The following is a 123989-nucleotide window of genomic DNA, read 5'->3' on the forward strand; positions in this document are numbered from 1 at the left end:
GATCATTAGGTTTAGAGTTGGGATGACCTGGATTCAAATTTGTCCTCAGACATTTGCAGGCTACGTGACCCTGTACAAGTCACTTAACCCCACTGGCCTAGCCTTTGCCCTTTTGTCTTAGAGTTGATACTAAGATAGAAGTGTATAATTAGAATTTGCTCCCCAGGACTCTCTTTCCCAGCATACCATTTGCATATACTGTGTATGTACTAATGTGGGGAAGATATATATTTGAGGTAACCCACCTCCCTCTTTCTTTTTTATTTCCCTCTTATCCCCAAATTATTGTAATTCCCCCTTAGAAAAAGAAATATTGTATGTACCTTTAGTTAAAGATCTTTAGCGATAGACATAAATTGGTTATGTGTACTGATTCATTGGGAAAACTAGGCATGTAAATCTGGGAGATTTCTACATGCTTGTTTCCCAATGGAATCACAGGGGGAATTGTATAATTAGAATTTGCTCCCCTGGACTCTCTTTCCTAGCATACCATTTGCATATCCTGCATAAATACCAATGTAGGGAAGATATAGATTCGGGTAATCCTGCCTCCTTTTCTCTTTTTTCCTAGGAATGGAGTTTGTTCAAGTTGGGGTGAGAGCCAGGCAGGAGAATTTTATTCACATGGTCATACTTAAGCTTTGAACTTCTATTTCTTCTACTTCAAATGATTACTAAAAAAATCTTATAAAATATAATAATAATTTATTGGATATTAATTGAAATCTAACAGAAGGTAAGGGTTAAAAAAAAAAAGATCTACAAGGAGCATGGAGGCAAGGGACTCTCCAAGATGATTTCATGGTACCACCCCCATCCCCAAACGACTTTGAAAGATAATATGGTTTGATGGAAATAATGCTATCTATGAAGTCAGAGGGCTCAGGTATGAATCCCTGGTCTACCACCTACTAAACTATATGACCTAGGGCAAATAACAACTTCTCTGGTTTTCTCACCTAAAAAGGAAGTGATGATGGGATTGAACTACAGGGCCTTGAAATTTCCCTTCCACCTCTCTGTTCCTATGATCCAATGGTCTGTGCTTAGAGGGAAAGAAGCCTTTGCCTTAGCACTGAGGCATTTCTCTTTAACAGGCTGGGTATATTGGGTAATTAGGGAGCCTTGCTTTATTAATCACAATAGAAATTTCAAAGGATTTAATCTCTCAGGGGCCTTTGAAATATCCTTAAGAAGTTAGGCTGCTTTTTCCCCAAAAGAATGGAGGAAGAAACTGAGTATCAGGTCTCTTAGATCAATAGCACTAATTCAGTAAATCTCTTTCTCCCTCTCCATACCCCTTCTCTAACACACACACACACACACACACACACACACACACACACACACAATCAGCTGGAAAAGAGTCTAAATCATGTTGACTAATCTCATTTTACAGATAAGGAAATCAAGGCCCAAAAAGTCCACCAGTATAGTGGAAATTATAATGGACTTGGAGTCTGAGAACTTGGGTTCAAAGCCCAGCCTTATATTAGCTTTATCTTTTAGGGCCTCAGTTTCTTCATCTGAAAAAAACAAAAACAAAAACAAGGGGTTTGAGCTGGTCTTTAAGGTTAGAAGACACCTTTGAATCCTGTGATCCTATAAGGGAGAAGCATTGTTAGAGAGGTGGCTTCAGATACAGGAAGATACAGATACAGAAGGTTCAAATACTGCTTCTGACACATAGGTACTGTGTGACCCTAGGCAACAGTCTAGGGCCATAAATATGGAGGGGATGCTGTTTGACATTAATAGAAATAGTTTTCTCACTTTATTCTTATACTATTTGAATCACAGGTCTAGTCTCTATACACCCATGGAAACAAGATCCTAGTGTCAGAACTTCCAGGAATATTTTGAACTGAAGATTTCATGGGGCAGTTGTGGGTCTAGAGGGGAGAAGATGGTTGGAAGTACATTCATGCATATCGTTAGTTTAGTGGGGGCATTATCAAGACTCCTCCCTGCTCCTTAAGTTGACTCCTTCCTACTATAATATAAAGCCTAGCCTTACTCTTGTTTGTTTGTTTGTTTTCATGGAGAAGTAGTCCAGGGAAAAGCATATGCTACAACTTGTTCTTCCCCCTTCCTTAAAGTCTCAGTGCTGTAAAACCTTCCTTCTTGCTCTAGCACTCCCTCAACATGCTTTTCTTGGAGCTCAGTGGGGGCATGAATGTTCTTTCAGAATTTCATCTCCCAAAATCAAGTGCTTTTCTCAGCTGTTTCTTCAGTTCAGGACCCCTAGGGATTATATTCCTCCCCTCCTGTGACATCATCAGTCATCAGATGGCTCCTGGCCCTTTAATAGCCACCCCAGGTGACTCACCTTCCTTCCTCATTCCTTTGTTCTGGACCCAACATTCCAAGCTGGGGAGGACCCAACAGCCAATAACATCCTTGGAGGGGTACCAGTCTGGCTCAGGATTGGTCAGATCTCTAGTTAGCGGGATGCTGGCCCTGCAGGTCTTTTAAAGGGTGGGACTAGGAGCTGGTACAAAGTTGGGGGTGGAGGGGGGCAGTATGGTGGTGGTGAAGGGAAGTAAAGATACTTAGGTCTTTTGGTTTCAAGTCCGAATTGGCTTTTGTGGGCTGTTTCTATACATTAAGAAGAATCATCCAATTAGGGCTGGGCAGGAGGGAGGGATGGGGTGCTTGGAGAGCTTCAAAGTAGGACTGTAGACAGAAGGGTCAAGAGGCAGGTCATTCTACCCTGCCAGTTCCCTGCTGGGCTTCCCTATCCCCTTTCCTTATTTATTTTCAGCTGCAGTGAGTGTCCTGTCCAGGTTAGTTTTCCCCGGCCCCTTCCTGTAAAGCCTTTTCCAGCAACCGCTGATCTCTCCAGTCTCAACATTCTGCTTTCCCGACGGAAACAGCCAGAAAATAAACACCCTGATGACTAAACGGTTTCTTCAGCTAAAGCCTAAGGAAGTCCTAAAAATAGAGACCGTCAAATAAGGGGAGGTTTCCCACTGCTGGGCTGGGGAAAAGGGGAGGTCAATTTCATCCATCCTTTTGCCCCCACAAAGGGCAAGTCTCTCTAATAACCAAATTGAAGCTGTTGTGTCCCTGAGACTCCCCAGGGAAATGCAGTGAAGGCTTTTACCCTGTTCATCAAATCTAGTTTCCATTCCTTAAGACTGACTTACACAGAGTATACTCACAATCTGCTAACCGGGTAGAGACCAGACCTGTTGGGAGCTGACAATCTGTAAGGAGACCAGGTGGGACATTGCTTAATCCTGGAGGGTTCCTGGAAGAAGGCCCAGGAAGGAGGGTTTGGAGAAAGAGGCCAAGGAAATAGGAGCCTGTTGGCTTTGTATTACTTTATATACAGTACTACAAGATGAGCTATCAACCTAAATGCAAAGCAGTCTTTCTGATGTCTCCTGTTTGGTTTGAGAAGGACCTGGAGAAATTAATCAGTTCATTTTCATGCCTCTAGACTCCACAATCTAGTCCAAGTTCTTCTCCAAGAAATGGAGAAATGGATTTTTATCTGAGTCCACTCAGTAGAAAGCAGGTCTGAAAGACCCCATTGTTTAAGTTCCAGTTCTGCCACTTACTAGCAGTGTTTCCCTGAATAAATGACCTACTCTTCTGCCTCAGTTTCCTCGTTTGTAAAAAGGGGATAATAGAACCTCTAATATCTCACCAGGTTGTTGGGGTCAAATGAGATATATGTAAAGTCACGATAACAGGGAGCATTTATTCCTTGCACACAATGCCCTACTAAAGTCCTATTAAGAATCTACTGTGTGCCCTATTTAAGAACCTACTATGTGCCCACTGTGGGCCAATGCTAAGGGCTGGGGATATAAAGAAAAGAGTGTTAAAAAAAGGCCCTGTACTAGAAGAGCTCATCATCTAATGGGTAAAACGACAATGCAAACTAGGAAAAACAAAATACTGAAGGATAAACTGGAGATAATCCACAGAAGGTAGGCTTGGGTGGGGTGGGAGGGGGGTGGGGATGGACCGGGACCTGGAAAGCGCTTTAATAGAAAGTAAAGACCTAAATCCTATCGGTAATTACTCTTCTACTGCTTTGTGATCTGATCTCTTGAAGTTAGGTCTGACGGACAGTATCAAGGAGGCAGAGGACTCGCGTTTGTTTGGGGAGATGGGCATTCATGAGGGTAATGCCAGCTTCGGGAGCACTGAAAGATTTGACTGGGGCAGCCGCATTTAAAACAAAACAAAAAGGGCCAGTCCCCCTTTAATAAGATGTTTTCGAGGGTGTTTCCTGTGCTGGGGGAAATTAGGGTTCCCGCCCCTTTAAATTGCCCCTTTGGCTGCGCTCCGTGGGCTGCAAGCTCCGGGGATGAGGTCACCCAAGAACTATGAGCCTGTAGCTTTAAATTGCTAGGCGTCTCCGGAGCCGGGCGGGGGAGGGGCGCAGGGCTGCCGCTTGCAGGTAGCCCGGGGAGCCGCTCAGCCCCCTCCCTTCTACCGTAGAAAGCCTGCCCCTTTAAGCCAGGTTGAGCATCCTCCAAGCTTTCGCGAGGCTGGGGCTGGGGGTGGGGAGGATTCATGCACCCCAGGAAGGAGGCGCCTGGCGCTTTAAATACCGCCCCCTCGGGGCCCCCCTTCCTAATTTTCTTTAACTCTCCTCCCCAAGGGAAGGGATGGCACCAAGACCACCCCACCCCAGGCAAAGCCCCTCCGCCCCGAGAAGCAGCGCGGACAATCAGCTCCTCGTGCAGTATTTCGCACCGGGCGCGGGGAGGTAGAGCTGTGTGTGGTGGGGGGGGGTACTGTCCCTTTAATAGCGCCCTGGCCCGGCTTCATATCTCCCTGTCCCTCCCTCCTGGCAGCAGCGGCGGCGGAGGGATCCGCGACTACTGGTAGCGCTGCAGCCTAGCTTAGGGTGGGGAGGAGGGAGCAAAGAGGGCGGTAGGCGCGCTGGCGGGGAGGGGAGCGGAGGGGGAGAAACCGTGCTGGGCCGGAGAGGGGGTGGAGGAGGCGGAGGAGGGAGGGGGCGGGCCCCAGCTCCCGGGCCCACCCCTCCCATGGCTCCGCCTCGCGGCCCCCATGGGGCCTTCCTATTGGCCCCCCAGGCTGCCCGTCACCCTGCCACCTCCTCTCCTCCCCCCCTCCCAAGCTAGGCTGAGCTGTGCCTACGTCGGCCTCGGCTCCCGGGACTGTAGGAGTTACCTTTGGAGCCCAAAAGGAGGAAGGAAGAAAATATATCAACAACCGCGGCGGCTCGGGAGCCCCAGCCCCGGACCCTTCCTCCGCTCTACCCCGGCCCTAGGACAGGGGCCCGGGACCTCCCGGCTCCACCCAGGGCCCGGGCTGACGCTTGTCTCTTTAGTTATTTTTCTATATCCCCTCCCCCCTGGGGAAAAAAAAAAACCCCACCACCTTCCTGCGCTTGGAGATCCAAGAGGAGAGAGGACCACCACTCTTTCGCCTACCCCCTCCCGCGACACCTCCCTCCCCCAAAGGGGGTTGGTGAGTAGAAAAGAAATAACGCGCCTATCACTTTAAGAGACCCGCCTCCCCCCTCCCTTGTCTTCCCCCCCCCTTGGGGTGTCCGGGACTAAGGGGGCTCTCAGGCCATTCCCCCGTCAGATGGGATGGGGTTGTCCGGCTGTGTCTTGGAGGGACAGGAGAAGCGGGCGTAGGGAAGGGGTAGGGGAGCCAGAAGCTGGGTGGCCGTGGGGGTTACAAACTGACCAGGTGTGTTGGGGAGGGGGAAGCTACTGGGATGCCAAGGAGCATACACCCCGGGAGGGAAGTGATGTCCCGGTGGAATGTGGTGGGTGCTGGGACCTTGGTTTGGGAGAGGGTCGGAGGGCCGGAGGCTGTGGGCCTGGAGGGAGTTTGGGGGGGGGCACTAGGGTGACAGCCTGGAGCGACTGACATTTTAACAGCCGGCCCTCCCTCCCTGTGCCGCCTGTTCCCTCCTCCTTGGCCCAAAATGGTGCAGAAGGGGGCCTGGGAGGGTGATTGGAGGGTGGGGGTGGGGTGGGGGAGCTGCAGCTGTTTGGGAGGGAAAGGGGGAGGGAGGGGGGGGAATGTTGTTCAGATGACACCCGGGCTGGGTGGGTGGGTTGCTCTGTCTCTGTGTGTTGGGGCCCAGTTTGGCTTCTGTGACAGCTGAGAGCTGGAGATGACAAACAAGCTGAAGGGGAGGAGAGTCTGGCTCCGAAGATCTGACCTCCCACCCTGGGTCTTTCTTTCCAGACCCTGGACCTTGACCCCAGTACCAGCTCTCAGGTTGAAATCTGGTTGAAGACCCCCCCCCACCCACCCATCGCAGCTACCCACAGCCCCACCCTTGGGGTGGATAACAAACTCCTAGCCAGAGTTTGCAGCTGTACAACATCTGGGGAGTGGGGGGCTGCAGGAGACAGCTCTCTGTCCCCCTCTTCTGTCTCTCTCACCCAGGGTGATTAGAGCTGGGTTAGGGAGTGGCGAAAAAATAGGTCTGCTTGGGGCCCCTTGGCCTCCTTGTTTTAGGGACTCCAGGGGAAGGAGAACAGGAGGGACCTCACAGGCTAGCACTTTACTCTTGATGTCTTTGTGATCTTTCAGGTCAGGGCAAGGGGTAGGGGGGACAACACAGATACCTGGGCCACTGCTCAAGTTCTCTGCAGGTTCTTCCAATTCATGTACTAAGCTCACCTGGATCTTTCTAGCTGTAACATTGAGTTGGAGACTAGAACAGGGATGGGGGCAAGGGGATGTGCTGAAGGCAAGAGTTGAAACTTCTCTGGAGTGGTAGTGGTATCTTTGGGGAAGGGGGTGGAACCTTGTAGGACTTTGCAGTGATGGGAAGTTCACCGTCTGGGGCAGTGACCTTGGGCCTCTCTAGTGGCTGGCTACAGGGAGGGTAGACTGGAGAGGAATGAAATTGGAAGTTCCGGAGCAAAGAAACTGTCTACTCTTTCCTTTCCCACCCAAACTCATTTTCAGGGATTTCTTTCTTTCTTTCTTTTTCTTTTTCTTTGGGGGTAGGGTGGCGCACATGCCTGTATGTTATGGATGTTGTTGCTAAGGGAAGCCAGTTTCTAACTTGATGGGCAGGCTATGAGGCTGGGGTAGGGGAGGAAGACTGGGATGACCCTCCCCTCCCACCCACACACATTTACACACCCTTCTTCCTCCCATCTCTCCTCTTTCAACCCCTAGGGACAGGCTGCTCTAGGCCTCAATGATTCCAATCGGGAATGAATTTCCTTCCTGTTTGCCTTCTAAGCCTGGGAAAAATCTGTTTGGGGGCAGGCAGTGGAGAGGTGGCTTGGGATCAGAGTGTCAGTATCTGAAAGCCCTCTTAGACCTTCTTTTTGGGTAGGAATCGTGTGGGCCTATGTGATTTGAACACCCATGATCCTATTTAGTCTATGATATATGTTTGTCCTCTCCAAAGGGAAAAGGGAGAGGGCAGAGAAGGAACAGTTTCTCCCTTCTCTGGGGAAAGGAGGGTCCAGTAATGGTCTTTCCTTTCCTAGGAGCCCAGAATAGTTTACTGTTTGACCCAAAGTCACACTGAAGATCTATGACAGAACTGTCATCCACCTGGTCCTTCCAACAAAGCCTTGTCCTGGATGCTGAGGGAGCTAGAAGGGGTGGAAATGAGGTTCCAGTCTTTATGGGAGTAGGAAAAGAAGAACTCTCCTTATGGCATAGATGTCGAGACAAAGGCAGATGATCCAGACAGAGCTCCAGACATCAGCCTTTCGGGGTACACTTGGAGCAGATCTTGGAGGTGGGTTGGGATAGACCTCAGCTAAATCACCTCTAGCTATACTGTGTCCACAACCCTCAAACAGGAGTTTCCTCCTGAGGGATGCTATCTGGACTGTAGCTGACGCTATCAGCTGTACCCTTTCTTCCCTTTCTTCACATTGGGGGTTGGAGAGATGATGGGCCAGACTCCCCTGCTCAGCCCCTCTTGCAGCTCATAGGCAGGGAGGTACGGTAGTCTCCCTAGCTGCTGTTATATAATCTTTCCTGCAGGGTTTTTTTTTTCCCTTTATCCACCACAGGGCTTGCCTGGATGGGGGGGGGGGTATGGGGAAGGAAGAAGAGCAGGATTGGCAGTGAGAGCCCCCAGGTGTGTTGGCTGATACTAAGACACAGAGACAAGGACAGCCTGGCCTTTTGGAGCCCTAAGCCCCAGGGGATTTGAGATCAGCTGCCCAGAGAGGGTATGGGACTTCCTGAAGTAGTAGGGACTTGACACAAGACCATTCTGTTAATTCTTCCTTCCACCTGGCTCCTTGTATGGCAGTCCTTCCTTGGCCTGTATTGTTCTCTGCCATTCTTTTATTCCTATTCCTGTCCCCTGGGAAGTCTGTTTAAGTCTAACCTCCTTTCCTTATGCTGCAGAATCAACTTTGTTCGTGATACCCTCTGAAGAGGTAGAGCTCATCAGGGACCCCAGAGAAACCCTCTTCAGAGTCTAGAATATGACATAAACCTGCTCTTCCCAGAGTCTCCAGACCCTCTCTTCCCCCTTTACACTGAAGACTAAAACTAAAGGAGGTCCAGATTAGGCCCTCCTAGTTGCTTTGTTCTGAATTGGGTCTCAATAGATCAAGGGCCGATCAGCTCCTGAGCCCCCTCCCTGGGTTCAGAAAGTAGTCAGAGAGATCATACCATTCCCGCCCCCCCCCCACCTCTGTAATCTCAAATGCTTTTGAGGTTGATGCTTTGCTGCATTGACTAGAAGATAATAATTTTTAAACATAAATATGGTAGAGGTGGATATGAGTGTAGGGCAGAATGATGAGGGTTTCTGGAAAGACGTTCATTTCTTTTAACCCAGGATTTTGGACTTGTCAGTGATCTCAGAGCACATTTTTAAGAGGTCCTATAATATGATGGAAAGAACACTGAATTGGTGTAAAACCTGAATTTAAATCTTAGTTCTACCTCCTGCTTCCTATGTGACCTTGGACAAGTCACTTTCCCTCTTGGAGGTTCTCTGTTTGCTCATCTGTAAAATAAGGAGGTTGGGTTGGTAATCTCTCAGGTCTCCTTCTAATGCCAGATCCAGTGATCTATGATCTCTGTTCCAGGGACTAGGGTTCTCTCTCTACTTCCTGACTGTCAAGAGATCTTGAAGTACTTTATGGCTAGAGAATGGCAAAACACTCTTTGGCAAAGTGCCCTGGGTTATTATCCCCCTTTTATAGGGAAGGGAGGGGATGGTGATGGCTATGAGGCTTAGGAGCTGGCTGCCCAGAGTCTGTGGCAGAGCCTCAGCGTCACTGTAATCGCCTGTAGCTTTTATAAGCCCCCACTTTGCTCTGGGTCAGAGTCAGGCCTCTTAGTGGCTTACTCACTAGGCCTAGCTTATGGCAGTCCAGGCAGCCCCTAGTGCCTGGGGAGGGAAGGGAAGAGTCAAGTGGCCTGGGAGTCCAGAAGCTGTCCAGGTCATGGTGGATGCTGTTGTTGAGTCTGTGGATCACAACTGAAGCAGGAGATATCTAGGTGAGACTGCAAGAAGACTTTTATTTACACCCCCACCCCCAGTGTTGGAAGAGCACAGCTCTGACTTAGAAACTGAAGGAGAGGCTGGGGGATTTCAAAGAATTTTCTTCTCCATTTTCCTACGGAAAGGAAATGTGAGCACAAGGACAGACTGTATCCCCTGGAAGACCTTGACCTTTGCCCATGTAGGCACTGTACTGTTTGATCCTTAGTCTATTTATTTTTAACACCCCCACCCCACCTCTGTCCAGGGCTAGCAGCTAACTGGGAACTTACTGGGGAGGGAGAAAGGAAGGGAATATGTGCATGCATGTGGGCTTGATGGATGCTTGCTGTTTCAGGCTGCCTGTTAGCAACTCTTGCCCCAAGTTCAGAAACAGGTAAAAATGTCTAGATGCATGGACCTGCTTGTGTTTAGTACAGTCCATGAACAGGGGCACACCACATACAAGCAGGGGTTGATAGACAAAGAAATGGTGGTTGACCTCATCTCAGGGATGGAGCTGCTTCTTTGCAGGCACAACCGCAAAGATGATTATAGGATTGGAGATGCGGAAGATGGGGTCAGAGAAGACCAAGCTTTCAACAAAGAATCACCCTAGGGCATAGGGTCCCCCCTGTTGTAGGATGGTGGAAACTAGACAATAGATGGGACTTCCTAGTTGCTAGGGAATGGGCAGTGACCTTTCATTCGAAGAAGGAAGATAAGATGACCTTGCCCTTCTATTAGGGATGAGTGTATGTGTAAGATCCTTTCTCCACTCTACTAGCTGAGCAGCTATGTGGTCTTTGGACAGACCTATTTCCTCCATTTTCATATATAAAATGAGGGAACTGACCTTGACTATAAGGTCAAAGATCTCCTCTACCTATGGCAGTTTTGTGCCAGGTTGGCCTTCCTGCCTCCCTTCTACTTCAGAGTAAAAATCAGAGCCTTGGGAAGAAGGGCTTTGTCCCTCCAGCTTCTACCTGTCCTGGGTCCTACCCATGCGGTGACCATATTTACCAGCTTAGAATTGCCCTCCTGGGGACCTTGGACGATAGATCCTATCATTGGCATTGGGCCCATTCTTGGCCAGAGAGCTTCCCCTCCTCCCCAAACTGGCACTGTGGAGCATCTGTTATGCCACTGAATAAGAAAACAATAGTCTCTGCAACCCCTAACCACTCCAAGACCCTGAGTGGAATATCTGGGATACGACTTAGCCTGCAGCCTATACAGTGGCCCAAGGCTGACCCAGAGAATCACTGGACATTAGGATATTGGAGGGCATTTAGTCCAACCCGGAGATTTTACCACTGAAGAAACTGAAGACTTTTTCCAGACTTTTTTTGTGTTACTTCCCTTCATGTACTTGGTATTCCAGCTAAACTGGTGTTTAGTCTAGCTGCTACAAGAAATGCCATCTCTAGTCTCCATCCTTTTGCACACAGGCTGTCCCCCATGCCTGGAATGTTCTAATCTCTGGCTTCCTTCAAAGCTCTTATCCTACCTCCTTAGTAAAGCCTATCTTGGTTCCCTCCCTTCTACCCCAATTTTACTTTTGCATACCACACAATTATTTTCTATTTTTTTCCCTGTATAAATAAATGTTTATCTACTGGTAGAATGTAAGCTCCTCAAAGGCATGTACCATTTTGCTCAGTCAGCCTGGCATGGTGTCTTGAACATAGCAGGCCTTGATACATGTTTGTTAAATAAGCTTGAGGAGGGGAGAGGCTTTTATTCAAGGTCACACAGCAAAGAGCAAAGCCGGGACTCAAACCCAGGGCTTCCAGTGTTCTTTTCTCGGGGAATTTCACAGAGCTAGGTGGACAGAAAAATGTACTTTTGAATTTCCTGGCTGTGAAGGAATCTTCTAAGTCCAAAGATGACCCTTTGTCCCTTCAGAGCTGGGTGGGTGGGGGGGAAATATGGTTTCCTCTTTGCCTTTGGAGAATGGAAAGAGTAGAAAATAGGCCACAGAAGAAAAAACTGAGGGGTTGGTAGTAATGGTATCATTGTTATGTTCTTGGGGAGATTCTTGGGGTCTCCATTTGGGTCTCTCCAGGAGGAAGGAGAGGTAGAGATAGAGAAGGGCCCCCTACGATGAAATATAACCTCTTCTGTTGGGCATTTAAAGCTTTGGCTCTGACCTACTTTTTCTAGGCTTATTACATGTTATTCCCCTTCACAAAGAACTCCATGGTCTAGCCCTACTGGCCTTCTGGCTGCTTTTCTTCACACATGACATTCCATCTTCTACGTCCATGTCTTTGCACAGACTGTCCCTCTCCACTCCCCGCCACCCCCCACCCCCCCATGCCTGAAATGTCCTCTCTCTTCACCTCCATATCTGAGAAGCCTGTTTCCTATCTATGAGGCCTTTCCCAGTGTCCCTAATTACTTTCCCTATGAAATTGCTTTGCATTTTCCTTACGTGTATTTTATATGTGATAGAGTGACTGTTTCAAAGCCAGGAGGTCCTGGTTTCAAGTTCTGCCTCTGCCATATATTGGCCATGTGACCTTAGGCAAATAATTTCATTTCTCAATTCTCTAGGCCAGCAGTTCCCAAAGCATAGTCTGGAGGTCTTTAAAGCTAAAAAACAAACAAACCGTTTTTATTATACTAAGATGTTATTTGCCTATTAAAATACTCCTTCTCTTCACAACTATGTGAGGCCCAATTTTCTTCAGATACTTCAAAACACCATATCACAACAGATTGAATACAGAAACAGATAGGAGAATCCAGCTGTCTTCTATTAAGTTATACATTAAAGACATTAGCAAAAATATGTAAAACAGTACCACTCTTAATTTTCACTAAAATGTTATTTTATGAACATGTAATGGGGTTGTTATTTTAAATAAATTAATATTTTAAAACTTTACCAGCTTTGATTTCTAATATAGTAAATATCAATAGATGTAATTCACATAAACAAAAGCTCTTTGGGGTCTTCAATCATTTTTAAGACTGTAAGAGGCCCTGAGGCCAAAAGTTTGAGAACTGCTGCTTCAAGTCACCCTGTAAGATAGCACATTACCAAGAAAGTGTTTTATTTCCTGGGGGCTCTCTATCCCATTGAGGTCACAGGCCCAGTTTCTAGTTTGGGCTGTATTTGGGCTATATTCTTACATGTGCATGTGCCAGTCTTTGTGCTGCCCCTTCTGGGAAGGAGGTCAGGCAAGGACTGGCTCATTTTTGTAGCCCTAGCACCTTGCATGGTGCCTGGCACATTGGAGACCCTTAATGAATGGTTATAGATTGGTTGTAGTGGGGGGATTAGCCAGCAGAAGGGAGGTGTTTTTTTTTTTTATGGAGGCCAGAAGAAGCTGCCTCTGAATCCCAGGGAATAGGAAAAATAGCCAACCTAGTTGTTCAGGCCAGGAATGGGGTCTTCTGGTAGGGAAAGGACACACAGACACGACAGACCTCTCCTGGACTATTGGTCATTCTGCTGTGGAGTTCTTTTTAGGGTCAGGTATAGGACTCTAAATTGAATGAGAGAAGAACAGGCTAGGAGTGGGAAGAGCTGAAGCTAGACTAAAGGAAGGACTTCCCCAAAGGGTTTTGAGATTGGAGCCAATGGCCTCTTTTCATTTAGAAAGCTGAAGTGTAGACCTTCTTAGTTTCTGGGGGCATTATTTGGGCTTTCCTGAACTGAGAATCCAAGGAATTATAAGCTGGCTAGAACAAGTCTTATGGAAAGCTGACTTCTTTTCAGACACCCTTGAGCTGGGGATGGAAAGGGACAAGTTTCAAGAGCATTGGGAACTGGAAAAAAACTTAGTGATCCTAATGTTCAACTTCACTTTACAGCTGAGGAAACCGAGGCCCAGAAGGTAAAAACAAAAAATCACCTAAGATGCTTGGGTTGGTCACTACCAGACATCTCTATTTCTCTAGTCTCTAGAAGGACTGAGTCTGGGCTGAGGGAGAGTGAAAGCATCTGGGGCCTAGGGAGGGGGCTTCAGCTGAGACACTGCTGAGGTCATATTGAGGCCAGACCCCAGGCCAGACACTTGAGATGATAAGAAAGATGGGACATCCCCTTTGGGTATCTCTATCTAACCATGGCTCCTTCAGACCCCAGAGTTCCCCATTGAGCCTCCTTTCCAGATTCCTACTCTTCTGTTTGCTGCTTTAATTGTCCTCATCAATGAGTGAAAGGGTTGAACAAGATGATTTCCAAGATCCCTTCCAACTCCAACATATTCTATGTCCCAGGACCCCTTCCAGCTCTATAATCTGTAGTTTTTGGAAAGACCTAGATTTCATCACTGATATGAAGGACAAAGAACCCAATCCAGTTCAATTTATTAAACATCTATTATTCGTTATGTAGGCATTGTGTGAAGTACTTGGGATACAGATGAATAAAACACAATACCTTCCTTCAGTGACCTTACACTAGAACAAGAGATTAAGACTTAAACACAAATACAGTAACAAAGATTCAATGGAAAATGAGAGGAATACGTGGGAGAGGTCAAACAAGAGAGGGAAGAGAGACTAGGGAGCCCTGCTCCCAACATTATAGAGGAGGCAGTGGGACCTGTGCTGGTCCTCCAGGGACAGAAGAGTCTGCATCAAGACAAAATATAGCTCCAACAGGAGGGATATTTAGGTTAATTTCCATGTGGAAAGTTGTCAGGAGACAAGCTAGAGTGGATTTATCTTCTGGGATAGTCTTCCCAGAAGATAAATCTACCCCCTCCCTTGATTACCTCTTGGATTGGAAAGAATAATGTGAAAACCTGGGAACGGATGTAATAATCTCACTCATCTGTTCCTGACACCTTCTTTGGAGACCCCTAGGGGTATTTTGAGACCCTTTCATAATAATACTAAAGCATTTTATTTTCCAATATGATAAATATCAATAGATTTGATCCATATAAACAACAGTTCTTTGGGGGGGTCTCAATAATTTTTTTTAAACCGTTACCTTCCATCTTGGAGTCAATACTGTGTATTGGCTCCAAGGCAGAAAAGAGGTAAGGGCTAGGCAATGGGTGTTAAGTGACTTGCCCAGGGTCACACAGCTGGGAAGTGTCTGAGGCCAGATTTGAACCTAGGATCTCCCATCTGTAGGCCTGGCTGTCAATCTACTGAGCTATCCAGCTGGCCCTCAATAATTTTTAAGAGGACAAAAGGATACTTTTTTTTTGAGGCCAGAAAGCTTTGAGAACCACTCCAGGGTTAGTCTCTCTAACCCTCTTGAACTATGGTATGTAGGGAGAACAAGGGGCACAGAATCAAATCATAGATTTATAGAATGTCAGAGTTGAAAGAAACCATAGAAATAATTGAGTCTAGCCCCCTCATTTTATAGATGAGAGAACTAAGACCCACAGAAACCAAATGACTTGCCTAAGGCATATGATTAGTGGCATAGCTGGAATCAGATCCCAAGTTTGACAGACAGATAGTTCAGGGCTCTTTCCACTTCATCCCAAAAGATGTTATTGGATAGATTCTAGGCACCTCTTTTCAAGGAGCTCTAACTCCCTCCCCCCCTTTTTTGGTCCCCAGGCTCTTTATGCTGTGAGGGACAGTGGAGGCCCATAAAGAGATGATATGACTTACAGCTGCCTTTATGATGAAGGAGGGGGTGGGGCTGACCAGTAAAGGACAGGTGTCTCTTTCCCAGCTGGTTACTTTTGTCTTCTCCACCTGTCAGCTTCAGAGTGTGGAGAAGAGGAAGGAGAAGAAAGATTACTAGCTACCCTCTGCCCCATCTCCTTTGGATAGCTCTTTGGCTATATTTATTTCAATTCAGGCATTTGATGAGTGCCAACTCTGTGCAGACACAATACTAGATGCTGAGGATACAAAGACAAAAAGGAGATAGTCCCTGTCCTCAAGAAGCTTACTGGGGGGAATGCAACATGGATGCAGATTAGAAAATGCAAAGTACTAAAAAATAGCTTCAAAGAAGAGATAACACTAACCACAGAAAGAGTAAGAATAGATCTGGAACAAAGGACTCCATTGCAGATATTAGGGACCAGCTCTGTGCAAAAGTGTGGAGGCAAGAGGTTTATACTTTGTACTAGTTGCAACTTCATGGGGAAGAAGGGAAACTGTGGCAGACAGAATGAACTAGAGAAGGCCCAGTGAGGTGGCTGGAGGTGGGGCCAGAGAGTAGTGGAGGAATCACAGGGGTCTGACCTTATCTCAGAGCTGTGTCCCCAAGAAAAGGAGTATGATGAAAATAGATGGGGTTAATGAGGACTACATTTATGTCTGCTATACCATCCTATCCTTCCCCTTCCCCATCCTCCCTCCTCCTTTCCATTCATGGCACCCTCTTCCCCAAAAGTATTATGTTAATCTTATACAAACTGCCCTCACAGTTGACCCTGGCAGGGTCCTCCTCTGTCCATCTCTGATCCCTGCCAGTAATTGCAGGAGCCTTATCCTTAGCATGTGGAATTGGACCCAGAGAGCTGTGTGCATAGGAACTGGGTATGACCAGTGAACTGGCCCTTTAAATCCTCCTTGACTCCCCATCAGGTCACCCTGTTTCTCTGGGAGGATTTGCTTCTTCCTGATTGGATTGGCCTCCTTTGAATCCTTACCATAATTTCATGTATATAGCCTGCTTCATTTAATCCATAGTCTTCCCAACCCTCACTGCTCCCCAGCCAAACAAAAGATAGTATTCAGTCTCTCAACCAACAATCATGTATTAGTTGTTTATTATGTGATGGGCATTGGACTTGGTGCTGGGGATTAAAATCAAAACAACAAAAAATAAGTCTGCCCTCAAGGAGTTTATGTTTTATAAAAGACAAAGTGTATTTACTGCCTTTGAAGCTGTTTCCTTGTTCTGATGGTTCAGAATCATTGGGGCCAACTTTCTCCTTCCAGGCCACCTCGCTCCCAGCCAGGCTGGGGTCTCAGACTTGTTTTAAAGCAGAGAAGGTTCTCAGCCATTGCTTAGTCCCTTCTGTTATTGCCTTGTAGTTCCCCGTCATCACTCCCTGCCTTGGCCTGACCCTGCTAGTGGTTCTCACCCTGTGCCTGTCCTCCCCTCTTCCCTCCCCCTTGGCCTCCCATGGCTTCAACTGCTGGGCTAGTGCCCTCCTCAGTTCAGTGAACAGTTATTAAACACCTACTATGTGCCATGAAGGCATTGTGTTAAGTTGCTTAGGATGCAAGGAAGAGAGACATGTTGTGGCTTTTTTGGAGTTGGGAGTAGGATTATGGAGGGAAGACATTCATAAATAATGAGTAAGACAAGGGAGAATGAGCTAAAGGCAAGGGTGAGGATCAGGCAAAATGCTATGAAGAATTTGGAGAGAAAAATCACTTTAGTGGGGGGAGGGATGGAATGTTGGGACCCCTGCTGTTCCTCTGAAGTTTCCTGATGGAAGTGGTCCCTGAAGGCAGGGGAGGATGGACTTCAAGCAAAAGACAAGAGGCAGGTTTGTTGAGGGTCCATTTCTAGTTGGTAGGGCAGTGTGGAAGAAGCCAGAATGATTAGGGGATACTTGGAATAGTCAAGTTTGGCTGGGATGTAACATAACTAAAAAGTAGTATGAGATAAGGTAGGGGAACTAGGTGGTGCAATGGATAGAGTGCTAGGCCTAGAGTCAACTTATCTTCCCAAATTAAAATCTGGCCTCAAACATTAACTAGCTGTGTGACCCTGGACAAGTCACTTATTCCAGTTTGCCTCTGTTTCTTCATCTATAAAATGGGGGAGAAGTAGAAGGCAAACCACTCCAGTATCTTTGCCAAGAAAATCTCAAATGGGGTCATGAAGACCCAGATGCAATTGAACAACAACAACAAATGGGAATCCTTTGACCTTGTCAAGCCAAGCAGTTTATTGAGGATGCAATAGGGAGCTACAGGATATTTTTGAGCAGGGGAGTGACAAGGTCAGGCATATGCCGGGGGTTACTTTGGCTCTGAATGAAGGATACTACCATTCTGGAGATGGTAACAGTGGAATGGAGGGAATGGATTTGAAAACCTGTGGAGGAAGAGTTGACAGGACTTGGAAACTGATTAGATGTGAGCAGAAAGGGAGTCTTCTACCTTCCCCTTCCTTTATTCCAGGGCTGGGCTGAACCAAACCCTGACCCCTTCCCACACCAACGGCTCTTGGGCTCCTCCAGGCCCAGCTGGGACTTTCACTTCTGCCTTGGGACCCTAGAGGGAAGTCAAGGAGGGAGAGCAGCAGGGTGATGGGGCTAACTGTCCCAACGGCCCCCACCTTTTTTCTCAGAAGGGGAGGAAATAGGCTAGCTTTACAGTTGGAGGGATGGAAGTTAGACAGAAGACAGGACTGACCAAATCCTAAAACTGAGAATGAAGGAGAGGAGGGTGGTCCAGCTTTGTTTCTCAAGGGCTGGCCAACACCAGTGGGAAAGAGGGAATTCTCAGAGGAGACAGTGATTTGTCTTCAGGATTGGCAGTGGAGGTAGGGTTTGAACCCCATTTGTAAAATCCAGGAAAAGATACATGAGAATGGATTTGAGGTCAGAGGCTCTGAGTTTGAATCTTTACTCTGTTTCTTGCTGCCTCTATGACCTGGGACAAATCATACTCTGGGTATCATTTTCCACACTGGTAAAATGAGGTGGTTAGCCTAGGTCTGGACTACTCAGAGTGTAGTCTGGGTGCCTGAGTCAGAGGGTCCAAACTGCTTTCATTCTAGTACTAATATGTTTTAATTTCAAATATAGTGAATATCAGTAGTTAGAACCAGTAAAAACAGAAGCTCTTTGGAGTTCCTCAATAATTTTTGAGATCATAATGGTATTCTGAGACCAAAAAGTTTGAGGACAAGTCTGTTTTTCTAGTCTTAAATCCTATGGCGTCTGAGTAGAGGTGACAGGGACCATTTTACCCAATCCAGCGCTCTCATTTTAAATTTGAACAAACTGAGGCAAAGAGAGAGCAAGTGATTTTCCCAAGATCATACAATAGAATTGCTTCTAATACTAGAAATGAAATGAAATTCAAATGGGGGGGGGGCTTAAATTAATTTCTCAGGGAGACCCTAGAGACCAGAGGCCACTGTGGCAGGATCCAGTAAGACTGTGTAAATTACCATGCAGATAAGTAGCTTTTAATCATCAGCAGGGCTTCCTTTAAGCCAAATGGAACAGGGGGTCAAAGGTTCATAGATTTGGATCCTGCTGCCAGTTACTTGCTATTTGAACTTAGGGAAGCCATTGAATCATCCAAGGACAGAGTTTTCTCCTGGGAAAAATGAGGGATTTGAATTAGGGGATGTCTAAGATCCCATCCAGTTAAGCTATGAGTTAAGGACAGTAGGGCAGGCTTGGCAACCCTTGGTTCAGAGGGATCCCAGCTTTTGCCACTTTGTACCTCTGAGACCTTGGCAAATTCCTCTTTACCTCTGGGCCTCAGTTCCCTTATTTGTGAAGGATGGGATTGGACTATTTGACCTCCAAGGTCCCTTCTAGCTCTAAATCTCTGATCCTATAATCCTCTGATCTACATTCTGCTCCCAGCCTTTGGCCCTCCTCAGAGGACCTTGTTCACCAGAAGGATATTATGCCCTTTTGCTTTTGGTCGGTAACCTAGGCCTGGTCAGATTCCCATGGCACCTCTGGCTCTTCTTTTTATTGGTCATTTCCCATGCCCACCTTCCCACTTCCCAGCTCCACAACAGTTAACATGTCTTCCCTTTCGGGTCTCCGGGTAAGGAGAGGCCTGCATCTCTTTATCTTTCTATTGTTAAGCGCCCCTTCGGAAGTTCCTTCTGGAATCTAATCTCCATCCTTCCCGTGGCAGCGTTGGCCCCACCTTGTCCTCAACCATCTGAGCTTCTTAAGCTATCCCAGCCTCTAGAGAGCCTGGAAATCCCCAATCAGATTTCTCTTCTCTAAGCCTTCATCTTTCCCCCCTTCCCCTCCCCTTCTCAGAAAGATAAGAGTCAAAGCTATAGAATGTCTGAACGAGAAAGGATAGTAGAGATTGTCTAGTGCAGTTCTCTCGTTTTCCATATAAAGCTGCGTTTAGAGTCTCCACCACCGTGTGCACCACAGCGCCGGGTGCTGGGGGTCTCAAGTCGTCACAACCTGTCCCCTTTGGCACCCAGGGTTAGGGTTAGAGATGAGGAAGGGTGAAGCCGTCCAGCCCCCGAAGGGAAGCGATCCTGGGTGTTGGGGGTGTTCCACGCCCAGTTGGAAGATCACCCCGGAACCCCTGGTCTCAGAGTCTGGGGGTTGGTTGCAATGACCCTTCCATTTTTCCCCTCGGAATCGAATTTCAAACCCAGTGGGAGAGGGGGGTGGGGCCAGCTGATATGTGGGTGGGAAGCCACCATGAGTGTCTGTCAGTCCAACTACTTACTCCCTTGTCCCCTCCCCCAGCTCCCTGCCCCATCCTTCTTGCATCTGTTCCTGTCCCTTAAGCCACAGTAGTGGTGACTCCCCAGAACCCCGTACTCCCTCTGGCTTTGTCCCCCTGACGCCTGGGACCCTCGACTCCAGCCCAGGCCTCCCCTGGAGCTAGCTTTCCTCACCCTACCCTCCCTCCTGGGGCCTCCTTGGTGAGTTAAAATTAGCCCAGCCTGGGGCATAAAAATAGCCCTGGGCTGCCTAAGAGCGGCCAGGAAGGCCTGGGGGCCCTGCTTGGGGGTGGGGGTGGGATCCTCCGGCTCTTTGAGCCCTCGGAGGTTGGTGGGAAAGTGGTCAGTACCTTCTTGCTCCTGATTTTAGAGTGGGATGGGGTGGGGGCTGGGGAAATCCGGCCTGACTAACCCGAAGAGAAGAGTCCTTGGGCGGAGCCAGGAGGGTCAAGGTGTCCCAGGGGGCCCCAACTCAGCGCCTGCCCTCATCCCCTCGCCGAGAGGCACTTCCCAAGTGTCCGACATTCCTCCCTCCCCCTCTTTTCCCCCCAAGGCCACAAACCCTGATTTCTGGGAGGCTGGGATGGGTTGGGATTAGATGGCAGCTTTTTCCTGGGATGGCTCCTTCTCACTCCTCTCCTGGCTCTCTCAGCCTTCTCCCGGGCTCTGCCCTTCCCCACTACCTTGGTAAGGCCTGGGGGGAGGGGAGGGGAGAGGAGAGAGGGAGGACCTGTAGTTGGGGGGGGGGGTAATGACAGGTGTGGCAAGCCCGACCTGCAGTGGGAATTCCTTCTGCCTCCCTCCGGACCATCAGTGGGAAGAGAGAGACAGACCCCTTTGGAGTTTCAGGCAGAATTTTAGTGCTGGGAGTGTGTAGAGATGCTGAGGGAAAAGGAATCTGGTCCGGAAAGGAGACCCAGTGCTAATTAACATGAGCATTGCCCAATGCCAGACTTCTTTTAGTCAGTCAACAAACATCTGTTCCTTTGCTTTGGACCCAGCAGATCCGTTTACGTTTTCTATCCTCCAGTTAGTTGCTGAACTCGGGGACTAGGCATGAGGCTAGGAGGATTCTTGGGCCCCAAGAAGAGCAGGCTGGGGAGGGCGGCCCTTGGCTAGGGCCAGATGGCTTGTGGTCTCTGGAAGAAGGTGGCTCAGACATTGGAACTGCCGACTGTCCAGCCCTGTCCTCTTACAAAGGAGGACATTGAAAAGTGAAGGGACTTGCACAAGGTGGCCCAGGCAACAAACCATTGGAGAATTGGGCTCTGAACAGAGGACCTTGCACTCCAGATCCGGGCTCTTTCCACTGCACTCTGATGGCACACCAGCTGCATGTTGGCATGTGGGTCTATCTTTGTCCTTCCCTCTGACTCTGCGCTGGTATCTCGCCTTCTTTTTCTCAGCTCCTTTAAAAATGAGGGCTCCCTTATAACCCCTCCCTGCTTCTTGTGAGCTGCTAACGAGGCCCAGCCTGGCAGTGGGGGTGACAGGTGGATCTGACTGTGATTCTCTCCCCTCCCGCCTTCTCTTCTCCATGCCCTGCAGCCCAGCCCAGGGGAAGAGGCAGGCAGGAGAGGGGGTAACAGACTCTCCCTTCCCTGGTGATGGAACTGGGGTTTGAAGAGAGCAGTCACCCTTTCTCTTTGTCTGGGAGGGTTGGGTTGAAGTCCCATTGCTGGGGGACTTTGAGTCACTCAGGCATCCTGTGACTCAGTCCCACTCCTCCTCCTCCTCCTCCTCCTCCTCCTCCCTTCTGCCCTAGAATTGGGAGGGAGAGCATTGCTCCTCCCCTCAGGAGTCCTGGATGGATGGCTCTCACTTGGCCCTGGGAGCTCCTGAGGCTTGGAGAAGGGCCACCTCTCTATACCATCGAGGTGCTTTGAGATCTCATCACTTAATTCAGCAAACATTCATTAACACCTACTATGCACAAGACAGGGGATGTGGATACACGCTGGGGTGCAGAGATAGCCAATTAATTTTTGCCATCTGCAGTTGCAGGAGGAGATGGGAGTTAGCCAGGAGGAAGAACTCCCTAGTTTCCCTAGGTGGGGTGGGGTGGAAATCCTGCTGGTGGACTGACTCTGTCCCGCATCAGCCTCCCAGAGCTCCTCCAATTATGGAGGAAACTTTGGCTCTCAGGGCTGTGTCTCCCTCGTGCTCCCCTCCCCCCCAGGAACCAAGATACCATCAGTGATCATTCTGAAAGTGGAGGTTTGAGCTTTGCTTTGATAGGGGAGGTGTTGAGCTGGGGGGGGGGGGTACATACAGGCCTGTTTCTCTTTATCTCACCCTCTGCCTGGAGCCCCTCCCTCCAAGTCCATTTGAACATAATTTGCATTCTTCCCATCCCTCAGAAAACCCCCCAAACCAACCACCCCAGATGCCAATCCTGTTGGTGCTGCTTGAGTTGAGGCAGAACCAAGGCTCTTTCCTTGCTGTCTCAGCCCCTCATACCTGTGCCTGAGTTTCTTCAGGTCTTCTAGATTTTAGTCTCAGCTCAGTCACTGACTGACTGTAAACCATACTTCCATGGCCTTTACTTTAACCATCTGTATAAAGTGTGAGGGAAGTGAGGCTGACAAGATTTCTTTTTAAACCCTTACTTTCTGTCTTAGTAATAACTCTAAGAGACAAAAGGCTAGGGCTAGACGAACAGGGTTAAATGAAATGACTTGTTCAGGGTCACACAGCTAGGAAGTGTCTGAGGTCACATTTGAACCCAGGTCCACCCATTGCCAGGTCTGGAGCTCTATCCATTGTGCTATCTAGATATCTAAACAGATGATTTCTTTTTCTTTTTTCTTTTTAAAGACCTGTCCCAGATCCCCATTTGGAGAGTCCTTCCAGCTTTAACATTCCATGACTTCCATTGTTTTGAGTCTCTCCCTCCCCAGGTTATAGATGATAAACTTGCTGCTGGTGGCCTTCTGGGCCTCCTCTGACCATCATCTCTGGATGACTTCCTCTCCTCTCTTTACTTCCTCTCCTCTCTTTACTACTTCTCTATTGACCAGTCTCCCCTGGCAGTCTTCTGATAGCCCAACGTCCTTTTGCTCATGAACACTGGCCTTTCTGCCTTGTATGCAGGTTTAGCCTATGCTCTCGACCAGTCCCATGTAAAATTCCTTCCAAGCCTTCTTTTTCTTGCCTCCCCCCACCAGTGCCCTCCCTCCCCAGGAGTGAATGAATCAGCAGTTGCAGCTTCTGAGGCGTGACTCTTAGGTGGCATCGAGAGTCACAGCTGTGGCTGAGGAACTAGGGTCACAGCACAGAGAAGGGTGAGAGGAAGGAAGAGATCCTGGCAGGAAGGGGGAGGTGACACTTGGCATGGGCCTCCAGTCTGACCCTCCATCTCCATGCAGGGACTGATCTTCCTTCCCACCACAGAAAGAGCTTGTGTCAGAGCAGAGCCCTGGGCTAGAGATTGGAAGTGGGGGGTGGTTATCTGTCTGGGAAGGCTTCCTGGAGGAGGAGGATGGGAAGGCTAGAGGAGAGAGTGGTTCACATCTGGAGCTCATGTTGTCTCAGCCTCTGGCTTCTGGCAGTTGATTAGGTAATTAAACAGAGGGCTAATTAAGCAAGCACAGGTGTTCATTAAAGTCTTTCTAATTGGATGGGAGGGGGCTTTGAAGGACTGGCCTCACTTTTGAAAGGGCTATGTCTGGGCCCCTTCTTATCTCCCATTTTCAGGGTCCACTCATCCCTTCTTCAGCACTCTCCCCACCCCATTCAACAGAATGCCCTGACTCTGTGGCTAACTGGCACTGAAGAGCCTGAAACAAGTAGAGTGAAGAGTGAGCTTCCCAGCAAGAGAGCAGGAAACCGTGAAACTGGGCCTGGGTGGAGTAGGGGGAGGTCTGGGAGGAGGGTGCACTTCAGATTTTGTTCTGCACCAGTTTGAAATGGGCCCTGAAAGCAGGAGAGCCAGAGAGGTCAGACAGCAGAGAGGACTGCCCCTTGTTCAGAACGAAGAACAGCTGGCTCTATAAAGTACTTTGAGATCTAAGGGGTGGAGGTGGGAACCAGCCATTTTAACCCTTTCTTCATGGGTATATTCAGGTATCTATTTCCCTGTCTGGCCCCCACACCTCCCCCATTCCCTCCTTTCTTTTCCCAATACTGATCCCTCACCCATCCCAGCTCCCCCTGACAGGAGGCGGGGGTGGGGGTTGGGGGGGTGGTGTTGTAGGAGACCAGCCAGGGAGCTGGTTGCCAGGCAACTGTTACCAAGGCAACCCCATCCTTTCTATCTTCATGTGCCAGGGGCTGCTCCTTAGATGGCTTTAGATCCCTATCCACCCTAGGAGCAGGGAGCAGAGCAGGGCCCTGGGGCCAGAGAAGAGAAGGCTGAGGGGGGATTCACTGGCCCACCAAAGGGAAATTCTTTGGGACTGGGGGAGCACCTATGCTGCAGTGGGAGGAATGACTTTAGGAAGGATTCACTTCAGGGAGGACAGAAGGTCAAGATAAGAGATTGGTGAGGGGGGGTATGGGTGTCCCTTTGGGGGGAGAGACCTTATGGATGGAGGCTATACTGCTAGGAACAGTTTCTAAGGCAGTACAATAGTGGAAAGAAGAGAGTAGAATAGTGGAAACTTTGGATTCTGAATACTTGAATTTGAATACAAGTCATTTGATTTCACTGAGCCTCAGTTTCCCCATATGGAAAAATGAAAGCAGTAAGATTTTGTTTTATCTACCTTACAAGATTATTGTGTGGAAGGAGCTTTTGTAAACCTTAAAGCACTTTAGAAATGTATGTCATTAAAACTTAGAGTGGGCTGGTGTGTGTATGATAATTACTTCATTTACTCATCTCATTTTATGGTTCTGGGTGCCTCAGTAAGGGAGACTGTCTTAAAGCAGTTCCTCTTGGATATATCCCTTCTTCCATCTAATGAACCCCTTTGTACAAAGTTCCTGACCCTCTGGACCCTATATACCTGATTATCACATTAAAAACTATGGCATTTCTGATAGAGACCTAGATTTGAGTTTTCCCCTCAGACATTTGCTACCTTAAAGACGTTGAGCAAGACATACCTCGGCAGAACCTCAGTTTCTTAATTTGTAAAAATGAAGCCCTTTCATCTCTAAATCAATGATCCTATGATTTGCACTGTGTACTTCATGAACTTACTGGGAGGAAAGCACTTTGCCAATTTAAAAATGCTATACAGGTATTAATTATTTCTAACATTATTATCCTCAGTGTCCTAATGTCCAATTTTGTTGTGGTTAACTCTTTTTTTTTTTAACCTTTACATTCCATCTTGGAGTCAATACTGTGTATTGGCTCCAAGGCAGAAGAGTGGTAAGGGCTAGGCAATGGGGGTTAAGTGACTTGCCCAGGGTCACACAGCTGGGAAGTGTCTGAGGCCAGATTTGAACCCAGGTCCTCCTGTCTCTAGGCCTGACTCTCAATCCACTGAGCCACCCAGCTGCTCCCTGTGGTTAACTCTTGGACAGCTAAGTGGTACAGTGGATAGAGAGCTAGGCCTGAAATTGGGAAGACTTACTTCTGGAGTTTAGATTTGGCCTTAGACACTCCCTGCGCAAGTCACTTAACCCCATTTGCCTTGGTTTCCTCATCTGTCAAATGAGATCAAAAGGAAATGGAAAACCACTTCAATATCTTTGTCCAGAAAACTCCAAACGGAGTTTTGAAGAGTAGGACACAAATGACGGAACAACATGTTAACTCAAAGATACAGTTGAAAGAGAACTCAAAGGTGTTTGAGTTCAACCCATAACTTTCCAACAATCCTCTAGACAATATGCTTAATAAGCATTCATTAGGTCTTTGCTTGAATACCTCCAGTGATGGGGAACTCACAACTTTTGAAGGGAGTCAGTTCATCCCACTTTTGAATAGCTTTAATTGTTAGATTTTTTCTTATAGTGAACTGAAATCTACCTCTTGGGAATTTTTGCCCATTTATTTTAGTTCTGCCCTGCTGGAGCCAAGTAGAATCCATTCAGTCCTTCTTTTAAAAGGCAGCCCTTATACTACATGATGACAGCTGTCTTTTCTTCTCTAGACTAAATACCCTCTTCAACAGATCCTCATGTGGCATGGTGGCTATTCTTGTTGGAGAGATGATCACTGTCAGCTTGGATTGGGGTTAAATGGTTAGATTTTCAGCATGGATCCTTCTCTATCCTTCCAAAAGATCTGGGGGACTTTGATTCAGGCAGTGTTGACAGGAATACTATAAGGGGGTCATAAAGTTTAGAGTCAAGAGCACCTTTAGAGATCATCTAAAGGAACCACTTTACTTTATAGATGAGAAAACTTGGGTCCCTAAAGAGGAAGTGACTTGCTCAAGGTCAGTCAGATAGTAAGTTACAGCTGTAAGATTCTAGCACAGGCCGTGTGACTCCAATTCTAGCACTCTTTTCCTTTTTTCCACTTTTCCACCATCATAATGGAGGGGAGGGTTGGGAGAAGAGAAAACAGTTGTGCTGGCTGGGGTATGTTTGGGAAACTCTTTCTGATTGTTCTAGTTGTTGATTATAGCAGAGTGAAGGGAGAAGAGCTGGAAGCTTAAAGAGACTAAAGAAAAATAGACTAATTAGGGATGTGCTACTTCAGAAGGACAAGAGTTCTCTGGGCAGTAGTGGAAGGATCCCCAATATGGGAGCTGGGACACTGGTATGAGGAAGGAGGGGCCCTGGCAGATTTCAGCTGGAGCTTGTGGAGGAGATGGTATCAGCTGCTGAGAGGCAGATGGGGCTGAAAGCCAAGACACTGGCCCTAATCACAGCTCAGCTGCCACCCCATCATCTCCTGACTCCCTCAGTCTTGAGACACTTTCCTGTTAGAATGTTTCTTGACATCAAAAACTATCTTCTGCCTTCCTTTGTATTCCTTTGTCCTTAGCAAGTGTGCTGGAAAAACAGTAGGTGCTTAATATTTGTAGGTTTGTCTTGAGCAGAAATTCTTTGGAGTGTGTATGAGGATCTAGAAGAGCTGACACTACAGAAAAGAAGTATGGAGATTAGGCCACAGAAAGGACTTTTAGGATAGCAAAAGGGGGCTGTGCTATTGCTTAAGGAGAATTAGAAATAAAGAAGCTCCTAATGGAGGCAGCATTGGTGAACCTTTTTGAGATTACATGCCCACATTTCACTGTCAAGCTGCCTGTGAGCCCCTTGAATTCCCCCAGACAGTGGAAGGTGGAAGGGCTCCCATTGGGTTGTTGAGTGGAGGATCAGGGCATGTGAACATTGTCCCCTGGTGAGGTGGAGAAGGGGAACAGAGCAGCCCTTCTGGCATGCCGGGGCATGAGTGCAGTGCCTTCACCAGCATGGACCATGGGGATGCATAGATATACTGACCGTAGCCAGATTCCCTCAGTGGGCTCCAGCTCCCTTTCAGCCTTTTCTAGAACTTTAGTGGCCAAGATTCAGCTCTTAGCCCTTTGCATTTGTTTGAGGGCAAGGATAGCTGAGTCAGAAGCAAAGCGAGAACATGGAGCAAAAAGACACATTTAACGGTTTTGAAGCCTGGCAGCAAGGGAGGTCACCTTCTTTACAGAGTGCATCAGTGGCTATCGCCTCCTCTTGGTCATGGGCAAATGTGTTCCCTATGACTCTAGGTGTTCAGACAGAGGTTTTTGAAGGATCTTTGTGAGATAGGGGTTAGATTTGTTTGGCTTGGCCCCAGAGGGCAGAACCAAGAAGTACAAGTCGATGATACCCAAATGGTTCCCAACAGAACCATTAACCAATGGAGTGGGCTGTGTGGATAAGGTAGGGAGTTGCTCATCATTGAAAGTGTCTAGGTGGAGGCCAGGTGACTCCTTGCTGGGAACATAGTAGAGAGAGAATTTGTTTTTACTCATATGCTTGGCCTGACCCCCTGATGTTCCTCCCAGCTCTGAGAGTCCAGGATTCCAAGCTTTGGTTCTGGACCTGGGATCCATTCAGTAATACTCATCTTTGTGTGGCCTAGAACACATTAGTGGCCAAGGTCTGTGGCTCAGTACCCAGACAAAGCCATTTGGGACTGCTGTAGAATAGACTTGGAATTCTATGCAGTGGAAAAGAACAGAAGCCTGGTAGTCCTGGGATGTTCTAGATTGTGAGCAGGATTTGTGGAGCAAACTTGGGTATTGGAAAGAATGCTGACCATGGAATCAGAAGATACCTGGGTTTGAATCTTGCCTCCATCTGACATCAGCTTCTCTCTGCCTCACTTTCCTTATTTGACAGATGTCCTGCCTCATCAGGTTCTTATGACTTTTGGAGTGTACTTTATAGACCTAAAATCACTATGTAAATGTTAGCTTCAGTTATTATTATGGTTGTTATTGAAGTAGCTCTTGGAATAGATGATCTCCAAGGTCCCTTCCAACGAACATTTTGTGACTCCATGTAAAACTTTCCAGAAAAATGTGGGTCCAGGAAATTTTCTAGCAAAATAGAGGAATTTAAGCCTATTTTCATATTGAACATTTACCACATGTAAGAAGTAGATTTGATGCATAATTGCAAGCTAGGCTGGCTGCTTGCTCCCAGCCCAGGTCCCATTGTTGTTCTCCTTTTTCATAGTTCTTCTTTTCCATCCTTCTGCCTGCCCAGGTGGCTGTGCTGGAACTGCCCTTGAGGACCATGAATTAATCTCCTGTGGGGACGAGCCTTTTCATGAGCACACTCTAACACCACCGGCCGGTCGAGGACCCACCTCTCAGCAAGGCCTTCCCCTCCCCACCTCTCCCCAGGGTTGAGGATCTCTGGAGAAGATGGGGCGGAAAAAGATCCAGATTCAGCGGATCACAGATGAGCGGAACCGGCAGGTGAGAGCCATGGTGGGGGAGAGGGGGATGGGGAAGGCTCAGACTAGATCAATGGAAACAGTTAATGGAAAGGGGAGTTCAGTTTGGGGGGTTTCCCAAGAGAAGAGGCATGTATTCATTTCCCCTCACTCTAAATCGTGATACCCTAGGTTTCTAGGTCTTTTCCTAATCCTATTCCCAAACTTTCATGTTGGGGTAAGTCAGAGTATTGTGGCCACATAGGATAAGGCTGGCTGGGGGTGAGGTGGGGGTATAGGTTGGGCAACTTCTCCTCGATCTGTCATTTCAGGAAGGCTACTAGAGAGGCCATTGTAAGATTGAGCTGTAATGAGTAGGGACAGTTGTTTGCTGCCTGCCCCAACATTTTCTCTGCCCCATTCAGAGCACTCTCCAGGTTTACCTCTGTTTCAGGCACTCAAACCTGCCCTTCCCCATACTAATCACTTAGGCCCTGTCTTCCTTTCTTTTCCATCTGAACCAGGGGTCATTGAAATCATCAGCTCTAGACTTTGGGAGGCATTTTGGAGATTATTCCCATTAATTTTATAGATAAGAAGTTGAGACCATCAAAGGTTAAATGTCCTAGGGTCACAGAGGAAGTAAGCAGCAGAGCTGAGATTTGACCCCTGGACCTCTGACTCACAACCTTTTCTTCAGGAAGCCTTTCCAGCCTGATTGCCTGTTAGGAAAAAACAAAAACAGCAGCAGCAAAAACAAACACAAAAAACCCTGAGGGTTTCAGTGAACCGAATCTCCTCCTGCGCCCCTAGTTGTGACACAGGCAGGCAGTCACCAGTACAATCTTAGTGTCATAGAATCCTAGATCTTGAGGCCACTGAGTCCAACCCTCTCATTTTACAGATAAGGAAACTGAGTCCTAGGGAGATGAAGTCATTTGCCCAAGCATCAGAAACAACTTTAACCTTGGTTTCACTCACAACCATTGTACTACAGTGCCCCTTTGAGCTGTATTGACAAGAAAGCTAATGTTCCAACCTAGAGAGGTGATCGTTCCACTGAGCATTGCCCTGCTCAGACTACAAACAGATTCTTGGTTTTAGTTCTGGGTGCCACATTTCTGAAAGAATGCTGATAGGGTCAGCTAGACTCAGTGGATAGAATGTTAACCCTGGAGTCAGGAGGACCTAGGTTCAGACACTTCCTAGCTGTGTCCCCCTGGGCAAATCATTTAACATCATTGTCTAGCCCTTACCCTTCTACCTCAGAATCGATACTAAGGCAGAAGGTAAGGATTTGGGATAGGGGGGTAGGGCAAAGAATGTTGATGAAGGACCAGGAATCTTTAGCCTGGAGAAGAGCAGGTTTATTGGCAGGGGAGAGGCCAGGTAGTTGGGGAAATGTGTTGTTGTCTTTTTAGAGGACTGTTAAGATTGAAGAGTCAAGTCCAACCTAGTACCTATAATTTCTTCTACCACCATCCCAATAAATAGTCATCTAGTCTCCTCTTAAAGACTTCCTTCTCTCTGTGTCTCTGACTTTCCACATGTTTTCGTTACAGCTCTTTCTGTGACTATATCCTCAGAAAAAGAGTTTTAGGATCTGTTCCCTCTGGCCAAGACAGTAGTTCTAGGAGCCATGGGTAAAAGTTTCAGAGAGTCAGGTGTAGAATTAATGTCGGGAGAATGGGCCACCTCAAGAGATGATAGGCTCCCCTTCTCTGATTTTTAGGGAGGAAACTGGGTGACCACTGGTTAGGGACACTGAAGAGGAATTTCTGCTTATGCTAAACTAAATTGCCTCTCAAGTCTTCCACTTTTGAGAGTATCATTCTATTATTCCATGATTCCATGAAAATATCCAACCCTAGGTTCTAACCCTTGTTGCACCTCTGTCATCTTTCCTTGGATTCTGGCATGCTTTTACCTTTGACCCAAGAGGTTCCATCTTTATTCATTTCCAAAACTACATGGCTTCCTGAACCCCAGCAAAAGTATGAATCTTCTCTGTTTCTGTGATTCTGAAGTCTCCTGATGCTCCCTTGATTAGAGGCTCCATTTAGATCTTGTTCCCCTAATAGAAGCTATGTGGTATAGTGGAAAGAGTATGAGATTTGGGGTCAGGAGTGATCTGGTATATGCCAAAGGTCAGTTTCCAACCAGATCTCTTTTGATTGTCTTGGACTCCAGAGCTAGCCCTTTATCCACTCTATTAGACTGCCTCTCTCTCTGCATGCCAATTTAGCCATTATTACTCTGCATTGCTGACAGAGCTGCTCTGTATAAGGAAAATATGAAATGGCTCAGGCTTCCCATGAATTTAAAGTCAAAATAAATCAAACAGATCACACCGAAAATTCTGTTCTGCTATAGGACAGACACTTCATTGTCTCTTTTCCAGGACCTTCATTGCTTTTTTAGCTACCCAAAGTTCCTTTCTTTTAGTGGCCCATGTGTTATCCACTGATTCCCTCAAGATCAATAGGGACAGTACTAATATCCTCATTTTATAGATAAGGCCAGAGAGGTTTGGTGACTTGCCCTAAGGTCAGATAGCTACCTGCTGACTGACTGCTCCTTTTTTTTGTGTTCTCTTCCTGACTCCTCCAGGTGACATTCACCAAACGGAAGTTTGGGTTAATGAAGAAAGCCTATGAGCTGAGTGTGTTGTGTGACTGTGAAATTGCCCTCATCATCTTCAACCACTCCAACAAGCTGTTCCAATATGCCAGCACTGACATGGACAAAGTCCTTCTCAAGTACACAGAGTACAATGAGCCCCATGAGAGCCGCACCAATGCCGACATCATTGAGGTGAGCCCTTACCCCCAGCATCAGCAGGACCTGCTGCTGCTGTCTTCTCTTGAGCCTTCTAAGCCCCACTTTTTAGTGCATCTCTCTCCTTGTGACTTCCTCTCTCATCTCCATTGCTATCTTTGTGACCAACTCTGTGTAGTCATCTTGCATTTTTATCTTCTCCCTCTGTCCCTGTTTCTCCCTCTCTCTGTCTCTCCATGTAGCTATTCCTGGGGCTCTTCTACCTCTGTCTCTATTTCTCCATCTCTTTTGGTCTTTCTCCATGCTTAGGTCTCTCTGTGGAACCACCTCTGGGGCTCCTCTCCCTCTCTGTCATGATTTCTCTGTCTGTCTCCATTCTTGGGTCTCTCCATGTAGCTCTCCCCGGGACTCTTTGGCCTCTTTGTTTCTGTTTTTCAGTGTCTCTGGCCCTCCATGAAGCTGTCTTTATTGCTTTCTCCTTTTCTGACTGTGTCTCACCATGTCTCTCTTCAGATTCCTTCTCCCTTTACTGGGGTGGACCTCAGACTCATATGTCTTAGGGGAAACCCTTGTCTAAAAAGGGCCCCAAATCCAAGATAGAGAACATGAGCCAGTTTTATCCTAATCACTTTCACTCAGAGATCTCTGGATCTCTTTGGAAACCAGGAGAGATGGGGCCCAACCCAATATTAGGACATGGGGGAACCTAGTCCCCTACAGTACCTGCTTCCCTTGTGGCCTCTGGAGCCCAGAACTCTATGTGTTGGGTGGGGGTCCCCATGGTCAGGGTCAGAGGCCCATTTTTTACATGTGGGGGCCTCAGGGGGGAGAAAGAGAGTCTGGGGGCCCTGGACCTCCCTGAGCACTGCCTGTTGCAGACCCTGAGGAAGAAAGGCTTCAATGGCTGTGACAGCCCCGAGCCGGATGGGGAGGACTCCCTGGAGCAGAGCCCCCTGCTGGAGGACAAGTATCGGCCGGCCAGTGAGGAGCTGGACGGGCTCTTCCGGCGCTATGGGGTGAGCCCAGCCCACTCACTGCTCTCTCTGTTTGCTCCCAACCCTCTCCCCTCCTCCACACTCCTTGCCTCCTTCCTCTCCTGACCCAATGCCCTCTTCTTCCCCCCTCTCTTTGCTCACTTTCCTCTTCTCCCTCCCTGACTCCTCTTCTTCTTTATCTCCAAACCCACCCCTACATTTTCCTCTTCCACTGTCCCCCTCCATCCACTTCCTCTCCCCTTCACTATCCCCTCTCTTCCCCTGCCTTTCCCTCCAACCATTGCTCTTCTTTCTTCCTTGGTTCTCCTCTCTCTTCCCTCCTTCTCTTCTTTTCTGTCCCTCTCCAATCCTCCATTCTCACCCCTCCCTGGTCTCCTCTGCCCCCTCTCCCTCACCCCTTCACCTTTTGCCCCCTCTTTTCTTCTCCTTTTCCCTCCTTCTCCCTCCTCCCCTCACCCTCCCCACCCCCTGCCCCCAGGCGCTGCACAAGAAGCACAGGGAATGTGAGAGCCCTGAGGTGGACGAGGTGTTTGCCCTGACCCCCCAGACGGAGGAGAAATATAAAAAGATAGACGAGGAGTTTGATAAAATGATGCAGAGTTATAGACTGGCCGTGAGTAGCCGCATGGAGAGCTGGGGGAGCCTTCCCCCCATGCATGGTGTGGCTTCGCAGCCCCCAATCCCCTCCCCTGGAAAAAAGTGAGGGACAGGGACCTCAGTTCTTAGCCTCATTGGACTTGTGCACTGGAAGGAGCCTTAGAGAACTCATCCTCATACCCTTCATTGTGTAGGCAAGGAAGCTTGGCCTGGGCTTCAGAAAACCTTGGTTCTTGCTCAGAACTCTCCCTAGCCTCACTGGGTGAACATGGGCAAGTCCCTGGCACTCTGAGAGTATGTTTTATCTTCTTCACAATGAAGCCAGACTGGATGCACTTCCAAGGCCTCTTTCTCCAGCTCACAAACTCTGGGGCTCTACAAAACAGGGGCCTAGAATGGCTGTGTGGCTTGGCCAGGGTCTCTCAGGGAGTTAGATGAGCCGAGATGTGACCCAGCTACCCATCTTACTCTAACCTCTGACCCTGGAGCTCCTATGAGAGCTGCTCTCTGAAAGGGGGCTTTGTCAGGAGCTGTGACCTCTGCCTTCAGGTGATCTTTAGTTGTTACCACAACGTTACACAACCAAGTCACTCATCTCAGACAGAGCTTAGGAGAGATTTGGCCCTATGGTGTGAAGGATGAAAATCAGACCCTAAGGAGAAAGAACTCTTTCTCTAGCTCTGGATAGGAAAATCCTGAAATCTCCCTCTGATTCAGAGACCTTCCCCACAGTTTTAAGCTCAGTTTTTGTGGGGGCTTAGAATAGGAGCAGGAGGGACGGAAGTGAGACTGGCAATGAGCTGACTGCAGCAGCAAAGAGACAAGTAAAGTGGGGAGAGATGCTTCTCCTTCTAGTTCCCAGTCCCAGTCAGTAACAGCTCTGTGTGCGTGTGTGAGTTTGGATCTCAACTTGGGGTTCTTAACCAGCTTCCTGTGTGTCCTGCCTGACTGGGGACCTGGCCCACCTCAGCTCTCGGCCCCTAAGCTCAGGGAGGATTAGAAGAATCAGTGACTGTTTCTGTCTCCCAGCAGAAGTTGCTTTTCCTGTCGAGGCCCTAGGGCTCTGATCCAGGAATTTACCTATCACCCTTCTATCTAGTATCATTCCTACTCTTGGATTTAGCTAAGAGCACTGTCACCATCATCCCTGTCCTCAGAGAATCATTCTGGGGAGATGGGCTACAAGAAGGGAGGATCTTTCTAATATCTACCTCCCTACCCTCTTTCTGTCCAGTCTGCGGTTCCAGCTCCAAATTTTGCCATGCCGGTCACGGTGCCTGTGTCCAATCAGAACTCACTTCAGTTCAGCAACCCTGGAGGTTCTCTGGTGACCCCATCACTGGTTACGTCATCCCTCACAGACCCGAGACTCCTGTCCCCCCAGCAGCCGGCCCTGCAGAGGAACAGTGTATCACCAGGGCTGCCCCAGCGACCAGCCAGTGCTGGTGAGTATAGGAAGAGGGGATAGTTCAGGTGCTTTGAGATTTATTTTTAGCTTCCTAGATTGCCCCTCAGCTGAAGAGCCTCTTCTTTTTGCCCTTTCAATGTCTCCTGTGACTCCTTCCCAACTTGGGACTCATTGTTGTAGCTAGACAAGCCTGGTTTCATCACCCCACCTGTGCCTTTAAGGATCTTCCAAGGCCCATCTGCTCTTGTCATTCCTTCCTTCTCCCCCTCTCTAGTTCTGGCCCACCTCCCCTTCCTAGGCCCCCTCATCCTCCCAGCATTGCAGTTCAGAGTTCTGTCCAACAGAATCAACTGCCTTCACTCCCCTGTTGCTGTTCACCCCCTGGATGGGGTTGGGAAGATGGAGAAGTTCCTTTAGTTGGGGAGGGGTTGAAGCTTTCTGAGTCTGTCCTGTCTCCTCCTGCCGCCTCTGGGTTCCTCCTCACAGGAAACTGTGCCAGCACTCTCTACCCCCAAGGCTCAGCGCTCTCCAGTGCCCTTATATTTCTGTTCCTTCCCTAGGGGCCATGCTGGGAGGAGACCTTAATAGTGCAAATGGAGCCTGTCCTAGCCCTGTTGGTGAGTCTTTCTGTTCAGAATTAGGTCTGTGGGGTTCAGGAAGGTTTTCTTTTAGAAGAGAAGAGACAAGTGCCTATAGCAAGAAGAGGAGAGGAAGCTGAGGGCAGAGCTTGGGTGTCTGGGATCGTGGCGGGTCTGAGGAACTTCATGAGGGGAGGGGCCTGTGGGGCCACTGGAAGTCTAAGAACATCCTTATAGCCTCTGTCTGGTGTGGTCTCTTGGCATCTTCTGGTTCTGATCTAGCCCCTTCATTTCCTGGGGTCAGGAGAGACTTGGAGTCAGATCCTACCTCTGATACTTTATTCTTTGTGACCTGGGCAATTCACTTAACTTTTCCTAACCTCCATTTCCATTTCTATAAAATGGAGATGATGATCATACCAATGGTACCTGCCTCGTGGAGTTCTAGAAGACAAAGGAGCTCGTGTTATTAAAAGGGCTTTGTAGCTCTAAAGGACCACATTAAATGTCAGCTATCATAAAAATAAAGTTATTATGACCCGTGTCTGTACTCAGGGAATTTGGAGGAAACAGGTGGGAAAAGTGGTAAGAAAGAAGATTGTATCACATACACACACTATCTCTTTCTCTCCCTCTCTCCTTTCCTACTTTCCCCCTGTACTCTGAAGCTCCATTTTGGAGGGGAATGGAACATTCTCTCACACAGACAAGTTGCGCTGACAGACACAAGCAAGCAGGTGCTTCTTGACACAGAAACAGAAAGAATCAGGAATTCTCTCTCAGACCCAGAAAGGGAAGGCCGCACACTCACAGGTGTGGCCCAGGGACAAGCTCGATTGAATACAGGGTTACATGTTTGGAAGACAGAGAGGGAGGTCTTACCCTCCCCCACCCCATCTTCATCAGCTGTCAGTCCTGGCTGTGGCCATCCCCTCGTCTGGCTCTGTGACTGTGGCCACGAATGTCACGATTGACGTCACCTCCACATTCTTGTCATTCCCAGAGCCTCTCCGAGAATTGGGATAGAGGCAGCTGGAGAGATCTGGGGCTCAGCAGGGAGATAGTGTTCCCCAGGGCGGGCCTGATCCCTTAGCCCTGAGACCCCCCCCCCACCCGAGGTTTAGCCTGGGACACCTTACAGCACCTGGGGGTTGAGGAATGAGCAGAAAAAATCCCTGGGGACCATTTGGCTTCCAGCCTGAGCACAGGGTTGCCAGCCTAAGGGAGGCCTCAGCAGTGTCTTACCCATATGCTGGTGGTGCTTCTGTCCTCTTCTCCCTGAGGACACCGATGACTGGTTTCCCCTGCTTGTAGGGAAGGGAAGGGAAGAGTCAGTGATGGTTGGTGATTATCAGCAGACAGAGCATCATCATTGATTAATTATGCAACCCCTGACCAAGGAATTTCCTGGCTCTGTGCCTTAGTTTCCTCCTCTGGGAAATGAGAGCATGGGATGCCAAGGTCCCTTCAAGTAATGCTGTTCTGTGGCCTTAGTGATGCCAGGGAACAGCCTCAGCCCTGGCCCTGTACTCTCCTGGCCTACAAGTACCCACTCTCTTCCCTGCTAGTGCCCCCCCCCCCAATTCCCCAGGATCTATTCTTACACTTCTGCAGGAGAAAAGGGAAGGAGGTTAGAACCCAGGAAGACCTCCTTGACTAGTCTTGTTATATATGGGTGCCAGGGGTAGACCGAGGGGTGAGAACAGTAGCAGGAGAGAAGCAATGTCCTCTTCCCCTTCCCTCTGCCTTGCCCCAGGAAATGTCATTCCTCCCTACCCCTTGTAGCAGAGGCCTGAATACTTTAACAAGAGCTAATGTTTATATAGCTTTAAAAAATTTACAAAACCTTTTACATACATTTTCTCTTTTAATCCTCAAAACATATCTGGTATATATATTATTATCCCCATTCTGTAGATGAAGAAACCGAGTTCCAGGGAGGTTAGGTTACTTGCTCAAGGTCACTAAATAGCAGAACCAGGAAATCAGAACCCAGGTCTTATTCCAAGCCCAAGATTCTTTGTGCCAGCTCACAGAGTTGTCTCATGGGAAGCACAGTGTTACAGAAATGGATATGCAATTGCCCTTCCTCTCTTCCCTCTGCCTTTCTTCCTCAGGTTAAGAAAGTTCCAGGAAAGGGATCAGAACTTTAAGAATGGATCCAGATTTTTGTGGGAGTATGGGGGGCATGGAGCAAGTTGGCCAATGTGTGACATAGGGCCAGTGGCAGAGGGAAGTATCCACCTACCTTTGAACCTTCCGTTTTTCCAGGGAATGGCTATGTCAGTGCCCGGGCCTCCCCTGGCCTCCTCCCCGTCGCTAATGGCAACAGCCTGAGCAAAGTCATCCCAGCCAAGTCTCCGCCCCCACCCACCCACAGTGCCCAGCTTGGGGCCCCCAGCAGAAAGCCAGACCTTCGAGTCATCACCTCCCAGGGTGGGAAAGGGTTAATGCATCACTTGGTGAGTTGGCCTTGGGAGCTTAGTTGGGGATGGCAAAGGGACAAGAGGGATGGTGCAGACCCTTTGGCAGGGGGATGAAGGGCAGACCGTAACAATGTTTTCTGAGGGAGAAGTTAGAAAAGTGAGGACTTCCTCTGGTTCCCTCCCAGCCAGGGAGAGGTGGAAGTAGGGGTTCTTTCTCCCCACCAAAGAGGACCTGCCTCAGGAACTAATAGAGCAGGTAGGGATGATGTCGACAGAGAGATGAGCTGGAGGCTGCCAAAGGCCAGAATGTCAGAAATCAGTGTTCTTGGAGGGGCAGAGCCTAGCCTCTGATTGGCCTCCCTGACAGACAGACAGACAGACAGACAGGGATAAAATAAGGAAGGACGGAGGGGATGCATCGTCTGAAGTTAGTCACAAAAATCAGAGATCTCTCTCCAGGAAGGGTTGGGGAGGGAGAAGAAGAACCTGCCCTGTGGTGGGAGGAGAAATGTGACCTGAGGAGGAGGGGTAGGAAAGGGGCAGTGAGTGGAGACTGAATTCCCCCTGTTGGTTTTATTTCTACTCCCAGACTGAGGACCATTTAGATCTGGTAAGTACTGGCTCTGTGTGTCTGTGTGAGCCCTGACGGGGCTGTGACTTCAGACTGCCATTCTGACTTAGTGTATACGGACACCTGAATCTCAAGCATGGTGTGTGTTTCTGCATGTGCACCTGGGGCTTGTGTGTGTGTGTGTGTGTGTGTACGTGTGCTATGCATGTATATGGACCTTTCTCCATTCAGCAAACATTGAATAAAATGAGTGCCTACCATATGCATAATGTGAGCAAAACAGAGCTACCCAAGACATAGCCCATGCTCTTTGGTGAGGCTCAGCCACGTGTGCATCTGTGTGCATGGTTGTGTGCACGTGTGTTTATGTGGGAAGGTGGGCTATGTTTGTCTCTATATGTTTGCCTTTGTGCAAATGGTTCTTTGCCATTAGGAAATGTGTCTGTCTCTATGTATTTCCCTGTGGGGCATCTGTGGAAACCCTGTTACCAAGCAACCTCAGGCATCCTTGAGGTTGTGTCCTGGGGCACCCAGAGTAGATGATTAAAGTGGATCATCGACTCTGCCCCAGTCACCTTCCACCCGTCTCCAGCAAAAAGCATGTCCTCATGGGCACAGCAGTGGGAGGGAGCCAGGGGAAATGGGGAACAAAGCCAGAGGCAGGTTCTTCCCTTTCTAGGGGAGTGCAGCCGCCTAACCCTCCCTCATCCCTAGCTTTGGGGGCATGCACACACACACACACACACACACACACACACACACACACACACACACACGCAGTTACATACATGTCTGCAGACACACACACTCACAGTCTGTCACAGCCAGGAGTAGGACAGGGGCTGCTGACTCCTCCTTCCTTTCCTTCCTCCTTCCTTCCTCCTTCCCTCCCTCCTCCCTCCCTCCCCAGCTCCTGACTCGGGGCCAGAGGAGGCTGGAAAAGGCAGGCAGGCTTTGGCGGCGACACGGCGGCAGTTTCGGCCTCAGCGTGGAGTTGGAATAAACAAGTGACTCAGCGGCAGATGGAGTTGACAGCCCCATCCTCGGGACACACACAGACACACACACAGCCCCAGACGCGCGCATGCACACATAACTGCACACACGCCCCATCAGCATTGTTCCACACCCTCTTCCCTCACAAAACTTAGCGTCCTTCTGCCGAGGTGTAAGTTGCAGCGTGAAGGATTGAGGGTAGACAGGACTGCAGAGACGAGAGATGAGACCCCACTGGTGCTGATGGGATAGTGGGACCGGCGGTCCTCCCAGCGTAACCTTCGAGTCTGTGTCTGAGTGTGGCTGCGTCTCTTGTCTGTGTGACGACGTGTTGTGTGCTGCGGCCCTCCCCCGTGTGGGTAGTCCTGCCTGTGGAGACCCAAATCGGAGAGGGTTGGGGGTGAGGCACAGTGTGGAAAGAACTCCTGAGCTTTGGGGTCAGACAAGCCGAATCTGAGACACCGAACACCTCTGGGACCAGGGGCAAGTCATCTCGCGTCTCCAAACCTTCGCTGTCTTCCTTTGTAGAATGATGGGGGGAGATTGGGCTAGGTGATTTCTAGGGTTTCTTTTCCTCACTAAACCCTTGGTCCCCCACAGGGCCTGGTACTGACTTTATGATGAGGGAGGGCCTGGACAGGAGATCACCTCCCATCCCCCTGTCCTCCTTTTGATAGTCGGCTTCTTTCCACAGAACAATGCCCAACGTCTTGGGGTCTCCCAGTCCACCCACTCACTCACCACCCCTGTGGTCTCTGTGGCAACACCCAGTTTACTCAGCCAAGGGCTTCCCTTCTCCTCCATGCCTACCGCCTACAACACAGGTGAGTGCGTCTCTAAACCCATACAGATACCCCCTCATCCAACAGGGCTTTACCAAGTCTTTCCGAGAAGTGGGGGCTGGTGAACCTTGGAAAGAGACAGAGAAAAAGGAGCAGAGTCTCTTTCCTCAGAGTTCTTGGCCTGATGGGGGAAATGGGACACAAAGAAAGGCGATCCAGGTGATCAGAGGGTTGAGAAGTCAGGGATAGCACTGAGTGAGAAGAGGAAGAAATCAGGCTAAAGGAGTTCCCTTGAGGAGGACAGAAAAGCTGGAACAGGGCTGGGCAGAGAGGCCAGAGGAGGGGTGAGGCATAGGCAAGGCTACGGGCAGGTTTATCTGGTTTCCTTGGAAAGTCCAGGCCAGGGGGTCAGAGAAGAGGATGGGAATGAGATTGGAAGGGAGGGTGACTAAGGGCCTAGAGGCTCCAACGATACTGACAGAGGCCTCTAGGTGGAATTAGGCAGATATACCCTACCTCCAGGACTGTGCTGCTCCCAGCTAGTGTAGTACCCACATTTGAGAACAGGTTGTGAAATTCACCTACTATCCTCTCAGTGAAGGTTTGTTGTCTTTCTCTCTGTAGCAGGAGTAACTGGGGCTTCCTACATTTTATCCCAGTAGACTGAAGGTAGTTAAATAAACCTGGAGAAATTAGAAGTGACCTCCACCCCCACTACCCTCATACTTGCATAGGACCCTGTTTGAGATGAGTGCTGGACCAGATGGCCTGTAACATGCTCCTCCTGAGCTCACTAATCCCCTCTATGACACAGCCCACAAGAGCTCTTTCAGCCTGTGCAGAGGGATTTAGAAGGACCTGCTGCCTTCTGAGGCAACCCCTTCCACCTCTGGACTACTCCAGCAAGAAAGATTTTGCTTTTCTGCCACTTAGACCCATTGTTTTGTCCTCTGGCATCAAATAAAATAAAGCGAATCATCCTCTTACTCCAGGGTCCTTCATCACTGGAAGACAATTACCACACTCTTTCTAGTCTTCTCATCTCAAGGCTAAACCTCCCCTAGAAGTGAGCTTCATTTGGCATGATCTCAAGGTTCTTCATTATTCAGGTTGCCTTCCTTTAAACACTTTATCACTGTTAATGAGGCAGCAAGGTAGCACCAGGGGATAGAGCACTGGGTCTCGGGGTCAGGAAGACCTCAGTTCAAATCTGGCCCAGACATTTACTAGCTGTGTGACCCTGGGCAAGTCACTTCACCTCTTTCCATTTCCCCATTTGTAAAGTGATTATAATAATATCTACCTCATAGGGTTGTTGTGAGATCAAATGATATATTTGTAACACGCTTAGCACAGTGCCTGTCACATAGTAGGCATGATATCAGTATTTATTCCTTTCTTTCCTTCCTCACCTTTCTGGAAATGTCATTCTCAGAACTGAACATAGTATTCCAGAAATAGTCTGATGCAGGTAGAGTACGGTGGGACCACTGCCTCTCTCAAGTTGGACACTATCCTCTTAATCAAGCCCAGGATTGTATTGGCTTCCTTACCTGCCATAACTCCCTCCCTCCTCTTATACTTTCAGAATTGATTTTTTTGAAACCAATACCAATCTATCCCTACTAAATTCCGTATTACGAGATTCAGCCCAATGCTCAAGTCGGAGGGGGATCAACCAATACCAGCCTAGCCCACTGACTTTTAAAGAATATATATCTAGTGCCAAGACTAGCTTTTATTACTTTAAATGTGTAAGGAGAAAAAGAAGTAAACAAAAACTAATGGCATTATATATTCAGCCTTAGGGCCAATTTACAGACCCTGCTCTAACCTGTGAGCACTGGGTATCTTCTATAGTAAAACAAAAAAATACTGCCTTACAATAATAAAATCTCAGGAAGCATTCCCTATAGTGTCCTTTTGATACAAACACCCTCCATAAGGCGCTTCCACGCAAGCCAGCGTAACCAGATTCAGATCAAAACCCATAGGAAGATTGGTAACCCTGCAAGGGTGGGGGTCTAGAGTTTGAGATTTGAATGAGAGAATCTGAGACCAAATCCTCTTATTGTTGGTGTCTGTAAATAGTTTGCATGTGTGTAAAAGTGTAAACGTAAGCTTGCCGACTTGCTCTCTGGATCTGCTCCAGCTCACCAGTGCCCTTCCTAAAATGTGCAGCAAAGCCATCTCCATGCTGATTAATGATAGGGTAACTGCAAATGCTTGCACTTTGAAAGCCCTCTTCATGAACTCAAGGTGGGCCTTTGCTCTTCCAGTGTGGTCATTGCCAAAATCTTCAAAGGATAAGAGGGCTGGGTGCTATGAAGGGCCCTAAGAGTCATGTGATGCTGCAGCTTGACAATAGCTTAGAGATCCTCTTATCTAGCCCCTCATTTTTGCAGATGAAGAGACTGATGCAGAAAAGCAAAGTGACAGCCCACACCCTGGCCTAAAAGGCTGGGTGGAGGAGGGTCCCTTTTCTGAGCTTGTCTCCCAACTCCCTGGACACTACCACAACAGTAGGCCTCAGTTTCCTCCTTTGTCAAATGAGGGGACTGGGTTAGCAGATATTTAAGGACTCTTTCAGTGCTAATGATCTGTGATTCCTCCTGGCTGGTGAGTGTGAGCTGGTGCCAGAATGCCCATCTTCCTATGCCTGGTCTGGGACTTTCCCCATAGTAGCAGGCTTGATAAAGCTAACCATTGGGATTTATCTTGTCTTTCACATATTGGAGTTTCCTTTAGAGTAAGGGATAGGGACTGGACCTGTGAATTCATTGGTATGGAAAATCCCTCTACTAATGCATATCACTCCAAGTCCTAGAGAGTTGCCTGGACTAGCTCTGATCACTTATATGCCTCATCCAAGATCACACACAGGAAATTTACTTCAAAGTGAGACTTGAACCCAAGTCTTCCTGGTTTCACAACCAGCTTTCTCCTCTAAGACATTAGGTTTATATCTGGATACTAGATATAAGGCCTCTGTTTTTCTCATAATCTTATTTCTGTTTTCTTCCATTTAAGGTGGGGTTGAATATTAACTAGTATCAATAAAATGGAAAGGATTTTAGGCAAATTCATTCAACTCTTGTCTCTCACTGTAAAATGAAGACTAATAATGGATAGATGTAAGTAATATAGAATCTGGGCTTTCTCCTTGCACCCCAGCCAGGAGATGGAAAATTTCACACATATATAAATGAGAAAGGAAGTGACTGTGATATACTTGAGATGACTTCTCTTAAAGATTAAAGGGAACTAAACAACAGCAGAAGTGTAAACAAGACTCCACTGAATTTGCTGATAGTTGTTCCCTGTTTATAGACATTGGCCCAAATTCAAGTTCTATCTTCAAGTCTTGCCTAAATTCTGGCTGAAATCAACATTAGCCAATAGAACTCAGTATTAGCTAAATGGATCTTCTGGGAAGAACAGACCAAAACTAACCAAATGTGTGACCTTTGGCCCAGCATTTCTGCTTTTGGGGCTCTCCTAATTCTTTGTATTAGCTTAGGAAACAAACCACATGAATGTCCCTTTGCAGCCTAAAACTGTGTGAGTAGCATTCATTTAATGTAGGTGCTGGAGACACAAAGGCAAAATAAAAACTGCCCTGTGCCTTCAGGGATCCTCGCTTGGGGAACAAGGAGGAGGGGAATAGTGATCCAACACCAAAATCAATCCATGTCCCCCTGAGCAGAAACGATCAGGGGAATCAGGAGGAGGTCAGATGTAAGCCGAGCACTGAAGCATCCCGGGAGGCAGAGGCCAGGAAGGGTGTTCCATGCCATGCCAAATAGGAGGCTTTGGCAGTTGTTCAGGTGGAGGTTGAAGAAGGCCTAAATTAGGGTGGTTATAGTGTCATTGGAGAAAAGGGGACAGATATAAGAGGGATGGTAGAGGCAGAATAGAAAGGACAGGGCAATTAGTGTGATAAAAATATGAGATTGCAAAGGAATGGTCAGGGACAACTCTAAGAAGATGCATCTGGGTCGCTGATACCCTCAGTAAAAAGGGGCAAGATTAGATGAGGAAACAGTTTAGAGGGCGAAATAGTGAATTCTGTTTCCAACATTGAGTTTATAGGTCTAAAGGACATCCTGGTGGAAATATACATCTTACTGAGTAATTATTTTGTCTTTTAGTGTTTTTAAGAATGAGGCATGTACACATTTCTGGCTAATGTTGAGATTGTCTGGATAATATTAGTAGAAGCTAGGATATAGACATTGATCCGGTATATAGTGTAGTGGAAAGCAGCCATTCTCAAACTTTGTGTGCTTGCACAATGTTCTTAGCTCAACTTTTTACCTCATTCAATTTAATTCACCTCAACAAGTATTTACTAAGTACTTCTAGGGCACAAGGCAATGTGCTAGGAAACAGGAAGACAAAGGTAGAAATAAATGAACCTCCCTTGCCTTCATGGAGATCATATAGTCTGCTCATCTGCAAAGTGAAGCTATCTCCACCTTATGTGTCTGAAGGTGAGGGGCTGGGCCCCTCTGACCATGAGAAGGATGATGATGATAGTAACTTACATTTCCGTAGTGAATTTTTTTTAAACACTTGTTTAGTCTTGGTAACAACTCTTAAGATAGAAGGGCAAGGACTAGGCAAATAGGATTAAGTGACTTGCCTAAGGTCACACAGTTAAGAAGTACCTAAATTCAGATTTGAACCCAGACCCTCCCATCTCTGAGTCTGCTGAGCCACTTCAAAGCCTCTGCAAGCTCCTTTTTAGACCTTCATCCCCTTCACCTTTTCTCTGGCCGGTGGCCAGGCTCCCTGACTGCCTTTTCTCTGTGGCCATTGGGCTTATCTTTCACTATTCTTCCCTTCTCTGCAGATTATCAGTTGACCAGCGCAGAGCTCTCTTCCCTCCCAGCTTTCAGCTCAACTGGGGGGCTGTCGCTAGGCAACGTCACTGCCTGGCAACAGCAACAACAGCCACAGCCACCCCAGCAACAGCCACAGCCACCACAACAACCACCACCACAGCCACAGCCCCAACAGCAGCAGCAGCCGCCGCCACCGCCGCCGCCACCACCACAGCAACAGTCCCACCTGGTCCCCGTGTCTCTCAGCAACCTAATGTGAGTATTGTTCTTTGTGGATTTTGATAGGGGAGGGGACAGCCCAGAGAGTTCATGCCTGGCCTCAAAGCCAGACTCCCCAGCTACAGACAAGAGATCTGACTGGCCAGAAAACTAATCTTTGTTTCCTTTTTCTCCCTACCTGACCCTGTCTCTCCCTCTTCTCCCCTGTGTCCCATCCTCCTCACGCCTCATTCCTTCCTAACTCTATTCCCTCAACCTCTCCATCATCCCTTTGTGGCTCTTCCCCCTCCCCCTGGCCCTTAGCCCGGGCAGTCCCTTGCCTCACGTTGCTGCAGCCCTCACCGTCACCACCCACCCCCACATCAGCATCAAGTCAGAGCCGGTGTCCCCGAGCAGAGAGCGCAGCCCAGCACCACCAGCCCCTGCCCCCTTCCCAGCCCCAGCTCGGCCCGAGCCTGGGGATGGCCTCAGCAGTCCTGCCAGTGCATCCTACGAAGCTGGGGAGCGGGATGACGGGAGGGGTGACTTCGGGCCTACCTTGGGGCTGCTCCGTCCAGCCCCAGAGCCTGACACTGAGAGCTCAGCGGTGAAGCGGATGCGGCTGGACACCTGGGTAACGTGACCTTTTCCCTTTATCTGGGTGGTCCTCCCTCCCATTGCAGTGTTAGCCCATTCCCTCCTGTCACATCAGGGACTTCATCAGTTTGCTTTCTTTGTCCCCATCTCATAGACTTCCCTTTGAAAGTTCTTGAAATCCTAGCTTCCATCCGTCCCTCTCACCGAAGCATCAGCTCTTCCCAGTCATCTTGCTTGCCCTGCCCACCCCCCCATGCGTGTGAAATTCATCTCCCTCCCGTCCTCCCCAGAAAGCTCTTGTCTAATCTCCATCCCTTCAGAGCTGACCTCTCCCTAAGAGGCACAGTCACATCCTGGAGCAGGGTGGGGACTTGGGGAGGGGCGCCCCAGACCCGGCACTCCCTTATACCTTCCTTCTACATCTCCTCTCTCTACAGACATTAAAGTGATGAAACTCCCCCTCCTCTATCAACCTCCCTCTTGAAGAGTTGACAATCTCACCGCCCCTCCCAGTCCCGGGCTCCTCCCCGCTCGACCCCTAGTTCCTTTCTCGTGCTCCGTGTCCTGTTGACGGTTACATTTGTGTATAATTATTATTATTATTATTATATTATTATTATTATTTTTTTAATTTGAACTCTCGCTTCTGGGAGGGGGAAGCATCCCCTTCTCTTTCTTCTCCCCTCTGTTTTCATGGGGGGGAAACACTCTTTTTTTGGGGGGGATAATTTGCACGTTGTACACATATGCTGCAGGGGGGGAGGGGGGACCCCAAAAAAAAGACTTTGGGATGGGGCAGAAGCCGAGCCCTGCATGTGGAAACCTCCCTTCACCCCCATCCCCAAGAGAGAGGAAGTAACCAAAAAAAACCCCATAAAGTGAACTTTGAAACCCCAGAACTTAGTTTAGACCTGGGGGATGTGGGTTGGATGCCTGGGTCAACACTGTTCTGCTTGTGCTGCAGGGCCTCAAGAGGGCTGGCTGGAGTTGGGGTTAAAATCCCCATGGGGCTCTGCCTCTCCAGTGCTATTCAGGATGTTCCTAGGCTGCTTAGGTATGGGGTGAGCACTCAGGCCTGGAACTCCAAAATAATTCCCATCCGTCACTGATTCATGTGTAAGCTGCATTTTCCAAAACTAAGGGGCAGGGGGTCGAGTTGAAGTTGTAGTGTAGGGGCAGCTGGCCCTGGCATCCAGGAGATATCATCTCGAATGCTGGGAAGTCTAGTGTTGGGTGGGATGGAGAGAGACAACCTCCCCACTGACGCTGCCACTCTCTACCGGACTGGGAGGAACTTTGGAGTCTCTCCCTCTCTACAAATGGAAGAGGGTGGGGATGGAATAGGGGGCCACCTCATAGCACAGTGGGTGTGGGGCAGAGATGTGGGATACCCCTTCCTTAGGCATTAGTGGAGGATCCTGGTGGTGGAAAGAGAGGAGGTCCTCTTTTCCCTCCTCTGGGGTCTTCTTCTAAAATATACAGTGCAATAGCATCCCTTCCCTCACTCACCTCTTTCACTCTGGCTCCCTAATTTCCGACCCCATCCTTCTGCCCGTGGTGCTGGCCTATAAAATTAAGCCTCAACCTGGAGGGGATGGGGCAGAGCCAATCTTAATTACGCTGGTAGAACCTGGGAAAGCAACTGAGGATGGTGAGCATCTGCTACCCTTCCTCCTTCTCCGCCTGGACCCTCACCCTAGCAGTCCCAGACTGGCTTAAGGAAAGGCTAACTGGGATATTAGGAGGACCTGGGCAACATCCGTAGCAAGAGGGGTCTGTTAGGGTCAGGGAAGATCAAGATATCCTTTTATCATGGAAGTTGTGGAAAGGGGGAGGGACATATGCCCATTTCCCCAATCACATATGATCATGCACCAGAGGCCTGGGCCCCAGGAGAACCCACATTTTCCCAGAGACAGGGTATGAGGTGGGATGGAGCAAAGCTGCCAAGCCTCACTTCCAGTTCTAGCCATGTCCTAGGGTGTGCCCACTTTCTTAGCCTCGATGCACCTTGGCCCTCCTCTCCTCGAGCCCCACCTCCCCATCCCCACCAGCTTGCTACCTCCTGCTCCCTACCACCATCACCACCTCCTCTCCCCCCCAACTCCCCTTTGCCACCACACCCCATCTTTCCCTCGGCTACTGTAATTGTAAATAGCAACTTTGGAAATGTTGGCTATGTAACAGTCCAGGAAACTGTTTTTTTGTTGTATTGATATGAAATGAAATTCTATTTTTGTCAAAGTATATTGTAATAATAATGACTCTGAAACGGCCCGTAGTGTACAGATGAGATTGTTCTTCTACTGTTGTTCTTGCCCTCCTCTCATCCCACTTTTGCCCCTTTTATTTTCTCCCCAGATGTGTGAAGCTGGGGAGAGGGGGGGCAGAGAGGGAGCCAGAGCCGGAGGCCCTTGGATCTTTGGCTGTATCTAAGATCATTAGGGAGCTGGGAGGAGTCCCCCAGCGTCTCCCACTTCCATACCTACTCATAGAGGTAAAGGGGACAGTGGAGAGTGCTGGGTTGTCTTCCCCATTCTTTCAGACATTGATGCTTGGCTTGTGCCCTCAGTGCCCAAGGGCAAGGGGCTTTGTCTTGGGTCTCTCATCAGAATTGAAACATAGAGGTAGCAGAAGCCTAATTCTATTGACTATTTACCCACCTCAGAGACCTAGCCATTTGCAGTATTCTGAAACTCATCATGGGGAGGAACCTGAAGCACAGAGAGAGAGAGAGAGAGAGAGAGAGAGAGAGAGAGAGAGAGAGAGCTCGAGCGTGTGCGTGCGTGCGTGCGTGTGGTGTGGTGTGTGTGTTAGTGGGTGCATACACGTCTTTGTATGTGTTTGTAAAGTTTGTAAAGCTGTCCAGCATTTCAGCTTCTGATCTTCCCAACTCTGTTCTCCCAAAAGTCCTTCATCACCATATTTTTTTCTTGCTGCAACCAGCTCTTTGTTCACTCATTTATTAATTCAGTAAGCATTTTATTAAGCACTTATTGTGTACCAGATGCTGGGAGAGATACAAAGTTTAGAAAAGGCAAGATCCCTGTCTTTCTGGACCTCACATTTCCTCTACTCAGAGAGTCATCTTTACTTGCTAAATTATAACACTGATTATTTTTCTATGTCCATTTTTAAGGAGGATTTTGCGGCTGGTCCCGCCTGGCTTTCTCATTTGGTCCTGTCTTTCCAACCTTACCCCCAAGGAATTGTCTTGCTCCAGCTAGCCTGGGTTCTTTTCTGTCTCCCAAGCATGTCTTGGATTTTCTTACCCCTCTACCCGTGTTCATCCTTGGAATGTGCTGTCCTCTCCCAGAGTCCTCCCTTTCCCCCAAATTGAGATCCAAATGGTCCTATCTCCTGAATAATTCTGAGGTCTCAGTGATTGTTCCCTCCTTATTCCTTTAGAGCAGTGGTTCTCAAACTTTTTGGCCTCTGGATTTTTAAAAATTATTAAGGACTCCAAAGTTTTGTTTAGGTGGTTTATACTCTCTCTCCATCTTTACCATAATAGAAATAAAAACATCTTAGTGTTATTATGAACATTGCTTTGACCACATGATCTCTCATGAGAGTCTGAAGACCCCAAGCCACACTTGGAGAATTGCCGGCCTAGAGCATATTGTGCCACCCTGCTGTAGCACCCCCCCCCCCCCATGCCCATCTTCCTAGTTAAGGGTATCTTATTTATCTTTGTCTCCAGCCCTGCCCTCCCACCCTTACTCATAGCCCAGTACCTCCCCTTTTTTGGGCCAGACTTACCTCCTACCTGGCTCCATCCTGCTCTCCTAGGTTGAGCTACCCTACCACTAAATACCCCAGGGAATCCTTCCTTTCCTCTCCCCTCCGTGTGTGTGTGTGTGTGTGTGTGTGTGTGTGTGTGTGTGTGTGTGTGTGTGTCTGGGTGTGTCTGGGTGTGTCTGGGTGTGTCTGTGTGTGGTGTGTCTGTCTGTCTGTCTGTCTGTCCCTGGCCCTGACTGTACAGTGTTTTGCCTTATGTCTTACAGTGGCATTTCTGATGTTGGATAACTCTGTGTATGGATATGAGGGCACCCCAGTGTATTAGCCAGGTGTGTGTGTGTGTGTGCACGCGTGCGCAAGGTTGTGCGTGTTTGGAGATTTTTAAGGGGGAGATGCTATATGATTGTGTGTCTGTTACATTTCTGCAGTTCAGTATCTCAGTGTTTATTACAGGACTTTCCAGCCAGATTAGCAATCCCCCTTGGAGCCTGGCCCTTCTCGGTGGCTTGGTGACTCCCCTCCATTAGCCAAACTCACACCTCTTCCTAGCCCCTCCCCCAAGAACTGGGCATTTGCCAAAGCAACCACTGGAGACAGCCAACACCCCTCACCTCCACCCTCCAATTTTTAGACAGCTATCAGGGAAGACGGGTGAGAGGAACCCCCCCCCAACAAAACACCACCACCCCTTACAACAGTGCACTAAATAGAGCGGTGAGACCGATCCCCAATCCTAATCCTCCCCACCTTGGACAGAAAGGAAGCAATGCACTTCTCTTACTGTTTATTTATTTGTTTGGAAAGGCAGAGATGATGTAAAAGTGTATCTAGAAATATCTATATCACTATATATTTTTAACTGACTCTTCAAGATCCCTTGAGGGGGTAGGGGCGAGTTTAAGGTTCCATTGGGGGGGTGGAACCTGGGAACTCCTAGCTTTACCTTCTGCCCCCCTCCCTTGAAACATTGGTAGGAGGGATGGGATTGGGTGGGGCTGGACTGTTTTTGATGGAGAATCTGGATTCTCTTGTGTCCCTCCCCAGCCCCCATCTAAGGGGTGTGGAAAACTCAAGGAGGAATTCCACCCTCTCCCCAACCCTCTCCCCACTCCCAAACCTGACAATCACCCACTCCCCTATGGCTCTGACTGGGTCCTGGGGGCGGGGGGAGTCGAAAGTGTGTGGCTGTTGATTTGTTTTCAATATTTCTTTCTGTGCTGTATGGTGATGCTTTCTTGGTATTCTACACAATAAGAAAAGACAAAAAAGTCCTCAAGTTCTTATGAGTTTTGTTTGAAAACTCTTTCACTATATTTGTTGTAAAGAGGTTTACTATTAAAAGAAAAAAAAATACACGTTTCTGATAACTTTGGTTTGGTTCATTGACTTCTTTGGTTCAATCGGCTGGATGCTGGTCTTGCCTTCCAAAGCTGCTCTAGCCCATTAGACAGGAGGGCCCAAGCATGGCAGCCTTCCCCGACCAGGGAGAGTGAGGCAGTTAGATGGCACAAGAATGTGCAGGTTGTCTAAGATGGGAGCCCCTGGCCCAGAAGACTTGCATTCAGATCCTGCCACTGTCACTGGCACAGTGACCTGGGGTAAGTCATTTATTTTCTTGGCATTTCAGTTATTTCGCTTGTAAATGGCAGGGGAAAGGAGGAAAAGGTTGGGCTTTAAGATCTCTTCCTTTTACCTCTAGTATTTTGGGCTTTTTTTTAGCAGCACAGAACTATGATACTCCTGGGGGGGCAGCTGGATAGCTCAGTGGATTGAGAGCCAGGCCTACAGATGGGAGGTTCTGGTTCTAGGTTCAAATCTGGCCTCAGACACTTCCCAGCTGGGTGACTCTGGGCAAGTCACTTGACCCCCATTGCCTAGCCTTACCACTCTTCTGCCTTGGAGCCAATACACAGTATTGACTCCAAGACGGAAGGTGAGGGTTAAAAAAAGAGATACTCCTGGGTCAGAGGCCAGTTCAAGATTTTACTTCTGATTTAAGAATTCATAGCAAGTCCTTCAACTACCTGATGTATCCCGGTATCCCCTAATACATGGTTTCATATCCTTACCCAGCTACTTGTCAGCTTTACTGAGTGGTGGATGGGGCTGTGGGTTCCTTCTTATGAGAATAAAAAGGAGATGGGAACATGTGAGGGCACCTGGATGTAGCAAAGAGTCTCAAGTAGACACACTGAAGGAGTCCAGGGTGACTGTGATTTAAATTGGACAAAAGAGGCGATTGGAAATAACTGATGGAAAGGGAAGTAAGGAGAAGCTAAGACTACCAGAGAAGATAGGGAGGATGGGTAGCCACGTGTAACAAGGGAACCAGGATCTCCTGGTGGTGTCAGGACAGACTGAGACTTCAGAAAACCCCATGGTGAGAGAAAACAAGTGCTTTCTCCTTCCTATGGATCACCTGGTAGGAATCTGGCTACGTGACTAGGTCAGTCCCCAGTCTCTGAGGGGGAGTTGACATTTGTTTTGTTACATTCTGATGTTGAGGCCTTTGAAAGATGAGGAAAGGCAAGAAAGAGGCTATTAAAAAATGAGGACTTTGGAGTTCATAGATTTTGACATTGAGGACCTGAGACAGCATCCATTCTATTTTATACCCGAAACTCTTTCTTTTTTTTTTTTTAAACCCTTGCCTTCCCTCTTGGAATCAATTCTGTGCATTGGCTCCAAGGCAGAAGAGTGGTAAGGGCTAGGCAATGGGTGTCAAGTGACTTGCCCAGGGTCACACAGCTGGGAAGTGTCTGAGGTCATAGTTGAACCCAGGACCTCCTGTCTCTAGGCCTGGCTCTCAATCCACAGAGCCACCCAGCTGCCCCTGAGGCTCTTTCTTTTATCTCTTTGAACAATAAGCTTAGTAATAATATCAGTGGATCAAAGGGTACAGCTTAGTCATTTGGGGGGCAGAGTTCCCACACTTTCTAGATTGGCTAGACCAATTCACAGCTCAGTAGACAGTGTATTCATAAATGCCTGGGGTCACCCAGCTAAGAAGTATCTGAGATCGGATTTGAACCCAAGTCCTCCTGACTCCAGGCCTGGCTCTCTCCATTGTGCCACCTAGCTGCCCCTGTTGTAACAGTTTTGAGTCCTCTCACCATAGTGGTCATCCTCTTCTAGACATACTCTAGTTTATTGGTGTCCTGCCTAATAAGTGGTGACCAGAACTGAATACAGTACTCCAAATTTAGTCTGACTTTGGCAGCACACCATGGGACTCTCAGCCTCCCTCATCTTGTCCTTGAATCCATGATCTCACCAATAATGTATTCCCCACACCCTAGATTTCCGCCTATCTAGACCATATCGTCTGGCACAATACCTGTTTTTGAAGGTGTCATGCCACAATTTGGAATCCTGCAGAGTTTGCAGGTCTTTCCCCCCCTTAAACACGATATTAGCCCCATTCTGGATCTGCGCACAGTGGTGGACTTGACTCTTCTATCGATTAAATGTCATCAAAGTCAGCTTGGCCCATCATTTTAGTTGGTCCTGATGGTCTTTGTGGATCACAGCTCTGCTATCCAGTATGTTAGCAATACTTATTAGTTCTGCATCATCTGAAAATTTCAGAAGCATACTAGATATACCTTCATACAGGATAGTCCAAGGGTTAAAAAGCTCTTTGGCAGGCCAGTGGAGACTTATTTCAGTTTGACAATGATCAGCTAATAGCTTCTATTTTTTCTTGTTATGAATCCATCTAACTTCAAATATTTGAAGATTATCATTCAATTGTATCTTTCTATTTTGCTTAAAGGATATTAATTTTTTAAAACCCCCATTTCTGTCTTAGTAACAGAAGGGTCGGCAAACAGGGTTAAGTGATTTACCCAGGGTCACACAATTAAGAAGTGTCTTGAGGCTAAATTTGAACCCAGGCCCTTCAGACTCCAGGCCTGGCACTTTATCCATTGAACCATCTAGCTGCCCTGCCCACAAGTTATTTATTAGAGACTCTCAAATGCCTTGCTGAAATACAGGATTTTAAAAAGGACCTATGGGAATGGATAACTCCTGGATAAGGAAGTTCTCCACTAATTCAAGTTGGGACTTCTCTGCAATTAATAGTCTTAGAGAACAGCCTAGAACACTACATGGTTAAATGACTTGCTATTATGTTTCAGAGGCAGGGCTTGAACAATTTTCCCAGTTTCCAGGAATCATGCTGAAGGGTGGTGGTAGTAGTAGTAGTAGTAGTAGTAGTAGTAGTAGTAGTAGTAGTAGTAATTAATACTGACACATATTGTATTTTGAGATTTGCAAAGTGCTTTCCACATATTATCTCATTACAGAAACTCCTTGAAGTGGGTACAATTGTTCCATTTTACAGATGAGGAAACAGCTGTTCTGCTAAGTGACTTGCCTACAGCTATACAGCTAGTTAAGTATCTGAGGAAAAATTCAAACCCAGGTCATTCTGACTTCACGTCCAGTACAATACTCTATTCATGCTGCTTCTTCAAAGTATATTGAAATCCAAGTATACTATGTCTACAACATTCTTCTGTGATCTGTCAGGCTAGAAATTCTATCAAAAGAAGAAATAATGTTAGTTTGGCATGACCTGCCCTTGAAGAGCTAATGAGGCTTTCTAAATGTTCACAAACTATCTTTTTAATAATGCCAAGAATTAGTCGAGCTCACCAGCTCAGTTTAAAAAAAAACAAAACATCTTTTCAGCAACCGAGGCTATCATTCTTAGCTTGGTACTTGTCTTTGTTGAGGTTAGCTAAGTGCTATCTTCCCATCCCCTCATCTAGCTTGGCTTTTTTTTTTTTTTAACCGTTACCTTTCTATCTTAGTAATAACAAGACAGAAGGGCAAGGGCTAGGCAATCAGAGTTAAGTGACTTTCCCAGGGTCACACAGCTAAAAGCATCTAAGGCTAGAGTTGGACTCAAGTCCTCCTGACTCCAGACCTAGCACTGTCTTTATCCACTGTGTCACCCAGCTGCCCTAACTTTTTAATGACCTTTAAACATTTTTGTTTTTTCTAGTCTCAAGATCTTGTCAGAGAAAGCAGAACCAAAGAATAGAGTTCTGCTTTCTCTCTGTTATCCATTATAATCTCTTCTTCTCCAAGTAATGGTTTTACTTATCTTACTTTTGCCCCAACACACCTGTAAAAGCCCTTTTGTGTTGTCATTATCATTCATTACAAAGTTTTGCTCATTTCTGAACTTTACAAGTTAGTAGTGGTATTCTTAGAGGATTGTGCCAATTGTTTGCCTTCAGCCTCAATTTCCTGCCCTTTTCCCCCAGCTTCTCAATATATCTTTTAAAACTGAGTTTGTCTATGATTTATCAATGCATTTATACTAGTTTCTTTAGATAGTTCCTCCTTTTCTTCCTCATCAAATTTTTGTTTCATTAGTTTGTTCTTACGTACATCTTCATCTCTGTCAAGCTGACTTCTGTGGAATCTTGGGCCATAGGGATCTTATCTATCCTTTCTCTAAACTCTTTCAAATAACTCTTCTAAAATCTAGGGTGATCATCAGATTAGGGTTGGCTTTTCCCTTCTTATCTATGATGAACTATTAAGATATTTTCCTTCTCTGGTCCCCATCACTACTTTGGCACTAGCACCTCCTTGGTCAAAATAAGTTATCTCTCATTTCCTCCACCTTTTGATGAATTTAACTATCAAGACAAGTGCATAATTCAGCAGACTTTTAAGAGCTTGCTCCAATGAACCCATGGATAGTTGAAAACTCCCATTGTGACTCCCTGTGTGGCAGCTTTTGAATTGATATTGTCTCCTTGAATTACTGGGCTCTCCACTGTCTCACATACTACTATTTTCTGAGCTCTTTCCTCTTCGATCTGGAACATTCTATTTGGGAACTGGGAAGAAACGTTGGAAGGGACAAAGATGTGCACCACATATACATACCTCAGTTTCAAGACCCCTTTAGGCCTATGGTACGTCCTCCTCTTGTGTTCCTGTTTCTCTGTTCTGCCCCCTCCCTTACTAAACTTATCAAGACCCCATATAAATTTCTCCCTTTCCCCCACCAAGGCTAGACTGAATATTCAATATGAGTGGGAGAAGAGGATTTCATAAAAGAAACAAAGTCAGTGAAAGAAGGCCTTTCCATTTCTCATTGTTGTAAGGATTAGGGTAGGAGTTTCTTCCCTGGGGACTCCTTCCCTAGTTGCTATTCTTAGATCATAAACTGATATGAGTCCCTCCTGGTTGGGTAGAGTCAAATAGAGTATGTCTCCTTATAAGCCACAAATTTCAGCAGGATCCTACAGCCTTAAAATGAAGTTTGACCATTAAAAGTCTTCAGAACACATACAAATCAATGAATCAATAAGTAAAGAATGAAGCACCATGCTAAGCACTGGGGTACAAATAGGACAAGCAAGACTACTTGTTCTTAAGGAGCTCACATTCAAACAGGGGAGACAACACATGCCTATTTTACATATCAAATCAAATGCCCCTAGAGTACAATGACAAATCGGATACCAATGCTGTTTTTGTGTCATTTCCATTCATAAAATAATTTTTCATAAAATCATAGTTTCTGATATACCATTTGACAGTGCCAAAGGACTTTAGTGCCAAGAACTTTACTTTCTGGATTTCCATAGGTGTTGCTGAAGCATCTGCAAGAGCAATTGCTGGGCTTTCACTATATAAGAGTTGCTTCCCAGCAGGGCCCAATGGTTGTAGACATTTGTTTGAAAACATTGCTATTTCCAGGGCTCTTGGGTTCAGGGTCCTGGCCTGGTTCTGTCAGGGTCAAGGGGGTGGCCATTCCACTTGCAAGAAGCAGGGTGCTTCCTAAATCCCTCAAGGAACACTGTTGCGTCAGATAAGCTGGCTAACAAACCCTATGGAAGTAGTTGGTGGATAGTTGGTGGGGATGGCTGACCAGAGTTGTTTCCCTCAGTGATGCCTGTTAGGGCTGGGCTGGAAGCAGGACTGGTGGTCTGGGGAGTTTTGCCAACTCCAGGGCTTCTATTGGTGGCAGTTGGTTAGCAATTGTCACTGCTAGTGGTAAGGTAGGTGGAAGCCCCACAGATTTCTCCTTCAATAATGGCTATGAGTTCTGGGCTGGAAGCAGATCTGATGGTTTTGGGGGGGCAATGCTGTTCCTAATGTTTTTCAGTTCAAGTTCTAAGTTGACTTCATCAGGATCTGCAGGGAGATGGGGGTCAAAGTGGTGATGGTAATTTCAACTGCCTTGACACATGCTGCCTCATCACCCATCTTTTTCTCTTTTCCTTAATGCTTAAATGCTATGACCATTGGTGACTTCAGAGGACTGAGTGAAGCATGCCTCACTGCCTCTTTGCTAAGAGGTGGTAGACTATTGTAATAGGGGGTTTGGGGAGGTAGGATCAGATGGGATATCAACGGATTACTTTGGGCTAGTATCAGGTCAGTAGTATCAGTACCAGGCCAGAGCCTGACCTGGGACAAGCACACAGATTTACTCAGTCACAGAGCTGGATATATAGTAAATGGAAGGTGCAGTTTATTTCCAGAGAGAAGTTTGAAGGGTAAGGGGAATCTCTAACACTAATTCACTAGCTACAAAACCCAGATCTAAACCTTCTTGTGGAGGGTCTTCAAAGATTTAATGGTCTACACTTATCACCCTCTCCTCTCTAATGTATAAACCCAGTTCCTGTTCTAGATAACCTGCACTAAACCCCTCTCTTGGTTATTACTAGAGGTGATGACCTGTGACTGATTTGACAGGGCCCCAGGGTAGGTCCCAGGTCCAAATGGACCCAAACCTCTCCTTACTGACAGTGCTGATAGCTGGTTCAGGCTAATGTCAGGACCACAGGGTTCTTCTCCCAAGGAAACACAGCAATGGAATAACAAGGACAGCAAGCAGGATAGGATCAGAAACCTCAGAATGGAAAAACAACTGCTTGTTTTTGGTTGGTTGATGGGGATATAGACTAAATGATCACCCCAGTGCAAATATCAGCAATATGCAAATAGGTCTTAATCAATGACACATGTAAAACCCAGAGGAATTGTGTGCCAGCTGTAGGGGGAGGGGAAAGAAAGAACATGAATCTTGTAACCATGGGAAAATATTCTAAATTAAGTAAAAATTTCCAAATTAAAAAAAAAAAAAGAAATCTCAGGACAGACTCCCACTCTCCCTAGGTTACAACCGGAGAGAGACAGCTAACCGCCCCTCAATTCCAGCTTAACTCTTCTTTCCAGCACTCTAGAATCTTTCTCTGCAGGTCTCATGCATCTATCCTCTGCAAACCTTCATTTTCCTACTAAACTTATCTCTTCTTCATAACACTGTAGACATGAAATGAGGAATATAGTTTCAAATATGGCCAGTTTTTCTTAACTATATTTGGTTAAAGTACGCATAACTTGTTACCATTAGTGATGGTAGAGGTGGGAAGAGTCCTTGGGAATTAACAGTGATGTAAATAAAGGGGGAGAAGCATAAGGTATTTATTTTCAAAACCTTTATCTTGTTTCTTAGAATCAATAGTGTGTACCGATTCTGAAGCAGAACAGTAAGGGTTGGGCAATGGGGGTTAATTACATGTCTTGCCCAGGGGTCTCACAGCTAGGAAGGTTAGATTTGAACTCAGGATCTTCTGTCTCTAGGCCTGGCTCTCTATCCATGAGTGACCCAGCTTGCTCTGCAATGATGATGCATTTTAAAAGAAAAAACAAAGAAGTCTGACATCTCTCTTCTAATTCTTCCATACTCCTATTAACAAGTCTTTTTTAGATTCAGTGCCAGTAAGAATTGCCATGCTCTTCCAATATACAGACTGATTTGTGCCACAGACACAATTATCCCATATCCTCTAATCACCACCATAAGCAGAGGAATTTAGTAAATTGGGAAAAATCTTCTGTCTGGATCCAAACAATGACTGGTCCTACTTCTGGCCAGGGATTGTCAAGGTAGCAAATCATTTTATTCCTTTTTGCATTACTTAACCCACAGAACCTGGTGTACTCAACTGTTAGGGATGGCAGGAACACTTCCCCAAAGTCTGAATTTCTTTATCCCAACCACCATTTACATTTTCTTTTGTGGTCAATTGTCCCATTATATATTATTTTTAAATATATATTTTTATTGATGTTTCTACATGTTCTAGAGTTATCTTCTCCCAGAAAGCTATCCCTTCTAGCAATTAAAAAAAAATTAGTAAAACCAACCAATATGTGGGAAAAGCCTAGTGTTTAATGCAATGCACCAGTGCAAAGGAGGGGAGAGGAGGTGTTTTCTCCAAATTTTTTTCCTCCTAACTTCTTTGGAGGCAAACTTATTCTTTATAATTTCACATTATGTTGTGCCAGTTCTATTTATATTGTTGTAGTCATTGTGTATATTGTTTTTCCTCCTATATATTTTTTTTTCTGAAGCTCCAACTTCCAGGTCAGATGCTATTGAGGGTCCCCTCCCCTGAAGTCTGTAACAGCATTAGATGGTATTCCAATCCAGTCAGAGCTTAGCACACCTACATACTGACCTGAGTGCACACTTTAATATTTCTCTTCAAGTTTTGTCTCCTAATCTATTGGTGCTGGTGGCAAGTGGGGGTGTCTGGTTGGAGTAATGACACACTCAAGTCCTCAGTTCCTAGTGACCCAGGTCTATGGGTTTTCCCCATATTTCCAGGTCTATGATTATAAGATCTCAATTCAGATACAGTATGTGTACAAGCAAGCATAGCCAGGGAAAACTGTCCATCCTGAATTCTGAAAATTATTCTCTCCCTTAATCATCCAACTAAGGCTTGGAGCCTTCATTGTGATACACATGACTAATCAGAAAATAAATACTAAGGAGCCTTTGGGATAGGGGTTTCTAGCATTCAAAAACAAGCTTTGTAAAAATCAACAATTATCCCTATTGTGCATCACTCTCATGGCACCCTAGGCAGTTGCCTACTACTAACCCCACTTTGTATAGGAAGAGATGCTCTGACCAGTACTGCTAACAGGAAACCTTTTGGATCTCTAGTTTAAAAAAAATTTTTTTTCTTGATAATGGAGGCAGACAGAGCAAATATCATGTCCAGGTTACAGATGATCAATTTAAGGCTAGAAGTTTGGTAACTTTTCCAGCGACACAAGCTGTTACTAAATAAGTGTAAGGCACTCAGCCAGGACCCAAGTATTCCGACTGCAAAGGTAGGGTTTTCTCCAGAGCACCCCAGCGGCCTCCTAAATGGCGGTTCCAGCAGTAATCCAGCAGAGCTCCGCATCTTGCCCCGCCCCCACCCGACTTCACTCAGCTTTGCCCCTATTGGCTAGCTCTTGGTTGGACGTTTACTTGGAAACTTCGTAGTTGTAGCCCCGCTTGTTTACCACTCTTTAGGGCCACTCTATTTTGTCTTTCGCACGTCTGCGCCTCGGCCGCGTAACCTCCCGAGGTTGCAGCTGTGGCCAGTGTCTCGGACAACTTTAAGCTCTGTGAATGCGGGACGGCAGGCGCCACTGCGGCAGGACTCTGCGTTCTCCCATGAAAGCCGGGCCAGGCCGCCCTCGCCTAGCAGGCGCCTTTGTGCTGACGCGCTGGGCACGTGCTCCGAGGAGGCACGCCCCGAAGCCATGTGAGGAGGAACCGCCTGCCAGAGATCTAGGAGGGTGGGGGCAGTAGGTCCGGGGCCGGAGGCTAGCGGGGAATTTCCCTCACCCGAGACCGCGCCCAGCAGGAAGCTCGAGAGGGCGACTCAGCTACCGTACCGCACCCCAGCCCCAGGGACAGTGAAGGGACGTTTAGCGCGTGCTGAGACCCGCCCTTTTCACGACGACGGAGGACGGAAGTGACGCAAGAGTAAAGCGAAGGAACAGTGGAAAACCCACAGAAATTTCTTCTTCCAAAAATCTACCACTCTAGGCGATGAGGAGGCGGAAAGACGAGCCGCCGAAGAAATAGTCCCTAGGGTTCTCTAAATTTTACTAACAAACTTTTCCTGGTGGGCGTATGCCACAAACCTTCCCTAGAAAGGGCCGGACTTCCGCTAGAGCGCAGCGCGCAGCCAAGAAGCCCAACCAACCACTGCACACGTTTTCTATCGGCCATGCGAATGCTAGGCACGTAAGCCTCGCTCCATTGGCTCCTTTGGCAAGGGGCGGGACTCGTCCTCCAACCCGAGCTGGGAAAAGGCGCATGCGTACTTACAAGCCCTCGTCGGTAACCATAATTACGACCTTTTTTATATTCCTGTAAGGTTATCAAATCTTTTTTTCTCACTCCGCCCAGCCCCTTCTATTCGATAGTGTTACTGGTATCCCATTTTTAGGGATGAGTAAACTGAGGCCCTGAGAGGTAAAGTGATTACCCCATATTGGCATAGCTGGTAAGAGTAAGAGTTATGTGGAGGCATGGGCTGGGAGAAGGTGGAGGGAGGGTGATGGAAGATTCAATAAGCCTTCTTGCTGTCCACACGTGACTTACTATTTCCTGTCTTTGCACCCTTGTGCAGGTTATGCCCATACTTGGCCTAGTTATACAATCCCACCTGACCTCCATCTCTTAGAATACTTAGCCTTAATTGCTTCTCAGCTAGTGCCATCCCAATTTTATATTCGTTTTTTGTGTGTGTATAAAACATACGGTATGCCATAAAATGCAGTATTTATGCAAAATATAACACTTAAAAATGTATCAACAAAATATATATGTATATCACCATAAATACGCATACTCATATGCCCATCTTATGTCTTCCACTAGAATGTAATCTCCTTGAAGGCAAGAGCTTTTTTTTTTCCTTGTCTAGGCAGATAGTAGGCTTTAAGAAATGTTTGTTGATTTGGTTAATTAGGGATGTGATACAGAAAATAGAACTTATATTAGTTCAAGTTTGGGGAAAATATACAAAAAATATGGTTACTGAATCCTTTAGAGGGGACCCCAAAGCCTAATCCAAATCTAAATAAGAATTTATTCCATAATATAGCTTCAGAAGAGAAGTTCTCAGACCTTTCAACTTTTTCTTTTTTTATTATTAACTTAAATACAAACAATTTCAATATATATAGAATAAAAATGAGGTTAATAGATTAAATTGTGGGCTTCTGATAGGTACAGTTCATTTTTTTACAGCAAGTTTTTAATGTGTACATTAATGAACTTATGTGTACTGAATTTTAACCAAAAAAGTAAGGACATTGCCTTTATACCCTCATGAATTTCTTTTTGTTTTTTTCTGTGTACTTTGAATGCTTCATTGATGCTTTTTTCATTTGTCATTACCCAGAACTCACCCTTCCTTCTCAAATAAAAGCTCTCCCTTGTAACATGTAAATTCAAGCAAAACAAAGTAACATTGTGGCTACATCTAAAAGTATGTCTTCTTGTGTACTTCTAGTCCATGATCTATCTCTATGCTAAGAGGTAAGGTGTATGTTATACTTATTTTTAAATTTTATTTTATTTTTTTAAGTCACTGTTGATTACTTTTTTGATTAATGTTCTGAAGTCTTTCAAACCTGTTACCTTTTAAAATATTGTGCTCATTATATATATATTGTTCTAAATAGTTCTGGTTCTGGTTGTTTCATTCTGTCAGTTCATACAAGTCTTCCTAAGTTTCTTTGATTCCATCATATTTATCATCTCTTTCAGCATAGTCATATTCCATTACATTCATATACCACTGTATGCAAATTTCTGAGTGACATAACTAATAAGAGGACAGATTAGAAACCTTTTTCAGGCTCTTTTAATGCTCTAACTTGCCAAAAAGTGGTAGGAGGAATTAGGTGCCAGATCTACTGCAATTACAGCCAAATCCACTGGACTAAAATAAAGTATTAAGTTCTTAGTATGTGCTAGGCACTGTGGTAAGTGCTGAGGATATGAATATAAGCAAGCAAGACTATCCCAGCCTTTAAGTAGCTTACGTTCCAGTGAAGGAAGAAAACACACAAAGGGAAGCTAGAGAGCAGGATCAAGGGTACTGGAACTAATATCCAGGAAGTTAGGTTGGCATCTGTTTCTAGACAAGATATGGGGAAAACTCAGATTTTAGAACCCAGGGTAGTTTCAGGAGTAGAGAAATGTGAATATTAACATAATAAAATCCTTACAAATATTAGAATTCTAATCCTTAAAAGTACTTATCATTCTTTTCCCACCAATCTCTGTACTATTGGGTTAATGGTATGAGTTGACACAAAGATTTGTGCCTGGAGCCCAACATGTGACATTTCCCTACTGCAGACTCCCTAACCACCCTTCCACCCTGAAACAAGTGGTAGACACAGATTCTACCCTGCCACAGCTGGCTATTTGAAAACTTGCTACCTTCTGACTGGGCCATGGCCTAGAGTAGAGACACTAGGGGGTTACAGAGACTGCCAGAAACATCTTCCCCACTCTCCCTCTATTGGGGGAGAGGAAAGGGGGTGGGGGGCAGAATATACTTATTCATCCTAGCCACAAGAAGGAAAAGAGAACCAAGGGATGAAATGAGCTGTGAGGGACTTCACTGGATTTGAAGGATAGGGAACTGAATCACAGTTTGGTCCAGACCTGCCCTCCTAGAAGGTCCTCATAGCAGGAACCAATGTCAGTAAACCCTATGTCTCCCAAATTGCAAGGAGTTAGCCTAGCCTCAGGGATATACCCACCAGCTGAGGGAGATGAGTTAGAAAGTGAATGATGTAAGGGTACTAAAAACTTTAAAAATATTGAAACACTAAAGATGTCAAAAGAAAAGCAGTCCTTTGTAAAAACCCAGAGAACAAGCAAGCAGATTGATAGAGAAGATGCTAAAATCTTGAGGGAAGGATAAATACTAAATCTTCAAAATTACAAACTCAGCAAATATTACAAAACAAAAGTAAATGAATCAATATTTTTAAACTTTTATCTTCTGTCTTAGAATCAGTTGGTTCCAGGGCAGAAGAGGGGGAAGGGCTAGGTAATTGGAGTTAAATAACTTTCCCAGCTAGGAAGTATCTGAATTTGAATCAGGACCTACCATCTCCAGTCCTGCCTCTCTATCCATTGATTGATCCACTTAGCTGCCCCTGTAAGTGAATCAATTCTTGATTAAAAAAAAAAAAAAAGACATACGTCTACTTCTAAGAGGGCATAGAATGAGAAACTCCAGAATGGTGTGAAAGGGAAATGAAATTCTTAAAATTAGGAATAAGAATAAGTCAGAATTTGAGCTCCAAATCAAGAATTTGAAAACTCAGTTAGAAAATTGGGGGGGGGGGGGGGTCCCATGGTAGAAGTGAAAGAGAATAGCAGATTTGGAACTCAAAAATACAGATGTGGAGGAAAATCTGTTAGAAAAGTAGCAAAAGCACATATCAAAATTTGTTTATCCATTAACTTAACTGATGGGAACCTGTTCGTTTCCATTACTTTGATTCAACCAAAAATGCTACTATAAGTTTTTGTACATATGGGTCTTTTCCCTTTTTCTCTTAACTTTCTCAAGGTATATTATGCCTAGTAATAATATTGCTGGGTCAAAGGTGGAGTGATTTGGGGCAATATAGTTCCAAATTGCTTTCCAGAATGGTTGAACCAATTTCTGGACCTTTTACTATATAATAATTTAGAAATTTGGTCTTAGAGGAGGAGTGAAGAAGAAAGATAAAAGAAAACAAAGAGAGAGGCTTTGATAAATCTATCTAGCTGCCCCTTCAAATATTAGGAGACAGTTGTTATATTCCCTTTTGAGTCATCTCCAGTTTCTTCAACTCCATATCTAATGTTTTTCTAGCAACTCCATATCTAGCATTCTTTCCATGTTTCCCCATTCTAGCTTCTATCCCCTACTCAGATCCCATGATCTGATATTTTAATCTTTCACAACTACCCTAGAATCTCTTCTCGAATTCATCAGCAAATCTTCCTCTTATATAATTTTTTGTTGTTGTTCTTGATCCTAGACTGTTGAGTATTGTCAGAAAAGTCAAATCAATCAGATTTCATCCTCTTTAAATTAATGATTGAAACTAGAACAGTCACAGCTATAGGGATATAGGACCATTTTGGGACAGGGAAGGAGGCAGCATTTGAAAGCTTAATGAAACAGAACATAGGACAGTTTTAGGATGCCCCCAGTTTATATGTAGATGAATCCCAAAGATTTCATATAAATAGGAAAATAGACATTTAGATCAATAGTTATTAAAATTCTCTTGATTGCCTCTTTTCAACTCTTAATAAGGTTTTCTCCCCTCCATAAAACCCTACTCTCTCACACACTCTCTCACACTCTAACTTTTTCTTCATATATATCACATGAATAAATTCCTTAATGCCCTCCCACTTTTAGCTCCTCCAGGATGGATCACTCACATGTATTCTTGATCTAATCCAACTGCTTTTCTCATTTTTGTTTTCTTTAATGTCATTTCTACCTCCTTTATAAAGACTTGAGGGTCAATAAGATCAAGTTAAGGCTTTTTTTTTTTTAAGGGTGAGGTGGAGGGTAGGGAAGAGATAGGTACATTTTTTAGACAGTGAGAAGGGCTAAGCTTCTGAGGAGAAAAAAGGAAATGAGACTGAGAACACAGGTAGAAGGGTTGACTTTGACAAGAAGGACCATCTCTTCCTTTAAGACTAGAGCAAAAGAGAGAATGGAAGTAATGTTGAATGGATTTGAGGTATAGATCTGGGGAAAAGAAAGTATATCCGTGCATGGTTTCAATTTTTTAAATAAAATATGAGGTAAAGTCCTCTTGGAGGGAGGCAGGATAGGTATAATGGTTAAAGAGAAAAATAGAGGTTTGGAGCAGATTATTTGGGGAGTGACATAAAAAGGATTCTAGAGCATGAGCGAGGGATAGGTTGAGATTAACATACGTTTTTAGTGGCCCAGTCAACAATTGGGCAATTTTCTCCAATATTTTTAGTGACCTGTGGCTAGGATCTGAGAAGATGGATAATAGGGTTAATCCAAAATTTGGGGTTAGAAAGGGATATAAGATATCCAAGATTTGCAGGTCCTTACATGGTCCATATTTCAGAGAAAATAAGGCTAGAGCAAGAATGATTGGGAATAATGGGAGAGGTGGAGTGAATGGAGGTTGCAGAGAGAAGAAAAAATAGGTTTAAAAGGGGTGAGATGCAGAGAGAGATGAAATGGATAGAAGATGATAGTCAAAAAAAGGATTTCAGAATCCACAATGGAATATTTGTATGAATGATCAAGGCTATGGTCATGCAGGTAACTGAGTTGTAGTGAAGGCATTGGCCAGGGGAATTAAAGAGATTAAATAAGCTAAGGAGCCTATGAAAGAGTGCCAAACAGATGGCCTCTTTCTCTCTCAGTACAATATCTACTAGACCTTGGACTACTTCCAGTGTCTTCACCTGTTGATCCCCATGACACCAAAGTGTTTGAGGGGAAATCAATATATGTATTAAAGTCCTCAAGAACAAGGGTAGATGTCCATATTTAACCCAATTGCTTATGTATACACACCTAGGAATTTATACCACTTCATATCAATTAATTCCTTTATCATTTAGGAAGGTTTTCTTGTATACTTTCTCACCTCCATACTTTCTATGCTATATTAGTCTATTTCCCCATATTCTACTCTTTTCAGAAACAGATAGTTCTGAACTCTCCATTCCTAAAAAAGCTACTTCAAAGCCTTTCCCCCCTTCAATAGCTTCCCTTAGTCCCCATTTCTTCCCCTCATTGGACCCCATTACCCTCTTTTTTCCCCCAGAAAAAATATTTTATTTAAATTTACTATTTTTAAATTTTAAATATTTTTCCATGTTTACATGATTCATTTTCTTTCCCTCTCCCCTCCCAGAGCCAACAAGCAATTCCACTGGGTTGTACAAATGTTATCACTTGATACCTATTTCCAAATTATTCATTTTTGCTATAGAACAATCTTTTAAAGCCTAACACCCATATATACAGTGATGTGTTTTTCTTTTGCATTTCTACTCCCATAGTTCTTTCTCTCAATGTGGTTATCATTATTTCCCATAAGTCCCTCAGGAGTGTTCTGGCTTATATTGCTACTAGTACTAGTAGCAAAGTTCATTACTTCATACCCTCTTGCTTTTTCTTCTTGATAAAAAACAAACAAACAAACAAACAAAAACTAACATGTATAGCAACTGAGTTGAAAATTTAAGTCCCCTGACTTCTGGTTCAGTGTTCTTTCTATTGCCCCATATTTCTCCCTGGTCTTTTTTTTTTTTAAGAAACTCTTTTAAAAAAAGGAAGGAAAGAAGAAAGGAAGAAGAGGAAGGAGCTGACTGCTATGGCACCCTATAACCACAGGAGGGAGCATGGTTGCCACAGAAGAGAGTATTTGATGGTTGAGTTCATTGGACCATGAAAGGTACCTTAGAGAAAGAACATTAGTCCTATGACCTCATTTTACAGAAGAGGTTCTGACACCCAGAGATAACTTGTCAAAGGTCATATACCTAGTCCTATAGCTGGTCTCAGCCTCTTGGGATTTGTTCTGCAAACCTTTCAGTTACAGATTATGCTTCAGGGTAAGGGTCTTACCTTCTATATTCCCACTTCCATGCAGAATCCCTTCTAACTTAATAGTCTTAAAGTGTAAGAATTACTTTATAAAACCATAAAGTGTAATCTACAAAAGACCTTAGGGATCATCTCTTCCAACCCTCATTTTATAGATGAAGAAATTGAGTCCCAGAGAAGTGAATTGGCATTTATGCAGACTTAATACCATTTTCAGAACTCTACACAAATGCCATCTTATCTGAGCCTCAAAATAATGCATTTCAGATAGGCAGAGGAGATATTATTATTCCTGCTTTATGATGGAGATCAATTGACTTGCCCCAGGTCATATAGCTAGTAAGTGTTGTAACTGGAACTAGAACCCAGGTCTTTTATAATTGTGAATTTTAAACTTTTATCTTCCTCTTATTTTTCACAACACTATTATTTCTTCTCATCAAGTGAGTCTTCTTTTGTAACAGAAAAAAAGTTAAGCAAAACCAATCACATAGTGAAGGTATCTGGTGCTATATACAATATTGCAAACCCATAGTTCCTTATTTTCCTAAGGAAAAGAGAGGGTGGAGTTCATGTCTTTTTACTCCAAATCTGTTAATTTCTCCATTTTACTATGTGTTCTCTTCTGAGATTCTCTCTTATGTTTCTTTTATTTATTTATTTATTTTTAAATTGTATTTTCGTGTTAGTAACAATTCTAAGACAGATGGGCAAGGGCTGGGCAAACTGGATTAAGTGACTTCTCCAGAGTATTTGAGGTCAGATTTGAACCCAAGGCCTCTCAACTTCAGGCCTGTCTCTCCATCCACTATCCCACCAAGCTGCACCTCCCTCTTATGTTTCAATATAACTTCTTAGTCTTCAGAGAAGATTGTGATATAGGCAAAAAATATAAGTAGATTTTAAATTATTAAAGTAAACCCATCAATGGCACACTAAAGGGAAATTAAAATGTTTGGAGGTGTTTCCCAAACCTTTAAAAGATGGCATCATGGAAGAGAATATAGCCCTTGTCAGTATCTCTATTAGAATTTGATTCCTGGACTAGCTGCCAACTTTATTTTATTTTTTATTTGTGTTTTTATTATTAGTGATTACACACTTTAAACCTCTGCTCTTTGTCATATTCATAATAATAGCTCCTATCACTTTTTACCTTTTCTAGGGTTCAGAACTTCTTAATGGGAAATAGGTGGCAGATGGAAAGAGAGAGCTTAAAGGAAGGCTTGAGATTCAAATCCTTACTCATACTTATACAACAAAAATTTTTCACCTCTTTGACCTGTTTCCTCATTTTTAATAAACATATTAAGGGATGTGCTAGAACAAGCTTGAACTGGCTCAGAGATGATTGCTAAATGTTTGGTATGTGCATTTATACCTTAGAAATCATCAAATGTTACCAATTGGTTTGATTTGTTGTTTTATTGATTTTCTAGACTTAAAGTGATAAAGAAAATATTAATAATAAGACTGAACTTAAAAATCTCTCCTGTGTACATTTTCCCCCTGGAGAACCAGTTGTGAAACCCTGAATGAAATCAGTTCTATACTATCTAGATAGGTTAATGTGAAGAAAGCCCATTGTAAACAGCAAAGAACTATTCAAAAAATGAGTTGCTATTATTACTAGAAATGTCTAATCTCAGTCTGTCTTTCCTCTGTGTCAATTCTTTCTTGTTCCCCCTCCTCACCCCCCAGGGAAGTGAAGTGATTTATTTGCTTCCATGTGAACACTCTACAGTGATTTGAAGATTAAAAATCCATTTTTCCTTCCCCTTGTCCGGAAACCTGGACCTGTGGGGTAGACCCTAAATCTGTTTGAGAGGAGACCGTGTATCATCTAATATATTTGGTTCTACATAAAAAAGGGAATTACTTTTAAGTAAAGTGAGAAGAATTAGATTTAGTCTGATCTAGAGTTCTAGAAGGAGAGAAGGACCAGGGTAAGAAAAAAAGAGAGCATATGTAGTTTAAGGGTATTGGTGCCTGAAGCCAGAACAATTGAGATTTGACTGAAGAAACCTATGTGGATACACGAGGATCTCACTAACCAAGATTTCAAAACAAAACAAAACCCCCAAACTCATAGAAGATGAAAGCAAGGCTAAGAAACAGAGGACCAATATAAGAGAGTGGCATATAATCCTATAAAAATGGTATCAGGAATACTAATGTTCAGAATGAGGCAAAACTGGTAAAGGAAGCTAAGGACAATAAAAAGAGGAGGTTTTTTGTTTTGTTTTTAGCTATATTGGGAGAGTTTTCTACATGTAATTGAAACAAAAATTTTAGATTAAAAAAGATAAGAGATGGCATTAAACTATGAATAAAAATATACCAGGTGATTTGTTTATGAGGTGTTGTTTTTGTTGGTGTGTGTGTGTGTGTGTGTGTGTGTGTGTGTGTGTGTGTGTGTGTGTGTGTGTGTAAAGCTATATTGGAAGAAAAAATGGAGAACCAAAGAAATCATGAGAATTTTTCTTGGAATGGATGGGATGATGATGATAGCTAACCTCAGAGAGAAAATAGAACTGTTCAAATCCTGTTTTTATGTTTTTTTGTCTACAAAAGAGAATGATCTTTATCCTGGGAATAATTATCAGGAGGGTTGATCACCAAGAGAAACAAGGAGATAGTAAGAGAACATCTAGCTGCCCCAGATAAAGTCAAGTCACCCTGGATCTTGAAATGGGCAGATGAGATTGTTGAATCCTCCAAGTCAGAGAGATTTACAAAGTTATGGAAAATGGGAGAGGTGCTATAATGTGATATTTGGTGGCAAATACAGCATTCCATACATGGAATACCTCGTCTCGCTGTGGAAAGAAGACAGATCTTTTAACTCTGAATTTAGTATTCTTTTCTCTATACTGCCTTTTGTGCTATAAGACTTACTTCTGTGTTTAAATACGACTTCTTAGCTTCCAGAGAAGATAGTGTTATCAACAAAAAAAAATAGAGAGAAGGGCAGAGGTCCGACAGATTCTGCAAACTACAAGCCAATGAGTTGAACTTCATTTCCTGGGGGAAATTCTATAACTGACAACTCAAAAAAACCCTTACCTTCCATCTTAGAATCAACACTGTGTTCCAAGGCAGAAGAGTAGTAAGGGCTAGGCAATAGGGGTTAAGTGACTTCCCCAGGGTCACAGCTAGGAAGTATCTGAGGCCAGATTTGAATCTAGGAGTTCCCATCTCAAGGCCTAACTATCCACTGAGCAACAAAGCTGCCCCTCTGGAACTGATTGTTAAAGAGACATTTGGAAAACATCTAAAAAGGGAAGCAGTGAAGATAAAGATCCAGCATAGCTTCTTCAAGAACAAGCCATGCCAGATTAACCTAATTTCCTTTTATTGGTAACCTACTTGATGAGGGAAATTCTGTTGATATCATTTACCTACATTTTTTTTAAGCTCTTTCAGGGGTAGCTAGGTGGCTTAGAGGATTGAGAGCTAAGCCTAGAGAGGGGAGGTTCTGGGTTTACATTTTGCCTCAGACACTTCCTACCTGTGTCACTTATCAGACAATGCCTACCCCTCATCATTCTGCCTTAGAACCAATACACAGTATTTATTCTAAGACAGAAGGTAAAGGGTTTTTTTGTTTTGTTTTAAGGGCAAAATTGGGAAAATGAGGTCAGATTTGAACTCCAGTCCTATCTCCAGGGCCCCAGTACTTTATCCACTGTGCTACCTATCAACTTTCTATTAACCTTAGTTTTGTCAATGATTTGGATAAAGTATTTCCCATCAGTCTTGTAGAGAAGATGAAGAGATATGAATTAAACGATAATAGGATCAAATGGGGTCAGAACTGGTTGGATGGGCTGGCTCAAAGAATATAATATTTCAATATTAAGATCTTCACTGAAATGCTTCAGGGATTAGCACTTGGGACTATTAAATTTTTTTTTTGTTATTGACTTGGATAAAGGCATAGACAAAAATGCTTATCCTATTTGCAGATGACACAAAACTGACAGGCATGGTACCCAGTGGATGACAGAATAAGGTTCCAAAATCTTAACAGGCGAGAACACTGGGTTACATATAATTAGATGAAATTAAATAGGGATAAATGTAAAGTCTTATATATTAAAAAAAATCAACTTCAGAAGTACAAGGTTTGGATAGACAACAATTCTGGAAAAGATCTGGATTTTAGTGGACTGTGAGCTCAATATGATTCAGGAGCATGATGAGGCAGCCAAAGAGGCTTATGTAATCCTGGGCTATATTGGAGAAGGCATAGCTTCCAGGAATAGGGAGGTGATACTCCTACTATACTACTCCCTTACCAGATTCCATCCATATATTGTAATTGTCTGTCCACCACCATTTTTAAAAAATATATTGAAAACTTGGAGATTGTCCATAAGTAGTCCAGAAGGATAGTGAAGGGCCCTGAGTCCATGATGTATAAGGATTAGTTGAATGAAGTCTGATAGCATAGTGCCTGGCATGTAGTAGGTGCTTAATAAATGTTTATTGATTGAGTAAAGATTCAAGGGAAACACCATGGCTATCTTGTGAAAGATTTGTTCTGTTTAGTCTCAGAAGGCATAACCTGGAATGATGAAGTTGCAAAGAGGCACATTCAAGCCTAATACCCAGAAAATATTTTTTCTAACAATTACAGATGTCCAAAAATGGAATGGACTCCCTCAAGAGGTGATGTTCCCCCTCCTTAGAATCTTTAAGCAGGGACTAGATAGCCACTTGTCAGGTATGTTATGTTATAGTAAGGGATTCCTTTTGTGTCAAGGTTGGACTAAGTGGTTGCTAAGGCCTCTTCTAGCTCTTAAATTCGGCGATTCTATGATTTCTTGAGAAGAAACCAAATGACCCTCTCTGTGGGCCTTGAGAATTCTGGAACACAAATAATCATCGTCTATAGGACAGGTTGACAATGGTCTTGGGTCACTAGGGGGCGACCCAGAGCTACAAACTACAAAGCATAAGGTGCTGGCTCCCTGAAGAATAGAGCCTTCATCCATCCATCTCCTTGTCTTTGGGAAAGAACTCCCAGACTGATAGTAATCCATTCCAGATGGATGAGAATATTGCCGGAGGGGAAGATAAAAAATCGTGAAATCTCAGAATTGGAAGGAACCTCAGAGGCCATCCAGATGAACCCAACTCAAAAAGGAATCCTCTCTCTGACATTAGAGCAAGTAGTCTTTCAGCTTCCAGTAAAAGACTCCTTTCCCCATCTCCACCATGTGATGTAATAAGAACACCCTACCCTATGAGATAACTTCTTTCATTTTGGAGGCAGCTCTGATTGTTAGGAAGTGTTTTATTTACAATTGAGCAGAAATCTGACTGTAACTTTCACCTATTGATTATACCTTGGAGCAGGCAGCTAGAGATTAGATTTTAGAAAGAGCTGGACTAAATCTACTTTAACTAGACCTCCAGAGTTTGAGTGAAAATAGTGGAGGTACAGGGAATTCTCATCTGACTCCCATCTTAAGACTGTGTTCTTCCTGCCTCTCTCAACATAGCTTACAACCTTTCATCTTTCTCCTCAGCTAAGCAAGGATTGGGCTAAACAAAAACCAAGTAGTTGGGTTAATGGTACCAGTTCATCTCCTCCCAGTATGTCTATAGGCTTCATGTGGATAGAGAGGGAGATCTTTCCAAAAGCCAGATTTCCTCCCTACTAATGAAATAGTGAGCATTTGAGTGAAAGGGATGGGTTTCCTCTTTTTTCCTTGTTATTCCAAATGGATTCAGGTAAGGCCTTATAGTACTAATAATGAATTATTACAGAACCCTGACCAGAAAAGGGAAATTTCCTTTGAGCAAGATGGGAGACCCAGCCTGAGCCTTGGATTTAAAGGTAAGACATATACTAATAGGATCATAGGATTTTAGAATTGGAAGAGACTTTGGGAGTCAGCTGGGTAGTACTGTGGATGGAACACCAGGCCTAGAGTCAGGAGGACCTGGCCTTAGATATTTCTTAGTTGGGTGACCCTGAGCAAGTCACTTAACCTTAATTGCCTAGACTTTCTCCCTTTTCTGTCTTAATACTTAGTATCAATTTTTTTTTTGCAGACATAATAAAATTTATTTAAATTGGGATTTTAAAATTAAAAAAAGTTTTTAAATTTAAATTTCATGAATTATGGTAGCTATAAGTGTAATCATATGAAACTGAAAGTCAATCATTTTGCTCTGTCCATACAATGGAGCCTTATAAGTGAAATGAATCAGTTATAAAAGTTACAAAGAAACAGCAAGGGTTAAACTGTTTTTAAGATTTAAATTTTATAAATGTAAATATAGTCTGATATCTACTGTTGCTTTATCACTTTCAAGGGATATCACAGGAAGGGGACTCTCCATTATTTAACCACACAAATTATATAGTATCTTAATTTATTAGGGGAAAGTAACATTCTTTTTTTTTTTTTAATCCTTACCTTCCATCTTGGGATCAATACTGTGTATTGATGTTCCAAGGCAGAAGAGTGGTAAGGGCTAGGCAGTAGGGGTTAAGTGACTTGCCCAGGGTCACACAGCTGGGAAGTGTCTGAGGGCAGATTTAAACCCAGGACCTCCTGTTTCTAGGCCTGGCTTTCAATCCACTGAGCTACCCAGCTGCTCCCAGAAAGTAACATTCTAAAGAAATAAATTCTTCAAAGAATAGCAACACAGTATCAATTCTAAGAGCGAAGATAAGTTTTTTTGAGATAATTTTTAGAATCTTTAAAAAATTATTTTAAAACTTTTTATTATGTTTTTATATCATCATAATTTCCTCTGATATCCCTCTCCACTCCCCCCAAATCTTACATACCAAATAATATTTTTAAAGAAAAAGGAAAAAATCAGTGTAGTTGATCAGTATATGAAAAAAGTCTAAAATATGTGCATTGTGTCATACTCCTGAGGCTCCTACCTCTGCAAAAGGATGGTGGGGAGTGACTGTGCATATCTTTTTTTGGGGGGGCCATGCTTGTTCTTTGTAATTTTGTATCATTCACTTTTGATTTTGTATATATGGTTGTGGTTCCATTTACATCCTGAATATTGTTTTCTTCTGCTTACTTCGCTGCTTCAATCCATATAAATCTTTCCATGCTTCTTTGTATTCATAACATACATCATTTTTTTACAGCACAGTAATAATACTCCATTACATTCATGCTCCCCAATTTATTTAGCCTTTCCTCAATTTATTGGCACTTACTTTGTTTCCACTTTGAGATCATTTAATTCACCCTTCACATTTATAGTTAAGGAAACTGAGACTGAGGAAGGTTAAACAATTTGCCCAAAGGTCATCCATGTAGTAAATAGATGAGCTTGAATTTAAACGCAGGTTTACTACTTTTCTGAAGAATCTACCAAGTTTCTACTTCATCTGTCCCAGAGTTCCTCCATTCTTCTACTAGGAGGCAGCATCCTCCAAATCCTATGCCCTTGCCACTAAACCATACTGCTTCTTACAAAATAATCTCCAGAGTTCAAAAGAATAGAGGACAAAGTCAGGGCTCATAGGCTTTCAGTGGTAAGATTTGGGTGGGATTAATCAGAAAAGATGCCCTGAGATCAAGGAGATTGGACCAGGTTTTACTTAAACATTTTTTTTCCTAAATACATGTAGAAACAATTTTTAACAATTGTTATCTGATATTTTGTGATTCTGATTCTCCCTCTATCCTCTTCCCACTCTCCAGGTGGTCAATAGTTTAATATCATTTATACCAGTGATCTCTTGAAATACGTATCTCCATATTCTTCATGTGGTGAAAGAAGATATATAGATATATATCATGTCACACATAATAAGAAAAAACTTATAAAGGAAAGTAAAAGATGGGATGCTTTGATCTGCAATAGTTCCTTCTTTGGCTGTGGATAGCATTTTTTTTTTTTATCACATGTCCCTTGGGGTTATCTTGGAACCTTATTTTGCTGATAATAGTTTAGTCCTTCACAGTTGATCATTGTACAATATTTCTATTACTGTGCACGATGTTCTCTTGATTCTGCTCACTTCATTTACATATGTTCATATGTCTTTCTAGATTTTTCTGAAATCATCCTGTTTGTTCTTTCTTATATGGCAATGGTATTCCATCACAACCATATACCATAATTTGTTCAGCCATTTCCCAATTGGTAGACAATTGGGCCAGGTTTTATAGGAGGAAGAGATGAATCTGGATCTCATGAGAGAAAAGACGGCCAGCTTGAAAGAGCAGCTTCTTATTCTACCAATCTCCTAAAGTCCCTTGTGTCTGTACTATCCTGCTGCTTAACATGGTGTCTCACAAATGGCAGATACTTAATAAATATTTGTTGACTCTGGTACCTGTCATGTTTATTGGCTTATATTAGAAACATAGAGCTTTAGAACTAGAGGAAATCTCTGAAATCATCTAGTCCCACCCTTCACCCTGTGTAGGAATATGGTTTCTGCATGGATACCTCCAGTGTTAGAGGGACTTGCTCCTTCAGGGGGCAGGATGTTCCAGTATAGTATTAGCTCTAGCTTAGGGAATTTGGAAGCAAAAGTTATCTAAATTCAATACTCTCATTTCATATGGGGAAACTGAGGCCCACAGAAAAAGTAGTTTGTTCAAGGTCTGAAAGGGAGCAAGTTCTTTTTATTGAGCTTGTCTCCCTTCCCAGTGACTTCCATTTCCATCACATAGCCACATAAGCAGCCTTTGGAGCAATACAGAATGAATTGAATCCCTTTTTTTTTTTAAATAATGTTTCATAAACTTGAAGACAGCTTTTGTGTGGCCTGACTTCTTTTCTTTAGCTAAAAACATTCCTAGCTTCTCCAGCTTATCCTTGTGTGATAATGTTTGAAATATCTTCTTCCCATGTTAATTGTCCCTTTACTCTTAATGCTTTCCTGTTTGTCAATTTCCCTCTTGGGGGAAGGGAAAGGGAACAAGCATTTATTAAGTGCCTACTATGTGCTAGACCCTGTGCTAAGTACTTTTATATATAATCCCATTGGATCTTTTTTAACTCCTACTTTCTGTCTTAGTAATAATTCTAACACAGAAGGACAAGGGCTAGGCTGTTGCCCAGGGACATTCAGCAAGGTAGTGTCTGAGGTCAAATATGAACTCTGGGCCTTCTGATTACAGACATGGATCCTATCTAGCGTGTCACTTAGCTGGCTCAATCTCATTGGATCTTAAAGGAGCTGAAGTCAAACACTGAGCACAATACTACAGATAGGGCCTGAGCATGAAAAGACTGTAAGAGTGGCACCTTTCCTGATGGGGACACCATCCTACTACATTCAGTTTGAGATTGAAAAACGTTATTAGTTGCTTCATCAAAATGTTGTTTCACATTAAATTTGAGGTCAACTCAAATCTTCATATCCTTTTCTTAGGTGATGGTCAGTTCTTCCCCATTGTTTCTTTGGCAGTTGACTTTTTAGGAATCTAAATACAGGATTTTACACTTAATTCTATTAGATTTCATCTTCTTGGTTTAGATTCAGAGAAACAAACTAACTTTTAACTGTTTTTCCTTCCTTCCTTCTTTCCCTCTCCCCCTCCCTGACCCTTCTTCTTTCCTTAAAAAAAAAAAAAAACCCCAAACCTTCACCTTCTGTTTTAGTATCCATTCTAAGAAGAGGCAATCAGGGTTAGGTGACTTGCCCAGGGTCACACAGCTGGGATCTGAGGCCAGATTTGAGCCTGGTCCACCGGACTTCAGGCCTGGTGCTTTGTCTACTGTGCTATCTAGCTGCCCCCTTTGCTATTTTTTCAATGCCATTCCTTCATTGTATGAGTCAGGAAAATGAGACATTAGTCCAGGTCTGAAACGAATTATCACGGTGAGCCTCAATTTTCTAATCTATAAAATAAAGGAATTGAAGTGATCTCTAAGGTCTTTTCCAGATATAATATTCTGATTCTATATAGTATCATCTTGTTATTTTTTTCTTAAATGGGACATTAATGTCCAGACCTGTGACTTTATCAGAGTGGAAGCTCATCTACTAAAGCACTAAGAAGTTTAAGTGATTCCTTCATTGGTCTCATGGATAATGTCAGAGGCAGCATTTGAACCCAGAATTTCCTGACTCAAATTTACCTGTCCACAATCCTATAGGACCTACAGATCAATAGAACAAATTACCTCAAGCTGGAACCAAAATTATAGACATCAAGTGTGGTGAAAAGGATCATAGATTTGGAGTCAAAGGATTGGAATCCCTGCTCTGCCCTACAGTTGGCTGTTTTTACCTGGAGAATAATTGAACCTCTCCTGGCTTTAGCTTCTTCTCTAAAATGGAACATTTAAATGATCTCTGTGGACTATTCCAGCTTTAAATATTGCAATTCGTTGGTATATCTGTGTAGATATACATTCTGCTTTCCTTATAAATCCCGTACAATTCACCACTCACACCCACATTCTTTTTCCTAATGGAGAAGTGGAGGTTAGACTTGGGGAAGAAATTCCCCACACTTAGGGCTGGGAAACACTGAAAAGGGTTTGGGAGCAAGGCAAAGAGGACCCCAGAAAAGGGCAGGGGGAAAGGGAGCCCCAGAGCAGAGGCAGGGGAATGACAGAACCATGCCTCATCTCATAAACAGTCCTGCCCTTTGCCTCTGCAGGGGACTGAGCCCTGGAGACCCCCAAAGCCCTTTGGTCTGCCCCTCTCCCCATTCCCATCATCTCTCCTCTGGAGAAGAATGTGGGTCAGGGGCATAAGTGACCTTTCACACCTCCAACTAGCTAAGTGTGTTTTCTCCCTTTCTGTCCAGCCCCCAGCAGGAGGGAGGGGGAAATGGGTAGGGCCTTGTCGAACTTTCTCCCTGACAATACCTCAGAGGAGCTGAAGTGGAGGGAGTAAAGGATCTATTTATTTTGGCTCGGGAGGGACAATGTAAGCAGATGGTCTTTGATGGGATTAGCGGCGTAATCTCTAAGACTCTGGTAAATTGAAAATGATCCATTATATTCCAGGAACCTTTGGACGCTTCAGCTCCAGAGGAAGGAGGGGCAGGGCTGGAGGGGGGGGAACCTTGTTATAAAAGACCCCCCTCTGGGATAGGCCAAATCCAACTTGGAGAATTTGGGAGGAGGTTCGTTAGCTGAGTGAGGCTGGCCCCTCTCCCCATGAAAGAGTGAAGAAGTAAAAATGCACCTCTTGCACCCTCTGACCCCCTCCCCCATACTTTCACAAACACCCTGCGATGTGTGTATTATCTCAGCCATCCCTCTGCCTCTGTTCAGGGACCGTTCCTTTCCACCTGCCCCATTCCCTTTCCCCTGGGGGAGGGGGGGAGGAAAAGGGCTGCCCCTAATGTCCTCATTTCCCTGGGGTCAATTTTGTCAATCCTCTCTCTCCATCCCTCTCTCACTGTCTCTCCCTCTCCCTCACTTTCTCTCACTCAAAAAAAAAAAATGTTCTTGGAGTCTAAGACTCATTTCTCCTGGTGCAATTTCAACCCATTTCTTTCTCACTCTATGGAGTGAGTCTAGAGATAGAGGAAAGGGACTCTCCAGAAACTGTTAAAAAGGAAGGATGAGGAATAGACAGCATATAGGTAGGAACAGGGAGAAAAGGGGAGACAGACCCCACTAGTGGGTAGACAAAGAAAGGGTGGTATAATAGGGAACCGCCCGCCCCTTCCCCCCCCCCCCCCACTGGGATGCCCCTGTCTCCTAATGCCTCAGAGGTGCTCTACTGGAAAATCGAGGCTTTGGAATTATGGCAGCTGTTTCACAAAAACCTGCCCTCTCCTAAGGATCTATATGATGTAGCATAGAAAAGTATACTTGGTATCAAGTATATTGGTACCACTAGCCTGAGAGTCCTACCATTGGAGAGCTACATCCCTGTGGTCAATTCACTAACACTCTTTTTGCCTCAACTTCCATATCTGAATCCATACTAAGTATTGGTTCTAAAACAAGTGTAGAACTAGACAATTGGGATTAAGTGATTTACCCAGGGTCACACAGCTAGGAAGTGTATGAAGCCTGATTTGAACCCCTATTGTCCTGACTGAAGATCTCACGTTCTATCCACTGTGTACCTAGCTGCCCCAGAATCTACATTTATTAAAAAAGGAGGGGGGATTGGAATATGTGATCCTCTAAAGTCTCTTATAAATACATTTTCAGGTTTTATGAGTTTGTACAACTTAGGATATTTGGGATGTGTAGGATATAGAGTACATGGAAGTAGAGGTAGGGACAAGAGCCCTGATTTCATTGATATAAGGAAAGCCTGAATGAGGAAACTACCTTTTACCATGTAGGCTGGCACCTTCTCTTCACCTTAGCAGCTAAGGGGAAAAGTGGATGGAAACTCAGACACTTATTAGCTGACCCTGGGCAAGTCACTTTACTCTGTTTGCCTCCATTTCCTCAGCTATAAAATGAGCTGGATAAGGAAATGGAAAATCACTCCAAGATCTTTAAGAAAACCCCCAGATGTGGTCATGAAGAGTCAGATACAATTCAACAACAACAAAGTACAGAAATTGAATCTTTTGAACTTACTAGCTTTCATAAGGGAATTTGGGAGATTCCGAGTCCACAAAGGTAGTTTCTAGAAGAAATCTTAGCCTGTGTAATATTTTGTTCCTAATCATTGATAAGCATTTTATTCTGAAGATCCTATGGTTTAGAGCTGGAAGGAACTTAATTTTTTTAAATTTATCTATTTATTTATTTATTAAAAACCTTATCTTCTATCTTAGAATTACTACTGTGTATTGGTTTTAAGACAGAAGAGTGGTAAGGGCTAGGTAATGGGGGTGATTTTCCCAGAGTCACACAGCTAGGAAGTGTCTGAGTTCAGATTTGAACCCAGGACCTCCCATCTCTAGGTCTGGCTCTATCCATTGAACCACCCAGCTGCACCCTGGAAGGGACTTTAGATGACATTAATTCATGACTTTAGTCTAACCTTTAGATTTTGGGAAAGCTGAAAGATCTCATAGACTAAACCCCCTACAGTAATAGAATTCAGCTCAGAAAGAACAGGAAACTCCTAAGGAAGAAATCCTAAAGATATAAAGGGAGATGTCTGATGAGAAAGTACCAAGAGTTTGTCAACCAACTTCAATTTTAATATGATACATATGGAAGATAGGAGCAAGGATAGATGATTAAAAATAACTATTATATTGTGGCCCTTTTCAATAACAATACTGTCAAGAGTGTGAAAGCTCAGAGTTGATTGGTACTAAATAAGAAGACAATGGATATGGAGCAGCTAGATGGCTAGCTCCAAGAGTAGAACTAGGAGGTTCTGGGTTCAAATTTTTACCTCAGAAACTCCCTAGTTATATGACTGGGTAAATCACTTAACCACCATTACCTACCCTTTACTGCTATTCTGCTTTGAAACAGATACTCAGTATTGACTCTGAGATAGAAGGTAAGGATTTTTTTAAAAAGAAAAAAATTTGAGGCAGCTAGATGGCACTTCCTACCTGTGTGACCCTGGGTAAGTCACTTAATCCCCATGGTCTAGCTCTTACCACTCTTCTGCCTTGGAGCCAATACACAGTAATGATTCTAAGACAGAGGGTAAGAGTTTAAAACAAAAAGGTGGTCAGGCCAGATTAAATGTATTTCAGAGTTACTTCATTGGTAGATCAAGGAATTGTAAAAGTTTGCCTAGGATTTAACAAAGTGTTATATCAAATCATGCTATGCTTGTAGTCAAGACAGAGGGGCATATAACAGTGATTTTATTTTGTATTCATCATATATGTGTATAATATTTACATACATGTACATTTGTATATATACATTTGTTGCATCTCCTAATAAAATATAAGCCATTTGAAGGCAAGAAGCACTTAATGTTTTGTCTATTTATCTTAGCACCTAATACAAAGTAGGAACTAAATAGTTTTTTTATTGATCTAGAAGTAGATGAATGATTGCACTTAAAAAGTAATCATTAATTGTTCAATATATTTTGGAAAAAATAAAATGAGTGCCTTTGAGATCTGTGCTTGACCCTATCCTGCTTATTTATTTTCTATCCTTCATTTTTTAATATTGCATTTAATAAATTCCCAAAAAGAGCAATTCTGTATACAAAGTAGAACAGAAAAAGAAGGGCTATATGTGAAATCACAGATCTCTATTATGTATAACTTACTATAAAATAAAATATATCATAAATTCAAATTATTTTTAAATTTTTTCTGTTTGTTTCCCTTTGAACTTCCTTATCTTCCTTTCTTTGATTTTTAAAGAACCTTCAATGAACATCTTTTATTCCTTATTCATATTTTTGGTGACGTTATCAGTAGCTCTCTTTCCTATCAAACCTCTCACTTATGATTTTTGTCAGTGATTTGGACAATGGCAAAGATAACACACTTGTTAATTTTGCAGATAATAGAAAGTTTAAAATAATAACACACTGGATGTCAGGACCAGGATCCAAAATTTTTGTGACAAATTAGACCATTGGGATAAGTCTAATAAGGGGAAATTTAATAAAGATAAATGTAAAGTCATAAGATCAACACCTTCATAACTACAAGACAGGGTGGGGTTTGAAATAGATCTGGAGGTCTTAATGGCCTTTCAAACTCAATGAGTCAAAAATGTGATAGACTCAATTATGAAAAGCATCATGCACAGAGCCTGGAGGATTATTATCTTCTATTATTCTGTTCTAGTCAGAATATTTTAAAAATATTATATTTACTTCTGTCATTATATTTTTGAAAGAACATTGAAAAGCTAGAAAATGGTTAAAGAAGGGCAACCAGGATACTGAAAAACTTCTAGATGTAATTATATGAGTATTAATTTTAAAACCTATGAGTATTTGGGTAGCACAATGAATAGAGTGCTGGGTCTGGAAACAGGAAGACCTGAGTTCAAATGTGGCCTCAGATACTTACTAGCTGTGTGATCCCAGATGGATTACTTAACCCTGTTCCCTCAGTTTCCTCATGTGTAAAATGAACAGGAGAAGGAAAAGGCAAACCACTCCAGTACCTTTGCCAAGAAAACTGCCCCAAAGGTTACATACACCTAAAGAACAAGAACAGGAGTGTAAGGAGGCAGCTGGGTAACTCAGTGGTTTGAGAGCCAGGCCTAGAGACAGGAGGTCCTGGGTTCAAATGTGACCTCAGACACTTCCCAGTTGTGTGATCCTGGGCAAGTCACTTAACCCCCATTGCCTAACCCTTACCACTCTTCTGCCTTGGAGCCAATACACAGTATTGATTCCAAGATGGAAAGTAAGGGTTTAAAAAGAAAAAAAAGAAAAGAACAGGAGTGTATAGCTTGAATAAGAGAAAAACTTATGAAGATAAATGAGAGCTGTTTTTCTAGTACCTGAAGGGTCTCAGGAAATCTGCAGCTTAAAGTGACCCTCCTCCTTTTTTCCTTCCAAACCCACAATATAAAATTAATTTTCCTTTGTTATTCAGATAAGATGCCATATCCTTCATGAAGCCTTCCTTGATTCCCACAGCTAAAAATGACCTCTCCATCCTCAAATTTTCCAAGAACATGTCTAATGTTGGGTTTTGTTTTGTTTTTTATTGCTATTGGGCTTTTAAGTTATTTAACAGTTATATTTACACAGTTTAGGTATATATGTTACATGTTGATATTGTGACTATGGTAACCTGCCACTAGTTATTTAACTATTTGAGACTTTTGCTTGATGACTATGTCTAATCCAAGGACAAACAGACCACAAAGGAGCACAGAACTTGACTTGCAAAGCGCCAAACAAGCACAAAAAAGGTGAATAAACCAAAACAATCCTATGGGGGATTGATGACATTCTGCACAAAAAGCACAATGACTTGATCATGTGTGAGACTCCAGGTTGCGGCTGTTTAAATGCAGGACTTCCTTGTACCACACTTTATATCAAGCATATAACATCGATTGCTCTGGCTCCATTATTCCGAAAAAATGAAGAAAAAGGTTGAACCAGGAAATTCTATTTCCCATTTGTTTCGAGATCTAGTCTCTTTTTTTTTTTCTCATGATGGGACAACTTACTGTAGTCCAGACTGCTAAATTGGGTTAGTGACTAATTGTTGTTATACACTTATGGGACATGGATCACTACAAGAACCTGTTGTGAGTTGTGATATTTTTTCCTCCCCCCCCCCTTATTCCCAGATTTTTTTTCTTTTTCTTCAAGTTTTCTTTTTATATTTTTTTATCTTACTCAGAAGTTTTTTTAATTTTAATTTCTTTGATTCTTTGATGTTTTTTGATACTTGATTCATATGCCTTATGACTTGACCATGTATCCCTGTGTAATTCCCACATGCATCCCTGTATCTTCCTCAGGGGGGGATGTATTTTTATTTTCCTCAGGAGAGACTATATTATTGTTGTGAACTTTGACTTGAATTTGAGCCAAATTTAACAAGAGACTACCTCCCAGAATCTAGAAGGCACTGTGAAGATGCCTGCAGAGACCACACGCTGTACCAGAAGATCCAGAGTGAACTTTGAGATATGGCAAATTTGAACTTTGGGGGGGTTGAATGCTTTTGTTTTTGAATGTACACTCTTATGCCAAAGGGGCCTGCCCCCAATTGACTTTTTTGTCAATGCATCTATTATTGTTTTTTTCCTTTTTCCTTTTATTTTCCTCTTATCCCCAAATTATTATAATTTCCCTTTAAAAACTGTAATATTTGTATAAACCTCTAGTTGAATTTATAAGTTAGTTATATTTTCATGATCCATTGGGGAGACTGGTCTCCCAAAGGATCACAGAGAGAATATATTGATTTAGAATCTTGAGCTCTAGAGACTACATTTCCCACAGTCCTTTTCCTTTTCCTGTTTGTGCAGCTCCTTACATGGATGGAGTTTTGAGTTTCTTTTTTGGCCCACATGGGCTCTCTCTGGCTGGTACCAGGGTAAGGAGGGAGCATTTTGGGTGCTTGCTGGAGTTGTTTTTAATTCCTCTTTTCTCTAAGTTGATTTTAATAAATAGTATTACAATAATACTTGGAGTATTGAATATTAATTTTAATCTTTACATGACATTTCCCTGCTCAGTAATGCCAAAATTTACTGTTTTTCATATTTGCATTGCCAGTTCTAAGCACAGTTCTTTGTGCCTTTTTTTTTTAAACCTTTACTTTCCATCTTTGAATCAATACTACATATTGGTTTCCAGGCAGCAGAGTGGTAAGGGCTAGGCAATTGGGGTTAAGTGACTTGCCCAAGGTCACACAGCTAGGAAGTGTCTGAGGCCACATTTGAACCTAGGACCTCTGGTCTCTGGTACTCTGTTCACTGTGCCACCTAAATATTCCTAGGTCTTTAAATTAATACTCATGTAGTATCTAGCTGCCCCATAAGTAGACTTAATAAATATCAAATTGGATTGCTCAAATACAAGCAGCCCTCAAGTATATGAACCAGGACTGGACCCTGGGCTCCTAAATCAGGCCTCTTTCTAGTATACCATACCTTCACATTTTGAGGCTGGTACTGAGAGAAGTGGAGGTAAGGAAAACAGAGAGAGCCTGATAAATAATGTCTCTGATTCTGCAGCCCACATCATTTCAGAACTATAGGCCAATTCATCCTGAAACTGTAGAAAACCTGGAACTTCTAGTCAGGGAACCTAAATTAGTTATGAAAAGATGAGGTCTCTTTCTTTGCTCAAACTTCAATTTTTGCATCTGTAAAATGGGACTTCACAGGGTTGTTATGAGGAAAGCATTTTACCATTTCAAACCATTATAAAAGTACCTTATTTTAAAATTTGTTGCTCAGTTGTTTCAGTCATATCTGACTTTTTGTAACCCCTTTTGGAGTTTCCTTGGCAAAGACATTGTAGTGATTAGCCATTTCCTTCTCCAGATCTTTTTACAGATGAGGAAACTGAAGCCAACAGGGTTGAACAACTTGCCCAGGGTCACACAGCTAGTGGGTATCTAAAGCTGGACTTGAACTTGGAAGATGATTCTTCCTCACTCCAGGCCCAGTACTCTATCTAATCTATTTCTTATATCATTATAATCATCCCAACTCTCTAGCCTTTACCTTCTGAAAGAGTTCTCCCATATGACAAATAGTATTTTTTAGAAAGGTAAAAATACGTGCAATGTATAATATCTATAACCCTCAATGAGGATAAACTAGAAGTTTTCCCAATAAGGGGTGAAGCAAGGATGTCCATTATCACCATTATTATTCAAATGTTACCACTATAGTGATAAGAAAAGAAACAGAAACTGAAGGAATAAAAATGGGCAACAAGGAAACAAAACTACTACTTTTTGCAGATGTGATGATGGTATATACTTAGAATACCCTATTGAATCAAATAAAAAACCAGTTGACACAATGAATAACTTTAGTAAAGTTGCAGAATGTAAAATAAATCCACATAAATCATATACATGTTTATATGTTACTAACAAAACTCAGCAGGAAGACATAGAGGAGTTCCATTTAAAGTAACTGTAGATAATAGAAAATACTTGGGAGGCTACTTACCAAGACACATTCAGATACTCTATAAATACAATAATAAAACACTTCACACAAATAAAGACATCTAAAAAATTGGAGTAATATTAATTGTTCATGGGTAGGCTGAGCCAGGCTTAGCCTTGTCCTAGCTAAGAAATAGAGAAAAACTGGAAAGCATTCTTTTAGAAACTAGGCATAGACCAACATTTTACATCATATACTAAGATAAAGTCAAGTGGGCACATGATTTAAATATAAAGGATAACATCATGAACAAATTAGAGTAGCATGGAAAAAAATTACCTATGAATAAGGGAAGTGTTCATGATCAAACAAAGAGAGATGATCCCCAGAATTAAAGTGAATAATTTTGATTTCATGAAATTAAACAGGTTTTGCACAAACAAAAATAATGTAGCCAAAATTAGAAAGAAAGCAGGAAACTGGGGTGGGGGGTTATAATGTAAGTTTTTCTGATAAAGCTCTTATTTCTCAAATTTATAAAAATAAGAGCCATTCTCAGTTTATAAAAGGTCAGAGCATATGAACAGGCAGTTTTCAGAAGATGAAATCAAAGTTATTAATAGTTCTATGAAAACATGTTCTAAATAACTAATAATTACAGAAATGCAAATTAAAACAACTCTGAGATACCATTTCACTCTCACCAAGTTGCTAACATGAAAGAAAAAGAAAGTGGCAAATTCTAAGGGGGATGCAGGAAAATAGGGACATTAATACAGTATTGGTGGAGTTATGAACTGATCCAACCATTATAGAAGACAACTATACCCAAAGGACAATTAAATTATACATACCTTTTGCCCCGGAAATACTGTTATTAGGTCTATATTGCAAAGAGAACAAAGAAAAAGGAAAATTATAAATATATATATATATATATATATATATATATATAATGTTATAGTAGCTCCTTTTGTGTAAACAAAGAATTGGAAATTAAAGGAATACTAGTCAATTGAGTAACAGCTAAACAAGCAATGATATATGATTGTGATATAATACTGTTGTCCTGTAAGAAATTATGAAGGAAATGGTTTTAGAAAAGCTTAGGTAGACTTACATGATTTGATATAAAGTGAAATGAGCAGAACTAGCAGAACTTTGACACAGTATCAGTAATATTGTAACAATAATCAACTGTGAAAGACTTAGCTACTCTAATCAATATAATGATTCATGACAATTCCAAAAGATTCATAATGAAAAGTCCTATCAACCTCCAGAGAGAAAATAATGAACTCTCAGGGCAGATCAAAGTATATATTGTTTCTCTTTTTTCCTTTTTCTTGCAACATGGTTAATATTGAAATGTTTTATAAGACTTCACATATATAGTGGGTTGCTTGCCTCATGAGTGGGTGAGAGAGGGGCTGGAGGGAGGGAGAGGATTTGGAACTCAAAATTTTTAAATGAATGTAAAAAAACCACCTGTGGACCTCAAACTTCAAGAAAGGGTTAGGCTGGAGGTTTCTTTTCATAACTTCATTTGAATCTTGCTTGATCTTTATTATTTTGTTACACTTCCTTTTGATTTTTTGGTGTGTTATTCTTCCCATTTACATTGTTGTAGTTATTGTGCATATTGTTTTCTTGGGTTTGTTTACTTCATTCTGCATCAGCTCATTTAGATCTTTCCAAGTTTCTCTATATTCATCATACACATAATTTCATTTTTTTAAACCTCTACTTTCCATTTTAGTAACAACTCTAAAACAGAAGGAAAAGTGCTAGGCAAACATGGTTTGGTAACTCACAGCTGGGCTGAGGTCTGATTTGAACCCATGTCCTCCCAACCCTAGGCCTGGTGCTCTATCCACTGAGCCACCTAGTTGCCCTAGTACAAATCATTTTTTATAGCACAGTAAAATTCCACTACATTTGTGTACCACACTTCATTTAGCCTTTCTCTAATGGACATCTACTTTGCTTCCAACTTTTAGCTATCACAAATGTACTGCTATAAATATTTTCAGTTTATAAGCACTTCTTATTGATGGTTTTCTTGGAGTATAATTCTAGTAATGGAGTCTCTGGTTCAAAGGATATGGATATTTAATAATTTTATTAGCATAGTTCCAAACTGCTTGTACCATTCCATAGCTCCACCACAATATATTAGACCTATGCTTTTATAAACCCTGAAATACTGGTTATTGTTATTTTTGTTTTCATTTTTGCCAATTTTCATGGTATAAGAGAATGTTTCAGTGTTGTTTTGATTTGCATTTCTCTTATTATTAATGATTCAGTGAGTTCTTTCATGTTGTTCTGGATATTTTGTAGTTCTTTTGAGAACTGTTCATATTCTTTGATCATTTATCTATTGAGGAATGGATATTAGTCATATATATGTACACAAAAATTTATTTATTTATTGTTTATATAACTTGGATACCAAACTCCTCAGAGAAATTTGATACGAAGGTTCCCCCAACCCCATTTGACTACTTTTCTTCTTATCCTAGTCGCATTGATTTTGTCTGTGCAGAAGCCTTTTGATTTTAAGTAATCAAAGCTTATCTATTTTATCTTTTGCAATTGTCTCTATTTCTTGTTTAGTTAATAATATATCTCCTATCCATAGCTGTAAGGGATATATTATCTTTTTTCTCTTCCAATTTTTAATAATATGATTTTTAATATTTTAATGACATATCATTTAGAATGTATTGCGGAATGTGGTATAGGTGTTGGTCGAAGCCTAATCTTCAAGACTGTTTTCCAATGTTCCCACTAGTTTTCAGCAAATAAAGAGTTCTTTCCTATGTAATTTATGTTTTCTATTTATCAAACACTAGGTAATTGAATTCTATTATTTCCGATTTTCTCTTCTAGTTTGTTATTTTAATTTTATTGGCACAGCCTAGCCATGAGCACTGAATGTTCTTTTCACTACTTATATCATTCATTATTTCCCTAAAGAGAACTTCATAATCAAGTCTCTGCAAGTCTTTTGTGTGTTATGATAAATTGATTTCCAGATATTTTATGCATGCTATCATAACATGGAAAGATATTTCCTTTTCTATTTTTGCTTCTTGTGTTTTGTTATAGAAATGCTATTGATTTTTGAGGACTTACTTTGGAACTTGCAACTTCACTTAAGTTGTCATCTAAATTAATATCTTTATTAATTTCCAAGGATTTTCCAAGTAAACCATCATATCATCAGCAAATTGGAGTAGTTTTATCTCTTCTTTTCCTATCTTTTTTCCTTTAATATCTTTCTCATGTCTCATTTCTATTGCTAACATTTCCAGAACTACATTAAGTAATAATAAGGAGAGTGGGCATCTTTGTTTTACTCCTATATTTATTGAAAAAGATACTAGTATATCACCATTGCATATGATTCTTGATTTTGGTTTTAGATAGATATTTTTTGTGATATTTTTTAAAAGTCCCACTATACCTATACTTTATAGGGTTTTTAGTATAGAGGATTGTTATACTTTGTTAAAGGCTTTTCCCACATCTATTGAGATCATGTGGTTTGGGGTGATTTGTTATTTTTTAATATGAGTAGTAATATTGACTGCTTCCCAATCTTATATCTTTGTTATAAATCATATTTGGTCATAAGAAATGGTTTTAAAATAAATCACTGGAATCTGCTTGATAGGATTTTGTTTAAAATGTATAAAAAGAAATATTTTAAATTATTTATCATTATTAATTACACCCTGGTCCTTAGTTCAGCACAGGTTAATATGAATCAGATTTATTATTCCCCATGTTTGTCCTCTTCTTTACTTTCTCCTTAATCTTTTTCTCTCTCGGCAACAGTTTTTCATTCTACCTCTTCTCCAAATATTTAACTGCAATTACCACCCCACATCCTAAGGCATGTGTCATAGGAAAAAGAAGGAGAGGGGGAAAGTATCTTTGGAAAGGTAGAAAACACCTTTAAAGGAGAAATGCATATGAAAAATGCTTATTGCCTTTACCAAGAGTAGAAATGGCTTTATAGCATAACCCTTTGAAGATTAAATGTACTCCAGATAGAATCATTCCCTCTACAAGTTCCCCCCACTCTCTACTTACCTCTGAGTAGTCCTCTCCACCTTTCTCCCTTCTTCTGGTGACCCTTCGACTCTCAATCTGTGTTTTGCCCTTCCTCAGTCTAAGTCTGTCTCCCCCTCTCAGAGATTACACATCTTCCTCATTTTCCCAGTCTTTCCTGTTAGTTCTCTGAAGTAGAGCCTGGTTTATGGATGAATTCTCTGGATTTATCCCTCTTTGGTGGCCAGGCAAGTGCCCTGCCAGTGGTGGAAAGAAAAAAGGAAATAGATTCAGAGGGAAGTGATGCCAGCTGGCCCATCAGGTTGTAACTGTTACTGAATTTTCACTCTTTGGGACTTCCTTTCCATTTGGGGCTTGAATCCTTTTGCAATTAAGGGTCTTACAGTACATTTGAAATCAGCTGGGGGGCACTCAACACAATATCCTCTGATTTTCCTCTCTTTTTCTTTCCAATTTCTCTCCACTTCCTGCCAACATACAGTTCTCCTCCCCCCCTCCATTTCAGTGTACCTCCCTCTTTTTAACTTTTCCTTTGCTTCAGATTCCTCTTTTTATGGCTCTCTCCTATATCTCTGTCTGTCTAGGTCTTTATTTTTTCCCTACCTTTCTTCTAGATTTCTGATTGGAGAATCAGAATTGGAAAAGATATTAGAGGCCAATGGCCAACTACTTCATTTTATAGATGAAGAAATAGAGACACAGAGGGGCTAAGTGACTTGACCAAATTCATCCTAGAATCTAAGGAAGAATTTGAAACCAGGTCTTCCTGATTCCAGGCCCAGTGCACTTATCTACTAATCTCACATTGACTATATTTGTTCTTTTTTCCCCCTCTGTTACTCTTCTCTCTCTCTCTCTAGCTTTCTCTGTCCCTTTCTTGTATTTTTTTCTCTACCTCTCTCTTGTCTCTTTTTGTCTCTTCTCCCTCCTTGACCCCTTTATTTTCTCTCTCCTCTTTCTCCCTCTTTCCTCCTCTTTTTCTCTCTGTTTCTATTCTCTAATCTAAGGCTTAACTCTCTTTTTAATTGAAAGTTTTTCTTAAAAATTTTTTTCAGTTACATATAGAAAGAATTTTTGAAAATTGTTTTCTGATATTTTAGGATTCAGATTTTCTCCCTCCCTCCCTTGCTCCACCCTTCCCAAGGCTGCATATATAGTCTGCTATAAGTTATATGGGCTCTTTAATACAATACATGTTTCCAAATTGCTCATGCCAGGTTTAACTCTTTAAGAACAATTCAGTACACTCCTTCTCACCAAGATCGTCAGAAGGTGCACCTTATCTCCAGGCAGAGGAAAGAGGAACAGGGTTTGTTCGAAGGGGCCAGGCAGACTCCAAGATTTGGGAACTGCCTTTCCCTCCAACCACCTCTGCCTTTCTCTCTGGGGCTAGCAGAAAGTTCACCTACATGGGGAGATTTGACTCGAACCTGAGCCCAGCAGGCCAGAGCCATCTCCGTTTTTTCCGGGTTCCAGCTTTAATCTCACAGCCTGGAGGAGGTGTCTGCATTTAGCAATAACCCTTGAAGAAGAAACCTTTGGGGAAAATTAAGGCCTGCAAGCGTCAGGGTTGAGGAAAACGGTAGTGAGTGTCCGGAGAACAAAGACGTAAATGGTCTGCGTGGCCACAGCCACCCGTATTCAACGTCTCAGAGGGATGTTTTGTAGATGCAGCTTCATTCTACATCAGTCCTCAGAAAATGTCCGCTAGGCAAGGAGGAAACCCTGGATCATGACCACTACTGGGTCCAGGTGTGGCACTCCCAGCGAGTTCTCCCTCCCGATCCCAAGACCTCCAGCAAAAACAGTCCCGGGAAGTGGCCTGTGGGTTGGTTGTCTTGGGCTAGGGTTTAGGGAGTCCCTCGACTCGTAACTCTCTGGGTTTCCCAAATTCCAGGGATTTCTGGCTCTACCTCCAACCCCAGCACTCTGCCTCCTGCCCGCCCTCTGCCTTCCGCCGCAAGCCCTCCAGCCCTGCACTCTGGCCAGGTTTATCAGGAGCCATTCTTTGGTTTTCCTCTCATTTCATGTGAATTTCGTTTCCCTATTTTCTCGGCACGTTTATCTTATTTGGGTTTGGGGAGTTTTTTTGCTTTTAAGAGATTCCTCGGGTTTTCTCTCCTGCCTCATTTCTGGTCTCCTTTCCTACTCTGGACTCGAGAGCACTCCTTCGACTCAGAGTCTCTCCCCAGTGGGCTCCCCCGCGCCCAAAGAGTCCGCGCTTCCTGCTCCCACTCCCTACCCCCAGCCCAGCCACTCTACCCAAAGCCCGGGCGGAGCGAATCGCTCTCACTTTGTCCTATCCGGGCAGCCGGGGAGCCGCGGCGTGACTCTCTTCCCTGGTACGCGTAGAAGCAGGGACAGGCTTAGAGAGGGCGGGGGTGGGGGGGACCCCGGGAGAAAGAGAGAGCCCGAAAGGAAGCTAGGGGGTAAAAGGAACCTGTGGAGAGCAGAAACCGAAGCCGAGACAAGGAGAGCAAACTTCTCGCCTGGACTTGGCCCCTGGGCGGGGGCAAAAATTGGAGATCGGTCCCCGAAAGGGCACACGCACGCACCTAGAAGCACCCAAGTACCGCAGGGACACATTCGCCTCCGCGGCCCCCCTAGCCTGGTGCCATGTGCCGCAGAGACATGTAGGTGTGGTGGACACCCACGCCGGCACCCTACATAGGAATGCGGGCACACATTTACACAAAAATCTAGAGTCACACTCACATACACACAAACTGGAGCCCGCACATCACCCAGAAGAGCACACACACGCAGATAAATGTATGCATACATCAGAGCATATACACCCATTCTTAAAGCCAGATAAGTCCGCCGTGGCTACGCTCAGGATGCCCACATTAGACAAGTTACCGTTAAGCCAAACCTGTACGACGGACATGTACATAGATCAACATATAAACACACATCTGCACATACACCTATGTTGGATGTCTGTCCATACATGCATACATAGAAAGAATATAAAGCGGAGGGGCCATAGCGGGTTGTTCAGAGCTGGGAATATCGAAGATATCTATGGTTGGTCTGTGTGTTTGAATGCCAGAGACTGCATACAGGTGTCTGTGCCCACTAGACTGAAGGCCGAAGAGTGAGCTGTGGCAGTCTCTGAAAGTCTGCATTAAGGGGAGAAAGAATGTGCCATTGGATAGAAGAGAGGCACCTCGAACTGGGTCCAGATTTCTCTCTAGAGATAATGATATGATACTGATGTGGGACTCCTAGAGACAAGCATACAGGAGAGCTACATTGAGAAAATGATATAATCCTTACATGACTGTATCATACCTCAGTGTGCTGCCACATTAGACTGTGTCCAGAGGACACTCAAACAAATGTCTCTCCAGATATAGCTAGAGACAATTGTGCTTTTGACAAACAAACGGGAGAGTAAGTGGGGTTGTAAAGAGAGAAGCAGATTTATGGAGTTTGCAGACCCCGAGTATATTTTCATAGCTATTGTATAGGTATATTTTTATTGTACTGTATAGTATATTTTCATAGCTATTGTATATTGTATATATCAGATCATATGCTACATTGGGATGTAAGTGGATTTATTCATATGGTGGGCTTTTCTCTGGAGATGGGAGTGTGAGCAGGTTATATGTGCCAAAATCATTTGGTTCAGATCTGATAAAGTCTCAGTATCAGTCGGATCCAAAGGAGGGGCACAGAGCAGGAGGTAGACCAGTTTCCCTGGTTAGAGAAGAGGAGGAACGGTTGGCTTACACGAGGACTTCACCTCTTTCCTCTGTACACATACATACATGGGATCCATATATATCACTGTGTGTCCTAAGACCTCCGAAGCTATGGGAAGTGAGGAAGATAGTATGGGTCTAGCTTGCTCACAAGACGGACAGGGCCTCCCCACAAACACACACCAAGAAAAAAACATTTTAGCCTGCCACATGGCTAAGGCAACAGCTTCTCGCTGCACCCCTCAGTCAGAGATTCAGGGGTGGGGGATGCAAACATATACATAATCCACGTACACTGCATGTACAGACAAGGTCCTGATAATTACACCTCTTGAAATAATGGAATCTTTAGTTACCAACGCCCAGCTTTGCCTCTATGCAGATATAATTCTCTAAGAGAGCTATTAACAGAAATACATCTATTTATATAAATTCAAACCATTCCTTATCTAGAAGATGGGATGTGGGTCTCTAAATAACTACCCAGTAGCATCTATTGAGAGATACTCGGTTGGTTGGGGGTGGGGAAGGAGGAAGATATTGAAAAGATCTCTATATGAATATAGATAGGAACCCAAGCTATTCTCTACCATGGGAAATTGGATATATGTACAAACACAGCCAGTTCACCCATACGGAGACAAGAGTGTGATTGGGGGGGGGGGTAGAATACTCCATCATATATCTATTTTACTTTTTTTTCTGCTTAGTTCTCTGTTTTACACTATTTCCCTCTGACTTTGTGTATCTCAGTGTCCTGCTAGATATATGTAGGTGTATATGTATGTTAGAGAGAGAGAGAGAGAGAGAGAGAGAGAGAGAGAGAGAGAAATAGACAGAATACAAAGAATCCCTTTTCAAACCAGACGCAGATCTTTTTACGAATAATTTCAGATGTCTCTTATCATCAGGAGCGGCGACCCACAAATTCAGAGCGGCCAATATGCCCCACTTAAAATTGTGCAGAGTTGCTAGTCTGGGGCAAAGAGACAAACCCAGGCTGGATCCAGATCTCTGAAGTAGGAGGACCCTGAAATAGAGTTTTAACTCCGGAAAGGGTTCAGAAATACCCGGCACTCTTAGACAAGATAGAAGTGCCCAGAGTGTTAAATTCACCCGCTTTGATTCTGGTCTAAGTAGTCTAGCCCTAGCCGGAGTTGCGACTCTGCAGTCAAACACCTAGATATTAAAGGATAACCTTATCAGTTCCCTCCCTTTCTTCCCCCTTCCCAAAGTTGTGCTTTTCTCCGAGGTAGTTTTACGCTTCCGAGACTCAGCCGTTGCTTCGGCTTATCCGGGTCGGGACTCTGTCACCGTCTTTTGCTCTATCTCGGAAGCTGTCCTAAAAATCCTCCTGTAGAAGTTTACTATTTAATTGTGGTCTTTCTGACCGAGACGGGGACCGAGTTGCTTGCCACAGCGCTCCCCATCCCCTCCCGCATCACGCTTCACTTCCCTGGGGTTTGAGGTGGATAGGGTTGTTTGTTTGGGGGTTGTTTTGTTTTGTTTTGTTCTGTTTTGTTTTGTTTTGGTGGAGGGAATGAGGTCGGTGCCGGTTCTGTCCCAACGAGTTCAAATCGACAAAAGAGAAGAAGACTGTCTACTATATGGGAGGGGGCCGTTAGGGAAGACGGGGATCCTTTCCTCCTACTCACTACCTCTCCAGAGTCCCCACAAGGTAAAGGTCTCGGGAAGCTTCGTAGAAGGCAGAGGACCGAGGGGAAAGCAGAAACTCCCCCTTTAGAATACCAGGCAGTTTCAGAGCCTTGGCCAAAGGAGCTGACCAGGCCCAGGGTACAAGCCAGGGGACGGCGGGATCAATAGGCACGAGATGGGGAGTAAATCTTTTTCCTTATTATTTAAGTTGAATGATGGTGGGAAGAAGAGTAACCAACAATTAGTGCCCCTCAGCGTAGGAGCGCGGGGGTAAATGTCCCCCTGAGGAGAAAATAAAAATACATAAAATGACCATCTGTAGAGGGAGAAAAACAGAGAGGGACGCAAAAACGAAAATGGACCGACTGAAAGACACAGTCTTTGAGCTGGTCTGTATGTAGAAAGGAGACTTGGCGGGGCGGGAGGAAGGAGAGGGGGCAAGTACGGGGTGAATCTAAGTTCCTTAGCTCTGCCCAAAGGAGAGACCTAAAGTTCACCCTTCCTCCCAGTGCTTTGAGATCCCATAGTCGTGGTGTAGGTGGGAGGATTGTGTGTGGAAATAAAAGAGTGATGGGGACAAGGCATGGAAAGACAGAAACCCCAAACTGGAAGGAAGGTTAGAGGGGGTGAGGATAGCTGACACTCCTCTGCTTTCAGCCTGAGTTGAATCTGGAAAGGTGATCTCTAAATCTACGGACTGCAGTTCCATATCTTTAGATTTTCTACGTCTCCTTAGGGCTCTCTCCGTCTGTCTCTTCTTTCTCTTCTGGTCTCTAGGGTTTTCTGGCTCTGGCTCCCTCTTCATCCCTCTCTTCTGTCCTGTCTCTCTGACTCCCACCCGACCCTCAAGTTCCCTGACCTCTCCCCTCTTTTGTTAATTCAGAGGCTTCTAAGTAAGCCTCTCTGCCCACCTTTCTGAGAAAAACATAAAGTAAAATGAGATACATCGAGGGTTGTTGGGGTTTTTTCTGTCCCTGCCCCCTCCTCCCGGACTCCAGCCCCTCTTATAATGTCAGATAATTGCTGGTATGAGCTCAGAGGAGCAGGAGCTGTTTACCCGGGAAGGAAGAGGGGGAGAGAAAAGAAAAAAGAAATAAATAATAATCTGCCTCCATTCAGTGTATATAGGTTACTTCATTTGCATATATGCTAATTAGTCCATAATTACCCTGCTGCTCTGGCCTACTATCAAGTTCTATAAATATATAGGGGCAAGATATCTGGGCCTAGCAACACGCCCCATACCCTCCCCCCACCCAAAATACACCTGCTCTATGTATGTGCACATATAGACAGCTTTAAAGTAAGGAAATTAGTCCATGATTTCTGAATTCTGATATTACAGGATCTACCATTCTCTGCTAAAAGTTCCCATCTGGACCTCTCGGGCTGTTACATTCTAAAATCCTAAGGCTCCATGTTGCTTTAATAGTCTGTGGATGGGTTTTCAGCTGTGGCATGACAGACACTGTCTCTTGCCTATATCCAAGCTGCCCTTTTATTAATACTGCCCTTCTTCCCTCCCCAGATGTTTTCTAAAACCTCTACTCAGCTTCCTGTCACTCACTCATGGGCTCCATGAGTCTGCTAAGGAAAGTGATGAGTGAATGGATGGGTATGAGGATATATGTTTGATGCTATAATTAATTCACAGTATTAAAATGATTATTAATAACCTACTAATACTATTAGGAAAATCAGAGATGCCCAAGAGCTTGGTAATTGGCTCTTATCACTTCCCCAAGCCAGCTGCAGCCCACACTTTGGGGTACAGGTGGGAGGGATAAGAATAGAAGGCAGAGCTCCAAGAGCTTATTGGAATGGTTAAGACCATGCATCCTAACAGGGAGAAGTAATGGAGGCCTTTCCTGTAGTGAGGGTCCTCTTCTCTTATACAGTATTTTCAACCATCCCTTCCAGCACCCTCAGCACCCAGGACTTCCACCCATCCAATTTTTCATGGGGGAAGATCTGCAGGGTGTTGTGTGGGGGTATGGGGGGGATGGGGAGGAGCTATGAAGAACATAAAAGATGCAATCTACAGCTGTCTGCTTTTAATTATAATTATCCCCTTTTTGCTTCCTTTCTGCTAATGAGGGGGGATTTAAAATTTTTTTCTTCTTCTCCCCCTCCCCCTTCCCCTGGAATTGGGGGTGGAATGGGGGTGAGCACAGGGTCCTCCTCCCCTTTCTCTCCCCCCTCCCATTCCATGGTTGCTGGGAGAAAGGCAGACTCCAAAGGGAGGTGACAGTGTGAAGAGATTTGCAGGAACAAAAGAGGGACAGGTTTGGATTGCTGGACACGTCCCAGAGCTGGAAAGACCCCCCCCTTCATCTCACTGACACCCCCCTCCACACACCAGCCCCCCAGCTCCCTAGACAAGGAACTCAATGTCTTCTAGTCGGTGAGAAAGGAGCAAATAGGAGCCCTAGTCTGAGGGAAGGTGGGGGGGAGGGAAGGGGTGGGGAACTGGGGGGGGTGGAAATTAGTCTCAAAGGATCTTTATTTCTGAGCTAGTGAAGCAGATGTAATCAAGGGGAGAGCAAAAAAATAATCATAATGGAAAGAAACTGGGGGGGGGGAGGAAGGCTAATGCAGAAGACAGGATAGGGCAGAAAATTGGGGGGCAAAGTACCTGGGGTGGTAAGAGTTTGACCTCTTCTCCCTTCCTCATCTCCCACCTCCCCAAACTCTCTTCATTTTGTAGGATGGAGGAGAGGGAGGGGGGGAGGTGTCAGATTTATAGACTCAGGCCTTAGTCTGTATGATTCCCTTCAGACTAACTCAATTTAACCTAGTATTGATGAGGGTGGTGTGTAAAGGAGACTGAGGTGGAGAGTGGAGAGAGCCCCTGGGGTGGGAGGGAGTCTGGAGCTGAGGGTCGTGGGGGAGGGTGGGAGAGGGGAGCAGGCAGAGGCTCAAGTGGCCTCCGGGTCTGTGGGACAAAAGTTGGAGGGAGATTTGTGTGTGGGAGAGGAGAGGAGGGGGCCACAAGGAGGGGGCATTAGGGAGAGATTGGGGGGGGTTGACAATGAACTTGAGACAAACTTCATTAGCATGCAGGCCTGCTGTCTGTCAAGTTGAGCCCCGGCCGAGTTCCCATGCAGGCCAAGGAGGGAGGGAGGGAGAAAGGGGGAGGGGCTGAGGAGGTAGGGGAGAAAGAGAGAAAAGAGACCGGCCCATTGTACCATTCTGGTCCCCAGCTTCCACCAAGCACTGGGACCCCAGCCCTGGAAACCAACCCCCAAAGCTCCCTCCCTCCTACAAGAGCAAGATAATTTATCTTCCACTTTGAATATGTGGCCCCACTTCTTGTCTAGACTTTTTCCCTTCTAGTCTGTGCACACCACACACACCCCCACACACATATACAAGCCAGAGAGGATTTGGATGAAAATTTATTTTCCCCCTTTCTTCCTACCCAGCTTACTTCTCTCTTATTCCCTGCCCTCCCTTCCATAATCAAGATCTGAATACCAAGGGGAAGCCCCCAAATCTCCAAAGCACCTCCATCCCCATGGCCCTTCCTCCACTCAAAAGCACCACCACATTTTCATCTCTTGTCTGTTGTGAATAAAAAAAATTAAAGAGGACCCTGGACGTGGGAGGCAGAAGCAGAGTAGGTGCCCTTCATCTGACTATTTTTACATTGGCAGGCGAGTGTTGGAGGAAACAATAGCTGGGTTGTTGTGCCCCCCCCCCATCTTCTTGCCTCAGGTTGGAAAGGGCTGTGTTGGGGTGGGGTGGTAAGGGGGATCAGGGTGGAGGTGACACTCATCTCTTCTCGCCCATGCAGTGGAAAGGAGGAGAAAGGGGTTTCAAAGAGGCAGAGTGGGGTGGGCTTTCATTTTTTAAGGGGTGGGGAGGTTTTCAGGCAGGGGCAGCACCCCCTTTTTGCTGTCTGCCAAGGAGAGCTGCAAGAGAAAGAAAGAGAGGGTAGCGAAATTCCTGAATGGATAGACAGATGCTACGTCATCAAGGCTGCAGCCTCTACTCCACAAGAGGCTAGGAGCTGGGGGGGAGAGAGGCAGACCAGCCGTGGGGGCCGAGGAGACAGACACCTCCTCTTCACAGGAACTGGGTAAGTGACCCCTGCCATCCTGGAAAAATCCATCTCTTTCAGGAACTGAGACTGGGAGAAGAGGAATCCTCTAAAATTAAGCAGCTCTCATTCCACCCCTCCCCACTTTTCCCTGAGGTTGATGGGGGCTGGGGTGACAGTCACAGACAGGAAAGGCTGGTCCATAATTTGAAGGGAGAACCCAAAAAAAATAGGTGAGAAAGGCAGCCGACGAACCTATAGAATTTTGTCCCCCTGGATCCTATTTCCCAGCACTGAGCTAGACAACCGCCCTCTCCAGCCGCCTCAGAAATCCTCTGTAACCCAGCCCTCCCCTCTAACCCCCCAACAGTGGGCCGACAGCTTACTAAGTTTGTCAACCGGATTCAGGGGGGCTTTAGGGTCACGGTGTTACTGATCCTATTAATCTGCCCCTCCTCTCTCCTTCCATCCCCACCCCAGACAGACAGTGAACATCTTAATGCTTCCACTGGAAGAGGCAACGAGGGGAGATTGTCAAAGAGCTAGGAGGAAAAACAGAGTCCGAATTTGGACTCTTTATCTTCAATCCTTCCTCCCTTTCTTCCTCCCTTTCTTCCTCCCTCCATTCCTTCCTTCCTTCCTTCCTTCCTTCCTTCCTTCCTTCCTTCCTTCCTTCCTTCCTTCCTTCCTTCCTTCCTCCCTCCCTCCATTCCTTCCTTTCTTATCTTTCTTTCTTTCTTTCTTTCTTTCTTTCTTTCTTTCTTTCTTTCTTTCTTTCTTTCTTTCTTTCTTTCTTTCTTTCTTTCTTTCTTTCTTTCTTTCTTTCTTTCTTTCTTTCTTTCTTTCTTTCTTTCTCTTTCTGTCTGTTTCTCTGTGTGTATGTTTCTCCTTCAAACCTTAGGGATATGAGATATCTTAGATTTGGGGCTCCAATGGAATGTGGGGATGCGGTTTTATAAGAAAGGTAGAAGCAAGTATTAGAGAAGAATTCTACAGCATTGGATTTATCATGTTTCCATCCCCCTTATCCAGAGGTGAGGGCAACTCAGAGGCAGATAGGGTCGGGGTGAAAGAGCTAAGGCTAAGAATTATAAAGGAATAGAGACTGACAGGGTTTCTTCAAGACCAGTCCAGTAGTCTTGTCTTAGGGGGTAGGGGATCTGGGCAAGAGATGTGACCTCTCCCAAGGTGGGAGCAGAGAATTAGGCCTTCATGGGGTTGGAGAATAGGGAGCACAACTGGGACATGCTGGGACCTTTGAGAGTGGGGTAGATAAGAGAAAGGTACTGGGGGTCAGATATCATACATGTCTATGTATGCTACATGTCTAACTAACCCATGTTTCTCAGTAGCATGCTACCCAGGGCATATTGGGGGTGCATGTGCACATGTGCATGTGGAAAAACTGATGACAATAGAGATGCACCCTCTCACCCCAGGACCCGAAAAAAATGAGAGCCAAGGTAAACCTAATCTTCTTGTCCTTCCCTCCCTTTCTCTCTGCTATCCCAATATTAATTCCACATCTAAGATTTTAAAATTACAAAATTATTTTCTCTTGGGGGAGAGTCAGGGCAGAAGGTAGAAGTTGATGGAATTTGCTTTAGATACTGCATTGGGGTGGAGAAAGGGAGATAACTGTCTCTCCAGCTCTCCCTGTTTCTATTTTCCAATATGTCAGCAGATGGGGGTGGAAGATGTTAGCCTCACTTCCTTTGGGGTGAAAATCTCAGGTTCACATGGAGAAATATCTTTGTGAAATGTATGGGTCAGCAAAAGCTAGGGATAAGGTACTGGATAATTCTGTGAAGTGGGAGTTCAGGGCACCCCTAACCATTGACCACCTCTACCCATGCCCCTGGAAAAAGGTCCAGAGAAGAATCAGGCTTGATATTTATTTGAGTGTGAGCCTCTGCTCTCAATCCCCTTTTATTCCTTTTACATGCTCTTGTAAAGCTGGAAACATCTCCATCCTTTTGCTGGCTCTCTACCTCCTGCCTCCTATCTCTACCTGTGCCTTCAATAAAATGGTCACTCATTTGAAAAATCCCAAATATGGGATTTAGATTGAGGTGTGATGGGAAGAACAAAAATATGAATCCAGTCCTATTCTCCCCTGTTTTCCTTTTTTTTTTTCTTTCTGGAGCTGAGTTATATATGGAATTCATGTCCTGATCCCAAACCAGCTCTACCCTGGAGAAGACAATGTAGGCGACATGTCTATAAAGGAATGAGACTGGTTCTCCATCAACCACACACAGAAACCAACCTTCTTACTTTATAGTCAAATCTGAGGTGTGTGTATGTGAAAGAGAAAAACACATATCTGTAGATATATCTCTATTATAGACTATATATGTCTATAGAGAAAGAATAGAGAAAAGCTAAATTAGGGAGACACAGAGAGAGAGAGAGAGAGAGAGAGAGAGAGAGAGAGAGAGAGAGAGAGAGAGAGAGAGAGAGAGAGAGAGAGAGAGAGAGAGAGAGAGAGAGAGAGAGAGAGAGAGAGAGAGAGAGAGAGAGAGAGAGAGAGAGAGAGAGAGAGAGAGAGAGAGAGAGAGAGAGAGAAGCATGCAACCTTAATTCTAGCCTTTCCATTCTTCCCTTTCTGGAATCTCTAGATGTTCTAGGGGTCATTAATTTCCTTTCTCTGATGGAGAAGCAAGATCCTGTAGGCCTGGGATCAAAGTTATGGAGTCAAACCAATAAGTCCAGGAAAGTTCTTTATGATTCTGAATAGGGAGTGTTGGGTAAGATGTGGGCAGAAACTATAGTAAGGAGCATGGGATCATGGTTTTGCCTGGGGTGGGTTAGCTTACTGATGTCCATAGGGTTTTCTCATCAGAAGGCCCTCTTTGGTGTTTTCTATGTCTGGAATCTGAGGAAGAGGGGGGGGGCGGTGACCCTGGGACATCAGAGGAGGGAGAAAGGGAGTGGCTGGAGAAATAGGGAACCAGAAGAGCCATGGGAGTGAGAGCCTCTCCAGGGAGCCTGATTAACCTTTGTATTCTCCTCCTTGACAGGGGACCAACACCCAGATGAAGCAACAACATTTGTTTCTGGTACCATTGTAGGCGGCTCTCCAGCTGGGTATTTATTGTCTTGTTGTGGGGTTTTAGGGTGGGGGAATGGAGGGAAGTGAGGGGAAGTATGACTGACTCAACATTTCCTATTTTTTCCTGCCTTTCACACCCTCTAACCCTACGTTTCCTCCAGCCTTGTCTTTCACACTTTCTGGGCTCTGTTCCTTTACTGGCTTAATTTTGAGTAGGAGCTATACAGTAAATAGTATGAGGTGAAGAGGTAAAGGACAGTTGACAAATAAAGCCTAGCTTTCTAGGAAACAGAAGAAAGATTGCTGTGGTGACTAAAACCCTCAGATTTCTCTCCTATCAATCTCCCTTCCAGAAGGGTTATATCCTAAAGAATTGAGAGGGAGGCAGAGAAACCCAAACTGGGAGAGAAAAAAATGGGGCAGGGAAATATGAAAAGAAATCTGGGAGTGTGGAGTGGCTGCCATACATGAGTAAGTGTGTTTGTAAGGACATGTGTATGCCTGGGATGGGTTATTATTGGTTGTATGGATGGTTGTCTTTATGATAGTCTATTGATATGTGTGCATAACTGCATTTGTCTGTGTTTATATGTTGGATGTACTGTAAGGCTCTGTTTTGGTGTGTCTAAGTGTGTATGGCTTGTTTTCCTGTTGTCTGTGTGTATGTGCTCCTGTTTATATGAGTATGCTATACATGTGGTTGTGTGGGAGGTTCTGAGTATATGTACCCCTCAAGGGGATGGTTTCACTGTTTGCTGAGAGTATAGAGCAATTGATACCCAAAACAACCATCCCTGACTGAGGCAAGGAGATGAAGGTCTAGGTGGGAGAGGATGAAGAGGCATGTGATTTCAGAATGGGAGAGGTCCTTAGATCATCCTAGAGTCACCACGTTGTCCTCCACCTTTCACTGACACCTTCTTATGCTCCAGGTTTGGGTGAATGTTGTAATGTGGAACTGGGAATAAAGAAAGGGGGGATGGGAGCACCCTGTCTAAAGGGCTGGAGAACCAGATGCATGGGGAATGGTCTGCACAAGCAGAGGGAATTCTCAGGATAATTCCAGACTCCAAAATTCTGCAGCCAAGAGAAAAAAATATCCTCAGGGGTAGAAAGAGCAGTACCTATAGGGGTCAAATTACCCACATCATATTTCAGTTCTCTGCTCTACTCTGCCTCCGAAGACAGAATCTTAAAAAAACCCTCACTCTGGAGTTTTACAATTCTATATGCAGCTAACTAACAGCATCTGGCTCAATTTTAGATAGTTAATAATACCCCACAGATATTCTGTATAACTATTTCTTAGCATTATATACATTAATATATGTGATAATGGTTTATACATAACACAGATAAACACAAATCCCTCTCTGGTGACATTTTCCTTCTGAATACAACTATGTATGCTTAAATTAGCTCTAATTAATTGAGACTAAAAAATACATCTTTGCTTCAAGTTCCTTAATATTTCAGGAGACTGTAGCCTGAGAAGAGAGAGAGTGTGTATGTGTGTGTGTGAGAGAGAGAGAGAGAGACAGACAGACAGACAGAGAGAAAGAGACAGAGAGAGCTGGGGAATGGTATCTATCTCATTGACTTATGTGTATAGACTTGGATGAAAGCTGCATCCAGATAGCAATGTTATTCTGCCAGATCACAGACAATGGATAGACATCAGGAATAGAGGTGGAAAGCCGGCATGTTGAAAAGAATGTAGGTTGTTAGAGACTAGGAATCACTATGGAATTATCTGCCCTGATCATCACTATCCCACTTGAATGGGATCCTACAATCTAAGCCAAAAATCATTATTGGAATTATAGTTTGGTAGTGTGGGGCATTTATAGGTTCATGATCCTAAGTGGCAATATGTCAAATATTACCTCATTAGAGAAGGAGATCTATGGAGAAGGGGAGAGTTTGGACCCCTTCCTACCTCCTCATCCCCAAATCTGTACAAATTTCCAGGTGATGCATTTATGCAGCAACATAGCAGCCCAGCCATATGGGAAGAATGAAGCTATATTTACTCTATATACTAATATATATTTATGTAAAGAGGAGATGGAACAAGGTTCTGGAAATTTTGGTACAAGTATCATCCCTTCTCTTCTGAACACAACATAAAATACAAACACATGATACAGAGGTATATACAATATATACCATTTAGAAACACAATTCACAAAATGTGGATACAAAGTATCATACCACAGATGCACAAACCCACAAATATACTTTATATTTGAGGGTCCAAGGTGACTTTATTTTGGGTTTTTTTGACACATGAATAATAGAATCTTTAATCTAATACAAGAGAGAATGATCATTTGCTTGGAAGATCTTCCCTTTTGTGAAGGCTGTGCAGGTATGGCCTGTGATTCAGCAGCCATTATTCTTTTTTCTAAAATGAAGGCATATTTCTTTCTCCTTCATCCTTGAGATAGTAGCATCTGTCCACACAAGACTAAGTAGAAAGTTGACTTATTCAGGAATGGGGAATGTGATAGGGGCCTAGAGTCAGTATAACATGCCAACTTTTGTATTTTTTTTTTAGGCAGCCTTTAAAAATAGGTATCCTGGGTGAAGAGATTTCTAAACTGATAGATCCAGAGGGGTCCCAGATTCTATGTATTTTTCAGCCAAAAGTTTCCACCCATTCTAGCCTGGACCACCTTTGACTTTGAAGCTATTGTAAGACACATACCTACTAGAAGCCTTTAAAAGTGTCAGCTGGTTAGTTGGATTATTTGGAGGAAATCTAGTTATTTAGAAAAATCCAGATTGCAGGTAACATGTACCCATTTAACAAATTCCAGAAACTGGACCTCACTGAGCTTTGCTTACACAGGCCACAGGAAGTTGAAATATTCCTTTTCTGAATCTCCTTTGCCCCCAAAACAAAGATCATAAGAGGATGAGGTAATGAAAAAATGACTAAAGTAACTAGATTCATGCCAATCACAGCTTAACTCTCCTCTTGCCCTTGTAGACATTGCCTTAGGGATGTGGAGGGATTGATAGGAGGATCCTTTGTCAGTGGCCATACAGAAGGAGTAGGACTCTCTTTGCTCTCTGTCCATTCTCCCTCAGAGGTTGGGGAGCAAGACTTTGGAATATAAATGCACTCCCTAGGGTAGCAGGGGATAGTTTATCAAGGAACTCCCCTTCTCAGCTTCCAAGAACATTTCTCCAAGGATGGGAAAGAGGAAGAGTGGAATAATGGAATAAGGAAGTAATGACAAATTTGGACAGCGTGTTTCTGGGGAAAAAATGAGGTGTGGTGGAGTTTCCTTTGAGGTTGTTTAGGTAATATGGACGGAACATTTTGGATAATGCAGATGTTCAGAGTATTCACCCACTTCTGGGAGGGGCACCTTTGGCTATTAAAGGTGGTGTGGGGTACTTAAAAGGAGATATGACATACATATATGTTTCTGTAAATGTATGTACGTGTGTTGTGTGAAGGGCGTCTGGGGCATCTAGATTGATGAACAGAGTATTTCGGAGGCACTCCGAGGCAATAATAGAGGGGATTTACGGAAGCATTTGGGAATAGAGGTTAAGGTTCCTTGAAAAAAGGGACAGGAGGCCTTTGCTACCGAGGACAGCGCCAAGTCCAGGATTTATCGCTAGGCTATGTTCGGCGCCCGGGATGAAGGGAGGGATGGGACAGGAGGCTGCAGGCCTCCTGGTCCACATCTGAGCTGTAGATTTCAAGGGGGAGTGGAGGAAAACCAAGTGTAGGAGGAAAGAGAACATCAAGGCCTGGATGGGAGAGGCCGAACGGAGTGCGATTAGAAAGGGTGAGGGAGACCTTAGGTCCCACAGATTCCCCTATTTTTCTCCTCTCCCACCTCAGCTCCCCTCACGTTTTTGTTTTTATTCCACCCCACGGGCCCCTTTTCTCCTGCCCCCACTACGGGAGCTCGGCATGGGCTAAAAAATGGGTGCGATAGAGGCTGGCCTTTCCTATAGGGAAGCTGCTAGAGGATTGAATCTCGTAGAGGGAGAAACAAGATACCTAGGATATGCGATGGGCCGATAGAGAGAGAAGCCCCGCTCTAGCTAGCCTGGGCCGGGGGTCGGAGAAAGGCACGGCGCCTCAGAAACTCGCTAATCCAGCCTCGTCTTCGAGCTGACAAGCGGAGGGTTCTTTTTCTGGTAGGGAGTCCTACGAGACCTAGCCATGCCCCTCGCTGCTGCTCGGTGGCCAGAATCTTTTCGTTTGCAGCCTCCAAAACCTTTGCAGGGTGTCGAGTGGGGCATGAGTAAGAACAGAAAACGAGTTGGACATCTACCCGCATCCAAGCAATCGTTTTCTTGCCCAAGCTACATTTTAGTGGAAAGCTGGGTGATGTAGGGTCCTCACACAGGGAGGCAGAAGTCGCGGGTCTGGCTGAAATTTTTTCATAGAAAACCCGCCGTCTATAGGACTGGGAGTTGGGGGAGGGATTAATAATCCTCCAACCCCAAATGTCGGAGCCAAGACTTACAAGATTCTGGTCGACGTTCTCTGCCTCCAGGAAAATAGGAAGTCACCAGGAGCCTTAGTCTTGGAAGAAGGGGTTAAAGAGAGGGGAGAATCATTTGGGGTTTAAGCCAAGGGCTTCGATTTTAGAACTGCGGTCCCCCAGTAATGTCTATCTCTGGGGCTAAGGATGAGGCGCGCAAATGTGGACCAGGTGCATTATTGTACAGGAAATGAATAATAAGGAGGAAGGGAAGTGGAGAGTACGGCAAGACTCCCTTCCCTCCATTCTTCGGCCCCTAATCTAAATATGTCTCCCAAGGAAGTCTTAACTGGGGATTCGGGCTCCCCCTTGCCTAGTCCCTCAGACATGGACAGTATTATGCAGCGGACAAGATCGGGATGATGTTAATTGAAGCTGCTTCCTCTCTCCCACCCCCACCCCCTTTTGTGTGCTTGTGTTTAGAGGGGTGGATTATCCGAAGGGCGGGAAGGACTAGGCCGAAGGGGAGGGGGAGTGGCCCTGTGCCCTTACTGACCCTTGGTGTGGTGCAGAGGGCGCAGGAGCCGTAGAAGAGTGTGTGAAAAGAGCCAGTCGTTCCGGAACTGGAGTCAATCGTCCCTCTCTGCGTCCTATTTCTGTGTGGAGAGGCCCAGGCAGGCGCTGTCTTGGGCACCATCATTTGGGCGTACTGTCAGTAGTTTTAACATTTGGAGGTGAGGGGAAGACAGTCTCGTGCTGGGGCCCAAGTAGCGGCTGAGGTCTTGGCTTCTTCGTTCCAGAAAGGGGCTTATAGCCTCTCTCCACTACCATCTCCGTAGACTTGCTTAGATTGCAACTTAGAATTCTATCTGAAGAAGTAAGGGCGAGAAAGCCGACAGCTGGGCCTTGGAATTGGGAGGTAGTCAGAAGCCAGAGCCAGTACCCATTCGAAAGGCAAAGGCTAGGTTTCTTAAACCACTAGCCATTGATCCATGTATCTCCAGAGAACCTCCTCCTCCTTCTCCTCAGATCTCTCAATTAGGTCTTTCCTCACTCTTTATTAAATCCAAATTCCTCATATCCCTCTTTCTCCAATGCTGGCCAGTAAAAACATATTAGAAGGGACCAAAGGATTGGGGGGGGGGGGCGCTTTTCACTGTTATCTGAGTGTTCCCTAAACTCACAGATCTTGATTTCCTTAGCTTGGGGTGTATGTTGCAGCTATGCGGGTGGAGTAGTGCTTTGGTAAAGTCAACAGGCTTTTGGTTCTAATGGTGGGCAACGGGGTGGGGGTGGGGGAGGCGATGGTAGTGAAGGAAAGGCTATCTGAAAACAATTCATCCTTTCCCGTTCCCCTCTTTTTTCCTTGCCAAGATCCTACATCACATACAGGGAATCCAAACATAAATTTCAGGAGCTACAAAAATACAGAGAGGGTTGAAGGTCCACCGTGCCATCAGTCGTCTTTGATTTGGAGGTGGGAAGTGGATTTTCTTGGAAATGGAAGAAGGTATACTGGGGGATCGAATCTTCGTCTCCCCCATTCCCTCTAGAAAGGCCAGTTCCCACCCCTCAACTCAATTCTGTACTCCTTGGTCCAGAACGCTGCAGGGGAGAGGGGCGGAGAAGGGAAGAGAGGGAGTGGTGACGTCAGGCCGAAGGGAGCCAATCCGAAGCCAACCTCGGGAGGGAGTGAGAAAGGATGAATGAAAAGTCGCGAGCCCAGAGCGCGCCGGGCACAGAAGCTGCAAGCAGGGAGGCGAGGCAAAGGGATTGGGGGACGGTAGGGGGTTGGGAAGCAACGCTCCCCTTTCTGAGTCTCCTACACCTCTCCTAGGCATCCGACACACCTCTGCGACCTCCGAGCCTCCAAATTACGTTCGCGGAGTTGGGGGTGGGGCGTAGAGAAGGAGGGTTGGAGAACGGGACGCTGCAGAAGAGAAACCATTCACAGGAGAGGGAGCACAGAGTAAGTGGTCTTTCCGGGCGCAGGGAGGACTCAGAGGACAGATCCGGGGAGGGCGGCCAGAGGTGAGGAATCTGTCTGGTCTTGGCGGCCCACAGACCAGGGAGATCATCCAGTCCAACTCCTCTTTATTTGGGCCCTTGGGTCCCGCAACCGTCCACACGTGGCTTGGGTGAGACTGCAGTTCTACAGAAAGCCTCTGTCTTTCCATTTCTCTTGCTCCCCTGGGGACGAGGTCCTTATTCCCCAGGATTTCTGCAGCTGTCTGTCACCCCTTAGTTTAGAGCTAGATCTTTTCGGCCTTCCCCTATTCCCATCTTTCCTGATCCCATCTCCATCATCCTCACCATCCCCGTCCCGGTAATTATTATTTCCCTGTTTTCATCTCCATTCTCCGTCCACTCCCTCTTCCACAGTCCGTTATCCCTGTCCCCATTTGTGCGCTTGTTATTCAAATCCACAGACATTTATTAGAGACTTGCTATTGTATATAACAGATAACCTCCTCATCCTTGTCCCCACTAACCTCTTCCCACCCCCACCCCCACCCCGTCTCCACCCCTATCCTTCCCAAGCCTGCGGTCTCCAGTGTCCGTCTCTGTCCCCACCATCGCAGTCCTCATCTTCTCCACCTGCATTTCCATTCCCGACACTTTGACCTCTCCGGGCTGCCTCTGCCTCACTGAGGTTCAGAATCTCCCGCTGAGTCCTCTGCATGTGTGAGCAGTCCCTGGTGTTTTATTCTCTTCCCCCACAGTCCATACCCGAAGCTGGGCTTCGCTGCTTCTCGGCTTTACAGCTCAACCCTGAATCGGAATTCCCGCCTCATTGGGTCAATGGTACAACACTGGGTCCTCCGCAGGACTGAGATCTTGGGCTCCCCTCCTGTCCGAGGCAAAGGTGCAGGGTCTCCCGGACCACCCTCCTTTTTCCGGGGAGAAGGAGAGGAGGGAACCGGCTGGGGGGGGTGTCTCTTCTTCGTGGGTCCTTCTTTCAGCCTCCTTGATAAATTGAAATTCCAAGCTAGCACTCGTGACCTCCCTTCTTCCTCGAACCAGGTTCCTTCCTGGTTGGGAACTGAGATCATAGAAACAGGATCAGGAGCTGAAAGGGAGCTTTGAGAGCATCTGGCTCGAACCCGGATTTTTACAGAGGAGGAAACTGGGATTGGAAATGGGAGAGTGGATTGAGGGCTTGCGAGATGGTTCAGAGCTGGGTAGGGCTTTGTCATATCTCTTGTTCCCCTATCTTTCCCCTCCCTCTCTCTTCCTATTCCCCCCACCTACCCACCCAGGGCCGGGAACCATCAGAACCGGGAGGATGCCCGGAAGTAGTGGTGGCGGTGGAGCCCAGGGGTCTGCTTGGAGGTGGCAGTGGCGGTGGCGTTGACAGCGGCTGCAGCCGGGAGGCGGGGTTGGTTGTTATCTTTGGTTATCTAGCTGTATGAGTGGTGTCGAGTCTTCATAAAGCTAGATAACCGAAAGTAAAAATAACCCCATACACTGCGGAGCACGAGCCCGGGGGAAGGCGGGCCGGAGCTAGGCCCCCCCGGGCTGATGCTGGGGGGAGGGGGGAAATGAAGGGGAGATACACCGAAGGAAGAACCGAGAGACGAAAAAGGAAAAGAAGAGGAGGACAAGACGTCTTGCTTCTAGTGGGACTTCTGAGGCGGCAGCCACCCAGTTCCCCCCCCCCCCCACTCCCTCATCTCCAAGGTAGGAGTCGACCTCCCCTTGTCATTCTTGTCTATAAAGCCTTCCAGAATTTTGGCCATCTCTGCATCTTGTGGGAAAGCCATTCTGGACGACCTCCCTTCTTCCTTTAGTTATCCCATTCGATCCTGATACTACTGCAGCAGGCTCTTTTCACACAGAGAAGATGCGAAAATATCCTCTTTGATACACTGAAAGAGCCATGACTTGGGAGTGATTTTAGTTGTGGGCTCAGGTGAATTATTTCCCCAGATGGGGCCTCAATGTCCTCATCTGTAAAATGAGAGTGCTGGACTCTGTTCTGCTTCTCTTCCTGCTTTAAAAGCAATCTGTGTTCTAAGCTGTTTGGAGCTCTAACAGTCCAAATCTCTATCCTCTAACTCCAGGGAGATCCCAGCAAAGGTTTATTCAAACAGCAGTTAGAGGCCAACCTTCTTCTGCCTCTAAGCTGCTATTCCCTAGCCCTAGTTGCTATTCCCAAAGTGGTAGACTTCTCAGAAATGGGGCTCCAAATGATGTTCCTCCAAATTCCTAACAACTTGGGCTCCTACATAGACAGAAAGGGGCACCCAGTGAGAAAGGAGGGAGAGCAGGCTTTTCTTTGTTCCCTAGTTAGGTAGACAGCATCCACTCTTTTGCAGAGTAGATGTAAAAAGGGAGAATGATTGGTGGATGGTTAATTGAGGGAGGGTCACTGAAGATCTGAAGTTGGGTTTTTTTTCTCAGTCTTCCAGCAAGGTGGATGAAGGGTCAAAGAAGATATGGGGCTGGAAGGGATCTTAGAAATCATCTAATCCAACCTTCTCATTTTACAAATAAGGAAACTGAGGTCTAGAGAGAGATAAAGTGTCTTACCCAATTTCACACAGCTAGTTAGTGACAGGGCTGGGTAAACCCAGGACTTTGGATTTCAAGTTTAGTGTTCTTCCCATCATACATTTCCTTTTATTTGTGGTATCTCCTGGAGGCAGCACTCTGGGGGAATGGGAACTATGCTCCTTTTCCATCTTGGGATCCCTGCCTTCTTCCAGATTGATATCTCAAAAACACCGTCCATCCAGTTTCCTTACAGAAATACCAGGAGGTTTTTCCTCTTCTACCCCTCTACCCACCCCTTATTTGAAGTCACATCTAGATAAAAGCAAATGGATACTGGGGACAAGAAAGGCTTAAAGATGAATTTGAATTAATTATCCTAAGTGGTATCTATACTTGCCAAGGAAACCGGAGAATTTGGAGGAATTAGCTGGCTTCTCAATTGATTCTGTGGATGACTTAGAACCATAGGACCCAGATTTATTTTATCACCAACAGATTTTCTGTCATAGTGAGAAGTGTGGGAAACACAGTAGTGGGGGCCCATCAAATGTGAATCATTGAATCACAAAGGGTGCCTTGACTTTTTGATGTTTTGGGGGGAAGAGGAATTCCTATTCTTATCCTCCTGAGCTTTTCTGTTCATTTAGGAAGTCCTTCCTGACTTCTAATTTTCATTCTGCCAGTCCTTTCTTTCTCCAGATAGAGTTCTGCAGGGCCTCCATTTATCCCATCTCATTTATCCTACTGTTCTAGGATCTCCCTTTTTGGGAAGTTCTTAATACTATCCAACTTTTATCCTGCTGAAGCAGAGGCAAGGTTCTCGAAGCAGGGGAACATAGAACAGGGTTTGGAACAAGGAGAAGGCTAAAGCAAAATGAGATTTGAAAGTTCAGAAAAGGTTACCAGCCTGGAGATAAGGTGGAGGAGGTCAATGAAGATAAATGAAAACTTGGTTACAGGCTAGAGGAGTGGGAGTGAAAGAGAGAGGTGCCTAGAGAAATTAGTTTGGGCATCAGGAGGGTAAAGGACACTAAGGGCATAGATTACAGGGGGAGGCATTTAGTGAACGGGAATCTGGAAAGAAAGGTTATTTTTATTTTAAATCTTTTGACCTTGTTACATGCCTGGCTATAAATGTATCTTTGGAATCTGCTCAGGGTCAGCTCGGCATCGGTAAAGTTTTATTGCTATGATAGATAGCATCCTAGGATCATGGCTTCAGAAGTAGAAGATAGATAGAGATGTCTGTTTCTCAAGGACCAGCCTAGCTAAGTTCTAAGAGGTTCATCACCAGGTTGGCCGTGGTATGAAGCATTTTTTTAGTCACAGAAATTCTCAAAAACTATAAGATTATAGATTTAGAGCTGGAAAGGGATCTCAGATGTCATCTAAACCAACCTTCTCATTCTACAGATGAGGAAACTGAGGTGCAGAGAAGTGAAGTGATTTGTTGTCTACTAAGGTAATAGAAGGGTTGTGGTCTGAGTTGATAAAGAATCATTTCCTCATGGATGAAATCACAGGTACTTAAGTAATGAAGTTCACAGGACCTAGATTGTTGCTGTGAATTCTTAGTTCCCTCATTAATTCATATATCCTTTCAAGTGTTCCTGGGCAGGCCCTATTCTCAAAAAAAAAAAAAAGTCCAGGCCCATGAAGGCCTTGAGGCACTGGAAAAAGGGGAAGAGGGTCTGGGAACTGCCTCCCCCCATCCCCAGCCTGAAACAAATACCAATCATCTTAGAAGGGCAGAACAGAAGAATTGAGGGAGCAGAGTCTCTCTTTTGTGTGTCTGTATGTAGGGAAAGAGGTGAATGTCACCCTGAATATCAGGGTCAAGGTGACTGTTACTGTATGAGTGTGATTTTGGTATGGAACTGCATGTGAGTGGGCCATATGTGATGTGGTACAGTTATAATAGTTCACTTTTCTGAAACACTTTATAAGATTTACAAAGCATTCCCCCTCACAACCCTGTGAAGTGGGTAGTGAAAGAAACCCTCTTTCCCCAATTTTATAGGCTTTAGTGCTGAAAAACAGAGAAATGAAGGGACGGGCTCCAAATCATACAACTAGTAACTGATGGAGTCAAGTCTTGGGCCACCATCTTTTGAAAAATTCACTTTTTTAAACTAACAAAAATCCATTTTCTCTAACTCTTACCTGCCCTCCCCACACCATTGAAAAAGAAAAAAAACTCTTGTGACAAATATGTATAGTTAGGCCAAGCAAATTGCCCAGTTAAGCATTCATCTTTTAACTGGATTCTTCTAACCTCACATTCAATAATCTTTTCATTACAACTCAGGGCTGTTCATAGCATCATAATATGTATAAAACTGCATGTGTAGAGGGTTACTATGTATGTGACTGAATAGAGTATTACTATGTGACTACTTAATGGTGTGCTACCATTAAGGGGCAACATGGTATAATGGAAGGAATGCTTAACCATGGGAGGCGGGGAATCCTTTCTTTGACACTTAACTAGCTGTGTGATCATGGGCAAATCAATGAGTCTCAGTTTCTTTAATCATAAAATGAGTTTGGTAATAATACCTAAGTCATAGGATTGTTTTAAGATAGTTATTTTTAAAATGTTCTCAATGATATAAATCATTTTAGAGATGTGAATTATTATTCTACTTCATGTGTGTGACTCTATCCTTCCCAGGGATTTGCTGTTTCCCATCAGGTTCAGATTATACTAAATCAGCTGAGTTAAAGTCAGAGGCTCTCATGGGAAACTTCCCATGGGACAAAGGATCAAAGCAGTGGGTAGACCCAGATATCCCTCAAACACCTCCTCTCTCAGCCCAGCCTGATGGGCAAAGGAGATAGACACCCTGGAAAGGGTTGTTTTTTTTTTCCTAGTTGCCACCTCTGGCCTCACATACTTTCAAATCAGAAAGTTCTTCCTCCATTTGAACTAGAGTTTCCTCTCTCTCTTTTTGTCCTGCAACCTCAACTATGACTGGCTAGATATCTGTTATTCCTTCCACCACCAAATACTAGCCCTAGGTTAACTCCTTCATCCTCTCAAGTTTCCAGTCTCCTAACATGTTCAGTCCAAGTCTGGGCCCCCAGGGAAGGAAGCTCATAGACCCCAATATCATGTCTTATATAGACTTAAACTTGCCAAGAAGCTTCAAGCTAGTTTAGGCAAGTAGGTTATTTTAGAAAGGTCTTATATTATTTGCAAATGAACTGTGTTCCTAGGTGTGACATAAAACAAACGTTAAAAAATTCAGGGGGTGTCAGCTTCTCTTTGAGGACAGAAAATTGAGCTTCTAAACTTTATTATTGGTATTAAACACAATTTCTCCATTAGCTACAGAATTTCTACTTTACTTTCTTTGAGAAGTTTTTTCTCCCTCACCTACCTGAATTTCTTATTTTTTTATCACCTCGTCCTCTGATGGCTGTCTCTACTTTGGATAATTGGGGGCTTCGAGGAAAATTTTTTGTCTATTCTCCCCACACTCAGACTGTGACCTAGGAAAGGTTTTGAAAACCGGTACAGAAAGGGACACACAGAGAGGGTATGATCCTACTTTGGCTATGGAAAGCTAAAAAGAAGCCACATTTGAGTTCTGGAGTGGGAAGGATGGGGATAATTGGATGTAAAATGCCAAATATTAATCCCCTTGTCTTGAGAAAATCACATTACCTCCATAGTGCTTGTCTAAATATCTCAAAGCACTTAGTAGTATAGACATGCTTCATTGTTCCTCCCCGGCCCTGAGAGTTCAGTGGCATGTTCTTTGGAACACAAGAAAGGAACAGCAAAGGATAGAGAAGGCTAGCATCCTCAGCTGAAAGGGATTAGTCCCTGCTGAGGAGGAAGGAACCTGGAGCAAAGAATGTCTTTTAGCTAAGAGAAAGGAATTGACAGATGCTTAGGATTTACCATTGCTATCTGATATAATAGCCACTCTCCTCATGTGCCTGGATTTGTGTTTAGAAAAATGCAGCATGTAAATTGGGGAAGAGGTAAGCAATAAGTGAACTGAGCAGATAAATGTCAGGGACATTTAGGCTAGATGTGAAGGAAAGTTTCCCAACAATAAGACCTAGTTAAGAATCAAATGACCTACCTGAGAAGTGGTTCCCACTAGTGGAGATCTCCCAGCAGAGACAATAAGTATTGTCAGCTGTCCCTGGTGTTGTAAAGAACATCCCTGTTCAGTTAGGGGTTGGCCTGGATAACCTTTGAGGTGGCTTCCACTTCTGATGAGTGAAACTTCCAGATTTTGGCTTTTAAATTACTGCATTTTTTAAAAATAAAAATGGTTCTTTATGTGAGAGAACCAATTTTATGGTGGATTTAATAGAAGAAACAATTAAAGACTTACCCACAAGCAATTAGACTCTGTTCTCCACCACTGAATTTTTCCCATCCCTGAACAAGATTCACAGAATCTGAGTGTCAGAGCTAAAAGGTTATCTTGAAGGCTATCTAGCCCATTAAGATCTCTACAAATAAAAAACTGAGGTCCAGAGTTAGGGCAACTTGCTCTAAGTCACACCAATCTAAGTGTCAGAGCTCAGATGGAACCCTTCTATTTTGAGTCTACATCCAGTGCTTTTTCCCTTGTAGATTTCTGGTGTTGAAACTCCATCTGTCTTGGATCCCTTTCATATTTTACTTCCCCTCCTTACTAGTCTTTCAGCCCTGGAAGTCTGGGTTTTTATTTTTCCATCTCCATCCCCACAGCCATTGAGAGGAATCTTCTTTACTCTTTGCTGCATTCCAATATTTGCTGAAACAAAAGATTTACATGTAAAGGCAGGGCAATGGATAGAATAACTATTTGTATGGCTTAGGTAAGTCACTTCTTTCAAATTTTTTGTCATCTATCTGAAAAATAAAAGGATTGGAATAGATGTTCTTATAAGGTTCCCTTTCATACCTAATATTTTATGATACTCCAACTTTAGACAAGTCTACTTCCTGCCAAAGCTAACTTCCCCAAGTGATGAATGAATTCAAGTTGGATGAGTGCTTTGAGATTGTTGGCTGAAGGGAGATAATCCTTTAAAAAATTATCATTCTTGTGCTTTGAGATTAATGGAATGAGGGAAAGTTATGTAGTAAGAAGAGGGTATGAAGGAAGAGACGGGGCCCCCACTCCACTCTGTCTCTCCTATGTCTCAGAATGACCCCCTCCTCTTCTCCCCAAGTCCTAATCCCCCCTATTAAGGCAGCTTTGGGTTTGTTATGACAGCAGCTGAAGGCCGCTGAATCGATGTGTTTGCTGTGTTTGCTAATTGGACTGAAGGACTCCAGTCTGGACACTCTGAAAGGGATCATTGTCACTACTGTATTTACCTTCCTTTGGGAACCTCTAGGGGTGAAGGCTGTTGCTGAGTCCCAGCGGGGTCATTGCACCCATTCCCTTGCCTTCCTACTAGGGACCTACATGGGGAGAGGAGACAGCTCAACTTCATTGCTGCTGGTGGAGTAAGTGCTCATGCCCTACTAGTCATGGCCCATAAAGAATGTAGTCCTTTCCCCTGGATGATTCACTGATCTGGATCAAACTATCTGAACATATCCTATTTAAGGAGAAGTTTGAAAGTGAAGGAGAGACACAGCTTGGGTGCCTCTGTTTTTATTTCCTCACTATTTCATTTTCTGACCCTCACCCCCTCATACTTTGCCATAGAATGGCAAGCTTATAGTTATCCCCCACCCACTCTCATATTTTCTTATTTTCAAATGTTTACCCAGGGAGATTATCTTGCTTGAGTCCCCCTTTGATACTTATGCTCCCTTCCAAAACCTGGTCCATAAAATCCTACAAATCCTCCTTCTGAATTCACAGCCCCAATCACTCTAATACTTGATGGCTAGAGCTCCATCAGGATGAACTGTCTCTGTTCTCTTTTCCCTTTCTCAGTGTTTACTTATCTGCCTCTGTGTCATGACCATTACTCCATTTTATTTATAGCCACAATATTTAAAGCTGTAAGGAACCTTAGAGATCTATCTTCTAATAGTGATGCTAGTGGTTATATGTTTTCTCACCAGACTGGAGAGAGCAAGTAGTGTGTTTCTCTAATCAAACTTGGGGCTTCCCAAGGGAAGAAGCTGCCTTCATGATCAATTGAGGGGATTTTTCTTCCCTCTTTATCTTAAAAAAAAGAGCCAAGAATAAAGCTCTTCCAATAGGGGGTGAATCCAGGGATCTGTGGGCAAATCAGAATGGGAATTATTTACATTGGGAGGGGAAACTTCTAGGCCTGTCTTCCTATTATGTCAGTATTTGAGAGAAGACTTGAAGAATTGACTGTATCTTTACCCTCAGCCCTTGTCTGTTTCATATATCTTTGTTCTCCCTCTCTAGATTGCGAATTCATTTGGTCTTCTCATCATCATTCTGTTGCACAAAAACTGGATCTGGGTTCAGCACTTTGGACAGCACTGGGGTGGTGAGTCCAAGGACCACGGGGTTGATGGGGAAGAGAAGTGGGAGGATAATGTTTGTATTTAACCAAATGAAATTTCTGAATCAGAGGGAGGCAATTTGTAATCAATACTGGTTTCTCTTGGAAACTTCAGATTTGGGAAGGATTTTAAAAGATCTAAGTTCTTGAGAAGGGGCTACAAACAGAATGTCTCATCTCCCCTTCAGAATAAGAGAGGATTCCTGCTCAAGAACTTGGGTGTTTGACTTGATAATCTCTAAAATAATGTCTAGTTCTGAGATGCTGTGATTTAAAAATTTTTTGCAAATAAGGTTATGGGGGAATTCTCATTCTTAGCTCTAGAGAACCTGGTTCTATGTAAGGAAAGTGTATCCCCTGGGACTGACAATGAAAAAATTAGTTCATGAGATTAAGTTGGGGAACTATTTTTTTCTGGGGATGTGAAACCCTGGGATCATGGATTTTTAAGGCTAGAAATATATATATTTCTATATATTCTATATATCTTGAGGTATAATTTATCCTACTACTTCATTATAGAGATGAATAACTGATGCCCAAAGAATAGAAGTGATTTGTCAAAGGCCACACAGTAGATTAGTATTATATCCACTACTAGAATCTAGAACTCTTAACATAGTAAAAAGATTTTCTTCTGCTTTACACTGCAGATGTCTTTTGGAGTGATCTCCTTCTTTGGGAACCAATAGATTTAGAAGTTCCCCTGGCACTGGGATGTAGGAAAACAATCTTGCCCCAAACAAGAAGACCTTTCAAAGGGTAGACAGTGGGCGTGTGAGAGAGACAGAGAGAAAGAATATTTCAATTCAATTTACAAACATGTATTAAGTGTTAACTAGTCAAGGAGTAAGGCACTGGAGTATAAAAATGTTTATGACACAGACCCTGTTCCCTTATAACCTACAGTCTCAGTATGTAGAGCTATTTTTGCCATGAGAGAAGGAGAAAATCATGGTTTGGTGATCATAACAATGAGATGATGCTTTTTAAAAGTGGAAAATAGAACAGAGCAACTACAAAACTTCTTTCCTATGGAGGATCCAAGAGTTCCTCCTCCCAAGTAGAATAATATTGTGACATGGCAGAGCTTGGAGGCAGGGGGACTGCCAGGGAGGTTCCAAAGGATTTTCTGATGAGCAAAGGATGCCAGGGTGGGGGTGGAGGGGGTCACCCAGCCTGGAATGGCGCCGAGGGGAGGCCTCTATGTGTGCCTGGGCCTGCCTGACCTCCCTCCCCCTTCCACCTCAAGCCAAGAAACAAAGGGCCATTCTCTGCAGGATTTGACGCAGCCATCTCCGGCTGGCAGTGCCAGGTGGTGGGGTGGCATTCCCTCCTCCCCCGGAACTCCATGCCCATGTCCTCTGGGGGAATAAGGAGCTGGGCATTCCGTGCCCCGTTGCTATGGCAGCCCTCCCATACACAAAGAGAGAAAACTCCCACCTCCCTCACACACCATCCTATCCCATGGGAGAATTGGACCTGAATGAAATCCTCCAATGGAAATTAAGAATTCTAGCTTCCATATTTTCTGATATATGAGATATGATCATACATAAACTGTTCCCTCCAATAAAATCAAGGGACTGGATGACTCCTTGTTCAGTCCCTTATTCACACAGATGCTTAACCTTAGAGGAAAGGTCTTATGCCATTCCAAACCTCTAGCCTGTGCTAATGGTTCCCCATTCTCAGCACTTAGCTCCAAGCCCTTACTATTAGTCGGTTTATCATAGGGATCTCCACTGAGGGGTTAAGGTCTTAACTTCACAGTCCTCAGACATGGTGGACATCATATATTTTTTTAAAAGGGCTGTGGGAAAGGAGAAGAGGAGGCCATTTCTCCACCCTCCATCTGCACCCACTGCCATCACTCATTAGGCATTCTGCCCCCTCCTTCCGCTCGTTAAGCCTGATTTGCATGTATTTGCATAATGAAGCTCATTTGCATTCCAGGAGGCTCATAGTGGGAGCCAGAAAAGGGGGGGGGATTGTGGTGAAGAGAAAAAAGGGGAGAGATTTTGTTTTATAAAAGCTGAGGGGGGAGCAGGCAGGGAGAACAACTCACACTACTGTCTTTCTTCCCTCCCTCCCTCCAATGGACACAAACACCAAATAGGGATGCCAGGGGACCGACTTTGTTCTTTTTTGTTTTCCCCCCTGTAGCCCTGGCTTCACTGCCTCCCTCCCATCCTGATGGGCATAGAACTGGGGAAGAAATGGGCAGGGATAGGAAGCTAGGGGTCTTTTGGGAGGGCAAAGAGATAGGAGAGAAGACATAGGCAGAAGGCCACCATCTTAGACAGCTGGTGCCTGTAAAATGGCCGACTATGGCTGGGTCTGGGTCTTCAAGGAAGCTCTGGTTTTCAACCTAGGAGAAGGTGGGTAAGACAATGAGGACTTCTAGAAGCCCCTGAAGGGAAGGAGTTTTGACAATCATTCTGACTGAAGAATTATAAACAGAACTTGTGGAGAAAAAGGAGAAAGGATCCAGGAGCAAAGAGAAAAGCTATGAATACAGGACTTAGAGAAGAGAAACTGAGGGGATTCTCCATGTAGGTGAAACAAGGGACAGACAAACCTATTGTTTCACACTCTGTGTTTGGCTGTCAAGACCATTGAATGTCCACTCTCAGAAGAGTTAATGAAGCAGATGGGTCATTTAATACCATCACTTCACAGCTCAGAGAACTACAGACACCCTAGAGGCTGTGGTTTGACTGTAACATGTGGTCAGGACATAATTTTCAAAGTCCTGTTTTATACTGTGGAGAACATGACAGAAGAGGACCAAGGGGGGTTTCCAGTCTGATAGGGAAGTCAGAGTACCTTCTCCATTTTCCCCAATTCCAGAACACAGTAAGAAAGTCATAAAGCCACAAAGACAAGGGCATTCCATCTGGTCAGCTAGAGTTCTGGATCTCAGTGTTGCAGGTGTAGATCACTGAGGAGGGATTTGGAAGAAAAGACCTAGGGAAATACTTCCTGTTAGAGAGCATATCTTTTGAAGGATGAGGAGAGATGAATGTGGAGAAGACATCAGAAAGAAGGGAGAAAGGTGGCCCAGGCCATGTGAAGCTGGGATACAGAAATGGGATACAGGAAAGTGTGGTGTAAGCAAGAATGATCTTATGCCTTGTAGGTAAGAGCTTAAAAAATGTGGAATTGAATTGTACTGAATTTACCCAATAGGAGAGGTGGTATTGGATGCCCATATTGTAGACTGAGACTGGGCTGGGAAAGATAGTGAGAGGCATGGGATAAGCAGAAGTGAGGACAAAAGTGACTCTGAAGTCTCAAGTTGGGATGACTGCCAAAATTCTTCAATGAGGAGTCAGTCTATCTAGTCATCATTGTTGCCATTTCCCCACCACTTTTGGACCCCTTGAAATTTTCTACCACTGTACTGAACCTCCTTTTTCTAAAATCACTACTGATGCCTACTTTCAAGTGCTTTTTCTCAGTTCTCATCCTCAGCCTGAAACGTGTAATACTATTCCCCATTCCTACCTTTTGGAAGGCTCTTCTTTATTATTTCAGTAATGTACTATCATGATATTGCTTCTGCCTTTCCGATTGATCCTTTGGCTCCTTTGGGGCACTTCTCTCCCCCCTTTTACTCCCAAAGTGTCTCTATCCCCTGAAGTCTCTTTTCCCTGTAATTTTCTCTTGCTTCTGTATACTTTCTTTTGGCAACTTCAGTGGTTTCTACAACCATCCATCTCTATCTATGTCAATGACTTTGTCTCCAGGTCTGACCTCTCCTGAGCACCAAACCTACGGCTCCACAGAAATGGCTATTTAGATGCCCTTTTAGAACTTCCAACCCAATATGTTCATAACACAGCATATTAACCTTTCTTCTTAACTAGATTTTCTTTCTAACTCCCCTTTCCCTATTAATACCACAGCCATTTGCCATGTTGTTGAGGCTTGAAACCTTAGTTGACTTGCTTCTCTCTTCTTTAGACTTTAAGCAGTCATCAAGCCTCTTGAACAACTACCTCCTTTCGCATCCCATTTCTTCTTTAAAAAATTTATTGATACATTTTGACTTCATATAATGTTTATTTCCAAATATATCTACTTTTCCTCCCCTACCCATACAACTGTCTTTGTAACAAGGATTTTAAAAGAGGAAGAAAAAAGCAACTAAGCAAAACCAAGACATCAGCTCTGACAATATGGGCAGTATTCCACATCCATGGTCCCCTACCTCCACAAAAAAAAAGGAGGCGCAATTTTTCAACTTCCCTGGGGCCAACTCTTGTCACTCTAATTACATAACATTCCATTTTGGTTTTTGTTTGTTTGTTTGCTCCATTTACATTATTATGGCCACTCATATATGGTTTTCCTGGTCCTACTGACTAAAAACAGTTTCAATTTCTGTCTTTCCGTGCCTTTCTGAGTTTTTCATATCCATCTTATGGAGAAGTGATGATCTGTTATGCTCTTGGAATCACAATTTCTTTAGCTTTACTACAATCAATGGACAGAATCTACTTTGCTTTTAGTTCTTTACTACCATGAAAAATGCTGTCATGAATCTTTTGGTGTACCTCCCCTTTTTTTCTGCTCTCTCTTCCATCATACTAACTTAACTCATTGCCTCTCCCTCAACTAATATAATGACTTCCTATTATGTCTTCTTGCTTCTAGTCTTTTCCCCTACCATTCATCTCACAGAAGCTATCAGAGTTATCTTTCCCAAATGCCACCTTTGGCAGGCCACTCTCCTCTCCAGATTTACATTCAAATTCCTTTGCCCAGCATTCTACATCCTCCATGGACTGGCCCTGATCTTACATGCCCAACTTTCTTTCTTATGAAGCCTATTTTTCACAAAGGGTACCTGAATCCTACACTTCCTTCAGGTCTGAGCTCAAGCCCCAACTTGAGATACAGCATTGAAGTTGAGACTTGGGTTCAAATCCTGGCTTTGTTAGACCCTGCCTATAGAACAAGAGGGCAGGATTAAATTACTTTTATCAGCTTTCTCCAAACTAAATCTCTGATCCAATGACTAGAGAATTGTTTAGGTCCCTTGTGGTTATATTGCTTCATGAAACCTTTCCTGGCTCTTATAGTTGGAGAATCTTCTCTGAGCGTAGAACATTTTTGTGTGTGTATCATTTGAAATTCAATCTAATGGTGTCTCTTATTATTATTGAACTTTTGGCAGGTATCTAGTCTTGTCATCCCAATGAATCAATTACTTGTAGGGACTAGGTCTCTAAAGGTCACCTCTACCTTTAAGATTCTATGATTCATTCAACAAACATATATTTATTGTATGTGTATGTGCATGTGTGTTTTATAAATGTGAGCTACTTGTTTAAGGTTTTATCCTTGGCATTGATACAAAGATCACTAAGACAGCCTGGGTTCTCAAGGAGTTTATAGTCTGGTAGAGAAAATAAAAGGTGAAAAAATAGCTATATATGGCAGATTGTAACAAGGATCACAATGGAGGCAGACACATAATGCTACCAGAGTTTAGAGGAAGGAAAAATAATTCCAGGCAGAGTGAATCAGAGAAGACTTTCTGGAGAGGATGACATGTGAACCAAGCCTTGAAGGATGGATAGGATTTCACCAAGCAGAGAGATGGGTAGGGTTTTCCAGGTGGTGATTATGGCTGAAAAAAAGTTAAAATTCAGGAAAATATAAGATATATTCAGTAAAAAGTTTTTAGCCTTACAAGGAAGGGAACTTGTGTCTCCTCACAGTGCCTAGCTTTTCATTGAATGAATAAAGGAAGGAAGGAGAGAAAGCAGAAGGAATGAAGGAAGAAAGGAACAATAGAAGAAAGGGATAGGTTCTTCCTACACACACACACACACACACACACACACCCCTCCCTCTGAGAGCTGTTATCCACAAAGACTGAGGCCACACTGGGCTAAGCCACACCGGGCTAAGAACAAGTGACTCCAAGTGAGTGTGTCTCTCTGTTCAGGTAGGCAGAAAGGATGCAGAGAATAGGAAGGGTTAGTTAACAGGAAGATAATTAGAGGTGGAAGGGACCTTAGAGATCATTTAGTCTAATTCCTTTCTTTCATAGTTAGAGAAACTGAATTCCAGAAAGGTTAACTGATTTGCGGTCATCCGAGTAATGAGTTGTGATGTAGTGACTTGAACCCATGAACCACTTCTGAGACTCAAGTCTTGTTCTGAGAAAGTCCACAATTTCATATCAGCCTGTATACAAGTATAAAGGAGTTTATTTAGTAGAGTGAAGAGAACATTCAGGAGGTCTGAGATCTAGGTGCTAACTTGCTACATGACCAGGAGCAAGTTATTTGGGCATCAATTAGGGCTAGGTAGTACAGTGTATAGAGCACCAAGCCTGAAGTCTGGAGGATGAAGGATCAAATCTGGTCATAAGAACCTGGGAAGATTTCCTAGATTATGATATTGGGTTTGGAAGAAATAGAGGTATGGAGTGGGCATGGAGAGAAGTTGTCCGGGGCATAGACTGTAGAAGATGCAAGAAAATGCAGCCAAGGGCCAGTTCTCTGGCTGGTGAGAGCACGGGATTGCACAATCCTGGGGAAAGAGCAGAGAGAAGGGAGAAAAAAGAATCTGTGACTTGAGACAAGCTGAGGTTCACAAACACTTAATGGTCCGAAAAGCGAAATATCAGAGGAACCTTTTTTTATAATGGTACCCACCCCAAGACCTACCTCCTTATTCTCTGCTTCTCTACAAAGTCCTGTCTGTGTGAGCTACATTATTGACTGTTAGGTGAAAGCTTTGGCAGAATCATTTTGGAGATATTGAAAGCATGTTGACTCTGAGAAAGCAGGATGGTAGAATAGGAGAAGCACTGGATTTGGAGTCAGAGGACTCAGGTTCAAATCCTGACTGTTAAGTCCTAGCTAGTCCTTGGGTAAATTGCTTACTCTCTTGGGCCTCAGTTTCCTCATCAGTAAAATGATGGGTTTGGTCTTAATGGTCCCAAAGATCTCGTCCAGCTCTAAAGATTGATAGAGGCTGCCTGGTACTAACTCCACTACTTTCCCATTTCTTCTTTTGTCCTTCATGAACCCCAGCTTTAATCATTAGTAGGCTTTA

The 123989-nt window shown here is 44.3% G+C and overlaps 1 protein-coding gene, 1 long non-coding RNA gene and 2 other non-coding genes across 12 annotated transcripts; 2 read left to right on the forward strand and 2 right to left on the reverse strand.

The window, feature by feature from the left end:
- The first annotated feature begins 4554 nt into the window (after nucleotides 1-4554).
- On the forward strand, nucleotides 4555-50423 carry MEF2D (myocyte enhancer factor 2D). Of its 9 annotated transcripts, none has more exons than XM_056816243.1 (13): nucleotides 4555-4732; nucleotides 28371-28585; nucleotides 31153-31356; nucleotides 32199-32336; nucleotides 32794-32928; nucleotides 34147-34357; nucleotides 34881-34937; nucleotides 37170-37360; nucleotides 37914-37934; nucleotides 39586-39715; nucleotides 44529-44775; nucleotides 45043-45352; nucleotides 45753-50423. In XM_056816243.1, the coding sequence occupies exons 2-13, from the start codon at nucleotides 28532-28534 to the stop codon at nucleotides 45762-45764; spliced, it is 1710 nt and encodes a 569-aa protein (XP_056672221.1). In that variant the 5' UTR covers nucleotides 4555-4732; nucleotides 28371-28531; the 3' UTR covers nucleotides 45765-50423. The 9 variants fall into 9 exon arrangements, with proteins under 9 accessions (XP_056672221.1, XP_007482137.1, XP_001374901.2 ...); XM_007482071.3 differs by lacking the exon at nucleotides 4555-4732 and adding an exon at nucleotides 4980-5460; XM_007482073.3 differs by lacking the exon at nucleotides 4555-4732 and adding an exon at nucleotides 6079-7720.
- Nucleotides 12175-89385, reverse strand: LOC107651351 (uncharacterized). Its single transcript, XR_008916289.1, has 4 exons — nucleotides 89061-89385; nucleotides 85811-85839; nucleotides 34132-39260; nucleotides 12175-26763 (listed from the first exon to the last, which is right to left on the reverse strand). It is a non-coding gene; the product is annotated as an uncharacterized LOC107651351 (long non-coding RNA).
- A 19967-nt stretch (nucleotides 89386-109352) lies between these two features.
- On the reverse strand, nucleotides 109353-109410 carry MIR9C-1 (microRNA mir-9c-1). Its single transcript, NR_162856.1, has one exon. It is a non-coding gene; the product is annotated as a microRNA mir-9c-1 (primary transcript).
- MIR9A-3 (microRNA mir-9a-3) lies at nucleotides 109353-109414 on the forward strand. Its single transcript, NR_127452.1, has one exon. It is a non-coding gene; the product is annotated as a microRNA mir-9a-3 (primary transcript).
- The last annotated feature ends 14575 nt before the right edge of the window (nucleotides 109415-123989 follow it).

The sequence above is a fragment of the Monodelphis domestica genome, chromosome 2, assembly GCF_027887165.1.
Source record: "Monodelphis domestica isolate mMonDom1 chromosome 2, mMonDom1.pri, whole genome shotgun sequence".
Classification (NCBI taxonomy): Eukaryota; Metazoa; Chordata; class Mammalia; order Didelphimorphia; family Didelphidae; genus Monodelphis; species Monodelphis domestica.

What these genes read in the sequence shown, in the direction of transcription:
- MEF2D (XM_056816243.1), top strand. Translation starts at nt 28,532, where the DNA reads ATGGGGCGGAAAAAGATCCAGATTCAGCGGATCACAGATGAGCGGAAC. An exon ending in CCAATGCCGACATCATTGAG is followed by an intron (nt 31,357 to 32,198) that starts GTGAGCCCTTAC and finishes TGCCTGTTGCAG; the next exon opens with ACCCTGAGGAAGAAAGGCTT. An exon ending in AGCCTGTCCTAGCCCTGTTG is followed by an intron (nt 34,938 to 37,169) that starts GTGAGTCTTTCT and finishes CCGTTTTTCCAG; the next exon opens with GGAATGGCTATGTCAGTGCC.